We start from the raw sequence: 144,179 nt of genomic DNA, 5'->3' as shown, positions 1-144,179 counted from the left end.
TCTGGCCTGTGCATTTGGAGCCAGGGCAAGGCACAGATAGGGGCAGATTCAAAGTTCCTCCCACTCACTTCTCCCTGATTGGCGGGGCAGGTGGGGGGAAAGAGCCAGAGATGACTCTTAGCCCTGCAATAATCACCATGCAGGTAGCTCAGGCAGAGGAGTAGGGGGCACCACACGTCTGCAGTTGGGAGGTGACAGGTCAAATTTGTCAAAAATGTTTTTACAAAGCCAAGTTCAATAGAAATTCCACAGGCCTCTAGTGCAGGCATAGAAGTGAGTGGTGCTAGCTGGGCAAAGGGGGTGACCAGGGCACAGCCTGATTCAGCAGCCTCAACTGGTCAGGCTCCCACTGAGCCTCAACTCATTTTAGAGCTGCTTTCTCTTCTCCTGGTGGAACAACTGAGCAGCAGGCAAAAACACTACCTGCCTGCCCTCAGTCAGGAAGAATCCCTGCTTTGGGATGCAGCAGGCTAAGCTCTCTGCTCCATCTTAAGTGAGTCTAGTCTGGTTCTTATTCATTTAACTGAGTCTCCTCTTATTCTTGTACTTAGCCAGAACCTCAGGCATTTGCAGCATGATCATCCAAGGCACACTGCTGTCAATGGCAGTCTTTGGAATTGAGATCAGCTGCTCACTGGTGCACTGTGTCTACACCCTAGGAGTTTGCAGCTACATTGGTGCAGCTCCAGTGGTTGCAAATCTCAAGGCTTCAAGTAAAATAAGCAGAAATTAAATAAAACACTTTTCCTCCTGTAAGGTCTTCCTAGCCCCTAGATCAGCATGAGCCTGGATCCGCTGACCATTCCCTGAGTCCATCCCAAGATTCCCCACAGTCAGTGCAGCCTATTTGAAACTGGCATGGAGGCTGCCTCTGTGGTGCACAGGTTTCCCCCCGCTTGACCTCTCTGCTTGCATGTTCCTACAGAGGGCTGCTAAAGGGCATCTGTGGTGTCAGGATCCTTGTGCAGGCCATACATAATGAGGTGAGTTTCATCCAACAAAGATGGTCCTAGCTTTGCCTCTGTTACAGTATAAACCAGTGGTTCTTAACCTTTCCAAACTACTGTACCCCTGAAGCCTGAGTCCCACCCCCATGGGGCTGAGGCATGTAACTTAGTTTCATGGCGCCCCTGTGGCTCCAGGCAATTGCCTTTCTTGCCACCCCCAATACCAGCTCTGCACTTGCGACCCCTCTAAACCCCCAGGTTGAGAAACACTGGTATAAACCAATCTCCTAACAACTAAGTCTGTAAAAAGGTTAATTCCAAATATTTGTAGCTGTTCTATGTGCTTGTAACTCTTGGAAAGAAGGGATTTTCATGAGCATATAAAATCTGTACTTTGAGGGGCTGTCAGAAGTAAAATGAGTCAATCTATATTAGCCGGAAGAAAAGCTTGATGCAAGGAAGTTTGTGGGCAGAGGAGGTGAAATAAGCTTATTAAGATCTAAATCTGAAAAGAGAAGCCTCCAAAATTAGGTATATTAGTAAAATGGAATTTGAATAAATAATGAAAGTTAAGATGCATCTGGTTATGGCTGATTGATATTTTCTTTATTAGCGTGACCATAACAAATGCTCCCTCTTCTTTCCTTGCATGCCACCCCCAAACAAACAAATAATCTCAGCTTGTTTGCTGAAATGTTTCCAAATTCAGAGCAATCTTGGCCAGAAGAGACTAGGTGACATGCCTGGTGGTTTCCTGAGATCTTGTTTGTGGCAGAGCCCTATCATGCAAGTTGCCTGCCTCTTGCAAAGTCATCTCTGTTGCAATATTAGCACCTCCCTATGAAAAAAGTGAACACCCAGCACAAACAGCGCTTACCAATCCTTTCTCCAGATTTCTGATGGTGGAGAGGAAATGGGGTCAGCTACAAAACAGAGTTAAAAGTAACAATGGAGTGATAGTTATTTTAAATAAGTTGCCTATTAAATTTTAAACTTTTCAAAATTTCTTTCATTTCCCATGTGCACTAATCCTGAACACACCCCTTACAGTTCTGCAAGAGCCCCTCATTTTAGCCTGTTTTGCACACATTCCTATATACGCTCACAAGTAGTCCCATTGGGTTAATGGGAGTAAGTGTTCCCATAGCTTAAATTTATGCATGCATAAATATTTGTATGCTTGAACCTTTGATCATCTCCCTGCAAATGCACCTGATTGATTCAGCTGATCAAAGACAAGAGTAACCGGAGTAAGAGCATGCAGTTATACAGTCTAGATGTGTGCATGAAATGTAACATTTATTTGGTGTACACTGGGTGCACACCAAGTCCTGGTGTTGCAGTATGTGGCACCCCCACTCCCCACACACACACAAAGAAAAGCTTTTTACTGTTTTCTGAAATCCCAAAACTTTGGGGGGGAAACAATTATCAGCTCTGTAGGAACTAGTAAAAAAAAGTTAAAACTTTTGGCAAAATTTTTTTTTCCTTTTCACCAAAACTTGAATCTTTCATAAATAAAATTACCAAAATATTGAAACTAGAAAAATTTCAACCAGCTTTACAGATGACTGCAATAGACTCCCCTGAGCTCAATAGCAAAGTGAGCTGATGAATCACAGAAGCAGATGGCTCTTTAACTCCTCTTTAGTGTAGTAAGACTGGTCCTGTTTCTACAGAAACAGATAGAAGGGCTGGAAGGCCAGGAGGAAAGGGAGGCAGGTGGAGAGTCTGGAAGGACAGAGGGCTGTATGGAAAATCCAGAGAGTGACAAGTGCCTGCATTCGTTTCTCAGCTTCATTCCCTACCCCTCAAATACACACACGTTTCCATAACCCTCCTGTTCTTTCCCCTACATCAAAAAAACTTCTAATCCACTTTAGTCCACAGTGACCTTCCTTAGACCTGAATAAAACTCACTTTCAAGCTCTACCTACAGGAACATACAGGGCTACATACTGACACAAACTAAAGTAACAGCATGCAGAAAAATCCTAATTAAGTCCCTAGTAAAGTTTGTGCTGCGTGTCTATTTCAGGGTTTTATACTGCTATCCCTCCCTGTGACACTATCTGACATTAGTGACTAAATTACCTGCAGTTGTCCAATGCCTTGTGCATGGCCTTCGTGGCTTGTATCTGTGAACTCAAGAACCCTAAAATGAAGCAGCAGCAGGCTCTTCTCTTACCTCTAATTCTTACATATTATTGATACCTGGCATTTACATAGCACCTTCCCTCCATGAATCTCAAATCTCTTCCTTTTCTCAGTGATGTTTTATGAAGACCTTTTATCCTCATTTTACAGATGGGGAAACAGACACAGAGAGGTTAAGTGGCTTGCCCAAAATCATACACCAAGTCAGTGGTAGAGTTGGGAATAAACCACAAGAACCGTGACTCTCAAATCCTTGCTCTACCAGACAATACTGTATCCTTGTAAGGAGTTTTATTATTCATATTTGTCCTGTGTTACAATAGCAAGTTTTATTTATTAACTCTAGTGATGGGAATAAAGCAAAATAATTAAGACAATAGAGCAATGTACATATCACAAAGGGAAACAAAACTTTAGGTATGTACAGGATTAGCTCTGACTTCTCCAAGCCAACTTTGCTAAATCAGCAATTGGCATGAATGACCAGCCACTGCATTCCCAGATATGTGTTTAGTTACCCCTAGGCTGTTTTTCATGCATTCATGCTTTTAAACCATGTAAACTATAACTTCCTGAAAATAAAAATAGCTTTCTTAAACTTAGACTTGCATTAAACTATTTCAGATTACATGTGGTGGGAAAAGTATTTGTTTTTACATAATAAAAGTTTCTGGTTAGCGACAAGGCATTTTGACTTAAAACCTACAGAGATGGCTTGATTCTTCTCTCACTATCACAAGTGTAACTCTGTTGATGATGATTGAGTTAATCCTAATTTCCACTGGTGAAAGTGAGAGGAAAATTAAGACCAAATTTTTCAGTTGTAATACAATGAAAACTTACATATCTTGATTTGAGATATTATGTTGATCACCCAGATAAGTTAAAATATTTTAAGGCAACATCAGCATTTCAGGAAACAAGGGTTGTTTTTGTTTTGTTTTGATATGCTCATTTAAGCCTCAATCCTGCAGGCACTTGCACATATGCTTAACTTTAGCGTCTCTGAGTAGTCCCATTGAAATCAACAGAACTGTTCACAGTACATAAAGTTAAGCACATGTGTAAGGCGTTGCAGGGGTGGGGCATAATGGTTTGGTCACTCTGGCTGAGGCAAAACTCATCCAGAAAAAAGAAAACAATTCTTCCAAGGGATCTCTGGTCTGGTAATAGTCAGCCCATGTATTTCAATCACAATGAAGAAAAATAAAGCTCATCAAGGGGATGATTATTTACACATGGTGGCTGTAGGCAGCCTGTGCTTATCCAAGCGGACAATTTGTTTTTTTAACAAATTGGGTCCTGTATTTAAATGTGGGGCACAAAGGGATGAAAAGAAAAAAAAAGGTAAAAGGGGTGGGAAAGGCCCAGAGACATCAGAAGAGGCTGATTGCAAAAAGTGCAGCCAAAAGTTAGAGTTTCATGTGCTCAGCACCTTTGGATCAGAACTTAATGTAGTACCTGATGCTGCAAACATTTATGCATGTGAATAACACTTCAGTGGGACTAGTTATATGTATACTCAACAGGACTAGTCTCATGTATATAAGTAAGTGCATGGGTATGTGTGGGATTTAGGCCTTCATGTTACATTGATGTCTCTTCTGCACTTAATTTTAATCAGTGGTTTTTCAGGGAAAAGGAAAGATGAAAAAAGGTGTAATAGAGAGAACCACTGTTCTAAAGAGCTTAGGTAAGCAGCCTGATAGAGCAGTGTAGTGAGCTGTCACCCAGGGTTTCTGTAAGGTGAATCACAGGGATCACAGGGTGGATCACAGGGAAATATTGGAAGTGCGTTCTATCAGTCCAATACTAGCTGTGTTTCAAGCTAGTGAGAGAATGTAGTCTTCATCCCCTTTTTGTGACTTACATGCTCAACGAATGGGCACTCATTCTGTCCAGTCCAATCAAGAGCACATGCCCAGGAGACCCTTTCCTTGGTGCAGCAGTGTGTTGAAGGATTCCCTTCTCTATAGTTGGCTGCCTTTTGCCCCCTTGACATCTCCTTTCCTCTCACCTCCCCTGCAATATTACAGCTAGCCAAGCCTCATGCAAAGGTAGCACTGCAGCTTGGAGAGAAATAGACCTTGTTGTGGTTGCAAAATCGCTTCATGGTTGGTAGCTGGGAGCAGAGGACAGTGAGGAGGTGGTACGTGGCAGCATGCAGCAGAGGCTGCAACATGATGGAGAGCATCTTCCACAGCACTTCTAGCTGCTGCCAGGATAAGAAAGAATCGTACGGTCAAACATTATATTCTGCAGTATTTATTTTTCCTTTGGCAATAGAAGCATGAAATGAAAGCCTGTCAGATTTTGGAATTAACTGCCTTGAAGTATTAGCAGCTTGTGGCCATATAAAGACTGCAATCTCTCTGAAGTTACTTCAGTTGTTTCTCTCTTGATAGCAGCATTGGCAGTAGCTCATGTATACAAAATGATTTGCAGCAGAACCATTGAGATGATGAAGGGAATAAAAGAAAAACAAAAGGGGATGTTTTAAATTAATCTCTTGCCAAGTTATAGACAATTTTCTGAATTATTTTTGGTAATATATTTGATATTTGTATGCTGTTATTTAAAGTCTGCTCTCACTAGTATGTCTAATAGGGTCAATCCTGTGATGTGCTTCAATGGGAGTTCAGAAATCTCAGCACCTCATAGGAGTAAGCCAGATGTTGTGGCTTCTTTACACTGATTATAATGGCTCCGTCACGGGCCTATGAATACATATACAGTAATAAAACAATACTTGAATAAGCAAATCCGGGGACTGAAAAGCTATTTAATGGCATAGTTTCAAACAAGCAGGAAATAGAAACTCTCCTTCCATACTTCGTTATTTATTTTACATTTTTCTGTTGTATGTCAGTAAAGACAATTGTTCTTTTTAAGAATTACTCATATTGAAATGATTTTTAGGATTTTTTATAAGTTTTAGGGCTTTTATATTTTATAGGTATAACCTGCCACAACAGGTGTATCCAAATCTTTCATAGGGATAAACAAATGCTCTAAACATACATTACATTTTACCAAACACGATAGAGATCAACTACCTTTTTCAAGACTGAAATATAAAATGAATAAATGTCATATGTGCGAGGCAGGATGGTCAAATGGACTGAGCAGGAGACTGGAACCAAGAATCCTGACTTGTAATCCTGCTTCTGCAACTGATTAGCTGCGTAACTTTGGGAAATCACTTACAATATGTCTCCACTTAGAGCTGGAAATTAAGACTTGCAGCTCAGAGACATGCCTGTGCTAGCTCTGATGGAATGAGCATGCTAAATATAGAGTGCCGCTGTAGTGGCACAAGGGGCTAGCTGCCCTGAGTATGTTTGATGTCTCAGACAGGTACATATTTAGGGCAGCTAGCCCCTCGCACTGCTCATGTTGCCACGGTTACACTCTAGTTTAAATGTACTGGCTTGATCAGAGCTAGTGCAGGTACTACCCCTCAAGCTGGAAATTATACCTCATACTCAAAGCTGGGTGACAAAGTTAGGCACCTTAATCCATTTTAGGTGATATAAATACTGTGGTAGGATGTGCACATGTTTTGAGGGCCATTGAAGGAGACTGTGAGGTCCTGCACACCAGCCCAGTTTTGTCCCAAGGAGAAGGCCTCACCAAGCCAAACCTATAGCTGGGCCTTGATGGGTTAATTCCCAGCCAGAGTTCAGAAGCTAGTCAAGGAGGCATTCCTCGCAGGGAACTAATTAGGAGCAGCTGAGTCTATTTGGGTTCAACACTTTAAAGATGGGTAGGTTTTTCCCAGAGAGCTGAGGGAAAACATGAGCATGGGAAACTTTTGTTTATCCTTTTGAGTTTCTTGCTTGTAGAACTGAATGGAATGAGTACAGCTAGTAACATTTTACCAAGTGTCAATCTGGGCCCTGATCCACACTCACCTGGCGATTCGGCGGCAGTCTATGGGAGTTAGGCAAACTATGCAGAGTAGCTTGCGTAACTCACATCGACTGCTGTGCTTCCCTTCTGCGCGCTGTCTACACTGCACTGCGCCAACGGGAACAGCGTTCCCTTTGATGCAGCGCTACTCTACTTGATGGGGTGGTTTTACTTAGTCGACTTCCTGATCAATTGAGCAGGTCTACACTGACCGCGAATTTGCTGCCGTCAGTATAGACATGGCCTCGGTTACACCAGAACCTCCTCCAATAAAATCCAACCTCAAGAGTGGAATTTATGTTCTGATTGGTGATTTACAACCATCAGGAAGTACACACAGATAATCGATGGACCTATGTGATCTCATCTCTAACAACCTCATTCTCCTCACCATTCTCTCTTCCACTTGCTTGCATCTTGGTTTCAAATTTGACTGTAAGCTCCTTAGAGCGGGGACTGTGGGTGCAAGTGTGTGGAATGTTTTGTTTAGGTTTGTGTCACAGCACAATGGGCTCTGATCTTTTCGGGGGCCTGTTGGTATTAGCACAATGCAAATATTAAATAATAAACCTGAGAGTCCAGTAAACTTCCTTTTTCATTTCTCACCTGCTCCTGCTCCTGATTTTCACAGGAGCTGGGTACCCTCAACTCCTATTCAGATGAATGGAGTTAAAGGTGCTCAGGGGCTTGTAGGATCACTCTGAAGATGGAAAACACTGTACACATGCTAAGCAATATGATTTCCTTTGGAAATAGAAAAGTTATAGCTGATTAGAGTCAAGATGCATTTAATGTATATTTATTCCTCTGTCTTCTCATAATTTCAGAGAACATGAAAAATGTGAAGTTTTGTTGTACTGTGTATACAAAACCATTGGCCAAATGCATTTCTTGTGTAATTCCATTGACTACAACAGAGTTACACCCAAATATCAATTTATCCCCCTAACAAAGCAGCACCCAGGTTTAAAATAAACTTTATAAAAAGCTCTGAATGCCGCAGGAGAACAATGTATACTTCTTCCATCTACCAGAACATATAGAAGTGTATGTACTGCTACTGTAGATTCCATCCTTTGTACCTATAAAAAGTTGTATATATAGGAATAGAGTGTTTTTTTTTATTAGACGGGTGAATTCCTAACAACAATACAGCTGGGCTAGCCAGTGTCCTAGCCAGGAAGATACTCAGCAGTTAGCATAAAACCTGAACAAAATTGCATTTGTTGGGATCTTTCCAACATTAGGATGCAGCACACAATGACCCCATCAATAAAACATGAAGAAATGCAAACCGTGATTGATGCTGACAGAGAAGTATAAAGTCTGCTTTGTTTCAGAGGCACTTCCTGGTTCAGAAATATTAAAAATCTTGATTGTTTCACTCTACAACACAACTGGCTGATTCAGAGAGGTTGTTTGTTTGCTTGGCGGGGGTGGGGGGCAGACGATTATGCAACTTTTAGGGCTTTTTTTTAAAAAAAAAAACTCTCTCATTTGAAGGAAGTAAAAGTAACTTGTATAGGAGAACAGAAAAATATTTAACTGACCTATTCCAACCATATATTGTCTGGGTATAATAAAGAGAACTTAAGTCCCATATCTCTATACTGATGCTTTGAAAGTTCCTCATTCTTCTTTTGCCTAAGGCAGATATATAACCTCCCATTATATATCTTCGGAAGCTAACACAGCTCTTGGGGCATGATTCTGCTACCACTGAAGTCAATGGGAGTTTTTTAACTGATTTCAGTGGGCACAGAAACATCATTGTGTTTTTGTTAGAACGTGCTCTCATAAATAGAAGTTGCACTGCAGGAGAGTGAGTAGATGTTTAGGGAGTTTCTCTTTCTAGAAAGACTCTAGATTCATTCCAGATGTAAAATGGATCAGTGAGGAAACCTGAAAGATCAAATCCAAATCTCAGCTCTAGCCACACAGGGCTATTATTACACTGTTTGGTTAAATTCCTGTGGACATATGTCCAGATGCTGACAGTTTACCTGGCCAGTGTAAATGGGGCTTAAGCATGATATAAATCATGTTACCAAACCAATCTATAGATTTGGGCATTATCTACAATGAGTTCTTTTTTGTCAAAAATTTCACACTATTCTTCACAGCAGTGTAACTCTGCTGGTGGCAGCCCAACTAAAGACAAAGCTCAAACAGCCACTCAGAGTAGGTCTAAACATCACAGCGTTAAGAATGCCAGTGGCTGAAGGAGACTTATCTATGTTAGTGCTTTCATTTGCTATATGAAGCTGCACTAGCGTTAGCAACATGGGCATTTTTTTAACCAAACAAATATGACTACATGTAGACAAAGACTAGAGGATTGATGAATTAAAACAGTTTATAAACTGACTGCACTGGACGTCTAAATTGTGTAGTATCTTTTTAGTAAGAGCCTGGGTTAAGCACAGTGATGTCAAGTAAACAGGGCCCATAACAGAGCAGCCACTTCCCAGGCACCACACTGTCTCAGTTTTCCTTCTCACAGAGCTTCTCAATAACTCACTGTCACACTCCAACACTAATTAAAATACACCCCTCCTGGGGTCCAGTTTATGTCGTCCTTACACTAAATAAACTGGGCCTTCTGGTCTCCAACCCCAGTTCCATGTTTTTCTACTTGAATTAGGAGTCACCAGCCCTCGTTTCCAGAGCTGGGTTCTGTGTCTCTCCCCTTGAGTCAGGAGTTCAGCCTTTTAAACCCCAATCCCAGTTCCAGGGTCACTCTCCCTTTGGCTCAGAAGCCCCCAGCTCTCTTTCTCAGAGATGAATTCAGTTCCTTTACTCCCTAGGGCACTCATCTGCAGCTGCTTCCTCAAACCAGCTATAGCTTCCTAATCTTCCAACCTGCTTGGGCTTCCTAGCTGGAGTGTTAGCAGCTTCTGTTTGACTTGCCCATGATCAAGTGGGAAGTTTGTGGCAGATCTCACAGTTGACCGCAGAGCACGAGAGCACCACCCTAATACCATACACACACCATCATACCTTCCTTCCAGCCAGCTCCAGCATGACCTATTGTCGGTACTGAGATGGGCAGGTCTAGGCCCATCCCCTCAACCAAGCAAGGAGGAACCACAACGTGCAGACCACAACTGAGTTTGGAGGACAAAAATGAGAAAAACAGGGATGGGAGTGGAGGTTATAGGGCCAAAACAAGGCAGCCAGAAGGGGATACTGAGCAGAGAATCCCAGACAGCATCCAGTTCCCACTTGAGCTCTCTTCCCTTGTGACTCTGTTCTTTCCTTTGTTATCTTCCCAGGTCTAGCCTGAGTTAATCACATGACCTCATTCTTATGCATCTGGAGACATGAACTGATCTTGTCACAGGTGGGCTTAGGCCCCATTTCCAGTTAAAGGGGCCAGCCACTCTGTGATAGGGCCTAAAGGTAGAAATACAGAATACAGCCAGATGAAAAAAACAGGGACATGAAAAAATAAACTTAATAGTAAGACACCTGTAGAGCAGAATGCCATGCCAACTCCAGATGGTCTGATCCAAATCCCATGTATTTCCAATCCTCCTTTCTTTCTACCTACTAATATAAGAAAATGTCATGTGCTGGCTTGTGTGTGCACTACTCTCTGCTGTTGCCACTTAGAAATCTTAGCACACTAATAAACATGAAGTAATAGATGGCCACGGTTTGTTACATAAGTAATCTAGTTCTGATCCCAATGAAACAAGTGGTGCTTAGCTTACTTCTTCCACCTGTGGCCACTTGGGCCAACAAGACAAAAAATATTGAAACCAAAATGGAAACAATCACAGAATACTAAAATACATATTGACTTTTTTCAAAATTGTATATCCTTGTAGCTACAATATAGAGTCCTATTTGTGGATCACTGCCACTTAAAGCTCAGCTATAGAATGTTTGCATACAAGCCTCCTTACATTTCTTATGGGGTATTCCGCACAGTAATTCCTAGAATAGCTTCTCAAAAATATAACATGAGCTGGACTTTTTTTGCACTGTTGGTCCACACTGCAATTCTTTGTTCATTCGCTATAATTCTTCGATTTATATACACTGTAAGCATTCTCTGACTTTAGGAATTTTTAAGTAGAAAACAAGATTTATTGAGGAGGGGTAATGGAATCCTGGTTCTTTTTAGAATTTTAGAAAAGAAACAAAATGCATTATAGAGCAGTGTTTCTCAATTTTATTTCCCCCTGGAACCCTTGCGCACCCATGCAATACCCTCCGCCGAAAAGTCGAGGAAATCTTCCTTTTTTCGGCGGTGCGGTGTAGGGTTGTTTCAGCGGCGCGCTCTCTGAGCCGTTTTCGGCAGCCCCATCAGCTGTTCGGCGGCCACATCAGCTGTTCGGTGGTGCGCACAGCTGTTCGGCGGCACCCGATTTTTGGTACTTTCGGTGGCGTGGTTCCGCTTCTTCGCGGAACCCTTCAACTCAGCCCATGGAACCCTGGGGTTCCGCGGAATACCATTTGAGAAACACTGTTATAGAGTATCAGTCTTGAATCCTTCTTATTATCATCTGTCTGCCAGTGCATATACATAGCTTTGTTTATGTGTCAGACCTATACTAAATGTGCTTGGTTTATAATTGTTGCTAGTTCTGGAATGAACAATCTAAATATACTCTGAGATGATAAAGGACCTATTGTAATATACTATTTTCTAATAAATGACAGTAAATTGAGGATTCAGTCCTGGAGCTGTTCTGCATGCAGGACTGCCATTGACTTCGGGAGCTCCGTCCCTGGAACAGCTCCAAGATCTGACCCTTCATTTGGAGCCTAAAAGACATTTAGGATCCATTTAAAACTCAGACTGATTTTAAGTTAGTGTCCGCCCACTTCCATGCTTTCCATGACCTTTTCTGCAATTCTTCCAGCTCCGTTGAACCCTGCTAGAAATTACAATATTTGGGTTATCCAATCAGCAACAGCTAATGCCTCTACTTAGGGGAAAAATCAAGCACACATTCCTGTGATTTTTCACAGAACTTGTTTTGTATGAGCCACTGTGGATGTTATATTACCCTCATTTAAAAACATTCTCTTTAAACATTTATATCGTATTATGTAGGTAGCGTATGAGTAACAGTACAATGTTTTGAAAGATTCCTGATTTTACTGACTGCCTATGCAAGCCAGTTCTCCCCATTCTAGGGGTGTCCTCCTAAGCTAAGTTCAATTATAGCTACCTCTTGTAAAAGAAAATACATGACAGAAACAGGAACAGTTCAAAGAAGGACAATAAAAAAATATTAGTGAACTGAGGCGCTTTTTGTTCCAAGTGCAGTTCAAGATGCTGATTACAATCAATAAAGCCCTACATAGTCTGGGTCCCAGATATCTGATATATCGTAGCCCGTGGAAGCAAATGGGAATCTTTCAAAGTGGCTCCTATTACAAGGGTTACAATCAGTCTTGTTCCTCTTGCTGTTAGTTCCTGGGTAGAATTTTGCAGGCCCGGCAGTAAGGAATTCTCAATTGAGGCTCCAAGCCTTTGGAAATCTCTCCTTCTGGCTATCCTCAGCAGGCCAAGTTTGACAAGCTTCACCATTAAATTTATGTGCTAAGTCATACTTTGAATGGACTGTTGAACCATTCCTGCAGCAAGCATTGTGCGGGTTTTTATTATAGGCCCTTTACTTTAAGGGACCTACATTTTGTTTAATAACATAATTGCATTTAATTAATTAATGGTACCTAGATGCTGTGTTGGGTTAGATAGCAATGTTGTTATTTACGCAATGATTTGTTAATGTAAGGAGAGCTTTAACTTCCTTGAACTAGTAAGTTTGGAAAGCAAAAAGTAAAACTAAATATCAAACAGGGAATGTAAAGGAAGAGGCCAATCTGATGTGCCTTTTTCAATCTTATCCCGTAATTCAACAAAAAGAGGCCACTCAAAATTCAGAGGCAACAGATTTTAAATGGACAATTCAATTTACAATATAATTAGCTCATGGAGTTTACTGCCATATGTTATTGAGGCAATTAAAGGTAGAGAAGAAATTCTGGCATCTTGTCTATTGGCAGCTAAGACTTCAAGTATGGGATTCTGATAAGAAAACTGAGTTGTTCCTTTTTCCAAGCTATGGTCTCATTGCCTTAAATAAATAAAAATGGAATATTGTTGCTTTTGTGATTGTCTAAAGGCATTTCTCAGTATTCCACTTGCTCTCTTTTGGACTGTTTTTGTGAGGGTTTTTCATTTTTTGTTCTTTTGGTTTTAATGTTTTTGGCTCCCATTTCATCTTATGTTTAGTTTTGTCCTCATTTTGGAAGGAATTAAAATGTTACTGCCATCCCCTAGTCTGACATTGGGAGTCAGAATGGACACTGTTATCATTTATTTCAGATAAGACAAACATTCTAATAGTTCAGTATTATGGGTGATGTTCATGTGGTTTGAAATCTAGATGTGATCATCTAGTATAGCACTAGTCTAATCCTCCAGTGGAGTGCTGGCTGTTGATGTTGAGGGCTCTCTGTGAATTTGTCCACCAATGTTTTGGTCTTGGTCCCCCTAAAAGCTAAACAATAACATCGTGGTGCTAGAAAGCATTTACCTTTGGGCCATTCACTTGTATCCACATCAGATCGTGGATTATGCTTTGCTGTTTTGATTAAGTTAATTGTGACAAATACTTGTTTAACATCGCAGTGCAGCAGATCATTGAGACAGTATTTCCTGAAAGACCAATCCCAAGAGGCTGGTGGTTAAAAGCTTTGTTAAGCATGCGAGCGCTCATTTGTTATGGATTTGATGACATTTAAGTGTAATTTTAGAGGCAATCACTGATTCAGGGCAATCTCTGGCCTTATCTACATAGAATTTTCTGAAATTCTACTAGCAGTAGTAGGAGCACTGGTATAGACAAGCCCTGGTGTTTTTACTTGTCCTCATATAAGCCACACCTCTTCTGCCCAGTCCTCTGGACAAGAAAAAGACCTCAACAATTAGTTTTATTATTGTGTGAAACTCAAACTGCAAGCTCAAAGAGCATAACCATTGGCTTATACAATCAGTATTCACACAGCATGTGAGTTTCTCTATTCTGTATAAGAATTTTCTGTTCAGAACAAACACTGTCAATCTTTTGTGGCTAGGGATTGAAAGTTGTTCAAAATTAGACTAGCAGTTTCTGTTGAGAATCAAAAATACCAACAATATCCAAGTCACCAAATGTGTTAAAGCAACTAGCAGTTAGAGAAATGAAGGAGGCAACATAATAGAATGACTGCTTATATCACAGCCAGAGTATTGCTGCAAGCAGACTTTCAATACTACCTATCCATCAACTAAACTAGATTTTGTTTGCAATTTCATAAACTAAATAGCCAGTTAAAATAGGTATATTAATCAGTGCAGATAGGAGGAAAGGGTACATGGCAATTTACATTGTGAAATCTAATATAACGTCCTTTCTAATGGAAAGTAAAGAGAACAGGTCAATCGTTCAATGAGGCAGCCTGTAGATGGGATCCACAAACATAATGGGTGAAATCCTGGCTCCATTGAAGTCAATGGCAAAACTCCCATTAACTTCACCCTAGAAGTCTAGGTTCAGCATCTGATTGTTGTGCCTTTCTAGGTCCAGGGACATGTATTGGAGCTGAATGACTTCCCCTTATGAGCAAGGGACACCTGATAAAGTGTATTATTGTACTTTTCACAAGCCAGTAGAGACAGGGTTGGTTGGTTTTTTTATGTCCCTTGTGGACAAAAGAAAGTGTTCAAATGGCTTGAAGAAACAAGAGCTGTAGTGATTTATTCAGGTTACCAGTTACAGAGTTGCCCTCTAGTTAAAACTCAGCTAAATTGAGCTAGCTCAAGTAAAATGAGACTGTAGCTGTCAGCCGGCTTACAGGTTATATCGTTAATATGGCCCTATTCAAAAGGAAGAGGAGACCATGCAAATCCCAGATGAAAAAGAGAATAAAATAAGATGAACTGAAGAATAAAAACAAAAGAACAAAGTCAACTTTCTGAATGTGTGTGAGTGGAGTACTGTTAGGTGGATGTAGGGAAGATAATCACAAATGAATGGAAGACTTATTGAGTATTCCTTACTTGGACAAAACTCCTGTTGACGTCAATGAAGTTTTGCCAAAGTGAATAAGGAGTGCTGGATAGGGACCTCACTGAGAAAGTATTGTAATTTAGTGACCACTGCCAACAAAATAATGCTGTTGCCCTTAATAGGATGTATCCATAAGTGCCATCCATTCCTCTGAATATTACTGTCCATGAACAATAAAGGTTAGAACAACCAGCTATGTTCATCATGGAGAAGATATTTCAGTTCCTTTCTCCCACTTTTCCCATCTTGCCTATTTAGATGGTAAGCATACTGTGTGCAGGGCCTGTATCTTAACAGCACCTAACACAAGGGGGGGATGGGACTATCATTGTTGAGACCAATAGGCCAAGATTTTCAAAAACAGGAACCTAAAGTTAGGCCAGGTTGCTACTGTAATAATAAAAATACTCATTATTTCATATTTGTATTACAGTAACACCTACGGGGCCCAAGCAAAACTGAAGCCCCTCATGCTAAGCACTATACAAACACTTAGTGAGGAACAATCCCTGCCCTAAGCGATTTCATTTAAATAGACAAGACAGACAAACAGCGGGAGGGGAAACAGAGGCACTTAGAGGTGATGTGATTTTCCAAGATCTCTCTCTCACCCACACACTGAACACGAACAGAAATTAGATTTGGGGGACTCCATAGAAAATACAGTAGAAATCTAGCTATGGCCCTAATCCTGCTTTCCTTCCATGACCAAATCTCCCATTGTCTGAATGGAATTTTTTAGTGAAATAACCCTATTGCTTACTGCTTGTAAAAAAAAACAAAAAACAAAAAACAGGAAAAGCAACAAATTAAGCTCAGCCGGAACTTGTTCATTGCAACCTAGCATTTGAAGTAACTATACTGTCTTTCTGTCTCAGGAAGTGTAATTCTTTAGGCAATTGCTCCTCTCATTTTGAAAACCTCTCCATAGGAATTTCCATATTAAGGGGGGAGGTCATTTTCCCTAGGACCTATGTTTGGTGCCTCCCTCCATGCATCTATCTACTTTTTATTGTGTGGAAGCCAGCTGCTTCTATGGAAGTCCAGACTTCTACATGTTGAGAAAATGAGAGGGTTGAGTCTAGGAGCACAGGCATTGTTCTCTGCTCCCCACTACTCCTCCCAGATCACTAGAGGTAAATCTGTCCAAAGTCAGTGTAGTGAAAGGTTGCACTGAGTGCCCTCTGCAGTAGGGAACTAACTCTGAAGGGAAATTTCAGAGTCATCTGCTGGGAAAGCATTGCTCTGTTGAAATTATGCTTCCAGGCCCCTAAAGGGTGCGTGTGATGCTTTAGAACCTGTCCAAAGAGAGGCATTAGACTTCCATATGGCGGGACCTATGCCTCTGACAACTGTACCAAGATGTCCTTATTGCTTTGGGCCAAACTGCTGCCTGTTCTGGAGAGAGCAAGCTCCCTACACACACTGCTCCTACCAGAAAACAGTTTGGGGAAAACTCTGCCAGGTGAATTGCTCTAGCAGCTTTTTCTGTGGGGGGAGGCAATTCCTTGTTTTAGTGCAGTGCCAAGTGGTAGAGGTAGGTGAATAAAAAGCAGTCTGGCCTCCCCACCCCCAAATGAACCTCCCCTTAAAATTAGCACATAGGGCCAAATTCATCGTCAGTGCAACTCCACTGACTTGAATGTAGTTATACTGGAAATAAATGTATCCCCTGGTGTTTGTTAGTGTGAGGCTGCCACTCTACTGTTTTGCCTCAGTGAACATATAGGAGTGAAAAATAACTCTTATTGTTTGTTCAAAGGAAGCCTCCAGTGAATCTATAAAATTAGACATGTTATCATCTTGCTCATCCTTTCATTTTGATTCAGTCCTAATCTACCTGTCAGCAGATTCAATGGCAGCTTATTACTCAGATCAGGGGTCCAGATAAATTATTTTTCAGTGGAACTACGATCAATCAAAATGTTGATATGTTAGTGCTGTACTTTATTACCAGTGTTTTAAAGGCCAGTATAACATGAAACAGTTTTGTTTTGTTTTGAAAGAAAGTAACCTAATTGTTGCAAAACAAAGCCACAATTCCAGATTTGTCGCTCTCCTACCTTATTAAAACAAGAAATAGAAGCTTCTACATTTAAGAAGAGGGCTTTAATTTAATTGACTATTGCAGCTGACATATAAAGCAAAAGACCTAATTTTGACTAATTGATTAATAGCTGCAAACCCAAGATTTTACCAATATCTTGTTATTTAATCTTGAATAGAATCTTGCTTTATTATTGTCTATTGCATTCATATGAATATGCCTATTTAAATTAATATTACTTTTCCAAATATAAGACTGGAAACAGTTGTTTTAAAATCTTCTGCAAGCTGGAGGGATGACTGAGCAGAAACAAAACAGCAATTATGCTTTTGATCCTGCCAACACCCAGATGTAGGACACAATGTGTGACCAGAACCTAAAACAAGAGACACAAAATAAAATTAATTGTGGACTTATTGTAAAGTGGAATTCATTCCTTTAAGACAATAAATTCTTTCCTTTAATACAATAAATTCTTTCATGTTATAATCTCTGTTTCCAGATTCCTTACTTCTGATGTAAATAACTTTCAGCAGTACAAGTGAGAGGACACCAGATTTGTGTGGAACATAGGTAAGTGAGTCTAGAATGAGTGGGATCCCTCAATATGAAGCTCAGTTTACAAATATTGCAGAAGCAGGCAGTGAGGACTAATCTACAAACACCAAACCAAACAAAGTAATATAAGCAAAAAGAGTAACATATACAAACTACCCCAGCCTGGGACTAGCACAGAGCTTGGTTACAGAGCCTTGCCTTCCCTCAGAAATTAGTAGTCTTCAGTCTCGAAAGACCCTGGGTATGTCCCTCTGAGAGGTAAAACATTTGCTCGGTTGGTTTATGGCAGATGTGGCTGTGGCTGAAGAGACCCACTTGAGAGACACAATCTCTGCTGCATTTAAAGGTGGTGTTTTGACCCTTTGGGCTCTGACATTATGCTCTTCCTATCTCCTCTGTCTCTTTATAGTTCTTTCCCTGAATACCTGTGCGAGGGGAAAGGAAAGGAAAGGAAAGCTTAAGTTAACCGTTAGTGTACTGGGGATCATGTCATCACATGTCACTCCTTTGTGTGTGAGGAAGGGGTTACCCAGACCTCCCAAACTCAGATTTCCAGCTGTGGTACATAGGTCCACAGTTGGGTGCCCATTGAAAAATTCAGAATCATTGTGCTGCTGTCTTCCGCACAAGGCCCAAGTAAATGAGCTATGCATGGGGAGCTACGTGATTACTAGAGGAGGATGGAATCCTCCCTTCTCCCTGAAGGGAAGGCACAGGGCACTGCCAGACACAGCTCTGGCTGCTACTATAATTCATATATAAGTAAAATTTGGAATCTGTTCAATTCACAGAGCTGTGCCCTGGTCATTGCCCCCTCCATAGCACCCTCCTCTGAAATCCTGTGAAGCCATCCACTGCTGGAGCTTATCTCATGGGTGGGCATGGAGGCATTCCAAATGCTCTCCTTTTCCAGGCCATGTTATTTCAATGAAAGAAGAAATGTTAACTAGGCTATTTTACAATAAAAGAAGCTCAATCTCCTAGGCACTAAAAATTCTTCAGCGGGTGCCATAGTAGAGATCATATTCATAAAACCACACAGTCTTAATTAGTGTTCCCACTTAAAAGAAATGTGAAGTGGAAATATAGGGGTTTGGAAGGGTATTAGCCAAGGCAGTCTTTAAAAGTTACTTGAACCAAATATCCATACTGGACACCAAGACAGAAGGGGGAGTTGGTATACTTCCAGGAGCAAAGTCTTATGGGCAGTATGGGACTTCATATGGGCACTATAATATATTCTCCCTTTGGACAACAGAGACTCTAAGGAACCACTAACTCATGAAAATGTACTGTTATGAAAAATCCTCTTTCCCATAGTGTGTGTATTGCTGCTTCCTCCTCTATGGCATTTTTTTTTCTCCATATTTTGATCTTCCCTTGGCCCACTGTCCCCTCAGCAACTTTTTCTTTTTTTTATAACTTGCTACTGCTTGGCTCCTACCAAACATTGCAGGTGGAACTGGTTTATTGATGAATAGACCAGGTATGTCCACACAGTCCTTTGATTTCAATGGAAAGTTAATAGACAAAGGCAGTGCAGCAGGTGTGGTGGAGGACTAGTGGGAACAGGATTAAATTCGAATTTTGTTTTGCATTGTTTTAAATAACACAATATTATTAATCAGAAATTAAATGGAATGGTAGTTGTAGACTTTGGGTTTCTTTAATTGGCTCCACCACAGTACACATAGCGTAGTCCTGAGACATAACCTAATCAGTAAGTAGGACACACTGTACCTCAAAATAGCACTCTGGAACCCCATATTCACCACTGTGATACGATTATGATATGTTTTGTATGAAGTATGTCTTCTGCGGTACCACTAAAAGTTTTGATGTGCTGAACATTAATATCTTCTTGGATTGTACGTACTACCATTTTATGTGAAGTTAGGAAGTACTGCAATGTGTGTTACTGAAATATGTCGTGATTTGGGAGACGCCCACAGCCAACCTTTCAATTGCAACAAAGAAGTACCAGCCAGACATGTGCTGATGGCCCATTAAAGGGAATCCACTCTCCCAATGGCCATCCCAGAGACTTCTCAGAGAGAGCGCATAGGCAATGGAGACTGACCAATGGAGGCTGCTAACCACTGTGTCACAGCAAGGATCTGGAAGAAGAGAGACAGTGACTTAATCACTTGGCCTTTCTCCCCGCCCCCCCATCTCAACACCTGGAATAACATCTGGACTGGAAGACAAAGACTTTGAAATGGGGAAAGGTTGCCCCAGGCTGGAAGGTAATCGCAGCCTATGTATTGAGAAATGGTAATCTGCTTGTACCATCTATCACGGTGAGACATTGTTTGATTCAACTCCTGCTTAGACTAAAAATTTAGGATTTAGAATGTGTGTTTACCTTTTATTTTCTTAAAGTAACTCTCTCTGACCTTTATGCCTACCACTTATAATAACTTAAAATCTATCTTTCTGTAGTTAATAAATCTGTTTTATATTTTACCTAAAACAGTGTGTTTGGGTTGAATTGCTTGGGAAATCTCAGAACAGGTTAACAAGGGCTGTTGCACGTCCACTACTCCTTTGTTGGAGCGGCAAACTAGGTAATGAGCTTGCACTGGCCAGACTTCTGACAGTGCAAGATAGCATGGTTTTGGAGTGCAAGGCGGGAATTGGCTGAAGCCTCTCTATTGATGGTTCATGAGTGACTGGGAAATCATTCATTCTGTGGGTGTATCCTTGCCTTTGGATGTCTGTATATGTGCAGTTCCTATCAGAGATTTGTAGCTTGACATCAGCATCATAGTGCCAGAGGCAGCCCAGGTTGATGCATTTGGAGGACTCAGTGGTCCTACAGCCCAGGGACCCTGTCACAATAAGCCAGGGAAAAACAGATTTAGAAAACATTTTTTCCCTTTTAAAAATCAATACAGCCAAACTTAGCAAATGGAGGATTTCTGCTCCCTGTGTTTTGCAGGGTGTGAAGATGAGGACTCTTTAGGCACCACCCAAAACTCTAATACTGACCTGTTTGACACGCCTGCTAATAAGCATTTGGCATACAGGAAAGGAGGAATATTATTTATCAAAGAAGCCTCACTCATGTGAACATGGATTGCGTTCATTGTGGCTTTTGTCAGATGTTCAAGTTAGACCCTATAGGGAGCAGAATGGAAAAAGAATGAAACTCTTGAAAGGTGCAGTTATTGCTTAATATATATTGTTTAATATAAAAATGGATATGGAAAGAGAGTAACCAGTGAGTGGGGGGGGAAATCAGCATTTGGTTAAGGACTGTTTGTCACTGGAAAGGAATTCTTAGTAGGAAAATGTCCAATTTTTAATAAAAAGGGCACTAGAGAAATGGTTGGAGGGGAAGTAAAGGAAAGGTGTTGAACAATATTAAGAACTAATTGGGCAATAAAACGGAATGTATTTGCTGTGTCTCCCAAATGGTGGCCAGATCACACTTAGCCAGTTAGGTTCTATCTACTCGGCAACTTTTAACCAAGTTTGTATCCAGTTAGGAGCAGGGCTGGCTCCAAATACAGTTTGTTCTCACACACAACATGATTAATGCTCTATTAGTAACCATGGCAGCTAAATATGTATTGTCCTTGCCAGAAGCACAGGCTGGCACATGATTGTTTTATGACACACATTTGGCACACTCTTTTGCAGTGTAGATGGGCCCCCTAATTGTGCCTCTGTGCATCTGCGACTGTTCTGTGATACTCTAACCTTCGCTGAAGCACTATGGGATAGTTTCCCAAAACATTTCTTAGAGTGATCCAAAAAACCAAACCAGAAAAATGCCACAGGAAAATCATGGTTGTTGCGGATGCATAAACACAGTTGACTCATGGTTGTGTTGTGAAGGAAGCTGCTGGTGTAGACACAACTCAAACTATATTTTTTGTAACAGGGTGTGAAGAAAGTGTCACAAACTGAATAAAAAACACAGTGATAATTGTGACATGGACAGGTCTTTACTAGAATCACCAAGGCCTGGTCTGTAAAAACCACTTCCCTGACCAACATAGCTCTGCCAATATAATGCCTGGTGTAGACACAGCTATGTCAGTGGAAGAATGCTTCTGTTGACATAGCGAACTCTGTTCTGGGTTCCTATGCTGACATTAAAAAACATTCTGTGAGTACACTGTGGGGCTATGCCAACATAGCTATGCTGGTATAGCCTCTGTAGTGTAAACATACCACTAATTTGCATCCCTGTACATAACCACAGCCAAGATTTGGCTTGGGACTTCTGTGGTCTGGAAGTGGGCCAAATGGAAAATTTAGCCAGTAGGAGCTGTGCTAACTGTTTCAGCTGGACGACACATTGTACAGTTTACACATAGAAATTATAGATCATGATATGAAGGTCCCCAGTCTTGGCTTGTGGATTTGACAACAAACTATGATGATGCTGCAGAAAGTTTTCTATGCAAATCTACCAAGTCCCAACATCTCCATTTAACCATTTAATCTCCAGCATGAACTGGTGTTCATACAGTTATTCTGTTGCTGTATTTTCTTCAATATTACTTTGTTGCCTCCTTCAGACAGATCTTCAAGGATTAAATTCTAAAATCCCATTTTAAAACCTGAGAAATAAGATGATTTTATGGTTAGACCACTGGACTGGGACTTGGTAGTTCTGGATTCAACCCATTTTTAATATTTTTATTTCAGATACAAATAGAGTGTAAATAAAAAGCACAGGGAAAGATGCTCAACAGCAAAGCAAGAAAGAGAGAAACAGGCAAGAAGAGAAGAAAAAATCAGTGGAAAGCATTGTTACGATAGAGTATTGTGTTGGATTAACTGTTGCTTTTCAGAGTTATTTAGGATATATGAAGAACTTTAAACCTGTATTATTACTGTGTATAAAATTCTGAGTTATTCATGTGCATTCAAAATAAAGACCAATTTTTTTTTAATGTTTAGAGATTGAGTCTTTTGTTTGCTGCCTTACCCAGCCTGCTTTATAACAATCTTCTCTTCTAGATGGTTTAGATAAAGAAACTTTTCACTGTATAAAAGACTCCCTCCATTCAGCTGTATGATGCTGTTCAAGTGCACTTTATTGAAAATTCTTTTGTATTGTGACATTTTCGTTCGTACAAGTGAACAATATATGATCCATTAAGTTGGGTGCCATTCTGGCACATATGACCTGGTACAAGAAGGATTACCGCTCTTCGTAATGTGAAAAGCTGGAAACTAATTGACAGCTTCCTCTGAATAGCTGTCACCATCCTGCCAACTGATGATCTAACCGTTAGATTTCATGATCTACTCCAGGGGTCAGCAACCTTTGGGAAAGGGCGTGTGGGCCCAGTGCCCTGGCCAGTGACTTACTGGGTGTTCGGTGGCAGCAGGAGTTGGTATCTGCAGGCCCGTTTCCTGCTCTCCCCTAACCCCTTTGCTGCAGGGGTGGCGGGGAGCAGGGAGCGGGAGTGAAGGGGGGAAGGCTGCCTAACCCCTGCGCCAGAAGGGGAGAGCGGCTGCCACGCAGCCCTGCTTAGGGCCTCTGGCATGTGAGCCACAGGTTGCCGACCCCTGATCTACTCCATATTTGTAATTTTCAGCTTAGTGGAGTGAAAACTCAGCCTTTTCTCCTTGTTCAGATAGGGCCAAATCCTACAAAGGAGGGAATGCCCACTCAAGGTGCTAAACACCTTAATTCCCATTAAATAACTATACATAAATAACTGTTAATTAAATAACAATTGTTATTGTTACATTGAATCCATGGGAACAGAGGATTTGCAGTACCTCACAGGAGGCAAGCAGCTGCTTGTAAGATCAAGCTGCTATTGCCATTGCTGATTAAGGGCCCGATCCTGTGAAGCAGTCAATAGGAGTTAAAGGCGCTCCGGGTCTACCTTAAGAATCCAGTGCATCTGGGAGTTTTTTTGCAGCCCTGACCCTCTGAGATGTTGATCATTTCTTGAAAGGTGCTGAGTGCTCTCAGTTCCCACTGATATTAATGGGAGTTGAGAGTGTTTGGTACCTCTCTGAATCAAGGTCTTGTGAAGCAAGGAGAGAAACAGGACTGCCAGATGCAGGAAGACAATTAAGTATTTTTAGACTATGTTTCATAGGAGCTCCTCTATTCTGCAACAAACACCAAGTGTCAAATTTTCCTCTCAGAGGTACAGAAGGGAACAGGAGACCTCCACTTCTGGGGCAGAAAGTAAATAGGATTTCACATACTTGAAGATGCAGTCAGAGCTATTACCTAGATTTTCAGGTGCCCTCTAATATTTTAGGAAAACCTTTTTCCAATAAGAAGATTGGATTGCTAGTAGGAAACCACAGTGGTGTCCTGATGTTTTTCAAAAAAATTGGAAATTCAAAGGGAAATGTAGGAGGAACATAGTGAATGTGTGTTTGCAGTGTAGTTGTAAACTGCGTGGGTCGGAGGATATTAGGGAGACCAGGTGGATGAAATAATATCTTTTACTGGACCAACTTCTATTGGTGAGAGAGACAAGCTTGCCAGCTTATACACAGCCCTTCTACAGGTCAATAATACAGTGCCCAGTCCTGCTGCCTGGGCGCCAGGGAGTGGTCCCATTGCAGTCAAGGGGGTCTGAAGAGGATGGCAGGGACCTGCCTCCTGTTATTCAGCCCTGGAGGGCTCTGAAGGCTGTGCCAATGCTGCCAGAGAGGCTGGCTGGGGGTGGCAGGGTGCCTGAGGCGGGAACTCATCCCCCAAAGGAAAGCGTGGAGACCGGCTGAGCAGGGCCATGGGCCCAGGCCTGGAGAACAGACCCCAGGGGGCCAAGGCGGCTGAGCCGGCGGTACGTGGGACTGGCTGGCACGCACCGCCCAGCTCCGCTTTCTGGGCTCCCGCCACCTCCCGCCGGGACCTGGGGACCGGGGCGCTCTCCCCGCCGGGCGGCGCAGACCGTGCGCCAGGGGGCGCCCCCGGCTGCCTGCGCGGCTCGCGGAGCCTGTCTCCCGGGCGCCGCCGGCGGGCGGCTCTGGCGGCTGTTTGAAAGTGCGGAGGAGGAGCAGGAGCGGGGCTGCGCACGGGGCTGGCGGGCAGCGGCAGCCCGGCCTCCTTTGTCCCCTCCCCTACTCGCCGAGCCGGCAGCGGGTGCAGCGGTAGCAGCAGCAGTCGCCGGGAGAGGAGAGGAGAGGAGCGGAGCGGAGCGCGCCGGCCTGGGGGGGGATCCGCTCGCCTCCCTTCCCGCAGCAGCAGCAGCACCGAGGTCGCCATCTTCGCCTCCCCGCCCCGGCCGGCTCGCAGGGAGGGCGGCGGAAAAAAAATCCCTCCAGCCGGGAGCTGCTCGTGCCGCATCCATCGCCGGGGGCAGCCAGCGCCCGCCGCCGCCGGAGAGGAGGGAGAGCCGCCGGGCAGGGCCAGCCAGCCAGCCGGGGAAGGGTCCGGAGTGGGCGCGGCCCCCCGCCCGCTCCATGTGATCGGCAGCGCCCGGGCTCAGCACAGCACCGCACCGCACCGCCGCCTCCTGCACCGATCTCGTCTCCATCCTCCCCAGCGCTGCGGGCCGGGCACCCGCCGGGGACTAGAGGCAGCCAGACAAAGGGGCAGGCGCTGCCGTAGGAGGAGGTGAGTGACGGGGGGGCAGAAGGGGGCCTAATTTTTCCTGCTTCCCCCATTTCTATTTAGCCCCCACCCTTCGGGAGCCTCCGGCTTCATGTGCGCTGGGAGTGGCCTCCCCCCCCTTCCTTCACCATCACCCCAACCCTGCAAAGCCGGGATGCAGGGTCACCCAGCCTCCTGCCAGCGAGGAGCTAGCTGGGCTTTGGGAAAACTGGCCTGGCATCGCAGTGGGATCTAGTGCGGGGCGGGGGGTGTTTGCGGGAGACAGACAGACAGACAGCCATACCTGCCTGCATCCCCCTGGGCTCCGGTGTTCCTGTCCAATGCACCCGAGCCTGCAGCTCCATTTTCATCGGTGGGAAAGTCCTCTGCTCTCCATGATGTTGTCACTTCTCTGCCTTCCAAGCGAAAGCAGGGGGAGGGGGAATTCCGACACGCAGGGCAAAAACGAGGGCTCCGTGGGCGATAGTTCTCACAGGGAGAAGCATATGGGGAGCAGAAGGCGGATAATAATAATAAAAAAAAATCCTTGGTGAATGTTTGGTGCTTGTTGCATAGCCAGGACTATTGTCAGTGGCAGGTCAGGTTTCACAATGGCATGGACCGTGTCTGTGCCTGGTTTTGGGGAAGGGAAGCTGAGTCACTCTGATCACAATGGCTCCCCGACCCCCAAACACTCTTGTTTGTGTTTTTTTTTTTTTTTAGTAAGCTCTAAACCCCGCTATTGGATATTCGTAAGCAAAAAAATCAAGGGCTTTCTCCCTCCTCCAAGCTCAGCAGAACACTAACAGAATTAGTGCCTGCACAGCTTGGCTCTTTCTCGTGGAGTTAGCGAGAGCAGATGGGGAAACTCCAGTAGGATTTAGAGCACAAATGTAGTATTTTCTCTCTTACTTCCCCCTGCTTATCTACAGTGATTATAAGGTCAGATTTGCTTCATCTTCACAGCACGGTAGGCTTCATCTTGACTAAAGTGATGCTCCTGCAGCATTTTAAAAACCGGTATTTAGCAATTAACTTCTTGTTCCCTTGTTGTTGAAGTGGCAGCAAGGATGGTTTCATATTCTGTAAAATTATTAAAAACTGCGGACTCTGGGAAAAATATGGCAATCAAATGCTGCATTTGAGGGGGACAGGGGATGTTTAGGGCAAGTGTTTCTTGAGTTTAAGGACAAAAGGAGGCTTCTTTTCTTGCCTTTTTTCTTGGCACAGAGGGTGTGGTGATGGCACTGTAATGCAGCATTGGTAACTGAACAGAAGCCAGTCAGTGTTGACTGCATACGTGTGGGAAAACGTTTGCCCATTATTGGGTGCTAATGAGCTCATGGTTGATGTGTCAGATTTTATCGTTAAATAATACAAATCTGAGTAAAATACAAAAATTCACTCTGGGGAAATTACCTGACACTATCCATAAGCTGTGTGTATAAAGTCATTGTTGAGTTAGACACCCAGCACACCAGAACTATAAGATAGTGTTGCATACCTGAATTTATCTATCTTTGAATTTAAACCTGTTAATTCTGTAATTCAGTGTTCCTGACCCAATACATCTAAAAAGTTGCCTTTTCAATTACGTAACAAACTCCTGACGTTTTTAAGTTTATTTGGTGTGACTAACCTTGTATGAAGAACTTTGGCATAAACTATTGCTTTTTCATAGGCTAAGAAAATATAAGAATCTCGGCTGGGATTTGTAACTTTGACATTGAGCATGAAATAAGTGACACATTCTTTAATTAATGTTGTTTTGAACCAAAGGCTGGCTGCTCTTTGGGTGATTTGGAGTAAATGTTAAAGAAAATGTTTATTTTTTATGGTCAGTGGGTAACAAGATCTTCTAGGGGCACTTAAAACAAACAAACAAAAACAATTCCACACCCTTCTGGTTCTGTGATGATAGCTATTTATAGTTTTCTCAAAATATAAAAATTTAAAGCTTATTTTTTGAGTGCTGTCTACCAGAGTTTTACTACTTAGTCATAAATGGTTAACTTGATTTAGTATATTAAAGAGCTATCTTTCTATGACTGAAAAGCTTATGTAATATAATTTTTAAGCTCTCCATTTGCCTTCTAAATTCTAACACAAAAGGCCAAATACTGATCTGTTTTATATGGGTATAACTTGATTAATTCCAATTATTATACTGGTATTATGTTGGGTTTACACTGATGTAAGTGAGATTAGAATTTTGTCCAGTGATTGTCTACTTTTATAGTTTATAATTGCCCATACAATGTTACCTTGCTCACACCCATATTGATCTAAGTAGGGAAGAGCTGATAGCTGGTGAAATTCTCTTAGAATATTTTATATTATAAAATATCTATGGGGATTTCATAGTAGTAAAAAATTGTTAGAGGTAAGCAAGTCATTTTGGAAATGACACCACTTATTGTCAGCACACCTGTGCAATTGTTAGTCTGTTCCTGATCTCTTTCAGTTTCTACTGTCATTTCCCTTTTTACCAAAAAAGGCCAAGTTAAAGATTAAATGTTGGTGAGTGATAAGTATGGCCCTGATCCTGCATATGTTTATGTAAGTGAATAGTCTCACTGAACTCACTGCTTAGTTCAATGGGATTATTCACTCTGTGGAAAAGTTGACCATGTGTGTGCAAGTATTTTCAGGATTGGTGTCTAAACAAACTGTAGGTGTTCTCTAGGATTGAGGTAAGAAATTAGAAGCAAAGGTTTTTGTTTTTCCCCTTGATAATTAAGATGACTTTATTAGTGATTAGTGCATTTTCTACAGAAAAGCAGGTTCCTGAACTGTATTCATCCAGCTTTTCTCTCTGAGAAGTAGTGGAGTCCTTCCTACAACAAATAATTCATTGTATTGTGTCTTTTCAAGAAATCTCATGACATTGTTGATACCAAAGATCTGTAGATGATAATTATAAAATTAGCCTTTGCAAGTATTTTTATAACCTGTTGTTGCACTGATTGAGTGAAGAATAGAGAGAACTGTAGGGTCATTACATATAATTTGTTAGTCCTTGCCTGAGCTGCCTCCAGCTTTAAACTGTCTCAGTAGGAACAGGTGAGAGTCACTGTTCTAAATCTACTGGCAATTTTTATATCGCACAACAAGAAAAAACAACTTGTCTTGAAGCAATGTCATTAATTCTGGCCCCCAAGTGCTTGTCAGAGTTCTACAGTAGCTGGCATTGTAACAATTTTAGCAAAGCTTGAAAAGAGTATGGCTTGTTATGATAAAAAAAGACGGCAGGAGCCTTTTCTACATCTTGTCTTGGTTCCTGTTGTCTGCAAAAATAAGTTGATTGAATTTAGTAGGGGGAAGGGAAGAAGTAGTACAAAGGGGAAAACTGCAGCAGGATGTTCTAAGTAAACTTGACTCTTTTTTGTAGAGGGAGGCAATATTTTGTGGTGAGTTGTTTTTTTTTGTTTGTTTGTTTTTTGCTGCCAGAACACTCAGTGTAATGATAAATCATTAGTAAGTAATATAGTGGTGATGAGAAACAATGTGATGTCACACGGAGGCATTACAGTGAGTAAGAAATGCTTAGCACGTTTTTTCAGCAAGAACTATATTAGGCACTAACATTATTAGTGAGGAAAATTGGATTGTGATGAAGAAATGTTAAACACCAGTCACTGTCAAAATTAATTGTTTGTCCACTAGGGTGAGATTATGACATAATGTGATGCCTGGGAACTTGATTTTTTAGAATGTTGTGTATGCTTCTTTTGTCCGTAGTTTTTTGGCTGGTTCACAAAGATTTTTTTCCCCAGTTTTTGTTTTACTACTATTCTAAGCCAAATATAATTCAGCTATAGGTAACTATTAGATCAATAATATAGCTTCTGTTCTATTCTACAGTGTTATTCTATTCCATAATGCAATTTTTTCCCTGAAAGAACACGTTTAAGAAATTTTCCATTTAAAACAAGATTTAGATTGGCATTATCTCTTTGGTGCATTAGGTGTGATTAATACATCAGCCCTGCAAATGAGGAATGAAGATTATATGGTTGATGCACATCTATTAATTTATACCAAGTTTTGATATAAAACTGCTCCTTGGAAGTATCTGTAATTGATTGATATTACGTGCAAATCTCTCTCTTTTTCTGCCATTAAACTTCATTTTTGGGTGAATTTAGGCCATCGTAGTATGGTCAGTGTCGTGCACACTTTCCCACAGCTCTGACAAATGTCTGTCTTGATTGTCTCCTGAGCAGATTACCCATCATGATTTTTTTTGGTAGTAGTAGTTTGTATGTGCAAATATCCTCTGAACTCTAGTTTGTATTTTGAAGCTCATGTTATGTATGACTCAAAATGGACTGAATTTGGTGGTCTCATATTAATCTTCAAGTGATCCTTTGACCACATCACAAAACCAACAGTGTAGCTTGGAACTTCTCACCATGCTTGACAGCTCAAGTCCAGGAATCCAGTAGCAGAGTAGGAGTGCAGTTCAGTGGCCTGTGTAGAATGTTAGTACAACACATGCTTGCACAGGACCACGTTCAAACTAGTATTACTGACTCTCTTTTCTTACATAAGCACGCATCTGGATGACATGGTTTGCTAATGATCTGTGGTCACCTTTTCAGATCTGCATATCTATTTCCTTCTTTAAACATCTTTGAGTTTCATCAGGCAATCATATTATAGGGAAGAGGACCACGTATAGGTCAACGTGGCCCCTTTTTCAGGGTTTGTTAGGTTTATTAGTGCTTCATCTCATCACATTCATATCAAATACTTGCCGATACTTCTGTTTTGGTAACTTTTCATGACTTCCCCTTTCAGTTGGTCTGTGTTTTCTTCTGTTGATCAAGTATGTTTAACTCAAAACAACTAAAATAGCTTTAAAAACCTAACAGCTCATTGACTGATCTGATGATGATAGGGTTGCTTTGGTAATTTCTAAATGAACATTTCTCTGACTTCATGTTCATAAATGTAGTGGACATTGTAGAAACTTGGTGCTGCCTTTCTGGATAAGTACTCTGACTACATATGTCTTCAATACAATGTGTCAGTTTTAAGCCAAAATGCTTGTGCTTCACAATTCTGAAGGCTTGTTTGGGAAAGTTAATGAGTCTTTCTTTGTTAGCTCGGTTCTCTTAATATCAGCCATCTTGTTCCCCTTGTTTCACAGTCTCTAAGGCTAAATTTAGTGGCATGGTATACATTACAAAGTGTTTAAAATATGCCATCTTTAGCTGTGCTGCAGACAGTTTTTCTCCTCTCCTGTAAGTACTGGTTTTGCCTGTAATGAGCAGTCATGGATAGGCTTCTTAGAAATTAAGTAGTTAACATGTCAGTTGTGATTGAAAACAAAAAGGTATTCTCCTCACCACCACCTTTTCCCTCTCCATACACTCTGTTCTTTGAGGATGTAAAAATCTTCCTGCTGTAATTGGTTTTTTAGAAATCAATCTTGGTGCATGCGGGTCTGCGGAAGTTGTTTTTTGTCACACTGGTGAAGCATCAGTCGGCCTTCGAGAGGTGATGCTTACTGCTAAATCTCTTTTTCAGTGCTTGCTTTCTGCTCAGAAAGCCATCCTGAATGTTCTGTGTTTCAGGTCAACCTCCAGCTCCATTCCTAATAGTTTAGTTTAATTTTTTCTGCCTGACTCCCCATTCTAAAACAGATGCCTCCAAAAGCATATAGGAATGCAAGCTAATAGGGGGAATGGTGACTCTGGAGGTCACCTGTAGGCTATTTTAGAGTTCTAGCACAAAAGCTAAATGTATCACATTTTATTTTTTTCCTCTGAAAAATGTATAATTCAAAAATTGAAGTACAACGATCTTCTGGCAGATCTGATCTTTTGCTTCTACATGTTGTTCGGACAAAATTTATATGCTGATTTAGATTCTTAATGACCACGTGCAAATTGTTGCTACAGCACAAAAAACAAGCACAGAGATGAAGCCAAAACTGATTAGCTCTTTTTGCGATAGCAGTTATATATGGTTACTCAAATTATGAAACACCTTCATTTTTTTTAAATGGAGAGGAACTAAAATCAGATCAGACTAATATTAATTATAGTTTTGGTCCTTCAGTTGAGTTGTCTTGAGCTTCACACATGCTTTTTTGTTACAGTCCATGGTGACTTATAAATTGAGTGGGCATTACCAAACCTTTAGGACGCTTCACTAGTCATCTCATTAAAAATATATTTTCAGGCACCAGAGCAACAGTTGGATTGGGATTCCCATAGGGGAAAAAGCAACAATTAATGTTCTAAGTGATCTAGTCCCCTTATTGTTTGTCAGATTCAGTCTATTGCTAGTCTTTATATATGTGTCAGCTGTGATTGACAACAATATGGTATTCTCTTGACACATACGCCAAATGTACACTCTGCTCTCTGCGGATACCTGACTGCTGTAAATCCTTTTCTAAAATACACAGGTTCTGAAAACAGGTATGTGGAGTTGTTTGTCACTGTGGGGTAAAACATTAGTCTTCAAGCAGTGATGCTTGTGGCTAGCCATGAACCAGTCAAAAGCTTCTCCAAGTTTCTGAAGAATATTTTGACCAGCTAAAAGCACCTGTCTGTGTCATGCACAACTGCTTGGTGTCTTTCTTCCTCTGGTGAGCAGTGAGGGCTTCAAGTAATGGAGAGAGATTGAGGCAATAAAGACCTTGGATACAAAATGAAAGCAGGATAGGCATAATCAGAGAACTGCACCCACCATATTAAAGCAAACTTATGTTAGTTGTATCCCTCTTCACTCTGTTCTGTGTTACTATTTTCACATTCCTTGCAGCAATTAAACTGCTGGAGGGTAGGGACTGATACACTGGGAGAGTGTCCCATGAGTGTGTTTATTGTTGGAGTTTGCAGCATATTTGCAGTTAGCATAGAGATTGATACGCCAACAAGAGCAGAAATATTCAGTTAATTAACCCCCGGTCATGGAGGCACAGTTAAAGGGCTCCAAGTATGTCAGCACTTCTTTATCTTCTTCTGTACAGTGGGCAGAGTTAACCGAGGTGTTTGGGCATGCATAAGGGTCCAGCCACATGTGTCCCTCTGGTAGGATTTGAGCCATTATTAGGGACCTACCTTCTGAAAAGATTATCACAACGTATTAACTTCCTTGTATTATTCTCTATTGTTTTACTGGTAACAGAATTCCCAGTCTGTCGTGAATCTTGCTAGCACTCACTGATCGGTAATTCATGTTTTCTCTTTGGCATTTCATGATCATGACTCATCCCCCAGGACACCACCTGCTATAGACTGGTGCCAGCGGAAGGCAAGATGAAGTCACTCAGGTTGGCTGAGGTAGCTAGATTGAGTGGTACAATGCTGCTGCTCAGCTTGGTTTCAAACTTGCAGTACAAATATATTAACATAATAATAATACATTTAATACAAAACCCCAACAGGAATGCATATGTGAATATCAGAAGCCCAGGGAACACTCTGAGAGAGAAAATCCTTTCTCTGGGGATTAGTATGCCTTTAATACAGATTTTAAACATTCTTTGCAGTATTCAAAATCTTCTTTATTTTAGATGTTGATTTGCTTAGGTTAAAGGGATCATTGAATGAGTCATACACAGGCTAATATGTGGCTGTCAGCCACTACTTCCTTTTAGTACTGAAATACAGACTGTAGAGACTGCAGGTCTCCGCATCCAGTGCTTCCTCTTCATTCAAACATCCTTCTGCTGCAGCCTGCTCTAGCAATTGATTTTGGCTGTCTGGCTACTGGCAAGTTGCCAGTGCTGTCCTTGGCTGGCCAAGTGTGCCCACCTACCCCTTCTGGTTTAAGTTGTATTTGAGCTGAAATGGCAATTAAATATTAAATGTTTGCTCAGACTAATTGTGTAAATTGATGTTCCTGCATTGTAGAAGAATTGTAGGAAAAACACGGATTCATTCTTATAGTAATATTTGGGGGAAAAAGTCATATGAGCAATTTGAGTTGAGGCGCCTCATATCTTAAGGTGATGATACTTAATGATAAAAATTTTATCTAAAGATCTGTCTTCCCAGTGAAGTACTTACGGTAGTAGTTTAAAAAGCAAGTAGGGATAAAATATCTTATTATCTGCAATTGTTTAGCTCCGAACAAAGAAACATTTGTTCTGTGTGTATAAAACCGGGTCCAAAGACAGAAGGCAATTTGTGTATTGAATAACTGCTTAGCACACATTGCACCTTCATTTGCTAAGTATTTCAGTGTTTTATGGGGTTTTTTTACAAGGCATGGCGTGAAGAAATGTTTACATTTTTTTTTAATGATTCTCAGTTTGAATTTGCTTTGAACTTTATAGAAAGCAAGCATAATATCCATAACGAGTCAAATCTGTAAACCGTATGAAGCCCTTGACAAAGTAGAAAATGTGGTGTCACCAAATCTTAATTTTGCATTTTCAAAGGTAAGTGTATTGTGTTCTATTTTGAGTGAAATGAGCCATTTCTGACCAAGCTATAGATAACTTGGTCAGAAATGGCCATCTCAGAAAGTGTTAGAACTTCCTCGGTTTCAATTTATAGACTTGCCTTTTTATGGACATTGTTTTATCAAAATAATTTTTTCCCTTCCCTTTTTTGCTTGGCTTTGACATTTGATGTCACTTTTCTAGTATGTGCCTCCTCCCCACCCCACCCCCTTTTTTTTTTTGTACACCAGGTTTTGGGGCACAATGACAGTCTTGCACAATGACAGAACTTAAGCCAAATGAAACTAACTAACTTCCGCATCAAAACCTTTGGGCTGTTAAAGGTGGAATTATTCCATGTGGGGCACTTTATTTCTGTGGGTTGCTTTATCTCCCAGCTTGTATTCAATAACTTCTTGCACTGATTGATAACATTCTCTCTATTTATTGGTATTGTGTGATATGGTTATTCTCAATCAGGCACCACTTGCTAAAGGAATGGCTCTTTTTACATGTATTTCAAGTACAGCTTTTCATACAGCTTTACACTCAACTGCTATTTCTTCACTAGTCTGGCCCGTTTCCCTCCATTAACTGTGTGATGAGAGAGTGGAATCTTACAGAGCTGGAAGGTGACAAGGTGGATATCTTTGATATTTACATATCTTTTTGGTGTAGCATGTCAGTTTCCTTTTCCAGCATTGTGCTGCTCTGAATTAGCAAAAATATTTTATATTGCATTAGGCATTAAAAATGTGACAATAAGGAAAACAAATATTTTGGGGGTAAAGAACAAAGGTTCTCAGAACAAATTTCTGGTGGCCTATTGTTGGTGGATGCTCTGACAACTTTTCCTAAAATACTTAATTAACTTTAGGAAAAACAAATAAATATGCACATATACATGTCCAAATCACTGTAATTTATTTATTCAAGGGTTTTGCAGACTCAATAATAAAAATAATGTACATTTTTCTCTCTTCTTTACTGGACGTAAACACAATAGAATCACTAATAAGATGCTTTGCATGTTCTTGTCCTTTTTTGTTGTTTCTTTAACTTTATTAGTTGCTTTTTTTAAGTTAGACTAGCTAGCAAGTAAATCTGCTTCTGTGAAAAGAGATATTTGTATGTTAATATCACTTTTCACAGCAGCAGACTTGCTAGCTAGCTGGGAGGCCGTTAAAAGCGATATTAGCAAACATACAAATAACACTTTTCACAGCAGACTTACTCAGCCCTGGCAAGCTAGGGGACAAATTAAGCTCTGGACGTGGAGGTGGGTAGGGAGGCTGCGGGGGGCCAGGGGTGATGCTTGGGCGGTGAGACCACCGTTGGAGTCCGAAGACCTGTGGGACTGGAGCCCTGTGACTGAGCAGTCAAAACTTGGGGCTGGAGGATGCAGCAGAGGCCAGGAGCGATTGGGGTGGGGGCGGGGGAGTGAGAGGCTGGGGGCCAGAGCCCAAAGCTTAGTGGGCCAGAGCCCAGGGTCCCGTGGCCAGAGCCAAGTGCACAGTGCCACGCAGGCAGAGCCTGGGACCACAGGAGGCAGTGGGGGCTGAAGGTGCTGGAGGGAGGTTGGTGAGCCTGGGGCTGGAGCCCGAAGCCCTGCGGTTGGGGGATGGAGCCTGCCCCACATAGCCGGAGCCTACTGCCCGCCACCCCAGGGCTGAAGCCAGAAGCCCGAGCCTACCGTCCCTGGGAAGGTGGAGAACTCACACCAGCTGCCTGCTCCTTCGGCTCCTTGTGGCTCCAGAGGGGAGCAGAGCCCAACCCTTCCTGGGAGAGGCCACTGCTTTGTGACACACACACACACACACACACACACACACACACACACACACACACACACACACACACACACACACACACACACACACACACACACACACACACACACACACACCCCCCCCCCCCAATCATTTCCCAGGAGGCTGTGGCTGCAAGAAAAGTTCCTGGTGGCTGCATTTGAGAAACTCTGGTCTTGAGTACTTCAACACTATAACCAGATACCATGGTCCAGAATGGCTGTAATACCGCCAGCAGAAGGCAAACGTGGGTGTTTCACTTCGTAGTTCATCGGACATCATTTTGAGGACAACACTTGAGACACTGACCAGCAACAGACCAAAATGTAAATTCAGATACTGTACATATTTGCTGAAATTACTTATAACTAGATGTTTGAAAATAAAAATCATATTTAGCTCTGATATTTCCTGCGAATACTGTTTAGTGTATGTGGTATCTTGAAAACAGTGCTGCTTATTACCGGATACAGAAAACTGCACTTATGTTTCTGAAAGGGAGTGGTTCCAATAAGACACCATAAACGTTGGAGAGGTCTGCAGGGTGGTATAAGAAGCTCTATGTCAGTAACTCTAGTCACTATTTAAATTTTATATTTTTAATTAAATTTTAACGCAAGGGTTCAGGTGATGCACTCCTCTGAATCTACATGTAGCATGGACTTTTTCAATAGTACAAGCCGGGCCTGCTGTGTTTCATCAGGTTCCTTTATTTCAATATTAAAATTATGGTCTTGCTTTGTTTACAGAGAGAGAGCGAGCTCAATTGCCTCTGGTTTTATTGACATAGTTTGTCATTTGTTTTACTAGGAAGAATGCTCAGAAGTAGCATTGTAGCTTTCAAAGTGCTTTGCAAGGGAGGAGAAGTTAAGTGATTTTTTTCAGGGTCATGCAGTAGGTCAGTCACAGATGTCCTGGCTCCCAGTCCATTGACCTATACTCTGTGCCATGGTGGGTGAATGTTCTAGTTTTTGTTTTGTTTTTTCCACTTCTGCTTGTTGCTATGGCATCGTGTGACAGTTTTAGTAAGGCATGCAACAGTTCACTTGCCTGCCTTAGGTGGTCCAAAATGGCATCCTCCATGTGACGTGACCTCACATGCATGGTGCATGCAAGGTCATGCTGTGCAGCCCTCTATGGGGGCCAGACAGAATTGTCCTACCAGCTGAACAACACACAGCCCGTCAGGATCTGCATACAGAGATGACATGCCACTGGCTTGTCTGTCTTTATTTATGGCAAAGTACAAAATGAAGAGGGAGAATGATTCCTGCTCCGAGGAACTCTCAACCTAGACAGACAACATACAATCCAAACAGATATATGCTTCTAGTTAAAAACTGCGCCAACAAAGCAACACATTCAGATGATTAGAGAGCCCTGTTGTTTTGGCATTGAGCAAAGAAGTAATATTTGGAAGTTCCAATAATTGTGTTCAATTTATATTGCTCAGATAATCCATTTTCTGGAACAAACGAGTCTAAAGAATTGGTGAAAGAAAATGCGTGACGTTGAAGAACTGGCATTTCTAATAAAATAATAAGGGGTGATTATTACACTCGGGAGGAGCAGAGAATAATTTGGATGCTTTTCTTCCTGCCAGATTTCCTCTGTTCCTTAGAGTATTTAAATTTTTTTTGCCCCAGTAACTGGAAAGGCGGTGTAGAGGATTGCTCAGTTAGGTCAAATTTAAAAGATATTTTAATCAGCGTGGTCTGTCATAGGACAGTATTTATCAAATTGTTTGTGACTTGTCTCTTTAAATGTAACCTCATTTGTATTCACATCTAGTCAAAAATACTAAGGGCATTTTAGATACAGTGCTACTCTGAAATTCCAGGCAACAAATGTTGCACATCACCATGGTAATGTTTGTGTGGGAGGAAGGGTAAAGTCAGAAGCTGAGTTTAGTATTACATGTGTTCACTGCCTAGGAGCTGCCAGTTCTTTGAAGTATGTGGTTCTTTGGGCTTAATTAATAAGAAGATGCAGCCAATGCTGCTAATGACCGTAAAAAACCAAACCTCTGAGTCTAATTTATTGTGACCCTGCAGCTAATCCACTCACAAAATCAAAGATAAGATGGCATTGATTGGCTTTTTCTCCTTATTTGGACAATGGCATATCAAAACTTAGTGAGACTCGTAAACAAAAGTCTTCTGTTCACTGCCACTCTAAGAACTTCCTAGAGAGGTCTACGACACCTTGGCATGGAGAAGGATGTCTTTAAAATTGGAGCTGCATATTAAAAAGGCTGCAGTTTCAGCAGCAGCTCATCACCTGCTGAAATCCTGCCAAGTCGCACCCTAAAATGTAGATTCTTGCTTTATAGGTATGTCACTGTGCATAAAGTTTCCCATCATTGCATTGGATATGGAATGAGTCCTGAATCAGTGTCCATGCTGCCTCTCCCCCCTGCCCTCCTTAAAACTTTCCACCCTTTTTGTTTTCCTGTTTGTAGCAATGATGAATGCTACTGTAGACTGGCTGCCACCATACCCACTATATTATCTAAAGCTTGGTCTACACTGACACTTTTGTCGGTCAGTAGTGTGAAAAAACACACCCGACTGACGTAAGTTTCACTGACAAAAGCACTGGTGTGGACAGCGCTGTGTCGGCAGGAGATGCTCTCCCACTGACATAGCTACCGCCGCTCATTGGGGTGGTTTCATTGTGCCGGCAGGAGAGCTTTCTCCCCATTGATATAGAGCAGCTATGCTGGAGACCTTACTGCAGTGCAGCTGCAGCGGTACAGCTGTACTGCTGTAAGATCTGTAGTATAGACGTAGCCTGTCTGATGTTGACATCAACTTGTCTATATTAGTATTCCACCGGTGAGAAATTTTAAGGGAAAATGTTGGGTCTAGACAGGTGGCCTTGAGAACCTTCCTGTTTGAACCAAGTGGAAAAAATTCTCTGAATTTAGTGAAGAGTTTGTGTGTCAATGAAAGCAGAATGCTTTAAAAATGTTTTAAAAATAATAAAAAATTAACCTGAAACCCCAAAATGAGTCTAAGAAATAAGTGCAGTTTAATAGTAAAAGAAACTTGCCTCTCTGTAGAGGTTGGGCTATGTAGAGCCTTTCATGCTGGTTCAAATCCAGACTGTATTTTAGCGACTTGCACATTGGGTGGCCTAAGAGAATGAGTAGGAGGTCCCAAGCCACTACTTTTTGGACAGATAACCCCATTACAAAACCACCAATATGTTGAATTTTTGTAGCCAATCCCATCAGAGGGGTAAGAACAAACTAGGTTATGCTAGAAGTGATCCCTGCATATCAGGGTTCAAAGCACCTTGGTGGGGCATTGTAGGAGAACTTCCAGTGCTGCTTACAAATCTGGATAATTTTTTTGGGTCTTAAGGTTTTGAATCTGGTGCCTTTCAAACTTGTACATCAAATTTTCTTGAAGTTGTATTGTCAACTGCAGAACCATTTGAGTAACAGTATGTGTTAAACTCAGTGTGTTGCATTTTTGGTAGAGGTGTTCATTTTGTTTTAGTTGCTTGCAATACACCATTTCATTATTAAAATGTATTTTTCCTTCATTGAAAAAGCATAGAGCTCGTTTGTTTCTTAAAGAGTTAATCTGGCCTCCATGAGAATAAATTTGAAAAGTGATGACTACGAAAGGCTTTATCTCATAAAAACAGGTTGCAGATCTTGGAAGCTGTGAATCTCTTCAGGCAATGGAGCAATTTTTTAGCTACTGATTTATTAAAGACCGCATCATACACTTGTTTAGTGATGAGACTGTTTAGTTAGCACATATTAGATGAATCCTATTCTTGCTGATTTTTGTTAAAGGACATAACTTTTGTATATTTATGATTTTTACTTTAAATAGTGATCTGTTTAAAAAACAGTGTAACACTACCTCTTTGTCCAAATATGTTGAGACTCTCAAATATATTGAGCCCTCAGCACCTGCCATTTCTAAAATGTACAAGTTCTATATTAGCACTGAGGCTTTGTTTTTCTTTGCACTAATTTACAACCAAAAAGACCAGCCCGTTGAGCTCTGTATGATTTGAAGCAGACATGCTGGGGGTTATTTGAACTACAAAACTGATGATGCTTAACTTTAAGTGATTTTAGTTTCTTAGGTCAAATAGGAATGAACATTCATGAGTTAATGTAGGCTTTGCCCAAATTTAAGCGAATCTTATCTTGTTTTTACAACTTCCAGGCAAAGGTGCTACATTTGAAAACAGGTTCTTCTTTGAGTGATTGCTCACGTCCATTCCACTATAGGTGAGTGCACGCTACTGTGCACGGTTCCCGGAATTTCTTTGCCCTTAGCAGCCCCTGTAGGCCCAGCTCTGGTGCCCCCTGGAGTCCCGTGCGCATGCCGTGGTATATGAGGCACTGCCGGCCCTATGGCCCCTCACTTCCTTCTTTCTGCCCGTGACGGTTGCTGGAACTAGCCTTGCTCTCTGCAAATACTATTCCCCTTGTTTGAACTCTTTGTTATTCGAAGTACTTTAGTTGGTTTTAAGTAGTGTTAAGTGTAGTTAGATAAGAAGTCCCTGAGGGACTTAGAGCAGCTGGACCAAGCCCTGGTCGCCTGGATTTAAGCCGTGTGCCTCCTGTGGGAAGACTTTCCTGCTCCGCAACCCCCACGATCGGTGCCTTAAGTGCTTGGGGGAAGAGCATAGAAGAGACATACATCTCCTGCTCCAGATCCCTGGCACCGAGGGGTTCGCCCGCACCAAGGCGGCGCAGAACCAGGTCACCGTCGGAGGACTCGGCACTGAGGGGTTTGCCGGCACTGAGGTGCCGCGGAACCTGGTTGCCATACAAGGACCCCACAGCGCGCAGTCCCTGACACGGAACCCAGTCGCTGGAGTCAAGTTCAGCACCGTGGAGTTCGGAGCGGCGCCGGTCTCGATTACCAAGGGGCAAGCGGCACCAGAAGTCCTCGGTACCGAGACGGAGCTCCGTTACCGAGAGCTCTTCAGAGCGCACCGCCATCCATCGGCACCGCTCGCGGCGACGGAGGCAGTCCTCATCATCCTCCATGTCGGAGGCATCGAGAGGACGATCCCCGGGACTGAGGACGGGCACAGCACCGCTGCTCTAGTGGCTCGGGGTCCCACAAGGGGGACAGTCGTCAGGACAGCCAGGGCCCCCACAAGGCGTCACAGCAGGTGGCATAGTCAGCCCTGGTTTGGCTCCAGGGACAATGGCTGCAACAATGGCCTTATTGGGCCCCATGGGACTGGGGTCCCAATCCACCCTGTCAACGGGGCTGCAGTCTGTGCCCCCGGCACAAGAGAAGGCCTATAGACACCGCTCCTCGGACGAGAAGTCGGACCCCATGGAGGGACCCTCTACGGGTGCATCCCTTCGGCAGGCAGGGGAATATCTGCAGGACGCACCTCAGCAGTCCTCTTCCTCCTCCCCGGACAAGGCAGTCTCCCAGGACCACATGGCGCCACTGGAGGATTTCAGGGCGCACCAGGAGCCGTTCAAGAGCATGGCCTCTAACTTGGGGCTGGAGGTCAAGGAATCGTGGAGGCTGATGATACCCTTTTCAATGTGCTGGTGGCAGCTGCCCCAGCGAAAGTGGCCCTACCAGTCCATGAAAGGGTCTTTAAGATTGTAAAGGCCCTGTGGCAAACCCCTTCCTCAGTCACCCCTATGTTGAAGGAGGCTGAGAAAAAGTATTATGTCCCGGCCGAAGGGTTCGAGTATCTGTTCACTCACCCGGCCCCGGGAACCCTGGTGGTGGATGCAGCCAACCAGCGGGACAGGCAAGGTCAGCCTGGTTCCACTCCCAAGAACAAAGACCACAAAAAGTTGGATTTGTTTGGGAGAAAAATTGATTCCACGGCAGCCCTGCAGTTCAGGATTGCCAAGCATCAGGTCCTTCTGGGGAGATATAATTTTAATTTGTGGGATTCCCTCAGGTGGTTTGTTGAGGTCCTGCCCCAGGACCAGGCTGCAGACTTCACCACTATCCTGGATGAAGAAATCGTGGTGGCTAGGGCAGTGTTCCAAACGTCCAATGATGCTGCTGTTACTTGGTGGGTAGGGCCATAGCCTCCACCATTTCCATGAGAAGGTGCTTGTGGCTGCAATCCTCAGGCCTGTCCCAGGAGGTGCAGCAATCAATCCAGGACCTCCCCTTCAATGGGTTGGTCCTCTTCTCCGATCAGATCGATGTGAAGCTGCAGGGTCTGAAGGACTCCAGGGCCATCCTTCGCTCCCTGGGCCTGTACACACCCCAGGCTTCCAGGCGGCAGTCACGGCCCCAAGTGCAGCAGCAACCAAGGCCTCCGCCTAGGCCCTTTTAACCCTACAGAAATAGGGACAGAAATAGGGGGGTTAGAAGATGGAATCAGCCCCCCAACTCGTCCTCAGCCCCCCAGCAGGGGTCCCCCAGTGGGTGGGCAATCATAGGAGGCAGTTTTGATGGTGCGCTCGAGGGTGGTGCCCCTACTGCTTTCCTGGATCCGCCCCGCCCCTTCCTAAACAGGATAAGACCCTTCTATCCTGAATGGGCAAAGATCACTTCGGACCGTTGGGTCCTCGGGGTAGTCTCTGGGGACCACGCCATACAATTTACTTCCAACCCCCCCGGCCCCCAACAATCCCCTCCCTCTGTCTGTCTTTAGGGACCCCGCTCAAGAGCAACTCCTCTTGCAGGAGGTGGACACCCTCCTCAAGATAGGAGCCGTGGTTATGGTTCCTCAAGGCGGAAAGGGGTTCTATTCGAGGTACTTCCTCATCCCCAAGGCGAAGGGGGTCTGAGACACATATTAGACCTGATTCATTTAAACAAATATGTCAAACGACTCAGATTTCGCATGGTTTCCCTAGCCTCCATAATCCCTTCCCTGGCTCCAGGAGACTGGTATGCCGCTCTCGACCTCAAGGATGCATACTTTCATGTGTCCATCCTCCCCAGCCACAGGCACTTCCTCCGCTTCATGATGGCTGGCTCCCACTACCAATTTACAGCCCTGCCCTTTGGCCTATCTTCAGCTCCAAGGGTGTTCACTAAATGTATGGTGGTAGTGGCGGCCCACCTGAGGCGAAAGGGTGTGCAAATCTTCCCTTACCTGGACGATTGGCTGATTGGGGAGGTCCAGGTCCCAAGTGCAGGAGAGCATGACCCTCACTTGCTCCACGTGCAGCAGGCTGGGACTGCTCATAAACGAGCAGAAGTCCACACTGACCCCAGTGAAATGCATAGAATTCATTGGGGCTACCCTGGATGCTTCCCAGGCCAGAGCCTTCCTGCCTCAGCCACGTTTCGAGGTGATGGTCTCTATCATCTCCCAGCTGCACCGATGCCCGCACGACAACAACCAGGCACTGCCTGCAGCTGTTAGGCCACATGGCAGCCTGCACGTATGTAGTGAGACTAGCTCTCCTGAGGCTCAGGCTGCTTCAGGCATGGTTGGCCTTGGTGTACATGCCGAGCAGATACCCAATTCAGAGGGTAGTCACAGTTCCCTGCCCATCCTAGCCTCCCTAGACTGGTGGAGGTCTCCCAGAGCAGGGTTGAAGGGCGTTCCGTTCAGAGAACTGGTCCCGTTGGTCACCCTAATCTCCGATGCCTCGGATGTGGGATGGGGAGCCTACATCAGCGCCAACCTGAGCACTCAGGGTCTCTGGTCGGGGGAGGAGATGCGCCTGCACATCAACGTGAAGGAGCTGAGGGCTATTCGCCTAGCTTGCAGTGTGTTCCTCCGATTCCTGAGAGGCAGAGTGGTGCAGGTGCTGACGAACAACACCGAAGCTATGTTTTATATAAAGAGGCAGGGAGGGGCACACTCCTCAGCTCTCTGGGAGGAAGCTATTCATCTGTGGGACTTTGTCGTGAGGCACGACTTCCACTTGACTGCCTCTCACCTCCTGGGAGTGAAGAACAATGAGATGGATTGCCTCAGCAGTCGTTTCTACCTCGCCATGACTGGTCTCTGCACTCGGAGGCAGTGACTATGATCTTCCATAACTGGGGTGTTCCCCAACTGGACCCATTCGCGTCAGCCTGGAACGCAAAGTGCCCTAGGTTCTGCTCGCTCAGGGGTCGAGAAACCGGGTCGATTTCAGACGCGTTCCTCATCGACTAGATGGGGACCCTCATGGATGCATTCCTGCCCATTCCGCTCCTGCCCAAGGCCTTACTGAAAATCAAGAGGGACAGGGCGGACGTCATACTCATTGCTCCAGCCTGGCCGAGACAGCACTGGTTCAGCATGCTGCTGGAGCTTTCGATCGCCCCGCCCATGGAGCTCCTAAGGCAGCACAATCTTCTCTCTCAGGACCATAGTCGCCTGTTGCACCCGGACCTGGACTCCCTGCACCTCACGGCCTGGAGGCTTTGTGGCTGACAGAGGGAGAGAGAGCCTTCTCGGTGCAGGTCCAGCAAGTTCTGCTTGGCAGCAGGAAGCCTTCTACACAGATTGTGTATCGGGTTAAGTGGAGGCAGTTTACATGTTGGGTGGAGTCCCAGGGTATCCTGCCCAGCGTCTCACCTATACAGGCAATCCTGGAGTACCTGCTCCAGCTAAAGCTTCAGGGTCTGCTGCTGGCCTCGTTGAAGGTTTGCCTGGCGGCCATTTCAGCCTTCCATCAGCTATTAGAGGGGAGATCACTGTTCTCCCATCCCATGTCGGTCAGGTTCTTCAAGGGGGTGGAGAGGCTCTATCCGCAGGTCCACGATCTGGTGCCTCCCTGGGATCTCAACCTGGTTCTCTCGAGACTCATTGGGCCCCCCTTTGAGCCCATGGCTTCATGCCCTCTGCTCATGCTTTCATGGAAGGTAGCCTTCCTGGTGGCCATTACCTCAGCTAGGAGGGTCTCCGAAATTAGGGCCTTGTTCTCGGCGCCTCCTTATACAGTATTCTATAAGGATAAGGTGCAGTTGAGGCCACACCCAGCCTTTCTGCCCAAGGTGGTTTCCCAATTTAATTGTAACCAAGATATTTTTATCCCCATGTTTTTTCCCAAACCTCACAGTTCCGAGTAGGAGAGGAGATGGCATTCGCTGGGTGTGAGACGAGCCCTGGCCTTCTATATTGAGCATACAAAGCTGTTCTGGAAATCGACGCAGCCCTTCGTTGCAGTGGTGGACCGGATGAAAGGCTCACCTGTCTCCACCCAGTGCATCTCCTCATGGATTACATCATGCATCAAGTTCTGCTACGAGCAGGCGAGGGTGCAACTTCTGGGAACCATCACAACACACTCAACCAGAGTTCAAGCCTCGTCTACGGCCTTCCTGGAGAGAGTGCCCCTGCAGGACATCTGCAAAGCTGCCACCTGGTTGTCGGTGCATACCTTCACCTCCCACTACGCCATCATCCAGCAGGTGAGAGAGGATGCGGGATTCGGAAGAGTCATGCTGAGGGCAGCTCAACGGTAACTCAGACCCACCTCCAAAGGTATTGCTTGTTAGTCACCTATAGTGGAATGGACATGAGCAATCACTCGAAGAAGAAGAAAAGGTTACTTACCAGTAACTGATGTTCTTCGAGATGTGTTGCTATGTCCATTCCACAACCCACCCCCTGTCCCCGCTGCCGGAGTTGGCGGAAAGAAGGGACTGAGGGAGCGTAGGCCCGGCAGTGCCTTGTAGGCTGTGGCATGCGCGCAGGACTCTAGGGGGCATCAGATCCGGCCCTATTGGGTCTGCTAAGGGGAAAAAGGGTCCGGGAACCATACGCCTATAGTGGAATGGACATGATCAACACATCTTGGAGAGCATCAGTTACTGGTAAGTAACCTTGTTTTTCCAAATGACAGCGTAGCAGAGCTTTGAGAGGATCCTTCTAAATGTAAAAAAAAAAAAAAATAGTTTTAAAAATGTTATTTCACCAAAAAAGTGGGGGGAGAGGGGTGGAAACTACAGTAAAGAGGCTTCTTTATCTTTTAGACAGAATAGGATGAGATGGGTGCTGCAGCACTGATCTTAAATTAAAATCGGTTTTAAAACTGCTGCGGTATCGTTAAACAATGCAGTGAGCTAAGAATGGACTGTCAGCCCTCATTTAGAATTTCCTTTTTTGTCGTTTAAAATCAGACACTCGTACAGGTAGGTAGTGTGCGCCCTGGATTTTTGCAGTGTAAAAACTAGGCCAAATGTGTTCAGATTTTAATTTGAGATGCCATATAAGTGGACTTTAAGCCTGACTGGGCTGAATTTATGAGACCCAGCTCTGTCAAATTCCCTTTGCTAGTGGTGTTTGTGCAGTGTAGTCCATTAATTCTCTGTATAGGCAGACATAAGTGCTGATGGTGAGCAAAACATAAGAATTGATCAGGGCAAGTGTTTGTTTGTTTTACTTGAGAAGGGAAAATAAAATACTATACTGAGACAGATTAGGACTGAGACTATTCAAATCCTGTTTGAAACTGTCTGATTCAGTGGTTTCAAAGTGTGAGTGTTGTTGTTTTTGGTTCTTTTTTTAAAGGTAAATTCTATAGTGTTGGAATTTATCTGAATTTTGATGGCTTTTAATGGGAGAATTACACTGCTCAGGCCTAATCTGTTGCATGAGTCTCAACCCCCTTCTGGGAAGTATAGTATACTGTAGTATTATTTAAGCCCGTTCGGAGGGCTTAAATACATTGAGATCCTGACAGATTGACAAGGATTTCTAAAAACTGATTTTAAAATACATATTTTGAGTACATTATTTTATTATGTCTTTCCTGGATATCTTTACACCTTTTAACTTCCAAGTGCCTACAGTTTTCTCTAATAATGTACAGCAGCACTGACTTCCACTCAGGCTGTATTTAAGGAAATGATGCATTGCTTTAAGCCTCTTGAAGAAAATCATCTTAAAGCTTGCTCTTGCTATATACCATTGCTCTATAAAAGAGTGCTTGCTTGGGGGCTGATACAACCACCGTCAGCAGGGTTTTGTCATTAACTTCAGTGAGAACAGGATTGGGATGTTTATGTATTAAAATCTGTCATTATTCAGCAGATGCAGAACTAACCCATGATTTCATGTTTCGTGTTAAGTAACTCTTCATTGATTCAGCTTTTTGCAGACAATTTGTTTATTTTGTGACACTTACTGTTGTTTTATCTTGCTACCTTAGCTTACTCCTCTCTTTTTGTGTGTAACTGGAATGTCAGATTGATGGTCTTTTTAAAAAAATAAGAGACTGAATGATTGAAGCCCCTGCATTGTACTTGGCCATTTATTTTGGCCCTGAAGCTGGCTTACTCTTCTTTGGAAGAAAAGAAAAGAAAAGAAGGTAGAAATGCATTTTGAAGATAATACCATATACAGAAAATAAAGCCTGCAGAAATGTGTTTAGATGGAAGTGTCTTGAGCATATTCAAAACAAGTACTTGAGTAGTTTTGACATAGATTCAATTGATGCATATCATTTTATTTGATTTTTCCAAATAGATATAAAAACTACTGGTTTATTAAACCCTGCGTTATATTATGTGACTTTTCTGAGTGTATTTGGGGGAGGGGGAGGGATTGATTTTTGCATATGAAATTCCTCAAATGGATTCTTTTCCATTCTTTATCTGTACTGACACATTTCAGTCAAGTTTGTCACAAGACATAGTGAAACTTGTGGTGCTTTGCTCAGATCGTTATTTAGGCTTGTGGTGTTCTGTATTCATTCCACTTCTCTAAAAGGGTGGATATTTCTGCTGTAACAGCACCCCACTAATTGCTACGCTGTTGCACCCTGTTAAGGGACTCCGTATCTCATTTCCCATCTCGTTTTCCATTTTGTGCTCTTTGCTTTGACAAATTGCTTGTTACTGAACTTTTCAAATGAGCTGATATGGCTTTTAAACTATTGTGGACTGAGTAGCAAAATGACTGTCTGACTGAGCAGGCGTTGTCAGGTTGACAGGTTTAGGCTGTCTGCAAAAGTTGTAAGAGAGAATATTTGAAATTGATCTAACAAAATTTTAACCTCTGGTTTTTGTTTTTTTATTGTATTTAGTGTTGTGAAATGTTTTGATTTATTAGCTCTGAATGACGTTTTCTGCCGATGTACAGTTTCAAAGTGCTGCACAAATGCTAATGCTTAAATGATTACTGATAACGATTTATATTACTACTAAGCAGGCCGAGTGGTGTGGGAAGCTTGCACTATTGCTGTCAATTCTGTAGCTGTAAAGTACTCTGCAAACACTTAAACAAATGAGCCTCAGCCCTGACCTGAAATAACCACCAAAGGAGTTGCAAGAGTGGTCTGATTTGCATACCCACTTACCTCTTGGCCTCCCTGCTGAGACTATTAAAAGGGTGCAGTTATGGTGGCTTTGTGAATTAAATTGTCCAGTAGAAACTTGGCCGAGACCACCAACATGACTTCTGTTGACTTCTGAACCGTCATCATTGGATGATTTGGACCAGCCTGGGTCTCATACCTGTGATTTATATAAAATATCACTATACAAAGTTGGCTCTGCTTGTTCTGTATTCGCCTGCTCACATCGAAGTCTTGAACATTTTTTATATTGCAGCTTATGTACATGTTGTGCTAAGTCATTTAGTATTTTTCTTAGCCTATTTTTCCCTTTTAAAAGGAAAACAATGGCATATCTGCTATAGGTTTGAAAATATTACATTCCCCCTCCCCCCCCCCCCAAATGTTAATGCAGTATTTGCTGTTTTAAATGCATTATCTTACGTTATGCAGAGTTAAGGGTCACCCAGCAATATAAACTCTATGCTTTTTGAGGTGTGCACTACAATAGGGGTTTTATTACATGATTGTGTATCAGGAGCCAGATTCTGCAGTGAGCATATTGAAGAAGAAGAAAGAGTAATAATCAGTTCTGCAATCCAATTTACTAACATGACCCCTCCCTTGTTGATTTCACTTGGGCTCCATATGGGTGCCGGGGTCCAGACCAACAGATCCGATTTCATTGTCAGAGCCAAAGAAAGTTCTGCTTGTCTCCAAATGGCTAGTTATGGAATTCAGATCACAGCCAATGTCTAAGAAGCCATCCATCCATGCAACTGAAATCTCAGCAAAAACTGAGGTCCATTGTGAAAATGCAAGTCTCCCTAAGCAAATTCCAGGATTTAGTGTGCTTTTATATTTAATTTGTTGAGTAGCTGCTGAATCCAGTGTCGTGGCTGGTTAACCACAGGCTTGCTGCCAAACAATATTGAATCATTTAATTAGCAATTGAATGTACTACCAGTCACTCCTTACACCAGTGGTTCTCAAACAGGGGTACGCATCTTCTGGAGGTACGCAGAGGTCTTCCAGGGGGGTACATCAACTCATCTAGATCTTTGCCTAGTTTTACAATAGGCTACATAAAAAGCTCTAGCAAAGTCTCAAAGTACAAACTAAAATGTCATACAGACAAAATGAGAAAGTAAGCCATTTTTTAGTAATAGTGTGCTGTGACACTTTTTTGTATTTTTGTCTTCTATTGTAAGCAAGTAGTTTAAGTTAGATTAAATTTGGGGGTACACAAGACAAGTCATGCTCGTGAAAGAATACAGTAGTCTGGAAAGCTTGCCTTACACCTTAAGAAAAACACTTAAGGGGACATCATAACAATAATTTATCTGGAGGTCACCCCACTCTAGAGAATTGTCCTAAAATGCACATTCTTATCCTTCAACTTGACTGTGTATGGCAATAACCTGAAAGTGTCTGTGTCGGGAAGGGTCCATTAATACATTGTGATTACTATCTGCTACATGGTGCAAGGTTCAAAATGCATGGTAATGCATTAAAAGTTAAATGAATCTCCCAAACATTAACCCATTGCAATTCCATTCCCCATGTGCCCCTGCTAGCGTGTCTGTTGTGTTCTTGCCGTCTGCTTCGCTCTGTGACTCAATATGCAAAACCAGTGTTCAGAACCTTATTTCTGGATGACTTGCTATTGAGCTGAGTCAGCTATTTTTGTCCTTCTTTATGCAGTTAGGTGGCTATTAGCTCTCTCAGTTCTAGGGAAATTATATTCCAAAATTTCATTTGCTTGGTTTTTAAATACATTTATATGCACCAACTCTCTGTGGCTTTTGAGACAACTGTTCCTTTGTATACCTCTTCCAATTCCTTCTATCTCCACAGTCTCTCTGTCTCCTTTCTTCATCTAGTTCTTTCCTCTGTGTTCGTTCTTGTCTGATCGTTGCATAGTCCTAAAAACCAAACTCCATTTTCACAAAGGCCTTTTTAGCCACTTCCTGAAACTTCACTCTTTAATCCTCTTCTGTTATTTTTTTACCCTCCATATTTTTGTCCTCTCACTAGAAAACTTCTGTGCTTAAAGCCTCCTCTGCTTCTGTCTTACTGTCCAGACGAATCCTTGCCCTCTTCTCCATATCATACCTCTCCGACTCTACCATTCTTTCCTTTGTCACATATACCTCTCATTCTACTATGGGTGCACCTGGTTTTTCTTCCCTTACTAATTAGTCTTTTTAAGTTTATCCTCATACACCCAGAGTATTTCATTTAACCCTCATACAAAATTATTTATGTAAATACAAGGGGCTACCTCTGTTCTGTGCAAAAGATTTTGAGAGACAGACTGGCGTGAAAGGACTCCCACTGTTGAGAGCAGGGGCCGACTGAGTGAAGTATGACATCCAGGACACTAACACGAATCAGGGAAATGCCTCACCACCTACCATAACGAGATCCCTGTGCCTGGCCTATGTCCTAAGTACAGCAGTAGAGCAGGAAAAGATTAAAGGTCTCCTCGCATCAGGAGTAGTCAACAAAACACTGCGCTGTTCCATGCGAGGGCTGTGTAAAGGACTAGCAAGAGTTGTATCTTCAGGAGACAGTACTGTTCTTTTTAACAGGACAGTTAAAATATGACCTTTAAATGTGCATGAGTATGGGGTGTTTTTTTTTTTTTTCTATTTCCCTTCTGCTTGTTTAGCCACAGCATAGCAACACTCACATATTGGAAAGGAGTTTTTGGCATCGGAGGTTAGAATGTAATTGGTTGATGCTGTTCAAAGACAGCTTTTATAGCCTAGTGCCTGATCAGCACGTGTGAGTAATCCATTGGCTATTCAGCCTCAATAATCTCATTTTTGCAGTGGGGCCACTCCTTACTTGCAGTACATCCAAGTACTTTGCAATGTGTTTCCCTCCTGTTATTGCCTCTATTAGTTACGTGATCCATCCTTCCTCTTACTGAAAAATACCGTTGAACTTGCTGTTTTCCCTGTCAAAGTGTTTTCCTTAAATTTGTGCTGTGCCAATGTCTCTTTATAATAAATGTAACTAGCGCTACCAGGGAAGAAGAGTCCTGCAGAGCCTGTACACTGAACATCTACAGAAGTCAGTGAAAAGAGACCCAGCTGGCTCTTGCCATGTGCTGCATGCTTGGGCAATAACAGAGCTTTGCCTCCGCAAATGGTACTTTCTCTTTGGAACTTCCAGATGCTCCATCACCCCATAAACTGATATCATACACCCCAATCTGCCTCCTCTATGCAGCAGATGCTCTCCTTCCTCCTAACTATCACAGAGAGAAACAACCTCGCTGCTTCTCCTTGGCTGTCCTTACTTGTTTATCAATAGTTTAGCAAACCCAGTAGTGGTTCTTTCAGTGATGAGTTGGTAAAAATACAATGATGGCACCCCTGGAATAACTAATTCAAATAGAACAGTGGTTCTCAACCTGGTAGTACAGAGGTTTTCCAGGGGTATATCAACTCTTCTAGATATCTGCCTAATTTTACAACAGGCTACATAAAAAGCACTAATGAAGTCAATACAAACTAAAATTTCATGCAGACAAAGACTTGTTTATACCACTTTATGTACTATACATATGTAAGTACAATGGGCTTGTAAGAAATGTAAGTACAATATTTATGTTCCAATTGATTTATTTTATAATTATATGGTAGAAAAGAGAAAGTAAACAATTTTTCCGTAATAGTGCACTGTGACATTTTTGCATTTTTATGTCTGATTTTGTAAGCAAGTGGTTTTTTAAGTGAGGTGAAACTTGGTGTACGTAAGACAAATCAGACTGCTGAAGGGGTTACAGGTAGTCTGGAAAAGTTGGGAGCCACTGAACTAGAAGATCTGGAGAGGTTCTATTCCAGACATACATGTGTAGTAATATTGTTGAAATAGTGAGCGAGCGTGGAACCAACTTGGAATATGGAGATGCATGTTGGATAGAACGTGTGAAGCCACATGTACAACCTGCAGTTCCGTGAGACCAAGCTGAAGTTGATTTGTTTGGCCTGGGAAAACGGAGCCACCTAATCCTAGAAGGTTGCTAAAACAATCCATTGTAAGTAGTGACATTTGAAGATGCCACTGCTTCTACTGTTTGAAGTACACTAATCCTTATTTGCATGTCTGTGATTCCCAAGGACTGTAATAATAGACAATGATCCTAGTTGAAGAAAAAATGTATTTGATAAATCTTACAAATGTCATCATAAAACGTAGGTGTCAAGATTTGTACAGCTTCATGAGACATTTAATGCAAATTATTTAATGAGCTAATTTGTGTAACATAAACTTAAGCTTATGGTTTGTACCTTTTGCCCCAGCCATTGGTGGACAAAAGATGTGGAGTTGCTCAAAATTTGGCAGTCATAAAGCTGTAGCAGATCAGGGCTGTGTGAGTAGGTGGGGAGAGGAGTTAGGATATGTCTACACAGCAGCTGGGAGTGTGCTTACCAGCATGGGTAAGTAGAAAGATACACACTAACTCTGCTTGAGTTAGCACGCTAAAAATAGCAGTGTGACTTCAGTGCCTGATGCCACATCTTCACTGCTATTTTTAGCCCCCGTAGCCAAATTAAAGCTAGCAGCAATATGCCAGCCTGTGCTGCAATCATACCTCCAGCTGCAGTGCAGACATACCCTTAGAGAGACCCCAGCCTCCCACCCAAACAGAACTCACTTACCTCCGCACTCTCAGACCCAACAGCACCCAGCACCTCCATCCCAAGACCCACTCACCTCAGCACTCACCCATCCCAACAGCATCCAGCCCCTCCATTATCCAAAAGCACCCACCACCCATCCATCCGCTCCTCTAGCCCACCAATCCCAGAAAACTTTCAGTACCCTACCACAAATGCCCTTCGGGCATGTCTGCATAACAACTAGGGGGTGGGGTGCTCCCCATCACGGGCAGAAAGATGTGCCAGCTCTGCTCAAACTAGCATGCTAAAAATAGCAGGCTGAGACAGGGGCATGCCTTGCCATTCAAGTATGTACCCAGCAGCTTGTACTCTGGTGGCTTGCTAGAGCCACTGCCTGTAATACACACAAGCAAACCGAATGGAAGAATGTGGCGTCTGTATGGTGAAGAGCTTGCAGAAAACAGCACCAAGAGAGGATTCCGTATTCAGCACTACGCCAGTACAAAAGATCCAGGTTGCATTCCAGACTGAAATAAACCTACTGTCATCTGCATTTGTCTCAGGGGTGTTTGTGTGTGTTTGGTTTTCTACTTGGGGGAGCTTAGAAAAGGAATATCCTGGAGTGAATACTAAAATAGGTATTTTAGTTTAGCGTGAATCATTAGAGTGAAACATTTTGATATTTGATTAATTTAAAAACATGAGAATCTCTCCTCCCCAATCCCCGGGGTTGCCATATTTTATTCCTAGGGAGTTTCATCTCTTCTCAGCTATTCAGCTATGAATAACATTATCTTTCTCCAGAGTGAATTCCAGTGCCACTCCATGTAGAGTCTTTCCGGGATACTTGAGAACAGTATGGACATCACCAACCCTAAGGGCACCATCTCTGGGAAAAAGAGCACATTAACTTGCATTATAATTCTCTGCTAGCTGGAAGCCAGTGCCATACATGTTTGGTATCGAGTTCAGTAATGCAATAGGACTGCTGTGCTGTGACTTCAAACTGATATCTTAAAAAATAAAATCATGTGTGCAAGTAAAAGGAAAAATGCATGTATTTTATATACAGTGCTGGAAATGTTCTAACATTCTTATCAAATCCTGGTTTAGCTGTATTTATTTTATGCACAGGAAGGTATTGTAATTTAACAGGAATACTTTAATCTGACTTCTTTGTCTATATGTGGTTTAGGAAGACATTTAAAAAGTGTTTTCTCCAATTTCAGTTAGTTTATGTAATTAAAAAAGTAATAATTGGTAAAATATGATGTTCTTAGGCTATTCTTGTGCAAGATATGCTAGAACCTTTCAGTCTTGTGAAAATATACTTGAGAGAGGATCTAAAATTTTTAACTAACATTTTGAATCTTTCATAGAAGATTTTATCTTGGCATTCTGTATTGTTACTATATATGAAATCATGTTGTGGTGGATTCAAGGGCCAGTTTACTATACTAGGGGAAGTGACTGACTATAAAGAGGAAACATGACTGCTAAGATACATGACCCACCAATCCAGACTTGAGAGGGTGTATTAGTCAAGGACTTTAGACTACCGAAATGGGAATGGATTTTAGTGTCTCACTTTGAAGTACAGCGCCTCTTAACAGCAATTTTTTTTTGCCCTCTTTTTGTCTTCTGTACTGTAGTAGCTATCAGCATTCCACCTTAACCTGTTTCTGAGATTGTACACACTTGGACTCCTAATTGCCTGATCAGGACAAAACCAGAGTTTAGGCCTTATAAATGCAGCAGCTGGGGCCCTGCCCTGATTGGAAGAAACTAGAAATGTAAAAGAGCAGGTTAGCCTTTTTTTAATTATTCAAGTAAGTTTGTAGCCCTTTTTCAAGTGAAGTTAGCCTGGAAAAGGAAACGTGAATGAAGGCATGAAAAAGCTGCTGAACACCATTTCTCAAAGAGCAGGCTATGTGGGGAGTAGGGTGACCTAAAGATCAGACACGCTTATTCCTCATGTAAAATGAGTCCATTATGTTTGAGATGTGTCCCAATGAATCCTCTTGTTTACCTAATTCTGGGTATAGTGACTCGATTGGGTAGGCGCATCCAAAAAGTCTGAGGCCATGTCTAGCTTCAGATTTGTAGCTGCCATCGGGTGAGCTGTATTAACAGTGTGCTTATTTTTTGTGCTTTTAGCATTGATCATGGAATGTATAATATCCTAAAATACAGTGTTTAAATATGCAAATATAAAAAGATAGTTTGCTGAACTTATACAATCACTCGCACCACACCTATGGAATACACTGCTGGTGTTTGCTGTTGGACATTGTCTTCACAATTACACTAAGGGTACAAAGATCAAATGAGTGCTTATATTGCATAGTGAATAAGAGATTATAATCTTCAAATACAGCTGCTTCAAATACAGTAGCTCAGCCTCCCATGAATTATGACATCTCTTTCACTCTGCAGAGTGGGGGAGGGGATAAATAATTTCCTACGCCCTTCCAATAATATCTCTACTTTTTTTTCTTCCACACTAACTTCTGTGACCACATAGTACGAAGAGCAATTTATTCAGTGTTATTAATGAACAGAAGTAGGGTTTTTTAAACATACAAAGTAATAGAGATCTTTCAGTGAATAACTGAAAGGAACAGGAGTAAATTTAGTTATGAAATCCAGCCAGGCGATAATGTCTCTCCTTTTCAGTATAATTGTTTAGCTATATGTCAGTGACAGATGGAAAAGAAAATTCATTGTAGTACCAAAATCATCAAAGCATGATAGGGATTTTAACCTTCAATAGATTGGTTCTGGTTTTGTGGCACTTTCCATGAATTCTAAACAGTCTTTGGAGTACATTTCTGGCAATGAGCCTCTAATAAGCTGTTCAGCAGAATTATGATATGCAAATCTCCTTTGTGTCCACATTAAAACAGATTTATTAATATTCATATCTAATTCAAACTAACTTGGACAGAAGGTCCAGGTGTTTCATGACCCTCAGTTAATTGAATGAAGAATTTTTGACAGCAATACATTGTCTTGTTGCCCCTGTGGAGTCTGGTATTTATGGTATGCAGCATATGCTTTGTCTAGAATTCTGTTTATACTTATTTTTTTATTTCAAATATGTTTTCATTGATTTCTCTATTTAGTTTTGTGTGTGTTTCACATTCCTGTTTTCTTAATATTTTAAATTAAAGTGAGGATGAAGGCTAAGATTTATACATGTCAGGTACATGTTCAGTATGTCTAATCTATTTTTACAGAGCTGTTTTCATTGACATTCAGAAATTTTCCATGACATCATTTCTATTCGTATCAAGTTTTATTAACTCTTCCATGTAAAACTTTTTTTTTTTTTTTTTTAAATTTTAGGCGTTGTGCAGCATGTACAGCAATTTCACACCATGCTGCTTGGAATTTCTTCCTTCAGAAACTAGTCTTGCAAGGTGCTGAGACTCTACTGTGATGTGCTGAGCACACTCAACTTTGAATGAGATCACAAAGAATTGAGGGAGATCAGAACCTGGCAGCATCATGTCCTAGAATGATATTGCCAAATCAAGGAGCATTCTTATGGGCTTCACATGTGGTTAGGTTGGTTAGCTCTCATGCAGATTGGACAAACGCATTATGCGCCTCCACGATGTTGTGTCTGATTTGGATCAGGGCAGATTATACTTATGATGGACAGGTATCGGACGCTGTCCAACCATTGTATCTAGGTCTTCTGGGCCTCTTTTCCATCTTGCTTTTATTGGGTGTAAGTCCAAGATGATTCTGATAGGCAAGTTGATGGACAGTTCAGGCAGATGACCATACCACCTTAGAATGTGTTTGGATGATTGTTTGTTTGAGAGACCAGGACCTGTACAGTTAGAAAACAAAACAAAACAAAAACCCTGTATTTAAAAAAAGAATTAGACCTATCCTCCAGGAACTTATCTGTCAGTGGCTGTTAGTGAAGACAGTCAGGGATGCAACCCCATGCTCTGGGTGTCTCTAAACCTCTGATTGACAGAAGCTGGGACTGGACAACAGAGAATGGATCACTTACTAAATTGCTCTGTTCTGTTCATTCCCTCTGCAGCATCTGGTACAGGCCACTGTTGGAAGACAGAATACTGGGCTAGCTGGACCAATGGTCTGACCCAGTATGGCCATTCTTACGTTTTCACATATGCGAACATAATTTTGTTGTACTGTGTTAGCATATGAAATGCTAAGGGAAAATGCTAACTTCTGAAATTCAACAATTAATATTTATTTAATTGAACTTGGGAATGAGGAAATGCATCAAAAAGGATGCACATGTTTAATAAAACTATGGCCTTTGTTGCTATCATGTGTATTACTTCATCAAAGAGAGTCATCTAACAGGAACATTTTTATGTATTAACAAACGTGTTCCAGTCCTGTGTGTATGTCCTTTTAAAGACTTGGATTCCTTGCTGATGCTAAGATTTTACATTCACAAATAATGCTTTCTATCCCCTTCAGCTGGCTAGGATACTCAGTCCCATCCTGTTCAGTTTTTTCTGATTAATTCACCCTTCCAAAATATTAAAAATTATAAAGGTTTTTCTGCATCCCTAGTGATGGCTTTTAGAAAGCACTGTGGGTGAACTAAGATTAACAATGCCAAGTATGTTTGGTCTCGTCCATCCCTCCTTCATCTTCCTCTGCGTGAATACACCTGCTTCTTGTCTCTTTAGTTTCAGCTTTGCCTCTGCTATAACTGGTAGACATCCTGTGGCAGAGCCTGGGGACGAGTTTGCATGTAAGCTTCCCTCGGAGAAGTGTGTGACAGTGAGGTTGTAGTATTATTAGTGCAGGAGACGGGAAGTGCAAGTGGCAGTCTATAAAATAGTGAAACTGACTCCATTTGCAAAGTGCTGACAAAAGCACAGAATAAACTGAAAAAGGAAAAAAAAACCAAACCCTTTTCTCCTAATCTTTCTGTGCGGGTGTTCAGTCTGTCTTTTTACAATTATAAGTACAAAAGTTTCAGAAGAAAATGTGATTGATTTTTTTCCCCCTAGTTTTTTTTAACTCTGTTTCTTGTAATGAATTTGGGAAGAGAAGAATGAATTTATATGTAAGCTTCTAAGGCATATAATCAAGGAAACCTTGTTTTCATTCACTTCCAGCACCAAACGATTCTGCAGCATTTTTGTAATACAGTCTTGCTGCCAAAAGCACTTGACTAAAATGTAACAGAGTGTATTCACAGCAGTGTTCATGCATGGTTACCTCCATAGAAATGTCTGCATAATTTCAGAATCTGAAATATTCCTTTTTTGCTTCCTAATGCATAGTTCTTCAAATTTAAGTCTCAAAGGCTAACTTCTATTGGGTTTGGCTTCACTACAGCGTGCATAACGTTAACAGAGAATTTGTAGTGCATATGTTGTGTGATTGTTACAGAGAAATAAAAAAAAAAAAAAAGAATTACAAAATTAAAGCAGTAAATCAGTCCAAATTGGGGGTAGAGATATACACCATGCTGTTCACATGCCTGAAGGAGAGGTCTCTGACTCATAGAAACAAAAATGGATCTTTTCGCAGAGTTTTCTGAGGATACAGATTAGCTCTTGGTTTATTATTTGTGTGCTTGCTATATCTAAGAACCTATGTTGTTGCTTGTTTCATTTTTTTGCTAATTTCTTTAGTAATTTTGTTACATTTTTATTTTTGTTTGACTTTTTTGAATAATGACTTCCTTCCCTATAGATCTAACTTCTGGATGTTACACTTTAAGCTAAATATTTTTAAAATGTGATTGTAATCTCAAAAGTAACTCAACAAAACATTGTGGGGTTTAATGTTTGCTTTGTTTCAGTTACTCCATATCAAATTTACAGAATATTTTTTCACTTGATAGTGATTGATTTCCACATTTTAAGTGAGTTTCTGTCCTCCCTTATGCACCCATAATCCTGGGCCTACTCAAATGTAGTGAAAATGCAGTTGTTTCATATGCCTGTAACACGTCAGCTTGTTCTGTATGACCAGGAAAGAACGCAGCTTGACTTTGAGGAACTGCCAGTTAGAAAATTCTTTGTTAATATTTATAAATAGAGCATAACTGATACAGAATCATGGGGGGGAGCTATAAATGTGGAATTCCACTATGTCATTTTTACATAGCACTGTAAGAGCCAGATTCTCACAGTAAACCGTAGTAAAGGAAAGCTGAAACATGAAGTTCATCAGTATGGAAGCTGGTATGGTGGAAACCAGCTGCTAACTTTCTTTGCCCCTGGCTGCTTATATGAGGACACTACTGTGCAAAATGTAGGAAGGGAGGTATTTTAGAGAAGATGAGAGAAATCCAGATTCAACATATACGCTGTCTTCCCTTCATATTATGGGGGGATCCTTCCTGTAACATAAGGGGTTTTTGCTGGAGAAAGTATGTGTAATTAACATGTCCCTACATTAGCTTTACTGAATATTGCCCTAAATAGCGATCATAGAGACTCACTCAGATGAGTCTTTTATTCACTCAGATGGCCCTCATCATTTCACACTTTTACCATGTCTCTTACATTTTCAAGGCATGTACAGTGTTTCCTGAGGCACTACAGGATTCACTTTGAACATTAATAAGGACAAAAGAGTGTCCTTGAGATGGATCAGAAACTTGTATGGCTGGTACATTTATTTCCTTTCTGAAAGTACAGTCATGTCATAATCTTTCCCATTCTATATGTCTTAAAATATCTAGCTTTTAGTGCAGTGTGAAGAACACCTTGACAAAATTGGACATGTTTCCTGCCTTTTGTTATTCCTATGTTCTTTGCAATCAAGTTGATGTTTGAAATTCATGTTAAGAAGAGTAAAGGTTTATTCTTTCTTCATCATTAAGCCACAAAACCTGGAAAAGCTAAGAGAGTATCTCAGGCTTACATCAGCACTCATAATGAGGGTTCTGTTAAAAAGACTAGATGGTGCGTAATACCCAGAGCCGACTGCCATCTGTAATGAGAAGTCTGAAAGCTAATGTCTTGAATTCATACATCCTGTTTCCCTGGAGATTTGTGTGGAAAGCATTAGTAGTCTTTATCACGAGTTGTTTAGGATGTACTGTTTAATTTCTATACGTCAACTTTGAATCTAAAATCCTTGAGTGCTTTCTAATACTGTAAGATATGGTCCCTTAATTATTTTGATGCATCCAAATCGGGTTATTTTCTGTGAGATCCAGACATATTGTGGGTAGTTGTTTTTGAACATGCATTGTATGTCAGAGGATAGATTCAAATAGCTTATACGTACCATGTACTAGAGAACTCGCATGATGCTTATGACCCTTACTACATACAGGCAACATATCTGAGCAGAAGTGGAGTTTGGTGGAGGAGTTTCCTTTAGCAGCTCCAGAATTGTTGTTATATTTAGTATGATATTTTTAGCGATGGCTGCTTAGAGAGAAAACAATAACTTACACTGTCTTCATTTACTTCATCAGTGGTGGAAAAGGCTACTAGAGCAAGTCTTTTATTTTAGCTTGGCTACCTCATTATTTCTTCCCTCTTGCTTGATTTTTCTCAAAATCCCAACAGCCCAATTTAACCGTGGATGAGTTATTTTCATCCTGGAAGCTTGTGTGCCCACAGAGATTATACTACCAGCCATCTCTCCTTTTCTCCTCCTTGATCAGCTGTCATTAACATACTCTGGAGGGCATTTGAATGGCTCATTATCCAGCTCTAGTAAAGCTGCTCAGGGCAAGCAGTTAGGCCTCGAGTCAGCAAAGCACTTATTCACAGATTTCATGTAGTTATAGCTTTTCAGGCTGGAAAGGACCATTGTCTGACCTTCTTTATAGCACAGGCAATAGGATTCTTCCAGGTGATTCCTCCATCAAGACTGTAACTTCAAATTGAGCTAGAACAGCAGTTCCCTTTTCAACCTCCAAACATTTCGCGGACCACCACATGCTACAAGTTGTTTTTTACACTCTGTTTTTATATGAAATTGTACATTTCCTTGGTGAGGATGTTGTTTTTCTTTTCCGTGGATCCCCTGTAATAGCCTCACGGACCACAGGTTGGGAACTGCTGAGCTAAAGCATAAAGACCCCAACCTTGATTTATAGTCTTCAAGTGGTAGAGATTGCAACTCATCCCTAGGTAAATTATTCCAATGGCTAATTACCCCCATTGTTTATGAAACTGTTCCTTATTTCTAGCCTGAATTTGTCTAAATTCAGTTTACAGCCTTTGGATCTTGATATGCCTGTGTCTGCTAGATTAAAGAGCTGTGTCATAGCTGTGTCGGTCCCAGGATATTAGAGAGACAAGTTGGGTGAAGTAATATTTTTTTATTGGACCAACTTCTGTTGGTGAGAGAGACAAGCTTGTGAGCTTACACACAGCTCTTCTTCAGGTCTGGGCAGTAAGAACTTTGTATAAGTTGCTAGCTTGTCTCTCACCAACAGAAGTTGGTCCAATAAAAGATATTACCTCACCCACCTTCTCTCAAATTAAAGAGCAGTTATCAGAAATCTCTTCCCCGGGAAGGTACATATAGACTGTGATCAAATTGCCTTTTAACCTTCTCTTGGATAAACTAAATAGATTGAGCTTTAGGGCATGTCCAGTAGTGCAGCTGTACCGATACAGCACATCTGGTGAAGACACTGTATGCCAACATAGCACTGTCCACACCGGCACTTAGGTCGGTGTAAGTTATGTCGTTCAGGGAGGTGATTTATTCACACTGCTGAGCGACATAAATTCTGCTGACATGATCTGTAGTGTATAGCACTAGTCTCTCGCTGTAAAACTTGTTTTCCAGACCCCAGATCATTTGTGTAGCTCTTCTCTAAATCCTTTCTGGTTTGTTGATATCCCTTTTAAAGTGTTGACACCAGAACTTGACACAGTATTCCTGCTGTAGGTTCACTAATACCATATATAGGACTGTCCACATGCTTAAGTGCTTTGCTAAATTGGGTCCTTAGTGATGATGAACTAGAAAAAGCAATTGACCTACATCATACATGCTGACTTTTTTTTTTATTTTTTAATCTTAATTCTTTAAAGGAGACGTGGGGTGAAATTTTCAAAAGCAACTTAGGCAGTTTGGTGCCTAAGTCTTATTGAAAGTCAATAGGCCTCTCCCAAGTCAAGTACCCACTTTTGAAAATGTTTATCCGTGATCAATTTGATATCTAGTCAAGGTTTAAAAATTAGTTTTACTTCTAACATTTGCATTGCAGTAGTGCCTAGGTGCCTAAACAAAATCAGGACTCAATTTTGCAAGGCACAGTACATGACACAGTGATATTCATAATAAATGCAGAAGCTTACAATCTAAAAACAATTCAGTAGTTCCAGGTATTCACCTGACTATGAGCCCTGCTATCAATTTTTGGGGCTTAAAAACAAAACAACAAATAGGAAAATATGTAGTTATTCACACTGTTGCTGTATGAAAAAACATACACAAATAACAGGGGGAACTGCCTGAATTCACATGGGATAATTTAGAACTGACAAAATAAACTGGAAAAAACTAAATAGGTTTTCTCTAATATATTTCAGTGAATACTTTTAGATATTTTTTGTAACAGAAGTAGATGATAAAACAAATTTCAGATAGAAGTGTGATTTTTTTTTTTTTTAAATTGTTCTTTTAAGTCTGACTATACATTTTATATACAACTTAACCTTTGTAGAAAATATAAAACTTACATTTGTTTGGTGATTTGATTCTTCTTTTCCTGCCAAATTCCCTGTCAGAAAACTAATTTGAAAGTTACTTTTGTGTATCTCTGACCGCAGTACATAATATAAGAGACTCTGTATAAAGTAAGGTACCCAATGATTATCCTAAAAATTATAATTTTCAGATTTTTGGGTCCTTTGAAAATTGAAAAAGATACTTTTCCTTTTCAAGTGCCTTTTTTATTTTGTAAAAATTCGTTGTTTCATTATCTTGCTTTTTTTCACATTAAAAGTGAACAAAATAGATTCCAATAACGTTTTCATGTAGGCTGCATTCTGAATTTCCTTCTCAAATGTTCTTTTCCCTCAGTATATCTTGCATAATTAAAATGTACTTGCCTCGGGTTCTTTAAAATATTATAGTCAGCTTCTTGTGTTGAATATTAAACAATCCCAAAATATCACTTGTTTTGTACTGTGGCTCTCGACACACGATGTTTAGGTCCACAAATTTGCATCATAGTTATTTTTGGAAGTTCCTTATTCATCTGTATTGGCATTTTTAACTCATGATGTATTATAGCTGGATACATTGGTATTAATGTCATTTTCTGAACACTTTTCACTTGCACATTGGCTTGTCTCTGCCAGACTCAAATCCAGTCAGCTTCTCCTAACAGTTCCTGAATTACACTAAAATTTGATCTCCTGATCTTATCATAGACTGTTCTCCTGTCTGGTGTTGCTTGTCTTCTATTTATTAATTTTATTTAGCTTAGTCATTATAGTTGTAATTTAAGATTGTAAGATATATTAATATGCCCCAAATCGTGTACATTGACTAGATGTTCCATCCTGTCAACAGTAATTCTGACAACTGATGGAGGGGCAAGCAGACCACCACTCAACTTGTCTGTTGCACCTCTTAGCTTACTTCTGTTTCATGATAGATCTTTGTCGATCTATGACTGGACAGTAATGTCCAAATGATGACTGCTGTTTTGGGGTTAGTCTGTCATCAGGCTTTATTCCAGACATCTGGCAGCACTAACTCGGTTGTCCGTCAACCTGGAACTACTACCAAAGTGGTCTGCAGAAGTGAATGTGAATTACATACTGCCCCTTGGACAAGCAGCTGACCTGAAACTTCAGAATCCTGTGCATGTTGATTGGCTGGTTGATTGACTGCAGCCTGCCTGAATCTTAAAGAAATGAAAAGTGGCTTAACGCTTTGTTTTCCTTGTCAATTCTGCTAAATAGTAAAAGAAACAAATGCTTTGTCTAAGTCATTGCTTTGCTCGTTTTGACTCAGGCATGGTCTATACAGGAAAAATATAACCTAGGATGTGAATTTAAACTGGTATAGTTATATCAGAATGATTCCCCAGACAGACACTCTTGCTCCAGTGTAGGAATGGCTTTGTTTTTTCCATTTTGGCTTATGTTAGACAGGAAGCGGGTAAGACTGAAAAAAATCACTCTTATCCTGGAGTAAGTGTCCACACAGGGAGATACATGGGAATTTCTCTATCTGTAGAACTGGTAAAACTCTTTCCCATTCAGACAATGCCTCAGTCAGTTGCACCTTATGCAATTTTCTAAAATAGAAGGCTAAATCCATAGTTGGGCAGCCTGAGTTTTCAAAAGTGCTGAGCACCCAACAGACCTCACTGCAGCTGTTGGGTGCTCAGTACTTCTGAAAATCCAGCTACTTGTGCAGTTGACCAAAGATAGCTGTAAAAGCCTAATTTTAAGGTTTTTAATTTTGAAACATCTTGGCCTGCTACAAAAAATTAGAACAATTTTTCTGATTGGACTATCCAATATTGAGATGAAGGTTGTCCTTTCTCATGTCACTGATAACTTTTGTATTTGTTTTATGTTTTTGTTTTTCCTGCAGACTGATGTTAACCACAGCTTGGTAAATAAAATCACAAATTGCATTGAGACATGACTACATGTTTTCTCATCCTATATTGTATTAGGCTTCAGTCATGTAGCTTGTGCACAATTGTTGCTTGATTTATTTTGAGTTAATTTGGATGTTTAGTTTTTCATTATTAATAGTGTGTGTCACAAAAAAAGTTATTGTCCAGTCCTCATTATGTTGCTGTGCTTTCAGATCAGGTAGTCTATAAAAATGTGCCTTCAATAATTATTCTATTCTCCAATATCAAGGTCTGATGATTTTCTTGCATCTGTAGCTCTTCTCACTCTCCTAAATTACTTCAGAATCTCTCACCCCAATTTACTGTAAGGCGACAACTCCTTCCCTTTCTTCCACCTTTCTTCTATCCATCTGATTGTTTTCTCTGACATTTTTTAAACCATCGTTGTGCCTGCACCTGTAGTTTTCCACTGTTTCTGAATATTGTAGAGTTCTCAGTTTTTTCTTTTTCAAGCCCCTCTGTGAAGTGCATAATTGATTTTTGTCCCTCTAGGGTAATTATTGGGGATTCACATGGGCACAAATGCCTCCCCACTTGCTTCAACAGGTGAGGGAACTTGATAGGACCTACAGTGAAGGGAGGCAGTCTTAGCAGCGAAGGAGGTGACACTCTCTGAGGTACACTAGATAGCTCCTCCCTCTCTGGGAGTCTCTCGCACCCATTGGCTAGTTGACAGGGGATGAGTGCTGATTTGGCTAGCATTTCAAAGCTTCCAGTATTTAATCCAGAGTGGGGACCCCTTTTGGCTCCATTCCAGCAGCCCTCCTAACCCACTTGAACTAGGAATGGGAACCCATCCTGACATATGCTGAGTGTCTAGCTGACTGCCCATTTGGAGGTCAGGAAGAAACGTTTTCTCCCATGGGGCAATTGGCAATGGACCAGGGAGAATATTGCCTTCCTTTCAGTACCTTCGAGCCAGAGGGGTTAAGTAGGAACATGCTTGGTACCTAACACAGGTACTTGGGTTAAACTGTTAATTCGTCACAACTTGTCGATGATTTCCAGGGCAGTTAAAAGGATAAAATGAACCATTCCCAGATGTAAAAGACCTGGTATTTGATGATGGGCCTTGGGTTTATAGGAGAGGGTGAGCTCTTGTGGTCTTTGTGGGCCAACGTCAGATGTTGTGGCCATTGCAGGTTGAGGCCCCACCCTTCTACACCCTCTGTCCCCCTCATGGGAGGGGGGAGGGTTCTAGTACTCTCCGAGAGCTGAGCCCTGGTGGCGGGGGGATAGACTTAGGAGAGCCTACCCTGGGTTATGGGTTATATGGTAAGGAGCTTGTTACCCCTGCACTGGAATCTATTAAATGTGTTGGTATAGGAGAGTAGGGGTGATGGGTGGATAGCGCCTCATCTCTGTGCTAAAGTTTACTAAAAGTTGCAGCCTAACACTTAATTCCATGCACGTGTCTGTTCTCATTTTGCCAGTGTTTGCCTCAAGGGTCTATTGGCATAGAAATGATTGTAGGACTGGGGCCTAATGTGTGCATGATGAAGATGATAACTCAGTGTAGATGCTATGAAGATAAAGAATAAATATCTTGTAGAAATAGTGTCATCACTAGTTGTGACAGTCAAACATGGCCAAAAAAGCATGGAATATAAGGAAGCATAGAGCACATTCTAAAGTCTTTCTGAAAGGTTTTTTTTGCTGCTTTGAGTAAAAGTTCTACATTCTCTTTTATTATTGGTACTTTAAGAATGGAATCTGGAAGATATACTGTCTGTGCAAAAACTAATTATAATGCCATTATGGTTCACTTCCCCCACTGTTAATGGCAGCAGTGAAGACACTTGATTGCATTTGTTAAAATATACTGAATCAGTGCTTTTAGTAACCTTTTGTTGGCTTTTAGTGGTGTGAATAGGCATCAAGTCCCCAACAGTAGAAAATGTCATCATAATGTGTGATTCAGTTGTATCGTATCTATGTGAAGATAATTGACCAGAGGCCTCTCTTTGCATTCTTTCATTTATATCTATTTTCACAGACTGGTATTCATTCTTATCTATGTGTTTAGCATGCTGAATTTTGCCTTTCACATTAGTGCATTTCTAAAATGCACTTTTTTCAAGAAATTAAATTTGTGTGTTTTTAATGAAACTTTAACTAAATCTAGTATTAGACTTGTACAATAGAACAGAACTGCAGTTATGATTTATGTTTATACTTGTAATTATATCCTATATTAAGTATGGAATAGTTCTCCCTACTCACTAAGCCTTGTAAGAGAAGGCATTAGCACCTATATTTAAAAAAAAAAATCATAAATATCCAACGAATAGTTGACTTTCCAGCAGGGCATAGATGTGTTTTGAGGAAGTTTTGCTCCCATTGCAGACCAGCAATACTGAAAATGAAAGATAATATTTGACATTCTACAGTACCATATCTTTACTCAAAACTACAACGAATAACTATTTAACCAAAACTGAACATTACTCAGGACAGCGTGAGTTGATTTAAAATATATATTTAAAATCTGTTTTAACTCTTTCCTGGTTCTTTCTTAGGCTGTGTCTACACTTAAAGCGCTACAGCATACATCTGCAACACTGCAGCTGCACCACTGTAGCACTTCAGTATAGATAGTCACTATAGTGATGGGAGGGGTTCTTCCATCACTGTAATTAATGCACTTCCCCGAGAGGTAGTAACTAGTCCGTCGGAAAAATTCTTCTGTCAGCCTACCGCTGTCTACACCAGGGGTTAAGCACGTTGCTTGGGGGTGGATTTTTCACACCCCTAAGTGATGTAGCTGGATCAACCTAACTTTTTAGTGTAGGTTTGCTCTTAGACTTGACCTACACAGAAAAGATGCATATAGTTGTACCAGTATTAAACCAACCTAGCCAAACAAAAGGTATGGCTATAATATCACAGTTCTAGAAGCAATATCTTTTATTGAACCAACTTCTGTTGGTGAGAGAGAGAAACTTTTGAGTTTACACAGGGTTGCTCTTTGGTTCTCTTGTCTCTCTCACCAACAGAAATTGGTCTAGTAAAAGATATTACGTCACCCGCCTTGTTTCTCTAATATCCTGGGACCAACATGGCTACAACAACACTGCATGCAGTTGTTCTAGAAGTCACATTTAATTATGAAATATTGTAATGTTCAGGCTGAAAATATTCCCCCTCACCTATTGTGACTATGACAATTCTGTGTTAACTTTTCCACGAGATGCAACCAATTGTAGATATGTATTCAGGGATGAGATCAAGCAGTTGGTGAGAACTTGAGCAGGGTGCAGTAGACCCTGGTAGAAAGTGGTTGTAGTCTAGGTTCCCATAGTCGTCTTTTCCTCCCCGCCCACTTCTATCCCCCAGGAGATTTAGATGCATGCTTTAAAAGGTGAGGAATTTGAAATGGAAGGCCAAACTTTCTCTTCCAGGTTAGAACTTTCTGGAGGCCTTCGTCACTGGTTTAAAATGCAAGTCTCAGTTAAAACTTGGTAGTGGTTAAAAATAAATCATGTCCTAGTTTTAAAAATTATTTTATTTTACATGACCATCCCATGAAACTGTATGTATTCTGGTGAACATGTTCTAAAGAACATTCCTCTTACTTGGAATAACCTATGGTAGACACATGCAACTTCTTGAGGGTGGTATTTCTTGTGTGACAGTTAATATGTAAATAGTCATGATTGAGTGACTGGAATTTTTGGTGGGGCAGGGGACACACTAATGGGAGAGTGCTCTATTCTCACTGATTGTGTGCACTGAGAAAAGATAATGGAACCCTTTGTGCCCCCCTCCAAAAATCTGCATTTCAAAAGGATTTGGCTGTATATCTGCAACCCTGGCAACAAGACCTGGGAGAAAAGAATCAGGGCAGCCTTCCAAAATGCAAGGCAGAGAATGGTAACTTTTGGAGATGAACAAATTAAACTGGTAGCAAAGTGTTTAGAAAAGGAAAGACCATTACCTTCTGAAAAGTAGGTAGAAGAGTATTTGACAACATTATTTATTTATTTATTTATTTATTTATTTATTTATTTTTTTAAAAAGCTTTTTTAAAATAAATTGGCTTTCTTAATTACTTGATAATATTTTTTTAAGTGTTTTTGTTCTTATTTTTATTTTAAATGTAAGAATTATTCCTGTGCATATGGCAAAGTGAATTTGAGAATATATGAAGTTGTGAAAACCTTAAAGAATTTTCAATTTCTCTTACTTGAGATTAACTTTGTTACTCATACGATACTTTGTTTCATACAGTGCCAAATTCATTGTTGGCACTTGATAGTAATGAATTCAGTTGGGAGAATTTTTTTTAAATTCTCAAATCAGTAATGGCTACTGAGAGTGGAGACAGTAAAAACATTCCCAAGATTTTAGCACTATTGTAAGTGGTTACACTTGTTGTAACACCGGCCTGGAAAATAATGAACTATAAATGTTCCATTTGTGAAATGTTTCATTTGTGTCCTCAGCAGTCTGATCTGTTTGCATGGGAAGTACTGAATTAATTGGGATAACAGTGCTGATGTGAATACAATAGGCTTCATTAATTACCCCAGTTGTGTAAAGTGATTCAGCAACCAGAGTTCTCACTACAGGTTTCACAGAGAAGGGGGTGTCTGTTTTAGAGCTGGGTCTGAATAATGAATACCTTACACCAAATGAACTGTGACTAAGTGGCAGACAGAGAGCTTTGGGGAAGTAACAGCTTATTGTGCATGAAAGAATGGCTGCCATTTGTGGCCTTCGCACTGAACCTAAAAGAATTGCCCCCAATCTATAGGTTGTACCCCTCTTGGGAGGGAGAGGGGGGGTGCAGAAGAACATTCAGAAGGGCATGGCAGGGCCGGGGCCAGCCCCCACTCGAGTGGGGAATGAGCTCCGTCCAGCCCCACTCTGTCCCCAGCTTGGCCCTGACCTTGCCTCCCACGCCTGGCCACGGCCCCGGCTCCGCTTCTGGCCCCGGCCATGGCTGTAGTCGCACGACTGGCCCCAGACGCTGGCCACGCCCCGTTCCTGGGCCGCAGATTTTGTTCAGGAGGAGGTAATCATCTGATCTTGAGTTCTATGTGAAAGAGGTTTGTGAAAGCAGAGTGATGAAAAATGAAAACAAACTCGTTTCAGTTTAAAAAACTTTAAACATTAAAACATACTATAAAATTTTAAAACATATCTCTTTCAGTTTAAGAAACTCAAATGGAAAGAGAGGCAAAGGCCCTGTCAAAGAGCAACATTGACTAAAAGCAACTTCCTTTTTAGGGCTTGTCTGCATTTACAGTGCTGCACTGGTGCAGCTGAGCCGCTGTGGCACTTAGTGAAGATGCTGCTCTACCGATGAGGAGCCTTCTGCTATCAGTGGAGATACTCCACCTCCCCAAGAAGTAGTAGCTATGTCGATGGGAGAAATCATCCCATCAACATAGCACTGTCTACACAAGCCATTAGGTCAGTATAACTGTGTCGTTCAGGGGTGTGGTTCCATAGTGACATAGTTATAATGATGTAAGTTGGCAGGGTAGACCTAGCCTTAACAGTATGCTTCTCATCTGAAGGCTAGTCTACACTACACAATGAGGTCGATATAAAGTAGCTTATGTCAACCTAATTATGTCAGGGTCTACACTTCAGCCTTGCTCCCGCTGATGTAAGTGCCCTACTACACTGACATCATAACCACCTCCAGGAGAGGCGTAGGGCTTATGTCAATGTAGTTAGGGCGACACAGTGTCAGTCTAGCAGCCATGAAATTGACAAGAAAGCTAGGTGGCTAGAGTCCAGCTGCCCCCGCTTCCCTGGAGAGTTGAGCAGCTTCAGAAGCCCAGAGGCTTGGAATCCTGCTTCTGGCTGGGAGCCATGAAATTGACACGGCTGCTGGGCTCCCGGCAGGGGGGTGAAGGGGAGCGCTGAGAAGCCAGGGTATCTGGACTCTGCTCTCTGGGAGTGAGAAGCCCCAGCGGGGAACGGGGTGAGGAGAAGCCCCAACAGCTTCCTGTGGGGTAGCTGGGCTCCTGGCAAGGAGCTGCCGGCAGAGACTGGGCTCTCAGCTCCCCCCACTGCCCCTCTTAGCTTGGTGGAAGTGCTTCTGGTTAGGATGCGCACCACTGACCCAAGGAGGGCGCGTGGACATGAACCACCGCAGCTGTAAGTCAACCTAATATAGGTCGATTTACGTTTCTAGTATGGACATACCCTTACCCTAAAAATAAAACTAGTATCCTAGACAGGAGTTAAAAATCTATTAGACCCAAATGTTTTTGCATTTGCTGACACAGAAATACTGCTTCAGTGCACTGTACATATTGAAATATAGAATCAGAACCTGATGATCATGTAGGATAGGGATATGTGATTTTATCCAGTCCAAGAGAACTTTTATACGGCTTGCATGGTAACTGTAAACTGTCTGGTGCTTTCTGCAGTTCCAACAGCTGTAATATGACAAATGTCTCAATTCAAAGTAGTTGCTGCTCACTGTTCCATTATGTTTCATTTGCGAGCGGCAGAGATTAATTGACTTAACCAATCGGCACACAAACTTAATTTACCTTCGAGTGAAAACCTTATAAATCAGCCGTTACGTCTCCAGACATTGCATTGGATAGGATTATACAAATTAAATGCAATGCCATTGTTACGCAGCAGTTTACAAAAGGCTAAGTGTGAAGGCAACAAAAATATTTTCTTTGAATGCAGGATTCCATTGAATTTAACAGCCCTAAATTATTTTTCTGTAATTACAGGTTTCTCCAGCAGTTCTGTATTGTGCAGGAGACTCAGCACAAGTATGTAAAAGTCAGCTTGGTGAACAAGGATATATTTCAAAGCTGTTGTAATTGTTTCTTCAAAAGTGACTGGAAAACTCTTCCCTCCATTCCAATTCTGTTGGGCTTCCCAAACAAGTTTCAGCAAGATCCAAGGTTATCTTGTGTCTTCCCTATAAAAAATATGAATCCCAACACCTCCAATTTGATTTTGCTTGTGAAATCAGTGGTGGTTTTTGCCTATATTTATCTGCCTGTCTGAACCCTATAACTTTACTTTTAAATAATTTGTATTTCTTAGTCACTTTGCAGTAGCGGTGTGGATTTTTATTGAGGGGCATAATGTTGTTGTTTCTTAGGCTCTCCACATGGACTTGATCCTGTGAATGCTTTTTAACATATTCTTAAAGCTAAGCTTGTGAGAAGTCCCATTATCTTAAATGAGACTACTTTTGTGCTTAAAGTTAAGTACACACGGAAGTGTTTGCAGGCTCTTCTCATGCCACTAGTTGGAAAGGTTGTGGTAGGTCTTGGAATTGTTTGTGTTCTCTCATGTTTGTGCTCCAGAAGAACAAAATTTGGAGCCAGGCTGATCCCTGGAGATTTTTTTGGTCACGTGGTTTAAGGACGTGTACTCTATCTAGCAGAATCACTAACTGACATTAGGGGTTATCAGCAGGAGCATAGGATCAACCACCCACCTCCCCCAAGGTTCTGAAGAACTTTTGCTGGTGTCGGCAAAGCACGGCTCCCTGGGCCTGGAAACTCTGAAAAACCTGGTAGCAATGCTGACAAGTGCTAAGCCTTGTGACTCACTTCGTGGGGCTCTAGCGATGTCTTGTTCTGCAGTTTCTATCAGTGTAGTTTATCTAAGAGAGACTTGGAGGAACCCTCAACACTGGCATATGGGTTGGTTCCAAACTCAACATTGTCGGGTTCTTTATCTGTCACCAATGGACTGGAATGTTCAGGACAGGACCATAATCACCAGGTGTTGATAGCAGGGGATTGAGCACTGCTTTTTTTCTGAGTTTTTGTTTGTTCCTTACTGCTGATGGATTTGTTTATCTTTCTGATCTCCTCAGAGGCTTTGTTATATCTTGGCTTGATTTGATACTTTTTAGGGTGATCCTATCAGCAGACCACCTGTCACTGGAACACTCTTCTGAAAGTTTCCTGTAAAGAGAGCCAAACTGTTGGTTGCTACTATTTTTCCCCCTACTTTCATCATCATTGTAACAAGATTGCCTGTTATGTGGATAGGCTTGATAATTTCTGTCGCTGATTTCAGTTCCAAATATTTTTTTCTTACACTTACACTTCATTATTCAAATCTTCCCATTCGTGTTCATGGAGCACTTTATTTGACTGTGTACACTTATGGTACTTTGGGTGCTTTGTCCCTATTCTTGATAAGAAACAAAATATTTGTATCTCCTATGTCTCTGTATTATTTAGGGCCTCATCATGACAAAAGTGAGGGTTTACCAGTTACCAAGATGAGAATATACAGTCCAAATCACTGTGATATTTTTCTTATCCGTGTGCAGATAGGTAGCTCATTAACCTGGAGTGTAAGAGGAAATACCTAGAAATCATGTGCCCTCCATGTCTCTCTCTCAGGAAAATCACTTGGAAATAGCACTGGTGACTGGTCCCCCCCTTTCCCTCTGAAGTTCCAGAACTAGGTCTCATGAATCAACTAAATCAGTATTTCTCGTGGTGGTGATGTGAATTTGTGACAGCAGAGTCACTGGCCAGATTGTGAAATATGCATTGCCTGTTCATTAATAACTGCTGGTAACACTGTAAATTATTTTCATTGCTTGTCATGGATTTCACAGAAAGCATTAAATTGTCCATGTACTGGAACACACAGCTAGGTAAAAGTGTGAAATCCAGATTATTATTATTATTATTATTATTATTATTTATTATTGTTGTCATTCTCTTCCTGCACATGCATGGAGGAGCCTGAGAGGCATGGATGGGCGTGATCGCACTAAGGGGGAGAGATGAAAGGGCAGAGGGGAGTAAAGCCTAAACTGCAGTCAGCTGGCCTGCTCTTGGTTGTCTTATCTTCAGCCTTCTGACCAGACCAGTCATTGGTGGGAGGGGAGGCGGATCTGCCACAGACAACTGGGCTGTTTTCCTGAGTGAGGGCTGGTTGGTTAATTAATTAATTAATTAATTAATACCTAGCACTTGCATACAACTGTCCTTTGTGGAGTTCAAAGCACTTTACGTGGGAGGTAAGTATCCTTATCCATGGACATGGTTTACAGATGGGGACCCAGGGAGGTAAAGAGACTTGCTCAGTGTTGTTCCTTTCTCCTAAATTTGTGTCCTTTCACTCCTTCCCCCTCAGCTCTATGGTCCACAGGGCAGGCCACTGTCTCAGGAGGCAGAAGTAGTGGGTGCAGGAGAGATGTGGAGGGGCGGGAATACAAGAATCTAGACCAGTGTTTCTCAATGACTGGCCTGGGGACCAGCGCTGGTCCCTGAGACCTCACTGACACAATTTAGGAAGGCAGTAAGCCAGTCCCTGGCATCATAAAGGTTGAGAAACACTGATCTAGACAAGTGGGACCTGGCACCTGTAAGCAATCAAGGATATAAGGTCTGCAGGATTTTTGCTGGTGGTGTCAGATCCTAGATACATGTTTGTTGATAGTGTTTTTGTTTCTTTAGCAGATAAGGGGTAAATGGGGTGAATCCTATTTTTCTTTGAAATTGCTGACATTTTTGTTTCTCTCTTCTCCTTCTTAAATGGTATAATGTCCTACCAGGCAGGCAGACTCTGCCACCCAGCTTGCTGGACTACAGGAGCCAGATGTGTAGACAAGACTGGCCATTTTAAAGCAAGAGTTACTAGATTTATATGTAGAATGTAAAATGCCAAGGCAGATTTTTGAAGCTAGGAAATGTTTCTACCAAACTTCAGTTCCTGCCCTATAGAGAGAAAGCATTTCATGTATCTGACCTACACTATTTGCAATATACCAAGTGATCATAAAAGGAAAGCTATTATGCAGTTGTCATCTGGAAGTCTCCTCATATATTAAGGAGGCAAGAATTTACTTCTGCTGCAACCTACTTCTGGAAAAATGGGACCGTGAAATGGTTGGTTGGCACAAAACAATACAACAAGAAAAGAATCCCTCCCCCGTTTGATAGTATATATCTCTGCTTATCTGCTACTGTGTTCTAGTTAACCCAATTCTGTGTTCCTACTGAAAAGAAGGTGTAGATTTTTTTTTAACAGTAAGTCTAATTAATCTGGAACAATTTACTAAAGGGAAGTGGTGGATTTTTCATGATTTGAAATCTTTAAGATTGGATGCATTTCTAAAAGATATATGCTCTAGTTCAACCAGAAGTTGTTGGTCTTGGAACAGGGATTACTGGGTGAAATTCTCTGGCCTGTATTATACAAGAGATCAGACTAGATGATCATAATGGTCCCTTCTGGTTTTAAAATCTATGAATCTACCTGGAAGCAGACCTAAAAATGTACTTTACAATACAAGTTCTAGAATATTTGTTGCTTGCTTTTAATATAATTTTTTGTGGTTTTGAACAAGTAATTATTTGATTCTTGGAATTAAAATAAATACATCCAAGAAGCAGCTAAGGAGTGAATGGAAATTCTTTGTGTCTTCAGAACCATACTGAAACACATTGTGAGATATTGTTTGATGGTTGATGGCCATTAACTGTGTTTGTGAAATTTAATATTGCTCTGTGGAATTTGCCGTTGAATATGGCCTATGAAAAATGGATGTTTTTTAAATTATAGAGGGGGCAGGAACAGCCTTACAAGCAAGTATAGAGGTATGATATGGTGACATACCTGAAGATTTTTGTAACCAAAAACTGGTGAGTGTTCCAAACAGCGCATTTTTAAAGCAATATTAATAACTCTGCTCTCCTGCCAAGCCTTGCCTGTCTTGTGATCTTTTTCTGTACAAATGTAGCCTTTATAGGGACATTTTATAACTCATGGTCTCGCTGAATGGGATGTCTTTTGAAATTATTGAAAATAAAATATGGGTGCTGGCCATATGGAGATGTGGGTACTTCTTGTTTTGAATAGGAAGACCAGGTATCTTGCCACCAAACATAAAACAACTTGACAAAAGAACTGCAAATTAAAATTTTTACTTGCTTTTGGAGACCATAAATACAAAGCCTTAGCCTGTCCTTGAACAAGAAAACATATTCACCTTTTGTTTTAATAGCAATGAATGTATGCCTTTGGAAATGTAGTGCACTTAAAAATTCTGAATGCATCACTTACTAAATCTACTGCTACAATACAATGAAAATAGAGGTCAAGGTAAATGTGACAGCCTTATTTAAATTCATCGTAGTTTAAAATGATCAGGCTCTAGCAGGTCAGAGTTCCTTTTCAAGATAGGAGAATGCTTATGGCAGCCACAAAGATGCTGTTTGGACAGAGTTCAGAAAAAAAATCTGCTAAAATGTTGTATTGTTATAAAGGTATTTATTTGTAAATATTTTAACCTTCATTATAGCTTGTCTTGCCAGTACCTATTTGTGAAAAAACTGATTTGCCTTTATCTGTATCAATAAACAACAAATTAAATGAATATTTTTAATGTTACTTGGCACTTATTACTTACCTCTCCCTTCCCTCCTCCTCCCTCCGGCAACCTCAAAAAAAATGCTCCAAGCAGACAATCCCTGGATTTCCCCAACATGGCAAATTGAGGCAGAAGTACCACAGAACTGAAGATGACTGAACTGAGAAATGGGCTGCTGATGTGGTTGAATAGATCAAATGGCTGTGCTTAGGAATATGTGGTCTGGCCAGAGATTGGGGTAGGAGGAATACAGAGAAATTCTGCTAAGAATGGTGGGCAAAAGGGTACTCAAATTAGATTAATCTGATTGACGAAAGGTAAATCAGGTTTGGGCCTCTTTGTATTTTTTGTCTAGAGCTGGGTCACCTGTGCATTCACAATACATCTTATTAAAATCATTAAAAAATGTTGTGCCTGCTTCACAAAAAGGGTGGGATTAGTTTTGTATCTGATGAGCATTTATTCTGCACAGCAGGATCCTCTGTGGCTTTTTACAAGGGGGGGAAAAAAGGCAGTTTAGGTACCAAACTCCCATTGAAAATTGGTGGTAGTTAGATACTTAAATGCCATTTGTGACTGAAAATCTTCCCTTTTGGTACACAGCAAACTTCGGCTTTCTTTGAGCTCTCTTGTTGCATGGCCAGACTGCTTGGCTGAGCATTTACTATTTTTTCTCTCATCTATTATATATTATCATTTCTGAGATAGGAGCCTTGGGAGCAGCTGAAGAATTTGAGCTGAACTTCATCTTGTTAATTTTTGTGTTAGTCAAATCAGGCTCCAGGAAAGGGGTGAATTTGGATTCCACATATTGTGTGGACTGTATTTAAGAACAGGTTGGCAACAACATCTGCTTATACACACCTGGATTCATCTTGAATTGGTCTATTATGTGTCACGTTGCCACAAGTTAAGGAGCAGATGGTTTTGTTTAGAGTTAAACTTTTAGTGTACCAGAAAATGTACTAACAAGGTTAACAAGCAAATCCATGATTGTGAAGGTACAGTAAAGGTAGTAAAAATGTCGTGCTATTTAAATCTTCTTTTATTGCCTCTTTACAAACATAGACAGATTTACAGAGAGGAAAAAAGTGCTTTGCTCTTTCTCCTCTTGAGTGGCTCATTTGTATGGTGCAGAATTCTTAAGAGTTAAGCAATACAGTTCTCAAAGCATTAGCTGCAACTATGCTACTGCAGTGCCAGATTTTTTTGAAAACTGGGAGTAGCAGCCGGCTAAGTTTGCGCAGCCTTTGCTGTTTTATGTATTTGCAAGATGAGATGGGAGACTGAAAATTACTCTCCTTTCATGTGACTCTTAAAATTTTTGGTGTACTCCTTTACAGCTTCTTCTCAACAGTGTATTTCAGGAAGGGAAAATTACGTGCTGTTCTTGTTAATTTTCAACAAGGTAGCATAGAACAGCTGACACATTCTGGGCACAACTGTTGTATCTCATTTCATTAGCTCTGTAAACTTCATACACTGTTTTTGGCATTTATTCATTCACCTATTCTGTTAAGTGAAATTAATTTCATCATGAGTTTTGTGGGTGAAAGATTTTTGTTCTAGTGTAAAGTACACAGAAAAGCAACACAAGAAGCAATGGTTTATGGGAAGAGTCATACCAGTAGATGCAAAATACTGTGATCAGAATAAATGAGTAAGTGCATTGTTGGTGATTCAGTTATTAGTAAACAAGCTTGGTTTATGAGGAAGTGGAAATTTGAGTATTCATCTGCAAGCTTCCTCCATCTTTTTTAAAGCGAGTTACAAGTACCTCTAATTGAATTGGCTAGCTCTTATTATCAGTGGGAAGTATGCCTGGACTTTTGAGTGGAAAATCTGTGGGTTGGTGGGGGATGGTCAAAGCCTTGGCAGCCAGTATGTTCAGTAGGATGGGTATAGCTGCTGCCAGAATTATTGACTGCTAAGATTCTAATCAATGCCTGATATGTTAGTGCTTCCTCCCTCCTCCCCCAGTCATGACTTGGTGAATGGTTTTGATTCTATAACCTAAGATTTGAAACAGGTTTCATTCAATTGTAAACTTGTCCCAACCAACATACAGAACATATTTGTTCTGTCTTAACAGATATTTGCACTTGTCATACTTCTTTCCATGGAGCCTTTTTGTTAAGTTTTCAAAGCTGGTAGTATAAGCAAAAATGGGTGCCTTGTAAAACTATGTAAGATGACCAGTATCATCCACTATTCCATGAGCCATTTAAATACGTGAAAGGCTATGCAAAAGAACATTTTGAATAAGATGAAGTTTTAGCTGTAGAGGTTTATCTCCTGCTTCACTCTTCAGTCATGAGGTGGTGGTGGTGGTGGTGGTTTTCACGGTTTAAGAGCCTCTGTGCTTGGATCTTTAAAATCATGGGTTTTCTGGTTTTGCAGTAGACACATGTAAGTGAGGGTCTGAAAACGGGTGCTGCAGATACTTTCCTTTCTATTGCTTGGGTATAGAATTTAGGCAGCTGTGTTTAGTTAATGTACAGTACCTAAAAATTCAATGTTAGCCTTGAATGCTATCATACTGTAGCGTTTGGTTATCTGGTGTCAGACTCAGAACTTTCCCTGTGCTAGCAGCTGACAAAGAGGAAAATCAAGATGGGCAAAGTATTTTTCAGTTTAAATGTACAAGGAGGATCCTTGATCTATCTATAGTTTTTACCTTTAAGAGATGAAAGGTACCCATTTTGCCTTTGGAGGTATGTGCAACATGATACATTTTTGAACTAGATATGTAATGAAATAACTTCAGCAAGTAATATGGACCATTCAGTCTTCTAGCCTTTTCTGCTTACTGAACTAAGTTTTTAAATGCAGTAGGGCTCACATATCAACACAGCTCACTACACTGGAAGGCTGAATCCTAGTACTAATAAAATTAGTGCTAAAACTCTCTGGTCGATTTAACTGAAATTCAGTTTGATCCATAGTACATTTCCCAAATGGGTGTTTTCAGTAGTGAACATTGTCATAGAGTTTAAGTCCAGAAGGGACTACTAAATCATCTAGTCTGACCTTCTGTATGTCACAGGCCATCGACACCACCCAGCACCCACACACTAAACCCAACAACTGAAATTAGACCAACATTCTACAGCTCACAGGAAACTAGACTATGATGTGCCACAGGCAGAGAATGGGGGGATAAAAGTGCACCAGAGTCTGAGGCCCCCATAATGGCAGGAAAATGATTAAATGAAAGATAATCCAGATGCTCTGTAGAGGAAAGTGAAAACCCCCCAAGGTCCCTGCCAATCTGACCTGAGATAAAATTCCTTCCCGATCTCACAGATGACAATCAGTTAGACCCTGAGATTGTGGACAAGAACCAGGCAGCCCAGCACCTGAGAGAGAGAGAGAGAATACTCAGTGCCATCTCAGAATGCGGGTCCTCCTTGTCCAGTGTTCCATCTCCAGCCATGGCCATCCTCGATGCTTCAGAGGAAGGAGATTTTAAAAAATCTTCCCAGAATACATGGGGTGGGAGGGGGGAATCCCTTCTTGACCCCCTGCAGTTGATCAGCTGAAACCCTGGATTATGAGTTTTTATGAACATAAGACATAAACTGGAAGTGAGCCCAGTCCTGTTTCTCCCTCTCCCTCCCACCCTTCACGATCAAACAATTGCACACATGAATTTGTCCAGCTCTCTTTCAAAACTAACTAAATTTGCCCCCACTGCTACAATTGGGAGGCTGTTCCAGAACTTTACCCCTCTGATGGTTAGAAACTTTCTTCTAATTCCCAGCCTGATTTTTATTCATGGCCTAGTTTATATGTTCTTGTGCCAACATTGTCCTTTAGCTTAAGTAGCTCTTCACCGTCTCTGGTATTTACCCCCTAATGTATTTTTATAGGAAGTAATCATATCCCCTGTCAGCCTTCTTTTTGTGAGACTAAACAAGCCAAGCTCTTCCAGTCTCCTTTCATACGATTAGGCCCTCCAGGCCCCTGATAATTTGTTACGTTTCTCTGTACCTGTTCCAGGTTAAATTCATCTTTCTTGAACATGGGTGCACAGAAAGGTACCTAGTATTTTACCAGTGCATTGTACAGTGCCACAAATACTTCTGTCTCTACTGGAAATGCCATATCTGATACGTCCTAGGATCACATTCACTTTTTTCACAGCCCCATCACATTGGCGTCTCATAGTCCACTGTGATCAACCCACAAACCCAGATCTCTCTCTCCTCTTCTCTCACTTCCGTCTGATGAGCCCAAACTTGAACTTGTAGCGGATACCAGTGATACAAAGGTGGGATCTTGTAATGTGACTACGATGTTTTTTATTTTTATTTATTTATTTTTGAGTGGTAAGTGTGCCTTTGTAGAGGAGACTCTGATACAGGTCAGGCACTTGGCTTGAATTTTCTGTACATTGATTCTTGTACTGTAGCAACGGCTCCCTTGACGATAGGTATTTTGGTATAATATTGTTAATGTGTTTTGGAAATGTTAAAATGATGCATGTTGTAGTTAATATCATAAGTATGCCAGTAACTGTATAATGTATGTAACTGTGGATGTTACATTTCAGTGTTGGAAATGTTCAACTATCAGTTACGTTTTATACACTTCTGTTCTCTGATATGCACTTTATTTTTTCACTTTTTGCTACATATATGCCCATGTCTGTATTTCTACACCTTTTACTGAAAAACTCAGCTAAATCAGTGTTTTCAGTGGCTAACATCTCCTCTAATGACCTGTTTTGTTTTAAGGTTTACATTTGGTAATGCTTTGTGCATGAAAAGAAACACTAAGCAGCAGAAATTTGATCTGCATTTTCAACCAGTAACTCCTCATATATTACCAAAGGGTTTCAGTGAGGATTTTTGATGTTTTAGCATTCATTCCTCTTTTGAGCCCATCTTCTTATCTTCTTTTTTCAGACCCCTGTGTGATTGGCAGTATGTTTTGATGAAAACATGTAAGAATTAGTGTCTGCTCTTTCTGAATATTTCTTCTAAAAGAAAAAGATTGAATCGTGTTCATTTACCTTACATGTTGCTTGCAGATCTCATCAAGTTATTCATAATCATAAAACTGTGTTAAAAAGTTACCTTAGCCTGTAAGCAATCCATAACACCTAAGTTGCCGTTTGAAGAAAGTCTCGAGGTAGTATCGGTTTGTACTCGATCAAGGTATTATTGTGTCTATCCTTTCTCACAAGGGAATCCTGTTTCTGCTAATGCATTACAGCCATACACAAGTTCTGGCTCTATATACTTGTATGATGGTCTATGACAAACAGTTTCTAAAAGAGAGGCTATATGCAAATCTCTCTCTCTACTGCAGTTTTTCTTCTATCATCATGTCTAGCATCTCCTCCATCAAGTAGATAGCTGAAGAAAAGGTGTTCTGGTTTTTGACCGGAGAGCAGGCTTAGAACACCTGCTGTCATTTTATGTTGGTTTGTAAGTATTATGCATCAGAACTCCTCTATTCCCCCAATCCCACCCCCAACAAAAATAACTTCCCTCTCCAATTAACTGAATTTGTAGTTAATCCCAATACTATAGAATAGCTATCTGAGCTTTGTAGTGTTGCCAACTCTAGTGACTTTATTGCGAGTCTCATGATTTTTATTTTTTGGGTTTTTTGTCATTGTGGCTTTTTCAGCCACTCTGTGGTTTTGGGGGCCTGACTCATGATATTTGAACACTTAGGATTGGCAATACTAGGGTTAAGGGTGCCCATTACTCGACATTACCCATTTTCTTATTATAATTGTATTTCTCTCGGGGAGGGTTCCATAGCCTTACTCACGTGTCTATGGTCTTCACTGCTCTGTTTCAAGGCGTAGATCCAGTAATGATCAGTTTCAGCCCACATGTGTCTGATAGTTGCTCAAGATGGAACTGGAGAATGCATTTAAAAAAAATAAAATGAGGCTTCTTTGATTGTGCCCGTTATATATCATAGTGAAATAACATGTCAGAGCACAGAGGCACAGTAGGGTGGGTTTGGGGAGAAAATGGCATCTGGATTGTGCTTCAAAACAAGAAATTAGTGTGTTTTCTGTTCTACCATCTCACTCTGAAGCTGCTGTTAATCCTGGCTACGCATAAATTTGTTTAGTGTATTTAAGGTGAGTCAAATAACACTTTTTTACTTCCACGTGGCTTGATAAATCAACGAGTTTAGTCACATTATTACAACTTTTGTTCCTTCATAAGCAGACTTCAAAGTAACCTGTCCATACCCATGCTGCTTTGGTAGGGAAGAGTTTACAAAAAATAAACAGTTGACTGCTTCAGTTGGTGGGAAAAAATTAGAAATTATCCAGTAATAACTTCCCTCCCTTTCCACCAAGGAATGGTTGTGGGAAGATTGAGGAGTGTTTAGGAAGCTTTTACTTGCTACAGGGGGGAAATAACTTGCATTTGATCCAACTTCTGCTATAGGAAAGGAAACAGTATGAGGTGGAAACAATAAAGGATGCTTTGCATCCCCTAAGGTTCTGCTGGAAATTCTCCTTGGAAGTGAGAGAGCCATTTGATACAAGCTGATGCCCTAATAGAGGTGAGACAGTGCAAGGTAGAAACCAGGCTTGTGTGCTTAGAGCTCTGCCTCTTTCATAGGGGAAATGATTTTGGATTTTTGCTCCACCCTGTGTTTGATAAATTCAAGCTCTCCCCTCTTGCTGTGTGCTCATTACCTTTAGCACTGGGAGTAACGTATAATTTCTTCAGGAGAAATTTTTAAAAATTGTTATAGGAGCACAGTCTAGGCCATTTTTCCTGGAGAGATAGGGTAAATTACATTGTATTGTTAAATTTGTGTGATATTAAAACTTAAGCTTTCTCTGTCTGTGATTCTTCTAAGATTTTGTTCGTTTACTGAAATACGATTTTATTTTATTTTTTTTACAGTACCGAAGGGTCTCAATTTTCAGAAAAGAAAGTGCAGTAACTCTTAACAGAGAGGCTACAGTTTGATTATTGGTAGATGCACTGCCTGTATCCTGATGCTGGTGCATGGAACACAGTCTTTGTCACTTCCCTTATCCAGTATTAAAATTGTCGGATTAGCACAGCATAGTTTGCCATGCTTGAACACGCCTTTTTCAAGCTTGCATTTTAAGGTCGCAGCCTTTTGGTAGAGAGAAAGAGAGGGTTTATGCTGTGCATAGTTTTTTATAGCAGTATTGGCATTTCCACTGCTGGAGAATGAAAATGGCATTCATCTAGTGTTGCTGTAGGGAGTTTAGGGAAATCCCATTGTTGCTGTAACCAGTTACATAATAGCATTTTGACTGAAGCTAAAGTGCTGCTCCTGTTTCAAGGCAAAGGTAAACAGAATAAACATTGGGCAAAGTCTGTTGATTTCCATCCAGAGCTTTTTAAAAGGATAGTCTTGTCAATCTATTCTTTTAGGCCCCCTATGTTTATCATCTTTAAAGTAACATAAAATCCATGCAGGTACTTTGGCATTTACCAGCTCTTGTATCAGTTGTTTCAAAACTTTACATTTAATTGCCCTACAGTATGTTCCAGTACCCTGTTGCTTTTTGTACTTGACTCAAGCACTCTGGTTTGTACTTCTACTTTGCTCTAGCTATTACAAGATGGTCTTGTTCTGAAACAAATAGGTAAATACTAAAATGCCTGTACAGAGAGGCAAGGAATATGAGAAACTGGTATGTTATGGAGCAGAGGGATAATAATCCCTATGTGTATCTGATTCTTGTGTGACTGCACTTGAAATATTGTTCTAATCTGAACTCCAAGTGATCAGAAAGATATTGTTGAGTGACTTCGGAGAAAAGCATAAAACATTATCAGAGAGCTGTAGGGAAGGACATAGGAGGAACAATTAAAAGACTATGTAGCTTAACTAAGTAGTGACTAATGGGGTAGGTATATTAGTTTGCAAATATTTGAAAAGTGTTAAAAACAAGAAAGAGGAGGGAATTATTTAGTGTGGTGCTCAGGGTTATAACTAGGGTCAATGGGATGAAATTAAGAAAAGGAAAAAATGGACTCAGAAAAGCTGCTTGATTGAGAGATGTATTAAGCTGTGGAATGCTCTCGAAGTGATGCAAGTTCTTGCTTGCAATTTCTAAAGCTAGACGGGGAAAGTTAGAGTAGCTCTAGGAAATATAGCATATGGAACAGTCCTCCACTGGCAGGGGGATGGGCTGCATGATCTATTCTAATATGTACCTTCACTTTCTAACTTCTGTGGGTAGATGTTTCAAAAATACCTAAGTCCCATTGATTTTCAATGACTACCATGTGATTTACACACTTTTAAAAATGGGACACAGGCTCCCAAGTCATTTAGGCACTTCTGAAAATGTATCCCCTGTGTCTTTGTTTAAATGTGTGTGTGTGGGAGGGGTTAAAAGTTTTTTAAAAGTTTCAGTCTGATCTTCCATCCAAGTTTTTTGAACACCATGGAAAGCAGTTACTAGTGGAGAGATTGATGAACGGAATAGGAGGTAAACATAAACAGATGACCTGGTTAAGAGAATGACAGCCAAATTGAGGAGAAATCTGTTGATTTTGTAGCCCTTTCAACAGAAAATGTTCAGTATTGTTTGTGGACTGGGGAACTGAAAGCTAAAGCAGAAGCATGATGGGTGAACGGATGCAGCCTTCCTGTTCAAAACACACACACTGGTACACACCAAGCAAGACTGGAACAGAGGTATTTAGCTGGCTTTTCAAACAGCAAAATGTGCAATCCACCCAAAGTTCCTAGGTGACTGAATAAATTTACTTTATTGTGTCCCAAAGAGTTTTGATTTGACTTCTCTTATTGTAATTGATTTTTTTTTTTTTTTAAAGATTGTTTTGTAAGTGAGGGGACCTGACAGCAATAATATAAATGACACGTTTTTATGGAGATGAACAGATTTGATGGCAGACACTGTTGCAAGAATAAGGTACTGTAAATTAAATTAGAAACGGGGATAGTGTAAACTAATTTTGCTTAAATAAAATGACCTTTGGTGAGGTCTGCTCATATCAACTGCTGATGTTTTTCTTTTAAAGTCTGATTTTTTTTTTTCTTTCCAAGGCTAAAACCTTTCTAAGAAATTGCACTGATGCATTTGACTCGCTTTTTAAATCGGAGTTCACATGCCATGAATGATATTTCTAACCTGGCTTACCGTACTAGAAATTGAACCAGCCTACCCCAGCAGACACTGTCTAGTCCATTAAGTAGTTTGTCCATCGTGCCTGTTTCTCTCTATACTATAACCTATGCTGTCATACCCTGATTGTTGCCTTTAGGTTCTTCTGCAATACAAATAATAATAATTAGTAGTCATGCTTTGGAAGGCAACAATAATTTTCATTGCACTGCTTTTTGTCTTGATTGGAATGATATGTTAGGATTCAGAAAGAGCTCTGTTGAGGAGAAGAAAGGATAGTATTTCATTTAATTCTTTCTAGATTGCCAACTGTGATGTAGTGATTTGATAATGTGACGACCCTTAGGAACTGAAAGAATTCTGTCTATCAGGGAGAGTGGGTGGAGAATGTGTGATCATGTTTCCTAAAGCAAATATAGCTGAAGAGATTGTGTTTTCTATATTGCATGACCTATAGAACTGGTTTCTTTGCAACTTTCAGTTGCACTTGAATAAAGCTTTTTATTCCATTTTTAAATTCCAGGGTTTTTTTAATACCTGCTTTCTTTTTTCTGCCTGTACAGTTTGTCAACTGTTCTGTACCATGCTTCTTGTTCTACTATTTTCTAATACTCTTGAATTAGGACTAAAATATAAATCATACTGCTTGTATATAGGGAATGTATGATAGATTGTATATAAGTTGTACATCATCTATTCTGGGAAACTCTGCTGCCTGGAAACCCCCTCCCTCCCCAATGTGAAAATAAAATCTTAAAAATGCAGAGCTTGATGTTGTGTTCAGTAAAACATTGATCTGTGTGCGTCACTAATCAGCACCACTTTCCCCTTTGTTAAACTTGATTTGCATGTATATTACTTGTACCCCAGGCACCTCTTCTGGTTAATAATTCCCAAGTGTTATTTGCATAACTTTTGTTTTTAAAGAAGCTGGGTAAACCATTTTGGAAACCATTTTCTATGGATTAGGTCTTTATAATCCCCTCCTTCCAGTATGGAAGATAATGAAGCCACTGCGATACTGCATGGTGTATGTGGTTTGTTGGTTTTTTTTGGCAGAGTAATAAGACCTTTTGAATCTGAACTACTTTGAATAGAAATAATTGAATGCAACATGGTGTCCAAAGACTAATTTATAACTCAGGAAACAATGGGGGAGAAAATGGTCAAATAAAACATGTAAGAAATTTTCTTCAGCAAAGTAACTTTCTGGAAACTGTTTCTACAGTTGTACAGGCATGGTGTTTAAAAAGGAGTTACTCGTGCTCTCTTACTGTTCCCAGCTCTTACTTGCAAACAGTGCAGTTACCCACAAACTGAACTAGTTCTCTCCCTGAACTGAATTACATGATTTCCTGCCTTTAACCACTTCATAGCTTCCTCTGCGTTTATGTGATGTGCGACAAACTTTTCTTCCTATTTCTCCTTTTATTCCTTTCTAGGACTCTGTCCCCACCCACATCTTTTGCAGTCCTCTTTTCTCTCCTGTTAAGTATCCCTACAGTATACTGTGACTGGGCACTTACATATTGAAAGCAATAACCAGGTTTCATACTCTGCAATGTTACAGGTTAGATACTTTTGTCAGTAAACAGACTTTTAGCACTGAATGGAAATGCAAAACTTAGTTATCTTTAGTAGCCTCCCCTGTGAGCTGATTTTAGGGTTGTGTTGGTTCCATTAAAACTTGAGGTTATTCTGAAAGAAATATAAGCATGAAAATAGATTCAGTATGGTTAAAAGAAAGTCAGAATGGGGCTGGGGGGAAGGGAAATTGCCTTCGTTCGGGACTAGGCCATAAGAGATTAATAATAATAAAAAGTACTATTATGTGCATATCCACTGCACCGTTTTACATCATTCACGTTTGAACCAAAAAGTTTCAAACTTGTTCAGAATAACTGTAGCCATGAAGGGCTAAATCACTGGCAAATTTCTGAAGGTCAACCTGTTTTCGAAGGCAGAAAAATGACTGAAAATTCAAGTATTTCTTTGGTGAAATTTGAGTACAAAACTAAGAATTGGCTATGGATAATCAGTATTCCCAACCCAGACACATTTTCACCTAATTTACTAGTGAATCCCTAAACCCACCTAAAGAACATAATTCATATTTGTCCAAACAAAACCACCAACAAAAGATACAGGTGTGATGCCGCAAACACTTACGCTCATGCTTAACCTTCCACAGGCTTTCCTCTTTACCCATATAAGTAAGAGGTTGCACAATTAGGCCCTAAATTGGTCATTCTTAAGAGCACACATTTTTTAAAGTAATCTAAATTTAGTTGAATCTCTTCTCCAAAGTTTTCATTCTTGGGTTGAAACTAGGCTGAAGAAATTTCAAGCAAAAAGCTATCATGAGGAAGTAAAAGGAAGGGTTTAGGATTTTCCACAACCTTTGTTTATGATTAATGTGTTTTCATGTGATCCAGCAGAGTAACTTGCTACTCAGGTTCCTCAGGATCTGAGAGAGTAAATGATTCACAGATCTTGTTTTAATGTAGTGCTAATTACATTGTAGGAGGCATAGTCCCCTAGATGCATGCATAAAGCTCCTGCTAACTTTACTGCATGGTGCATCTGAGTGGAGAACTTAGCATTCAGAACAGCTATAGTAAATATTCTGACTGCCTCCCCCTCACAATTTTCAGAAAACTTTTACAGCCTTTGGAAAAATCTCTGGTTTGAGGTAGGAATGTGCTAAATTGAACTGGTAACAAAGTTCAGTTGATAATAAAGAGTGACATTCCCCTTTGTTGTACAAAGTGTACTGTAATGGGACATGGGGACAGTCTTAAGTAAATTTTAGGTTTGAGAAAACAAGTTGAGATTTAGTATGTAGATTAATAATTGCATTGCTAGATATCTCTCTAAAAAGCTTGTCTAATTGAAAATGTTGGTGAATGAAAACCATTTTTCTTTAAATGTAAATTTGGTATTTCTGGAATATATAGTTTCCTTACAAAATTGTTTGCAGAACTTTAAAAATAGCTTGAAACCAGGGAGAAAAAATAAACCTTTGCTTTTCCTTTAGCTTGTGTGTGCTAGAAAACATCCCCCTTTTGGTGAACAGTGGGACTTCCAACTAGAATTACGCTCGTCTGGGAACGTGAACAAACCAGCAAACAGTCTGTCTTCAAAATAGGTGCATTACTTACTACATTGTAACAGCTAGCTATCAGCTGAGCAGCAAGAGGAAGGGATGTGGATGTAATGTCAGCTTGAGTGAAAAATATTGGGGGAGAGATTTTCTATGAACTTTTTATTAAATTTTTTGAAATATAGATATGTATAGTTTATTTTTTTATATGTTAACATTTGCCATCTAATCTTAGCTATCCTTGAAACACAGAATTGTAGATGTAATATGAATGGTTAAAATATAAATCCATTTTTGTATTACACAGTTTACAAACAAACAAAATTTGCTTATAAAAATCCAACCAGTTAAAGAAAAATTAAGATAAAATAAAGAATAGAAACAATGTTCAGAGGAGGGAGATAGAGATGGAGAGGGAGGGAAGTGGGGAGGAAGGGGAAGAAAGTAAGTGGGGAGTGGCTCAGGCATTTAATTAGGATCATTCAAATCCTTCTTGGGAAGCATCCATATCTCTGAGAGTTTTTGCTTGGGTGTTCTTTCCATAGTAGCCGAGTTTATGATGTCTGTGCACCAGTCTTCAATTGCTGTTCGCTTTTCGGATTTCTGTTTTTGTAGAAGTAGACTTTTAGCAATTATTAGTGATCGTCTTAGCCAAAGTATGTTTGGTTTTGTTTTTAGATTAATTCAGCTTTCAATTAACATCCATTAGGTTTAAAATTACATGTTTAGCTTGTAACACAATTTTATTTGGTAGGAAAAAGTTGACTGCAATTAAGTTTTACCAAAACATACAGGTACAGAAGTATTCCCAGAGCATATGGGTTATGTTAGCACCTGCTGAATCACAGTTCCAACATTTATTTGACATAGTGGCACCTGAGCAGTTGGAAAAGGGTCACATGCCTCTTCCATGTGATTTTTCCAGTGGATTTATCATAAATGAAGGTCCAAGGAAAAGTTTGGAGCACTGGCTAAAATTTGTTTCCACTACTTAACAGAGAATAATTGGTCTAGTTCTTCCTCCCATTTATTTTTTAGGGAATCTGTATTTAATTCAGATTTGCTGGCCAAGTGTGCATATAGTGTTGCCATAAATCTTGGCAATCTGGATAATATTTGGAGAAATGAAAGCAGCTCTGGTGGGTCAGAGGTAGCTCAGGTGCTAGGGCCAAACAGATGGGAGGTTAGCTGTGTTGCCACTCCTTCATCTTTAGAACCTTTCTTTTAATATTGTAAAAGGGAGGAAGGTGGTGGTATTTCCAATAAATTGACTGACTGGTCAAAATCCCTTTCCTAATCCAGTCTGGCCAAATGACGGAGTTGCCTGCTATATGGAGTTTTTGAGTTACACCAGGGAGAGAGGCCTTGGTATGTAGAAGGGGGTGAATTTTAAATTTAGTAGACATTGTATGTCAAGTATTTCTGGTTGCCACAGTAACTGGTAATTGTTCTTTAAGGAATTGATAATAATCTGAGTGCAGCACAGTGGAAAGAGGTAGGGGTAAAGGAACAACCAATTCTACTTTCAGCTGGAGAGAATCCGCAACTCTAAAAAGAGTTGTAATCTTTGTAAGGAGATTCTGGGTTTGTTACGAGCACCCTTTATTATAAGAAGAGATTTTAAAAAATACACACATGCACACTTTAGAATTGCAAATAAATTTTAACTTTTATTTCAATAAAATGAGGAGGATTCTTGTTTTGGGATGAAATGTGGGAGGACATCTTGTTAAAGCAAGAAAAAGAACTAATAGTAATGACTTGAAGAAAAAGCTATAAACATGGTTATTTGAAAAACCTTGTTTTTAAAAAATGAAGTATTTGAACTGCAGAGTTGCATGCTGTTGTGGGGTAAGTATGGGGCTCCCTCCGGGCATAGAACAATAGAATGGAATGTTTCAGAATTCTTCAGAGCTAAGGGTATTCCATACATATGGCCTTGGGCTACAGTAGCATTAATGAACCCTGATGAATTCTTAGTTTTTCATAATATCAATATTAGACATTTCTGTGAGGCTACTGCCTTTTAATTTATACAGTGGGCTTTGAATATAAAGGCCTGTAAAGATTTTGAAGATGGCCACGGAGCACCTTATTGAAGACCATGAACACACTGAAAGAAGTAATGTTAATGTTCTGTACTGGTCTGGTAGTAAATCTCATGCATTCAGACTTCCAGATGGAGACACTATGTTCCTAGAATTCATTTCTAGGTTTTGCTCAGACTGTTGCAGCCAATAATGTCAATAGACTCTGAGCACAACATTTATGTTTTTTTATAACAAATGTTACTACAAGTAGTTCTGTGTGTGCTGAGTGCTGTACAGCTATGTAGGAAGACAGTCCTGTCCCGAAGAGCTTGACTGAAAAGACAGTGTGTGAGGTAGGGATTCAACGTACGAGTAGAGTGGCTAGCGCAGTAACTGGCACATAGCTTATTACTTCCATTCGTTAGTATATAAACTGTCCCCAGAGGTCCCTCTGTCTAGCTATTGTTAGGTCCTCTTCTTTCTGCTCTCCTCCCCTCCAACCTCTCCTTGGGTGTTCCTTCTTGCTGTTTGTCCTTGATGCAGTCATAGCCTCCTTCCTTACTTCCCATTTCCTCTTCTCCTTCAGAGACCTTGAGCTGAGTGTGAACCTTACCACTAGAGGGGGTTAATCCCCCAATGCAACTGACCAATCAGGATATTCATAAAAGAGTTTTGAGTAATTTAAAGCATCTGAATGAGATACTAATGAGGTCTTCAGGGGGAAGGACATTCAGGCATCATTTCCTGCCCTCTTCAGAGAGTCTCTGATCAGCTCTAATTGCTTCATCTTGTTGGAGGAGGTGGTTCTTCTCATCTAGTGTGGGGTAGACCCTGATTGTCTCATCTGCCGCCTTGTCTCCCACCTTCTCCCCTGATTTTGTATACTTGGAAACTGCTTGGGAAAACGGTAAATTTAATTTTGCTTTTGAAATAAGTTTGAAATAGACAATGAGCTGTGATAAAAATATGTATGTAATCTTGCACACAACTGACCAGATTAGATCTGATTTATTGTTAATGGCTCATCGGAAAATGGAGAGTGCCAATTATTCGGGGGGCGGGGGAGAGCTTTAATTGACCTAACAATATAATAGAGTGTGCCTTTTACTTCAAGATATTTACATATCAAAAGCTGCAAGTGTTTGTGGTTTAAGTAGGTTGGTCAGGCACCTCCAGTTGGCAGACTTCACATCTTCCTTGCTGGGAAGTCCTCGCTGCAGTTATCAAACAACATTGTCTTCCAAACCACAACAATACCCAGATGGGATGGATAGTGTAGGCATGAAAAGAGCACAAATACTTAAAATGGAGCTTCCTTTCCAGTGACAACTGTGCAACCTGAACTCATGCACTTAAATCTTAACCAATTCATTTCCCATGAACCACCTAGGTATAAAATAATCTTGTTGACAACTTTGTAGATATATAATATGTAAGTTGTCTTTTTAAACAACAATCTGAGTCCTGGTAACTGCAGAGGCTAGTTAAATTCAGATGTGATATTAGCACCTGCAGTCATTTTTCTTCCTGTGGTTTACTGTGCTTTGTATCTGCTGCTAGCCATCATCAAATAGAGCGGTTACCACACTTCCTGTTTGAAGCTGCAGCAAAGAAAATACAGCCAGAGGGTGAGCAAGTTTGACCCATGAAGGGACCCTGTTAAAGTGTTTTAAGATGAGGAGGCTGTTCTTACACTATAATTACAGAGCAACTTGCTTTCTTCAAATCCTCCTCTCCCACTGTCAGCCTATACTGTATCCCTATTCAGGTCATTTAAGATAAACACTGAGTTAGCCCCCTTCGTGCAAGAATCCTGGAGAGCCTGAAAGGAGAACTTTTTTCCCTTCTAAATTTCATTCTAAAGGTTTATCAAAGTTGAGTAAAGTTAATACTGTTTTAATAAGACAAATTAAACCTCTTCTCAGCCTTGTAGTTGCCACACCTTGCTTTATCCCCTAATTGCCTGTTGCACTTTATTTCTGCGTTTCAAATTTAAGATTGCAATAACAATTCTAAGTAGTAGTTTCACTTTTGCATTTGATCAGCCTTTGAACTCCCTTTGAAACAGTGAAAAATCACCTTATTATTTTCATTTGTGCGAGACAAATAGATCTGTGTATCTAGATTTCCTCATGCCTTAGTACTTTTTACTTAAATTCTCCACAAAAGGCAAAATAAAGTTTAAGTATGGTACTTTTAATCATGGTTGAGAGACGGTTTCATTGTGATATTGTTTTATAGGTTCTCTTTAACCGTCAGTTGTATTCTCCAACTAAACTGGTGCAAAAGTCATTAAACTGGGCTATAGCAATAAAATGTACGGTGTTCCTTAGTCAGGTTCCTGTTAACTTGCAAGATGAGGATATAGTCTGTCTAATTTGGAAGTGCATTACCCAGCTGCTCAATTAGAAAAGCACCATGAAATTATGTAAGAACAAAAATTTAGTATTTTTGTTTTTAAAAAGCAGTCATCTTGAACTGCGTGCTTCAGTCTTGTTTAAGAGGATAACCTAAGGGGGCCCTAGTAATCTGGGAGGTCTAGACAGACAAATGCAGCACTATATGTAATATGGTTTGCAACTCACACATACTACATTCAGGGCTTGATTCTCTGAGAGTGCCCAGCAAGGACCTGTGAGGTGCTGAGTGTCTAAATGCCCATTAATTGCATGTGGAGTTTAGGACACTCTGCACCTCACAGGATCAGGCCTAGGTACTTTCACATGAGATCATGATTATATAATTACCTGATTGGTAGCTGTAGGGATAATCAGTACCCTTCATAATTAACCCAATTATTAACAAAAAGAACAACTTCCTCTCCTTGTTTCAACTAGTTCTTAAACAGGGTTCCAAAGGTTTAAGAGAGCTCTGAGAGTATCCTTGTTGCTAGCTAGCGTGTTGATGTCTCTTTTGCCACCTGCTTAATTGCATTTTTTCCATTTTACGCAGCAACTTAGTGCCTCACCCTACATAATAACCAAACCACAATAAAAGTCATTTGTTTTACAGGGCAATGCATATAAAACTCTAGCTTTTTGACAAATAGCCATCACTTTTATTTTCTTGGATCGGGTAATTTAATGTTAAAAATGAGATAATTAAAATGCCACAATAATCAGTTTTTTCAAGACTTTAGAAGTTTCTAAAGGGAAAAGACAGGAAAAGTTCTCACAGGGAGAGGAAGCAGACAAAAAGGCTTCTTGGCACTGTTCTATAGAACTGTAGAGACTGAGGTGAATTAGCATGTACTGTATAGAAGCTATCGTGAGTGCTTCTCTTTTTTGTTCTAAGAGTACATATTTGAGAAGTGGTAGAGTATCCTACAGTTTGACTTTGGGGTTCAGTTGTTTAGTTCAAAGTTTCAAATAGCAGACAATACATCATGACCAAAGCCCTATTAATTAATGGGGGTGGGGAGATGATTGTCACAAGTTTTGCAACCCAGAACAGAATTCCAGATGAACATAGGCATGGCCAAGCTGACCGCAGCACTTCAAACTGCAATGAGCTGGAAGAGCATTCTGCGTATTAGCATGCAGATAAGACTATGAGCTGCGGAAGAATTTCCCTGCCTTTGCCCTATGTGTGTGGGGTTTAGATTTAACCTGGGAGTGAACCACTGTAACAACAGAAACTTAATGTATTCAGTTCTGGAAGTGTGCCAAAAAAGCTCTGTTAGACTGAGGGACCAGTAACAGAGGTCTTCTAGGCCTACAGATGAATATGTTATACCATTACAATGCTAGGGAAACCCAACAATCCACTAAGTATTTATTTCTAGCACTAGCAGGGAATGATATATTGAGACTTGTAATATTGTCACTGATTATCAGCTGGCTTTTCCCATTTCAGTTCTAAAAAGAATCTTAGTAATCAGTATCACCTGAGTTGCAAGAGCTAGAAACCGATGACTTGATTCACTTCTGAGCAGCTTCTAAATAGTACAGAGCATTAAGTTTTAATTGTAGATGTTTGCTGTACTATCACTGAGCTAAACAAGATTCAGAAGTTGTACATCTACCATAAATAAATAATAATCTGGTTGAAAAACCGAAGTTTTTTGGCAATATTGGATATGAAGAATTCTTGAAATGAAGTGGGACGCCTCCTGGGATTAGAGTTATGAGAACAAACTGAGGGGTGGAATTTTCAAAATCCCCCTGTGTTGGTCTAATTCTGTTCCCATTGAAGTCAATGGGAGTTTTACTATTCCTCCAGTGGGAGTTGAGTTAGGCCTGTGCTGTGAACTTTTGAAAACCCCAATCTAAAAGGACTGTGTGTGCCGTGCGTGTACTTGGGGTTGATTTTTTTTAAAACTGCTCCACTGAAGTGCCTTGTCTTCTGGTATTTTAAAATTTTTAATCTAATGAAATTTTAGTGTTCTATTATACATCTTAAGTACTTGAGTCATTTTATTAATTATTCCATTTGCATCAGTGCACTAAATAATGCTACAACAAGTATTTCTTCAGAGCAGCAACAATGACAGTTCTGGAAAATGCATAAGGATAATTCTGCAGAGAGGGATGACGAACTAATTTTTTTTTATTCCTTTGTTTTGGGGCCATCAGCTCTCATGGAAACTTGCTGTTTCTTGACTAGCTGGTAGTTGATCCACATTCCCCTGGGTGTATTTGTAGATCTGTAACCCTAGTGTCTTGATTGTGATGCCTTAAGATATCAAAACAGCTAATGCACATCTGGACTTCCTTGTTGTTGTTCTAGCATAATATAACAACCTGAGGCAGAATGGCGTTTGCTTTCTTAAGAAGCGTTTTTTTACTTAGTGAAAATATTCCATGTTTGCACTGCCTCAGTTCCTCCTTTTGAAATACCTTAGTCTGCTAAAATATTAACAGGGCTTTTTTGTTTTCTTTTTAAAAAGCAAAATTGTTTGTTGTCCGTCATGTTGGCAATATGTGGAAGAATATCTATTTCCATTTTATCCTATTTCAGGGGTTGCTAAATGTAGACCTGGTCTACACTAAAAAGTTAGGTTGACCCACCAGTGCTACTCGGGAATGTGAAAAATCCACACCTCTGAGCAGTGTAGTTAAAACCACCTAATCCCTGCTATAGACAGTGCTAAGTAGATAGAAGAATTCTTCTGTTAGCCTAGCTACCACCTTTCAGGGAGGTTGATTATAGTTGTACTGCTATAGCGTTTCAAGTGTAGTCAAACCCATAGTCGCGTACAGGTGCTATCAGTTTTGTTAGTAGCTTCTTCAAATCAAGCGAATAGAAATTAGTATTATGACTAGAGTTTTTGTTCATTAGAATGACATTCCTGTACATGAATATAAATATCTAATTACCTTTTGTTGGAGAAAAATTTCATGACATCTAAGTTTCTTGCAAAATTAGAATGCATAAATTTAGACTGTCAGTTCATCGGGGGAGAATCTTTCTTTGCTTGTACTGTTTCTAGCCCAGTGAGGCGCAAACTTATCTGAGACCTCTAGGTACTGCAGTGGTTCAAACAGTAATGTACAGCAGTTTGTGTAGTGATTTCCATAAATGAAGTAGACCATTTACGTAGTCGGTATTTAAATTTAAAAAAAATTGTATAACTTTATAATTTTGTAATCATTTAATTTTCCATTTGCTTACAAAGTAAGGCTCAAACAGATTGTGCATGGAATGACCACAGTAAAATCACTAGGAAATTACTTAGGGGAGTGCAGGAATGAAGACTTCAGGTTAAAGGATTAAAAAAAGAAAAGAAACACGATAGTTTAGCAAAAGAATGGATGGAATTTAATATGTCAGTTGTTCCACATCAGGAGCTTGTGAAATGTCGGAATCCTTAAAACACAAGTTTTTTCCCATTATGAATGGAACTATATATGGAGCAGCAGGGTAGAGGGAGGAAAAGAAAAGCATTTGTGTTGACAGAAGTTGTGCCTTATCAGCTTCGGTTTATTGGTGACTTCTTTTCAGAATTAGAAAAGGGTGGTTTGAATGGCAAGGTCCCTGTTTGCATTACTGTCAGGGCAACTAGTTACAACATCATTAAAATTTGCACTATGGGACCTTATGGCTCTGTCTGTACCAGAGACCTTACAACGGTACAGTTGTATCGCTGTAGCTGTGTCGCTGTAACGTCTTCCATCTAGCTGCTGTATGCCGAGAGGAGAGAGCTCTCCCGTTGCTTCTGTCAGTAAAATTTATGTTGGTTGGGGTGTGGGTTTTTTCACATTCATGACAGACAAAAGTTTTACTGGCAAGGGCTAATGTAAACATTGCCTAACTGTGGTTCTAACTGGGCCTAATCTGAGTAATCTTGAAACAAATCATTGCTTTTATTTTTTTTTTAAAGGAGGGGTGGGGGAGATGTCAACAGGTAGAATGCCCTCCAAAGTTTTGGGGTTTTTCTCCTTTGATTTCATTCTTTTTTTTTTTTTTTCTTAAGGGGTTTGAAAGGAGGAATGGGCCAAAAGAAAAAGACTGGTAGTGTAACAGTCTCTGAGCCAGGAGACTATTCCTAAATGTAGATTCTGGTTACATACACTGTCTGTGATTTTGTTACAAGAAGTCATGGAGTACTAATATTACTTGGTACTCTGCCTTCTGCTACTTTTAGTGGTGTCTCTGTAAAAACAAAAATTTGATTGAAATAAGCGTGCATCTTTTGGATCCATATATGATTCATGGTTTAAATATTTGTTCATGCCTATAGGGTATATATTCTGAAATCTGCCAGTTTAAAAAGACCTGGGTTTTTTTTGTCTTTATGTATTTACTTTCTTGCTAACATAACACACTTTTCTGTTTCAGGTAATTGCCTTTGGGAGAGGGACCAAGGGACTGTTTATACACGCTTTTTGGTGCTTGGACTAACACCGTCAGAGAGAAGACTCTTTTACGTCTTTTTGTCACAAACTTGATTATCCCAGGATTTAATTGCCATTGGGAAAAGCGCAAAGCAGAAGAAAAACTTTTTCCACTTTGGGACCATTGCATAGTAGTTGAGTTAAGGAACTTTATACGTGAAGGCTCTATAGCAGAGATTTGGAGTTTTGCTGCTTGCCATCCTCTGTGTTCACACTTCAGACTGTAAACAATGAGTGAGTTCTGGTTGTGTTTCAACTGCTGTATTGCAGAACAGCCTCAGCCTGTAAGTATGAATCTCGGCGTTGTTTCTGTATGTAATCAAGTACATTGTTCGTTTTTTTTTTTTGTTTGTTTGTTTGTTTTTTTTATTCGTACTATTGACTAAGCTCGGCGAAAATGAAAAAAATCTAGCTTCTCTGTTTTAGCTGTGCTGTAGAAATAATTCTATAGATGAAGACTGATGTCAAACAGATATTTTCCTTTTCTCAAAAAGAGGAATAGGGAGTGCTGTGTGTTTCAGGTTGCCTTGGACACTTCAATTTGCAAAGATATTAAGGAAGATGGGGATGGGGAAAGCAACCCAACAAATGGCTCTAATACAGGTCCCGAAAATTGGAAATCTAAAAATACAACTTCAGCTTGTTTTGTTACTATTACAGACTAAGTTGAAGATGGGATTGGGAGAGGGAAGGGAATATTTATATTTAGAAATCAAGTGTGAAATCCTGACCTGGTTGAAGTCAATAGCAAAACTCCTATTTTTTTTTGCCATTGACTTGGATTGTAGGGTCAAGATTTCACCCAAGTGTTTAGTTGCCACTCTTTGGGATTTTTGAGGAAATCTTGAGAGAATGTGTATTAAAATCAGATAATTTGATTTGTACCACAATCATTCGAGTTTTGCTAAAAGGAGGGGAATGGATGTGCTAATGGCTAAGTAAAGCATGAAGGAATACAAGACAGAAGCACTTCAAAGCATTATGCCCAGAAGAAAAAATAAACTAGCTGATGCTATTATTTGGGAAAAGACAGGATACCCAGATGTGTACCACATGAATTCATTAAAGTGTTAGAACAGTTGAAAATTAATTTTTCATATTGTGACTCAAGATATAGACTTGGGGCCTCTGCGACCAGGTACTGGATCCAATATGGCTGTGCTTCTGAGAGGAAAAACCTATCTATCATGCAGGTAAAGTAGGCCAGGAATTTGATTAGCAGTACCGGAGATGTCTTCACAACTGCACTCGGGAAGATCCATCATGTTGAGCAATGCAACCAGATCAGTCCAAGTAGTGGTATATAGAAAGGAGAGTTCTATATCCCGAACAACGTGAGGGAGTCTGCATAGTGGACACAGGAGAGTATGCTTGAATTAGAAGTAACAAAAGAATCACAAAGTGGTGCAGCTCTCAAGGTTACACAGAGAATTTGGTTTTGTATTGACTTAAGAAAAGTCAAAGCCACTGGAAAATGTAATGCTTACCTACTTTCCTGAGACTTTCAGGAATTTTAATTGCAAAAAGACTGAAAGCAAAAAGAATCCTGAAGTAGTAATGGAAATATTAATAAGAGGCACTTGACAGTGTACATACACCTCCTTGGTTCACAGTATAAATGCAACTTGCTGTCATTTTTAATGAAACAGAGTTGTGGGAGGAGTTCATATCTCAGATGCCAACATGGGGCATTAGAATTCCTTTAATGTGAAGTGAATACCTTGCAGTCTTTCAAGACTTGCTGTGTCTGTATCCTAATGACTTACATAGTTTGGAGACAAAATGTTTTAATAAGAATAATGATGTATGAATTGTGATGGCTCTCTGGAATTAAGAGAATTAATACCCCGGTTGGATATATAGCACAATCTCATGTAGTTTGCAAACTCTTTACGTTTCTTTAACTTTAAATAATAGTAGAAACCAAAAATATTTCACTTGTTTTTTTCAGGGGCTGTAGATAGCTGCTTTTTAAAACTATGATTATAATTTTATGCTACAATACAGTTATTGCAAGTGAGTGTAAAATAAGTGGCATAACTAACATAGTACATTAGTACTACAGTTCTTAATTTGTGGGTCATGATCCCCAATAAAGTGTGAATGTTATAGTTCAAAACAGAATAGGGATTGCAAGCCTTCACCCACTCTTGTCTCTGATGTCCTGCTGATGTGAATTTGCTCAGTAACTTGCATGCCTCTCCCACCCTCCATGATACAAGCAGCACCCTGTAACATTTCACTTGTTCCTGAAGTGTGGCATTTCTAGAGTTGTATGTAGGACCTGACACACATGAAGCACAATAAGAGTTGATGCAAAGGATTTTGCATGCAATTGAGAAGTAGTTGTGTGTAACTGCACGTGAGCTGATAGTGTTGTTGTATTTAGTAATAGACCTAGAACTCTTAGATTCCAGTTCTCTCTGTGTTACTTCTCTATCTCAGTGGCTTTCAACCTTTCCAGATTACTATACCCTTTTTTAGGAGTCTGTTTTGTCTTGCATACCCCCAAGTTTCACCTTACTTAAAAACTACTTGCTTACAAAATCAGACATAAAAATACAAAAGTGTCACAGCACACTGTTACTGAAAAATTGTTTACTTTCTTATTTTTACCATATAATTATAAAATAAATCAATTGAAATATAAATATTGTACTTACATTTCAGTATATAGAGCAGTATAAACAAGACATTCTTGGTATGAAATTTTAGTTTGTACTGGCTTCGCTAATGCTTTTTATGTATACTGTTGTAAAATTAGGCAAATACCTAGATGAGTTGATGTACCCCCTGGAAGATCTTTGTGTAATCCCTTGGGTTACGCGTACCCCTGGTTGAGAACCACTGCTCTCTCTGACTCGGACTGAAATTTCAAGTTGCAGGAAGTAGGTATATTAAATTTATACCAAACAAAAAATCTAAATCATCCCCTTTTCCATTCTGGACAGGTAGATATAATGATTTCTCTAAACTTCTTGAAAGTAATTTCTTCAGAAACTGGGAATGATTCTCATGGGACCCTTTCAGAGAAAAACGGGGGTGCTTTCCGCGCTGTAGGCCCTAACAATTGCACCCCCCCCTTCTGCTGAAGCCCCCTCCCCCCTTCAGGAAAAAAACAGGGCCTCCAGCACGGGGAGTGGGGACAGCAGCAGCGGCGCGGGGAGCGTGCCCAGCAGTGGCTGGGGGCAGCTGCTGCTGCTGGAGGTGGACGGCGGCGGCTGCTTCCATCTCCAGGCAGTGTGGTGCTGGACCGGCTCTGTCCCCTGCTCCGTGCCCCCCCATGGGGTGCGCCCCCCACTTTGAGAGCCACTGCTCTAGTGATCATGACACAGTGTGCTTTGCAAAAGGCTTGTTCTGTTCAGTCTCCGTTGCAAACACCAGGCTGCTGCTGATGTGTTCGCAGCTCAGTGGTCAGAAGTCAATGGAAGGGTTAATGCTGACTCACTGAGCTGCTGCAGTACCCATGGAGGGTTGGTTCTATTTTCATTGGAGTCAATTTAAGGACTCTTGGGATAGAGAGGACAAAGTTGGCCATGGGATTGTGGGATACTTTTGGTGGATTCCCAGGGTCTGAGTCAGGGAGGGTTGCATCTACACTGCAAAGCAGAAGGGCTTGAACTCTGGGTCCCGGCTTGACTCTGGTTCGAACCCTCCATATCCACAGGACTCTAGGGCCAAGCCTGAGTCTAAAAGACTTTTTGTGTAGACAGAAGAGGGGTTTGGGTTCAAGCCCTGGTCTGAGCCTAGGCTTACATTGAAGTGTAGACATACCTTTAGTGATCAACCCACTGTGAAGTTCCTGTGTATGACGAGACAGCTCCAATACATCAGTGTCGTTGCCCTCAACCATCATATCCAGGGATCCGATTCTGTCACAAACGGGCCTCTCTGATTTTTTTCGGCTTCAGCCAGTGGGGCTGGAGCAGCTGTCAGTCTCCGCCCAGGAGCGGCAGCAGGGCAAAGTAGTGGCCAGCGGTCAGTTACTGCCGGAGCAGTGGCTGGCTGTCCGCTTCCAGTGAGGTTCTGACTGTTAGTCATCCCCTGTCCTCCCCCCGGTATTTTTAGTAAAAGTCACGGACAGGTTGTGGGCTTCAGTGAATTTTTCTTTATTGCCCGTGGTCTGTCCATGACTTTTACTAAAAATACCTGTGACAAAATCTTATCTTGAATCATATCAAATGTAGTGCTAGATTCTAATCTAATACACATAACTGCGAGTAAGCACAGTATTGTTTTTGTACTTTGAATTATGTAGTAATGCATGTGCTACTTGGTGGTGGTTAAAATTTGGTTCTTAGAATTTGGTTAATGGTAGGTGAGCAAGTTTCTTTGGCTTCTGAATTATCATGATCTAATATGCAAGAGATTTTCTGGCCATTTGCCCAGTTGTTGGTTATTTACACATTGAAACTGTTGCTGATTAGGCACTCTCGCTTCAGACTTATTGCAAAATTTTTTTGCTTGATTTTTGAGTAATGCATTCCATTTTTATTTGATTATTTTATTAAATAGTAAAATAATTATAGAAGACTGATTTTAGTATATTAAAGTGAATCATTCTTAGTTGCTTGCTGACTTGCACCCTCTGCCCATTAGGATAAATTGATTGCAGAAATTTTTTTTTATGTATCCTGTATATTTGATGCAGTTGCACATTTATACATCTAGTTACATCAACAGCATCTAGCACAAGGACTTGGAGTAATAAATCAAAACCTCCAAAAAATACAAATTGCTTACGACGATGGATCTCGCTTCAGGCAGCTCCTTACTATTCTAACCCAAAAGGTTTCATGCTGCAGTGACTGCTCAGCCTGCATAATATTTTTTTTAAATCATGCAAATGAACAAATGTGGAACATGCGAGATTTAGCATAAAATATATCAGCATTTAGTGATTTGTTGCATCCAAGATAGAAATACGTAAACATTGCCCCCCCAATACACCGGCTAAGCCGCAACTTTCATGTCCTCTTCCCAATCTCAACTCTATTTTATGTGCCTTCTTCTATGCCACCCAGCACACCTTGAATTCCTTCCCTGATCTGATCCACTGCTCTTTCAAGTCCATCTCTAAAATATGCTTCTTCCAAAAGGCTTGTAAAAACTAATTCTGTCACATAGAAGCATTGACAAAAATTGATATTGTAAAATAAAAACCACGAAAGCAAAATAGACACACAATTTTCTTTGTTCAGTTATGTTGCTTATATTCCTGAACATCCAGTGCCCTTTAATCATTGAAACTTTATTGGTCTACAATATAGTATAAGTTTCAGTGTTGAAATATAAAATATAGAACGTTCAGCTGACACATTAACTCAGAAATATTTCCGTTTTGCATAGACTGTAATGTAGAATTACTTATCAAGCCATCAATCTCAGCTATTTCAGCGGTTTCTGTATTACATAGCGCATTAATGTGCCTGTCAAATCAGTTTAATAAAGGTGCCCCTTAGTAGAAGGGACAGTTTGCTTGTTTATTGCAGGTTTATACTGGCCCTGACTTTGTTTGCCACTTCTAGTTATTGTGCAGTTTCACTGCATAACGGTTAATAGGCTGCTTTATTTATTTGTTTAAATGACCCATCTTCTGTCTTAGAGTATCTGGTGCAGTGTCAAAATATTAAATATTTTCAAGGTAAATAAAGAGCAATAATTTGCATATTTAAGTAATTGTGGGGAAAATCATTGGCTATTTCTGTTGTGCCTGTTTGTGAATAAAATGACGCTCTCTGGTAAGCAATTAAAGACAGTGATACTAACATTATACATTCATTTATTATTAATTTATTAGGCGGAATAGGTGGTAAAGCAAGATATCTTGAAAAAATATTCAAGAATTATTCCCAGTCTTCTGTTGGAGGAATGAAGTGTGTGTGTGTGGGGGGGGGGTTAAATCAGGTCACCATTTTAAAAAAATCCTCAAATGTTTTCTTATCCCTTGTAGTCGCTCGTGGTCAATCATGCTCTGTCACTGAGAATATATTTCCAGAGCTAATGCCCAGTGTCAGTCAAAGAAGCAGCTGCCTCCAGAAAAGCTGAAGCGGATCAGCAAAAGCTGGTAGGCCCTACGTAGTATTTGGGGTTGCAGTGAACTGCATTTGAAACAGGTTTTGTGGAAAAGCTCCATCTTACTTTAAAACGTGATATAGGATAAGCTCCAAATTTTGATTTTTGCCTTAGGGTTTAGCAGTAAAATACAGACGGTTGCTCCTCTTGATGTTTGACAGCTGAGCTATCTTGCTTCTTCTGATTTTCATGTCCGAACTAGGGCAGATTAATAACCCCATGACATCAGTATGTACCATCAGGAGCATTTATTCATACCACTTCATCTGTATCCACTGTCCCTTACACACATTTCATCTCTTTGCAGAAGGGTTTTTGTCAGGACCACCATTGTAGTAAATATCATATCTGCAGTTTCACTGTCTGTAGAAGAACGTGTCATGTAAATGGACAGATAGGCAATGGAAAGAAATTAGAGCTGCAGTTGCCAGGTGGCTTAATTTTCCATGCTAATACCTTGCACTGTGCGTCACATAATAAATCTAATATCCTTTAACTGTCGCTGTCTTGTTGCTTTTTTAGTGTCTAAGTTATGTGGTGGCTGTAAGATTATTATTTATTTTGTTTTAAACTGAGGCTGATATAACTCTTCTTAATAAGAATGCTGTGCATATTTTGTGGACCTGTTTACATCCTGTGTAAAAAGGCGTGGGCCCAATTTTCAGATTTGGAAGCCTACAGTTAGGGGTCAGCCTAAATCAGCACTTAGTGCCCAGAACAAGTATTTAAGTGCCTGTCCTTAGACATCCAAGTTTGTCTTGATCAAGGGTGGGGATTTTTTGTTTCGTTCTCTTCTCCCAACCTATGAACCTGCAGTTCCCATCTTTATTCCTACTCCTATATAGTGTGCAGTATAACCATTGCATGAAATTCTAGTTCCTGTTAAACTATTTTGTTACTGGTTTGCATGCATCCTGTCAGTCTCCTAATTTAAGGTACTTCCCCGAAAATGGAGAATCTGATAGGTAGTCTTTTTAAAATTATTTTCCCTTCCATCTCCCAGGCAACACTTTTTTTATATGATCATACTAAAATACAAGCTTTGCTATTCCTGAGTCACCTTCTATCACATAAGAGAGAAACAGCAGGGCTTAGTTTGTGCAAAGATATTGTAATTGTGAACCGCCCACTGGTACAGATTCAGAGAGTTTTTGTGTTTTTCAAACATGTTCAGCTGTATCTGGAACACTACACTTACTTAAGTAAAATTAATAAGGTGTAGCATACAAGCAATTTCCCATGCAAGGGTAATTTCTCTGGGCTGAATATACTCCAGATGCCATAACTGATAGCATTACATATAGCCAATGCACAAAAGGAAAGAAGTCATCAAATGGCAGTTCTTACTGACTGCATAAAAATAAATGACCAGATATACCATATTTACTTCACTTGAGTAAAATGTAACTTCTCAAATAGTTCCATTTATTTCAGTGGGACTAGTCACAGAATAAAGTACTACTCAACATGAGTAAAGATAGGAGATTTTCTCCTAAAATTAGGAAGAAACCTGTAATCAATTCAGAGGAAATCTTAGCTGTTTTAGGATTAATAAAGAGAAATGAATAATACTTTGTCCCTTTATTTAAAGTTTCAAGTTACTTTAGTTCTTGTTGGAATTGTGAAAGTGTTTTTAGTCTCTTTTGAACCTTAATGTCTCAGAAAATGGTGTAAATGGATAAGAAATTGCCTTCTGAGTATTCAGCAAATTTAGACTATTTGTGATTCTCTTCCCCTCCCTCTGCTGCTCTGGTATGTATACTGAATTCCACAAACCTTTTAAACGCAGTGTTACCCTCTCTTTGCAGCATTCTTCTTGACCTGTGGTGCTTTGAGGCTGCTACTAGTAGTCTTAGTTCAGAAAGTTTCTCCAAAGTTTGAATTGATCTTTTTCACTTTACAGTATAATAAAATAATACTAGGCCTATATTCAGACATGTTTTTTTTGGTACCAGGCAGTTCCCAGACTCCAGAAGGTCTTGAAATAATGCAAGTTTATATCCAGGGCTAAATTATGGCTTTGCCATGAGCCAATGTATGGACAGCACTTAGCTCTATTGCCCTGGGAGCAGACCAGGAAGCAAATTGTGCTCCTGATTTCCCCCTATTTGAGGGGAGAGGACAATATCGGTTATCAGAATGGCACAACATACCCCCTTGGTGTTCCAGTAGAGGTGTGCAACAGGCTAGCCTGTTGGAGCAGAGGCACAGAGCCAGTGCTCTGCCCATTTTCACACTCAGGCTCATGGAGAATGTCACAGCCCCTCAGAGGCTGCTCTTCCCTTCGTGCCCCTGTCCGTACTATTGAGCAATAGGAATGCCTTACTCTCGTGGGTGGGCATGCGGTATGTCCCATAGCTTTGAGTGTCATTCAGTGTTAAAAAATTGTTGGCATTATCTGAATCATGTTATTAATCTGCTAACTCCTCTCAAACTTAGAAAACCGTTTTCCTCATGTACTCTGTGTCTAGTGATGGCTGAACTAGAGTATTGTAGTGATATTTACATTGCACTTGCGTGTCTTAGAACCTTTCCTACAATGATCTCAAATTGTTCAATAACATTGGGTGACAACTTGGCCCCACTGAAGTCTATGGGAGTGTAGTCACTGACTTCAGGGAAACCAGGATATAACCCAACAAGTCCTACAACAACTTTGTGACATAGGCCAGCATTATTATTCTCATTTTACAGTTAGAAAAATTAAGGCAAGCTAATGTATTCTGACTTGACCAGCTGGTCATGGTGAAACAGTGGCTCTCAATGCCCCTGGTATAAAGAGAAGCAGAAACAGAAGTAAGTTGGGTGGCGCACAGGAAAAGGGGAATGGATAAGGGGAAAAAGGAATAAAAAAACCCAGAAAGATTAGGGAACAGAAGAAAGTAATGGTGCTAAGTGGTATCAAAGTTCGTATATTAGTGAGGCAGGAGGGATAGAATGACAGTTTAGAAATGTACTTCATAAAACATTATATGTTGGGATCTTCAGAGAGAAAAGGGGATTTTGTATATTGTAATTTTGAATCTCTTCCTGATTATGTATTTTGCATGCAATTCCCTGCCTTTGTACCTTGTGTTATCAGGAAATAAATATTACAAAGTTCAGTTGACTACTTTGGAAGCAAAGCAATGTGCCAGTGTAGTATATTGCATAGGAATTTGAAATTGTACTATGATCGCTTATAAATTTGAGTTGTTCTGTATGACTGGCAAAGCTTCCCTGAGGGAAGATGGAATTCCCAAGCCAAATATAAATCAAGTGAGCTTCTTGAGAGCTCATCTGTAAAATTAATCTGACACGTATATGTCATCTAGGCCTTTGCTTCGAACAAATCATGTTTTAAATGTATTGTACCCCACTTCTGCTGAACTAAAGTAATTTAATTCCTTGTCTGCTAAAATGATGTTTGCATGATTAAACCAGTGTTAAAGTGGGGGTATTTGAATCCCTCTAGGAATCTATCCTGAACAAATCTGGTAGAATATCCAGCATATCTGGATTGCTTATAATAGTATACCTTACATACACTGCATTGCTTATCTGTGGTAAAAGTTGGTCATTGCAGTACTTGTAAAGGGGGAAAAAATTCTCCACCAAAGAATACGCATGCTGATCTTTAGCACAGTAGGCCATAGGGGGCTTAATTGGTCTCCTGTTCACCATGGAAAAATATCAAATGCCTACTTATTTTGCTTTGTGCTGTGTCAGATGGGAGTCAAGCTTTGAGCAATCTGACAGGTCTGTTTGAATTTGTAACATAAAGAAAGCAAGACTTGAATAACATAGTAGCTAATTTTATTTGCTATAGCATTCTGTCTTTGTAGAATAAGAAAATGGAATTGATGGGGCGGCTGATATGGAGAAGAATGTGTCTGAGAGAGAGGTGCTTATCTTTATACATCTTCACCAATTTAGATTACGGATAGTAAAATCTATGTGAACTTCATTTAATCCCTGAGTATTCTGCTAATATCCAATTTGCAAATTGATATATCCAGAGTGGTTCAGATCTGTGGACCTTACTACTTGACCCATGCCAGGCTACTGTCAGAACCGGCTCTGAGGAGGAAAAGAGAAGCGGCTATACTGGTCATACTGGAACTGTCATGAGGAGGCAACAGCCCTTCTGCCTATTTGGTTCAGTTAGATATTTGAAAAAGTGAATTGGCCGAAGCTGACTATCGGAGATTAGGCTGGACTTTGGCTGGATGCCATATTCAATGCTGAATTCTTGTACAGCCCTAAGCCTCAGCTAAGCAAAGCATTTAAGCACATGCCCCAGTCCCACTGAAGTCAATAGGACTTGAGAACATGCCTAAAGTCAAGCATGTGCTCAAGTGCTTTGCTGAGCCTGGGTCCAGATTGGTATTAGTGAGAATCTTGCATGGCTTAGCTGCTTTTTATTCCATTGTGGCAACTCTGGTGTGAGTTAGATGAGGGCATGAGAATGAAGGAAAGAGGGAATTTAAGTGGTCACATCAAAGTATTTTATATATCAGTAAAGAGAAATCGCCTTGTGTCTGTGTATAGAGAAGAGATCATGTGATAGTTTTGGGTTCTGCTGCTGGCTCCTGCACTTACTTCATGTACAGCCATGCTAAAGTTGTTTGGTGCCTCAGTTCTCCCCTCTGTAAAACTGGTGTATATCTATTACACAGTACTTTTGTGTGACGCTATTTAAGGACTGAATCCTGCAAAGACTTAAGCGGCTGCTAATTTTAACCACCTTAGTGGTGCCGCCCAGGTCAGTGCTTTGAGATCATCAGATGAAAGGTGCGGTAGCAATGGAAAGTATACAGAACTTCGGATTGTAGGAGATAGGTTTGTGTGCATGTATTTTATAGTATATGTGCAGCTAGATTTTTAAGTCTACAGATCTGTTAATTTACAGATGAAACCTATGGATAATTTTAAGATAAACTTCATTAAATGAGGTTAGTAATTAGAATCCAAATTATTCATATCTAAGAAAAAAGGTGGGTCTGAAATGTTTTGTCACTTTTTAAAAAATGTTTGAAATGTGTTCCAAAAGAAACAAACAAGTCCAAGAACAAATTCATGTAATAATATAAAACTCTGTAAAAGGTATGTTTAATGTGGCTAAAACAACATGTATATTAAGTTATTGCCGTTTTTCAATTATAGCTATATGTCACAAATATGAAGGCTTCTGATTGTGTAGTAAAGAATAATATATTGGCATGTGATTCCCACTGGGCAATATCCCTCTTGAGGCACAAAGCCACCATTATATAGTTAACCAGCACATCATTCATTATCGTCATATGGTTTATGTCCTTAACCTAACCCAATGTAACTGTTTACTTTTAACACTTAGCTTTATAAATTAGTAGAAAAAGCAATCTGATTGACTGAAGTCCTTCTCTTCACCTTAGCCTGACTCCCCAGCCTATATACTGTAACAGAAAATTTAATCATGTGCTTTTGATAAAATTGCCATAGTACTTTATGAACTGGAAGATGCTGGGATTTAATTGCACAGTCAAGAGGAGGAGAGAAGTGATTAGGTGAACAGGGGATTTTGGTAGGGTGGTTTGTTTGAGTTTTGGGTGTGTGATAACTTTGAGTAATAGTAAAGAAACAACAAAAGTGTAGCCTTTGAAATGAAGCTTCCTCTGGAAGGTGACTCTAAAAATGGTAGCCTTTTGGCTGACAATGAAGTCCATATCATAACTAAAAATATTTTTCCCTTCAACTGCCAGCCCTGCAAACTCGGTCAAGGCTCTGAAAGTCAAGCTGGATCTTTGTCACACATTGTCATAATAAAGTTTCTGCAGACCAAATTACTCCCTCAGTGACACATAGGCATCCCATTGCTCTGAGCTGATTGAAATTTAGTAAATAATTTACTCATGCTCAAGAAGGAACAGAATCCATCTTAGAATTTTACCTATATTGGCCCTTCAGGGCTAACGGGAATCAAAAGCAGTAAAAAAATTATTTTTGTCACCAAACTCAACAGATATGATGGGAAAACATCAGCAAAACTGGTAAGAATTAATTTAACTAAGATATTAAAATTGGATAAAATTTACCAAACCTGTCGCCCTCAGACGTATGAATAAACTTAAGTATTAACATTCATCATGGTTTTGATAATTTAATAGATACAAACAACTAGTTTTAAAAAGCAAAACAAAATAAAACTTCCTCGCAGTGTTATGAATCCCGATAGCAGTGTTATGACAGTGCAGTGTTTTTCAAACAGTGGTCTGGAGATCATCCGTGATCCACAGAGCCCGTCCTGGTGCTCTGTGGAATGAAGCCTTTGGAAAGCAAAGCAGTGTGCAGTTGGAATTGGGAGGAGCCTAAAGGTGGGTCTGTGAAAGCATTTTTATTTAAAATGGTCCACAGAATGGAGAAGTTGGAGATCCGCTGTGCTAGTGCAGTGGTTTTCAGTCTGTGGTTCGCAGATACCTGCAGGTCCACAGACAGTCTAAGATTTCCAAAGGGAAATCCATTTGAAATGTTATAGGGGCCCACAAATGAGAAAAGGTCAAAAGCCAGTGTGCTATCACATCAGAGACAGAAAGTAAAAAAGCTTTTTCCCCCATCTGCAAAAGACCCTGATGCACTCCTGAATGGGGAAAATAGAAGTGCTCCCCTTCCAAGCTTGAAAGCCTTCTTAATAGCTCCAAAAAAACTTACTTGAGGTTTGTTTGTGTTCAAATAGCATTTTAATACAATTACCAATTAGTTACAATGAACTTTTACAGCTTTAACAACAGTGGTGGGGAACTTGCTGATCAGAACAGTCCAAGGCGATGGCAAAATGGTTAGCAAGACCCCATGGTTATTTCTGAAGCTGTAAATGTTTCTATTTTTACTCGGATAATCCAGCTGGAGTGTAAACTCTAGTGTACATTGTTTTAGTAAAAATAAGCTTTTTAAGCTTCTGAGAAGCTCTATCGATTTCCTTCCTCTCAGGGGGAATTGAACATAGCTGTTGCAAGTGATTTAGGGCAGGAGGAGCTGGGGGAATTGCCAAATGTTTAAAGTGCCAGCACTTCTAAATGTCACTCTGTATCCTTTTATATTTATATAGTGACTTCATCCCACAAGATCACATACTTCCAAAGTAGCCATCATTCCAGTGTGAGAAATGAATGGCATCCTGGGGAAGTTTTTTAAATGGTTGTCAGATAATAGCAGCTGTAAATATTTTTTGTTTGGGGGGGTAGGAGGCAAGGAATAGTGAGGGGTGGAACAGGACTGGTGGACAGTTGAATAGGAGCCAAGGTGGGGTCCAATGGACAGGACTCCTGACTAGCTACAGGTTTGCAGGAACAGTACGCTGTTTGTTGCAGGTGTGCCAGTCGGCTACAAGCAGGAGTTATAGCCTTGTGCAGAGGGATTCGAATGCCAGCCGACAGGCATGTGGGAGTGAAGAGATGAGCATTGGAATGAGGCACTGGAGACCCAATTCTGTGATGCTGACCACAGAATTGTTTGAAGCTGTTTCTGATGTGTCACTTTTGAACATCTGGAACACAAAGTTAAATAAGTCGTGACCATTCTCCCTAGGATATAGCACCCACAGTGCACTGCACAAATTCCACTTGAGATTGTTTTATTCCTTTTACCAAAATGGATACATCATTTTTCTTCACTTTTAGTCCTATGCTGTCATGTAGTGCTGTTTCGCTGACAGCTGTAATGCAGCTGCCTTTGGGGTGGAACACTGCGACTATTTAACATCACACAACAATGCTACACAACTATTCAGGACAGTAATTGTACAATAGTACTTTATACCTTAGGTCCAAGGATCTCATAGCTCTTCACACGCGTCATTGAAATGAGCTTCATAGCATTCCTGTGAGGTAGGTAAATATTGTCCATGGTTCGCGGATGAGGAAGTTGAGGCACACAGACAGCCTGCACTTACCCAAGGTCACACAGGAAGTCGGTGGAGATCTGGGAATAGAATAAAGCTCTCCAAACTACTAGTGCTGTGCTTTAACCATAATACCATGCTTCCTCTTCAGTGTTCTCTCCAGGTGAAACTACATGGAATTTAGGCGGGTGAGTAACTTGTGATCTCATCCGATTTCACAACCTGACTTGATGTGGGTGCAAGCCATTTGTCAGAAAACAATTTGCTTTACATGGTTTTTGGAGGTCAGCAGGGAAGGGAATCTCCATGTTTTACAGTAACATTAAAAGGCCATTGGGGGACTAGGTGTCTGACATCCAGACTGTGAAACATAGCTGCTTTTTCTTTTCTTTTTAACCCCGGAAAATAGCTGTAGAAATAGCCATACTGGATCAGAGTAGTGGTCCAGTCCAGTAGCCAGAGTTCCTGTATGTAAAAATGTTTGTTGGGAACAATTTGACTATAATCTGAGAGTTTGGGGGCCAGTGGACCACCCCCCATTCATTGGACAGTTATTTGTATGTCTGAATTAATCTCACATGGTTTTCTTCTTCAGAGGGTAATTAGAACAACATTCAGTAAAAATAGCCTCAATTTTACCCATATGCAATTGTCCTGCAGTCCCAAATCCTTAGTTTATTTGAAATTGTCCCTTGAAATGATTTTTTTCTTCCATTTTGCTGCTTTCCCTCCTCCCTCCCCATATGACCTATTCCCTTTGCCCTACATGACTATATACTTCTCAGCAAGCACTTGGTGCTTGCTGCCTCTCATCCCCTGAAGGAGCCTACAACAGGTGGAGCTGGGAGTGGCTGCCACATCAGCAGCTTGTAGCATCCACTTAAGAGGAGGTTGAGAGCTGAGACAGGCTGTACTGTGCTGATTTGCCTGGTGCCACAATTCAGCCTCTTCCCCTGCTCCCTCCCCTCCCCCACACACCTTCACAGCACATACAAACACAGGCGCTTCACACTGTTTTCCCCTTGCCCACCAGTAAAACAACTCGTTGCTCTGGCCAGTCTCTTACTGGAGGGAAGGAGCAGAGCCAACACTGCACAAACAGCCAAAGAAAGAGGATCCAGTGGATCCAGTTCCAGAACAATCCGTGTCCGAGGGAAAGAATGGTGATAAAGAACAAGAAGTGAGGAGGAGTCTGTAGTAGCAATGGTAATAGCACTGCCAGTGTCTGCCTGTGCAAGTGCCAAATCCTCTGTCACCACACTCTCGTGAAGAGCAGCTTACTGAAGACTAGAATCATAACTCTGTAGTGCATTCAGCTGCAAATTGAAAGCATCAGAGGACCTGGAACTTGGGAAAGATAAAAGCAAAGTTAGTCCATTAGCTGGATACAAATTGGAAGCCTCCAGTTAAGATTTTATTGCCACTCAGGGTTTAAAAAGCTCCATCACCCCTGGAGAGACTTTAGACAACTGCTGCTGAAGTCAGGAGTGCATTTCTATTCCACAGACCCAGGATATGCATGGCATATGGGTAAAGCTTCAACAAGATCTATCATGACTAAATTCATAAGTCAAATGGCTTTGGACACCATGGTGATGCAATCAGCTATCGGTGGAGGAGGAACAGGAAGATAAAACTTACTCAGTTACTTACGCATGGCATTTATCTGGAGCAGCTTCACTTAGTGTAGTGTGGCTTCTGGGCTCAGTCATCTAGCAGTGACTGGTGGGACAGGATAGTGCTGCAGAATTGGGATGACCAGCAGTGGCTGCCTAATTTCAGGATGTAGAAGGCTACTTTACTAGAGATCTGTGCAGAGCTCACCCACAACAGCCAAATGCCAACGTGAGAGTTCCCCTTAACCCGGGGAAGCCGGTGGCCAGGAACCTCATCACCTGTTACTGCTACCAGTCAGTAGCTAATCAGTTTGGTGCTGGTAAATCAACTATTGGGGTTGTCGTCATGGAGGCTTGTGATTTTATTCAGTGTGCTGCTGTTCTGGGTCATAGAGTTGGGCAATGCATAGGAGACCATAGATGGCTTTGTATGGATAGGGTTCCCAAAGTGTACAGGAAATGTTGATGATGGGACACACATGCCCACTCTTGCCCTTCAAGGCCTGGTTGATTGCTGTGGAAGGTTCACCAATATTAACGTGGGGTGGTCTGGAAAGGCCCATGATGGCAGGATATTTAGAAACTCGGGACTGCTTTCTGGAATGAGCAAGGGAATTTTTATTATCCAGATCACTGTGAATGTTTGATCTGACAGTGTCTTGTAGATATCTGCCATCCAGATGACTCGTCTCCCGATAGGAGCGGGCATGCAGTTTTCAAAGGAGGGCAATCATGTCCAGGAGCTCTGCAGGAGTCCACCTGGAAGTACGAGGGGGAATGGCTGCTGCAATGGGTATATGACTCCATGTGTGTGAACTCATCACTACCTGGTATTGCAAAGGGGCTCACTTGGCTGTATGCCATTTAAACAGAGAGATGCTATCCGGTCAAGATGACCAGGAAGCAGTGGAGGAAACACAGGTACATAGACAGGCTGATCCAGGTAGGAAGCAATGCAGTGCGGGATAGCAGTGAGAAGATGGCTGAAAGTGGAACAGTTAGGAATACATCCACACAAACCTAGAAGTGAATGTACTCACTGTGCAGTGGGGTTACTCCTTTTCCAACGAAGAGTAATTACTGTGACCTCAGATGCCAAATTAGTGTATCTTTTTAAAAACCTGTGTTAATGCAAACAAACTAAACTTAATCTGATGTAACATCCTCATATAGACAAGCCCTGAGAAGAAAGCAGCACAGTGCATTAACAGAGCACCCGGTTAATATTTGAGTTTTTCAGTATGTATGTGGGAAATCAAGACAATAAACGAAGAAGTAGTTACCATTTTGGAAAGGTGTTTCTGAACTCCAAAGAGGAGAGATGGCCAAGCGCAGCTGGAGGATCCTGATGAAAGGCTTCTGCAGCAGACCAACCCACCAGCACTTGAGTGTGCTGGGCACCTCTGGCATTTGCCAGAACTGCCACATGGTCAGTCCGCCTGTGCTGGTGATATTCTAAACAAAAAGAGTTTTCACCAATGCTTGTAGGCGATTCCATTGCTTCACACTGACTCCGCAGACATTCTAGACTTCAGAATGCAATCCTGGAGTCTTAGCCTATAGATAAAGCACACATGGTTGACATCACAACAGTTTCCACCATGAGTCCTGCCACTAGCATAATTTATAGATGCCTGCAACACCAGAGCAGCCACCTTCTCTCAGCAAGGGAACTAGTGTGGGTTGCTTTGAGAGGCTCCCCAAAAATAATATTGTTGCAGGCATAGTCGGGGATTCCTTCCCCTTCGTGTTCACATTTGTGGACTGCCTGAGGGTGAATCATCTATGTCCAGCATTAAAATGCTGCTCAGGGAACAAGAGAAGGGATGGGTTCAATACTCTCCCCCGTGTTTGCTGCTATTGTCCTTTCTGATGCAGGGATTGTCATTGTTTGCTGCTATTGCCGTTCTTTATGCAGGGATTGCTGCTTGATTATTAGTTGTATTGAAGTGTACCCGAGGATCCCATTTCATTCATCTTCCAGTGCTAGTGGCATGTTTCAAGGCAGTATTAACTTATCATTTGAGAAGCTACTGCTATATTTATTTTTATTGAAGCTTAGTATAAACCCATGTTTCTGATTTAGGAGAGTGTGGTTCCATTTTATTTTAATTACGTATCCTTTACAACTTGTATACATCTACTGCTGTACGTATATAAACGTATGCAGACATCGGTATCTCTGTGCATATGTATATGTAGTGGACAGAACTACAAGCCCACTTCAGCTAGTCAACTAGCTCCAGCAAGTCCCTATTTAATGATTCGCTAATATGAAAGACAGCTTCTTAACCAAAAGGACTTCAATATACAGATTTATCTAAGGTCATCTGACTGCTTTTGTTTGTTTTTCAATTGGGGGTGACATTTATTTGGTTGAATAGGAAGAGTTTTATGTTATAAGTACTGACACACATCCTGTCATGGAGCTGTCATTTTTCATCATGTCAGTTGACCTCTCTGCTAATATTTCCTGTGTTAATTTTCAGGAGAGGCTCAGCAAGTGGAAATAGATTTTTTTTTAAATGGTGCTATTCCCTGTTTATTGTTATAAGTACCTAGGGCTGGATTTTAAAAAGTATTTAGGCACCTAGTGAGATGTTCAAAGATGCCTAGATACCTAACTCCCACTAAAATCCATAGGAGTTAGGTGCCTAGGTGCTTTTGAAAATCCTTCTAGGTGCCTGTCCACATCTTTAGCCACCTAACTAATTTAAAATTCTGGCCCATACCCTATTAACAAAAGCCAGAGTGATTTAAATATCACCTCTTTAAACACCACTTTTTAAATTTTTTAAAAATGTGATAATTTTTATCAGTACGTAGCATTCTAATGTTCATTTTCATCTCCCTTTTTTCCTTGTTTTTCATGTTGTTCTCCTCCATGAATACTCTGTATTGTTTCTTGTCCCTACCCTTCATTGTCACTGTGAAATTCACATTGAAAGCTTATTTAATGATATAAACCTTCATAGTGCCAGCTGTTTGATTTGGTGATATGCACCAGTACAAGGAAGCAGCTGTAGTGTTAAAAACTCATGCCCTTCTGAGACTTCGAGATGAAAGGGCACGTGTTGCAGGTCTTGCAAACTCTTAAGTTCAGATGGCCATTGCACAAATCAGAATCTTAAACTTGTTTGTCACTTCATTTTTCTCTACATTTCTGTAGCTGATTCACTGCTGTTGCTACAGGTTCACTACACAAAAATTATCTAAATTATTGTCTGAATATACTGAGGTATGGTACGCTTAATGCTGTAGAAATACAAGATCTTATTTTTGTAACGAGGAAATGGTGGTTGTTTTTGTGTTTTAAGCCATGCTTTGTCTGCTACTTGCTAAAAGGAGAGGGAAATTAACTCCTCTGGGGAAAAAAATAATGAAACGTTGATGGAAAAAATTATGATAAACTTTCAAAATTATAAAACCTTCAAGGTTATACTAACATGCTTTTAGGAAAATACAGTGGTTTCTAGCTTTACCAAGCAGTATGATTCACTATTTATTGCACATTTTAAACCGTGACTGTTTAGGTCTTTAGAAAAGAACAAGATCCCTTTACTGTTTGACCCAAGACATGGTTTCTCAAAAGATCTATTGTCTTCAGGAGTCATCTGATCTCATCTGGCAAAATTTCTTGTTTATTTAGACAACATAGACTGATATTGCCAGTTTTGTCATATGATCAGTAACGTTGTCATAACATAATGGAATATGTGTAAACAGTTCAGAAACTGCACATTTCAAAAGATTCCAGAAGGTGGTGATGTGCTGAACTGGCTAAAAGAGGAACTTTTTTGAGGCATCGACAATATGCAGTCTTCATTTACTAGGTTAAAATTATACAAAGTTGGTTTTTTTAATTAGGTTGCAAGATTTGACAACCCTAAGTGACATTTTAGAAGATCCTTTTATTGTTTTTGTATAAATACAAACTCAACTGCTAACTCCTTATGAGTAAAGCTCAGAAAGGTATCTGAGGTACTAACTCTGTTTGGAAGATGTGCCTTTTTACTTGAGCCCACAAGTAAAAGAAAGTAATTTCATGCCAATCTTGCATAAAAGGCCAAAGGATCCAGTACATTTAAATGGCTATAAAGTTAAAATGCTATTAAAAATGCGAATTAGAGTATATAGCTTATTTATCTAAGTTATGTAAAACATTTTCCTTTTGAATAATGTTTGGCGCTTTTAATAAGCTAGTTCTTTATGGAGAAAGTGATACTTCGTCGCAAGAGAATCCGAATACCTTTTCCTCTTATTGTAATATCCTCCTTTATAGCTGAAAATTGGGAATAATTTAATCTATTCTGGAAATTTACAGGAATTTGTTTTACCATGTTATTGTTCATTTTTATCACTTGTCAACATAAATCAACACTATTTTATGACGTAGAGCAATAATTGGAATTCATATTACTCTGTTTTGTATGCCCAATGGTTTCAGCAATGAGAGAATAGAATTCTCTGATAAGCTTTGGATCAATAGAAAAATGGGGCTGTGAATCAGTACAATGTTTGTGTCTTTAATCTATATATTATCTCATTTTAATATGTAAAATGTAGGTACAGTGTTTCCAACTCTCTCAATTTTATTGTGTAGGTCTCACAATATTCGATACTTTTACTTAAAGCCCCAGCTGCTGGAGTCAGTGACGATGTCACAAACTAGCCCTCTTACTTATGGAGAAAAGCATGAGAAGATGAAACCTAAATATATTTAAAAATAAATAAATAAATTTTAAAAAGACACATACAAAGAACCCAAAACACATTTCATTGGCACAGTGCTGTCCCTGCGGCCTCCAGGAAGAAGCTCCAGCGGTAGTCTAGCTCACCTCCCAGTCCCCTTCTAAGAGCATCAGCAGGGAGTCTAAGGCATCACTTGGGCCACAGCATGCCTAAATGTAGAGTAGGTCACTCCTGGCTCCTTAGGAGTCCATCTGGTGTGATCAGTGGGGCCACGCTGTCTATTTTATGCAGGTCTCAGCCCAGCACTTGCCACAGAGAATTTGGGAGCAGAGCAGCATACGTGTGGGGAACATTGAGGACCAGAAGAGAGAACATTAAAATCTGCTCCTAAGGTGTGAGCATGTTGTTTCTTATTCAGAGAACTTGCTGTCTCCCCTTGCCTACTCCCTGATCTGTATCCCTTCAAGATGCTGCCTCCATGACTGATGACTTCCCCCTGTCCCCACATCTGCACCTCAGGGGCTTCTAGCTGTCCCTGCTGCTGGGCACCAATAGTCCCAGGGCAGGTATAGTCTCTCTCTCTAGCCCAGGGCCTCTATTTATACCCTCCAGTGATCCAGATGTGGGGAAAAAAGCACTCGTGTCCAAACCGAAGGGAAGTGATTCTCTGTGCTCAGGGAAAAACCCTCCCCTCTAGCTCTTCAGAGGGAGTGTGCTTCTACTCAGGAGATGAATACTGCTCTGACCCAGATGAGAAGTTCATTTGATATGAAGAGGGCACAGGCTGAGAAGGAAGTGATGCAGAGACGGGGCAGGATTCCAGACTCCCAATTTCAGGAGAGAGGAAAACATTCCCATGTAATTTCCAGACCTTAAAATTGAGGGGGTAAAAATTGGTCAAACCCGTCTTGGAGATCTGATGCTTCATCTTCGAGTAGTGTCTCTATGGGCACTCTACTTCAGGTGCGCATGCAATCAGAGGTTTCCGTAGCATGCCTTTTCAGTCCGCGTGTGTGCCATACACATCCCTGTGCTCTGCACCGAGGCTGTCAGGGGTTGCCCTCAGTTCCTTCTCAACTGCCTTGGCCTGAGATGGAGCGTTCAGCGTGCCACCTTCCATCAGTCAGCTAGCCTTTAGTTAGTTGTTAGTGTTCCGTTAATGTTGTTGTTTTCTAAAGAGCGTCTTTATATTCCTCGTCCTGTTTTCCTTTCCCTCATCCCAAGAAATTCTCCCTCCATTTGAGCAGGTATGTCAGGATCACCTCGATTCATACATTGCCTCACTTGCCAGGAGGTCGGTGACAGACAGCCCTGGTGTATCTGTTGTCTGAGGGATGCACACATCCCTCAGGAGTGCAAGTTTTGTTCATCCCGTAAAAGCAGGGCCAGGAAGAACCAGGAGATTAGAGTGAACTGTGTTCACTTAGACCTTTGAAGGAAGGGAAGATTGCTAAGAAAAAAAACTGGTAGCTCTGCTCTTGGAGAGGATAATTTTCCCCATTCCACTGTGTCTCTTTCTTCCTCTATGGTGGTACTCAAACACATTCTGATTGTGGAGATTTGCAAGACTGCAACTTGGTCTTTGATACATGCTTTCTCCAAACATTATGTGGTGGTCTATTCTTCTAGATCAGCTGCTGCCCTTTGGAATGCAGTCTTGTCTTCAGTCTTGGACTCTGCTCTGAAGCAACTCCCTCTCCCTGCCCTCCCCCTCCAGCTCAGGGTACTGCTTGGTAGTCCCCTGAAGAGGAGCACCCATAAGGACACAACTTGAAGAAGGAGAGGTTGCTCCTGTGCAGTAACTGGAGTTCTTCAAGATGTGTCCCAGTGTGCGTGCTCCACTACATGCTCTCCTTCCCCTCTGCTTCTGAGTTAATTCAGACTTTTTTTGTTGTTGTTAACACTGTTTTTAATGTTTAATCTGAGTGATCTTGGAGTCATTGTGGATAGTTCTCTGAAAACATCTGTTCAATGTACAGTGGCAGTCAAAAAAGCTAATAGAATGTTAGGAACCATTAGGAAAGGGATAAATAGTAAGCCACTATATACATTTATGATACACCCAGACCTTGAATACTGTGTGCAGTTTGGGTCACCCACATCTCAAAAAAAAAAATACATTAGAATTGGAAAAGGTACAGAGAAGGGCAGCAAAAATGATTATGGGTATGAAACAACTTCTGTATGAGGAGAGAGTAAAGTGACTGGGACTTTTCAACTTGGAAGAGAGACAACTAAGGGTAGAGGTTTATGAAATCATGCGTGGTGTGGAGAAAGTGAATGAGGGAATGTTATTTACCCCTTCACGTAACACAAGAACCAGGGGTCACCCAATGAAATTAATAGGCAGACAGTTTAAAACAAACATAAAGAAATACTTCTTCACATAGTGCACAGTCAGCCTGTGGAACTCGTTGCCAGGGGATATTGTGAAGGCCAAAACTATAATAGGGTTCAAAAAAGAATTAAATAAGTTCATGGATGATAGGTCCATCAATGACTATTAACCAAGATGGTGAGGGATGCAACCCCGTACCCTGGGTGTCCCCAGCCTCTGACTGCCAGAAGCTGGGATTGGACGTCAGGGGATGGATCACTGGCTGATTGCCTGTTCAGTTCATTCCTTCTGAAGCATCTGGCATTGGCCACTGTCAAAAAACAGGATACTGGGCTAGATGGACCATTGATCTGACCCAGTATGGCCGTTTCGAATACGTGGTATCAGAAGTCTAAAAAAGGGAAAACTGCCATTTGGGAATTAACTTTGAGGGGAGACAGGCTGAGGTCAAATATCCAGTTTTTCTTTTCAGATAAAAGCATGGCAAGTTATCTGCTTACCCAGGATCGTTTTGGTAGTACATGCAAGTAGGGGTGTATTTATGAGCAAGGCAGCCCCTCCACATTGTAATGAATTAATTTATTTAATATAGACAGAGGGAGGAAGAGGAGAAGTAGAAGATGCCCCTTGTTGAATGCTGGCACTCATCATCTCCCGGTAGGTGTGGCAGTCCTGGCTCTTTTTATGGTCTCCCCCCTCCCCCCACCCCCTTTAAACCTGGTGAGAGATACCATGTATTTGCCAAATTAAGAAAAGATTTTGAAAGGATTAGTATGTGTGGCTAATAATCCAATTTATGATGATTCATTATGTTCAAATTACCGTGCTGTGATTTTTGAAAGACAGGCTCAGATATCATTATAATGGAAATTAAATCACCTTTTACACCATGAAGTGAGTAGTCTCTCCAGCTCGCAGTAGAGGATAGTGGCTGGGCAGCATGATGAATTGATTCTTATTTTTTGTGGAGTGGGTTTTAAAATCCATCCAGTTTCTAATACTCATGAGCTCCAGTAACCCTGTATCCCACTGCCTGGACAAGAGCAAGTCTGCTGGATGTAATATAATCTGTCATATTCTCTCCCTTTAACATTTTTTATGTATCTATAAAGCAACTGTATAATAAGGATTAATTCATGATCTCCAATTGATTGCTTAGGCCCCTATGGTCACTGGGGAAAGCTTCCCACTGGTGAGTTAGCAAATGAATTTGTCAAGCCCTGGAGTAAATTTCAGACCAGAATTATCAGTGTTGTTACTTGATAAACCCATTTTATTATAATAAAAATATGGATTTAATCTAGCCAAACCCTATTTTTCATTCAGATGGGCTCTGAACCTGCAAGCCACCAGTGTGTATTGTTGATTCAAAAGCAATGCCGGCAATGTAACTGTGACCCAGTTACTCAGTCCCACATGCTGTGGGAAGGTCCAAGTTTAAGATATTTTTGGAACAATATCATTAGTCAGATCCTGCTGATTCTGGATGTCCCGCTTCCCACAAGCCATATGCCATTTATTTGAAGGGATTTATTAATGTTTTTTCGTAGAATTAACATGGTTCAAGGAACTACTACTACAAGATTGCTTAGTGGTGACAAAGACTAATCCTTATAAAGTGGAAATAATTATCTACATGTCAGATTAGTTGCTGGAATATGGGTTTGCTGGGGGATGTGGTTTTTACAGCTTTTATGAGGGTAGACAGATTTGATATATGTAATGTACAACATGTTCTGCTTTTTTTATCTGGGTAAAATGAAGTATAATGTCTCAATATAGTTTACCATAGAACTTTCCTGTAAATGTGTCTATGCTGGCCGCCTCAAATGTTTATCAGAAACTAACAAAATATTTAAAAAGAGAGGCCAAAATATTATTCTTTTTCCCAATCTATTAGAGATAAAGGCTTGTAGAATAATGTGGAAATGTTGACAAGAGTGGATTAGGGCTCCTAGTCTACAAATAATTAGATAAAGGTGTGAACGATTATGACCATGTCACTAAATCATTAAAACAACATACATTTGGTCTTTCACGTGTACACCGTATCACATCAATTCGTGTTAGAAATAAGAAATGTCTATTGACCTCTTGCTGGAGTTCTGGCGTGCTGGATCACGTTAGATCCCACTACCGAAGGCATTAACATTGAGGTAGAATGCAGTCTCTTTGTATTCATGCAGAGCACACAGTTACTCCTTTCCAGCCTAGCCTGATCTATTCCAAAAGTTCTTGCGGGTAATCAGAGTATGGAAAATTGTCTGCCTATCCAATCTCTATACCAAAATTACATACAGTGGTCCTTGAAACAGACTCAAGTCAGTTGCCTGTATGTCCTCTCTATGGTTAAGGAAACTTTTAAAAAAATATTTAGGAATTCATATTACTTACTGTTGTATGTCTTTGCTTTCCCTAATTTACTTCCCTTTTCTTCAGAAAACAATGACCTCTAGCAATGAAAATATCCCATTGTTAGTTGGCTGGAGAGAATAAAAATAATTAAAGCGCTGATTCCCCCCCTCCCCCTCATTTTTTTTATCTTGCTACTATGCTTCCCAACTAACAACCTAACAGTTTATTAAATAAATGATCATCCACATTATTTGGAAATTCAGTAAGATTCAAAGAAGGATTGGACATTTATATGGATAACAAAAATATCCAAAGTTACTTCATTTCAAAATGTATCATTAATTATATTTAGCCTCATGCTTTAGGGCTTTAGCTACTAGGAATTAGGTTTCTTGTACTTTCTTCTGAAGTATCTGGTGCTAGCCACTATCGGAAACTGAATACCGAACTAGGAAGACCCTGGGTTGGACCCAGTATGGCAATTTTCATGTCCCCATGAATGATGGAGATCCTAGCTTAAAATGGTCTGCTCCTTGTGTCACAAGACATTGGACGGTTGGGACTCCCTAACTGTAAGTCGGCTTACTGGCCACAATGCGCATATATATATGCTTGCTTACTTACCTAAAAGCATTGTCCATCAAGTCAGAAGCACAATCCTTATATGCCCCACACGGAAAAAACATTAGTTCATATTCTTAAATGTAATACAAAGCAAGTAATCTAATATTTATATGCCAATGTTGCCATTCGAATCTCTAAAAGTAAAAGGGGAGAGTTCTAATGTCTCTGAACTATCTTTCTTAATTGAATAAAAAACGGTCTATATCCAAAACTCAACATATATTACAATTTTAAAGATGTCTAGTGTAGGTAGATTGATTTTCATATATTTGGATTTATAATGGTGAGTTTAGATCTTTATATAATTTTAGCACAGTGGAAAGCAAAGTATATTTGGGCCCAGTGATTGGTTAAAAAAGGGTGGTATGATCAAATTCCCTTTATTTAGTGGTGGGAATTATTTTCCTTTTTTCATACTGAAAATGTTCATGGGTTTTTAATTTTTTATATATTTGTTGTGGTGATCTCAAGTTAAATTGATTGTGAGAAGTTAAACAATGTTGTTAAGATTTAAAAGGCAAGGAGATGATGTAGAGAAATCTTCATCTCCTTTTGTGGATTAGCATATTGTATTTATGTGGCTATTTGATGAAGAGGCAGGTATCAGGAAAGAAACGTTTATCTCTTTTCCAACTTTGAGAAGTCAATAAATATCCGGGTTTTTTTAGAAAATAGCAAACATTTGTTTATGACAATATCTTGTCATTCTTCTTGAATTTTTATTTTTGGCTTCTACTACAGATTATTCATGCATGCTTTTACCACAGATTTCTGATCTGCGACTGGCACCATCATTATGCCTACTACTCCCAGCACAAGAGATGCCTTTTCCAGCTGAGATTATCGTGGCTTTCTGTGTTGAGGGGGCTGAATCTGTGAAAAGCTGAGCAACTCCTAGGCTCTGTCTAGACTAAGATATAAAGGTGTGTTGTTAGAAGGTATTAACTCAAGCAGTCTAACAAACACTTTCTAAATGTCTGGTGTAGATAAGGCCTTGTATCCTTAACACATGCTAAACTGGCTTAAATCCAGTGGAAGTCTAGGCTTTAATTTAGAGAAAGATAGTCCTCAGACTCAGGGTTCTATCTGTGTATCCCAAAACAAGCAGACAGTTTGCTAGAGATCCATAGGCACCACTAGGAGCATGACTTGACTCAAAAAAAGGGCTCTGAATTACTTTGTTCCTGTTGTATTGATTGAACAATGTGTTCCATTTCTGATGGAACCTTTGTCCAAGCACAAAAGGGGAGGAGGGAAGAGATAATCCAAGGACACTATTTAATTACTTTTAAAATTATATTTTGGAAATTGAATGTTTCATGAGTGGATTAAATTATCCTGTATAAGGGAGATAAACTCTTACATTTGGGTTCATGGCTGCTTCAATTCAAACTCTTTTGGATTAAATTTGATGCAATTGTTTTTATTAAATTAGCTTAGAACCGTTTGCTTAGAATCCTGAGTCTTTTGCAGCCTTCCTTTCTCAGAGTGGTGAGTAAGCTAACCATCTGCATGAGGAGAGATGCCTGACATTCATGCTGAAATATTGCATTTTGGTTGGTTGGGTTTTTTTCCCCTTTTTTCACATCACCTTTTTTGCTGTGTAAGCAGTCACTACTCTGTCTTTGTTGGATATTGATGCTCTGAGTATTCAGGCTACTATTGGTATGGTTTTTGCATTGTTTAGGGGGGTGTGGAATTCTTTAAGCATTAGACATTTTCCTCGCAATTATTTTGAGAGACTTTAGAATAAAATTACCAGACTGCTGAGAACTCTCCTAAATTGCCCCACTTTTCTCAGGAGGCCATTGGCATTTCTGTAGTCTTCCACTAAAGGAGCAAATTCTGAAATCCTATCTGCATGAGTGGACCTAAAAATGAACCCTGAAAATGTGTTCTTTCAATCTTTTTGAGAGTGTAGAATCCTGTCAACCATATCCTAATATAAAATATAAACTGATTAAACAGCATACCTCTTAAATCCTGTGTAATAGTAATCTAACGATAAAAACTGATTTCCATAGTTGCCAATTCTTCTCCAGCTAAGAGAGTTTGCTCAGAAATTAATTTTTCTGCCTGAGCATAAATATCCTGCACATGAGAGAAGGTGGAAAAGTAACCTGTTTCACTGAATACTTTGTCTCGCCTACCTGACTGAACTATGCATACTATGAAATGGTATGTTTCTTCCTGCAGAAATTGTAACTTTTGAGCTGGAGGTCATGTCTTCCTGGAGTTTAAGGAATATTCTTAAGATTGAAAGGTCCAACGTTTTAATTATTTTAATTTGTTAGCTCTTATTTGAGGCCTACCATCTTCAATAACATCCCATGAAAAATCTGTCCGCCTAAAAGTTGACCTACATCTTTATTTTTCTGGATTTTCTGTGTTTAAAGACTATGACATTATTTGAGGGTGTGTGAGAGTTTTTGTGGGAGAGGGGTAGAGGTGTTTGAAATTGAGTTGTAAAATGTAATGTGTCAGCTTTACATTCGTTAAGGATTGCAGGAATTTGGTTTGCTTTTGTTTCTTCCTGGCTTTTGTTTTTTCCTGCTGAATCCTCTTCCTACCTGCCTGCACTATCCATCTGACATGGTATCGCAACTACTATAGTGCTGGTGGCTGGGCAGTTGCTGTTTATCTAGATACTGTTTTTAAATAGTCCCTCTCATTATAGTATCTGAGCATCTAACAGTCTTTAATGTATTTATGTTCCCAACATCTCTGTGAGGTAGGAAAATGATTGCCCATAAGGTTACTTAAAGTCTGTGACAGCGCAGGGAACTGAATCTGGGTTTCTTGAGTGCCCTAAGTATGGTGATATTGATAGAGGACCTGCTATACAGAAGCAGAAGTATTCTTCCTCTGGCATGCACGTGTGGGGAGGTGACACACAAACTGAAGCGTGGGGAGAGAAGGAAGGGGCTGAAATGAAAGGGAGTGAAAGCTGTTGTGTAACCTATGGAAAGGGGCAGAAGGATTCACAAAAACAAGATGAACAGAAAAAAGCAAGTGTGTGGAGAGATGTGTATGAAACTTAGGCTCTAGTGTAGACATAGCTTATGTCTGCATAACTTCTGTCCCTCGGATGTGAATAACCTTCCCCCACCCCAGCAATGTAAGTTACACCAACATAAGCACTTGTGTGCACAGAAGCTTTCCCGCTGACATAGCTTCTGCCATTCGTGGAAGTGGTTTTATTATGCCAACGGGAGAGAGCTGTCCCATCGGCATAGAGCATTTTCACCAGATGTGCTGCAGCGGTAGAGCTATACCATTGCAGTGCTGTACATGTAGACATGGCCTTAGGTAGAAGCTGTGATGCTGCTAATTGGACTGATAGCTGGAGAAACTCAAATAATCTCCCCACCAGATAACCTGAGAAACCCCTACCCAGACAAAAATGAAATTGAACCCCTACCCTTGCTCTAGGACCCTACAGTAACAATGATTTTGGTAAAGAAACAGTTTTCAAGTTTCCAAAGAGCTATAAACTGCTAATAAGTGTTTTCTTTAAAATTATGAGATACTTTGACAGCTGGCTGTTTAGTTTCAATAAATAATGTGGGTACATACTATATTTAGACCTGTTAAGCTCACTTCTGGATCTAAAGTTCTAGAAATGTACAGGATTTTAAAATCATCTTGCCATGACAGCCGAATGTTGGTGTCATCCTGAAGCCTGATCTTATCCTTTAAAAGGAACAGACAATACTGTGTGTGGGTGTGAGGTGTGTTATTAACAGCTTCAAAATAGGAAAGACTTCAACCACTGCCATGGCAACTCGGGCAACTAACGTGACATGCTAGCTGTGTTTCTACTGTATGTGCATAATAATTGCAAAAATTCTGAAACGGACCTCGGGATAATTTATTCCTACTCTTTGCCTAGGAACCTTTCTTAAGGAAGGAATTTATACTTTCCTTTCTTTGGTCTAAGGTTAATGCACTGGCTTTTCACTAGACACAAAGAAGGGAAAAATAAGTGGTGGCTTTTTGCACAACTTCCTTCCGCAACTGCTCCTCTTCATTTCCCCCACTCTGTTGCTGCTGCTTGGTGAAAGAGGAAGAGGTAAAAAAGTGAACACTGTTCAGGTTAAAAGAAATCTTTTAGGGTTTAAACCACTCTTGAAAAGTTATTCAGGGCAAGACAGTGAATACGTATTCTAGGTTTTGTGAAAGATGGACAGCATCTAGCTGCTGTTCATCTACCATGGAATGAAGAATGGGATTTAGTTGGCACTGGGACTTAGAACACCTGAGTTCTGTACTTGGCACTGACACAAAGCCGCTCTGTGCCCTTGGACAAGTCATTTAACCATCTGTGCCTGGTCTTTCCCACTCTGTAATATGAATACTTACAGCAATATACCTGAAGGCTTTATTAATGTAGCTACAGCGCTGTCAGATCCTCGGAGTGGCACCATCTACATATAATTTTTATTTGATTTTTTTATTATTATTATGGTCAATCACCTTCACGCGCAGATCCCCTCATTGCTTTGTTTTTCTTTCATAGAACATACTAAATATACTATCAGTGAGGAGTATATATGTATTGTATAGAATTGCATAGAATGCTTTTAAATCCAACATAAAAGATAAAGTCCCAACAAAGAGAACTCCTCTGTTTTCAATTGTAAAGGTGTTTCTGGCTTTATAGGGCACTCATTCAAAACCTCATAGTCCCCAGTCACTTTAATTTTCAATTACATATCACCAAGGACAGGAGAGATACTTCATTGCCTTGTTTCCTGCTTGGTGTATCTCTTCTGCAGAAGACTGACTGTTCTGGGATGAACAATAGTTACATTGCTACAATAGAACATAGGCATGTGCTTACATACTTATCTGAGTTTAGACCTTTGACGAAAGCTAGAGCAGACAATGTGATAACTCAGCGTTATGTTACCAAGTTCCTGTCTGCACTTGTATTAAAAATAGGGGTTCCTGAATCTTTTTAGAATCCTACCTTACAACCACTTCAGGGAAGGCTAGTCAGGGCCTGTTACGTATGGCCTTATTAAGAAAATGGGACTGGGATTAGGGGGAGATCAACGGACACGTTGTTTGATATGGAATGAACGGTGCCACCTTGGGCAAATCAGTTAGTGGTTGGGAAAAAATGGTTCACTCTTTGTTTCCAGGCTTGGATCACATTGATATAACTAAAGGCACAGCATCTGATTCTGGTCTACTTTCACAAGGGGCTACAACAACGTAAATGTTTTGGTTCCTGATGTATGGTGTCAGGCCTGTTGTTGCTGATGCTTGCATTCTCACTTTTCTCCACAGAAAGGGAGGAGTTCTGGTACTGATTACCATGAATACTTAAAGCTGTGCAGAGGACAGAAGCTCCATTTTTGCAAAGGATTTTGAAATTTGGTTTTGTTCGGGATCAGAATGAAAACCAAAGTTTTTTTTTTCATTTCTCTGCCAAGGAAAATTCTAAAATATATATATGTATGTATGTTTTGGGTTGAATGAAATGTCTGGTTTTGACAAAAATGAAACATTTCATTTCTAGTTTCTTTTTTTTACTAGGTATAACATACTATAGAACCCAAAATAAAATTTCAAAACAGTCACTTCAAACTAAGATGTCTGAACATTTTCTTCTGAAAATGTCATCAAGGGATATTGTTGAAACTCCTTTCAAGTTTTCCTCCAAAATGAAATTCCAGTGAAATCAGCCCAATTTTGTGAAGCGTGTCAGTTTTCACAGAACCAGATACTCCAACAGAACATGTCTATTAAAGTTTCTCCACTCAGCTCTAAAAATCAGGTTTATTTGACGCACAAGAAATTATTCTAGCAGTTGAAACCTTGTAGTATGTGCACAATTCAGTCATAGTGAGAGATGGGAAGAGTATTTGTTCTGAGTTTAAATCTCAGGGGAAAACCTCCTAACTGTAAGAACAGTAGGACAATAGAACCAACTGCCTAGAAGCCTGAAAGCTTCTTCATTGGAGGTTTTCAAAAGGAGGCTGGATAGCCATCAGTCTTGGATGGTTTAGATACAACAATTTCTGCATCTTGACAGAGGGTTTACCCTTGCGGTCCCTTCTTACCCTACGGTTCTATTATTTTAATTCTGAACCATTTTATTATAGCAACTCTTAACCAATGTAAAACATAAAGGCATTATTCTGGATTCTCTTTTCTCAGGTGGATCATATACGATTTCCCTATTTATATCATGAGTAACTTAGACTTTAATACTGAACAGACTATTTCTTACATGAGCCTATTGCTCTTCTCTGGGGTTCAAGCAAATACAGTGCACTACTATAGAATGTTTTAAACTGCTTATTTTTATAAAATATATTTTACATTAATTCTTTTCATATTTATATTAAAGAAAATAGATCTAGGCAGCTTAAATCTTCTTTTCCTTGGAAGTCCTAAGAAGCTACAATGAAAATGTGTATAGCATTGTTTATTTTAGTTGGTGGTCTGTCACTTGTCAAATTTGTGTGCAGTAGTAACTAGTAACAGTTCTGGTGCAGAGTAGATCATTTTTATTATGCTATTTGTATGTGGCTGATTTTACAGTATTTCTTTTTTCTTCCTGTGGTTGTGTAATATTTATGTTAAAAGACTTCTTGAGTTACTCTTCAGATAGGAGAGGAAGCTGCATATTTTTCATGGATTTGATTTTAATTCCAAAAACATCTTGCTCTTCTTGGGCATATCTTGTGATGTGTTCTCACAACTCTGGCTTTGATTCACCGTGTCTTAGCTGGAATTGTATTTTGACAGCAGTGATTCCCACTGATAAGACATGTAAACTCCCCACCCAAAAGTCCAAATGGTCTTAGCATCTATCGCAGACCAGAAAAGGCGAGCTACTGATCCTTTAAACAGTGTGATAGATCAAACCTTGATAGACAAGGAAGCTTTGACTGCGGTCATGTAACTTCTTAAGGGCAATTGTGTTCTACTTATTTAATTTCAGTTTAGTGGTTAGCTTAAACTGGAATGTTCAGTGTGAAACCCATGGCCGCTCTCGTCTTTTAATACAGGAGTGTGGCCTGCAGCAACTGCTGTTGGCAGCATGTGATACCACATTGGATCTAACCAGCTCCTGTATTAGAGATAAGGGCAGGTGCAGTCTGTTCCTTTTTATGCATTTAAGTGCAGACATTGGTCTTGTGGCAGACTGCCAAAGCAGCCTTTATCAGGGGAAATGTTGGTTCCTTTTGACTCACCATTTACCTATTACATTATCAAAAATTGAGGCAGCAAGTCTATGCAAGAAAGGGGAAACTGAGGTAAAAATTGTGCTGTTTCATATCGGGAGGAGACACCTTATAAAGGGTATGCTTATCATGTGATCTGACATCCAGTGCCATGGTATTCTTAAGACATGGTATTGTAACTATGCAACATGAAAGCAGTTTGAATACACAGAGACCTTTGGAGACATATGTTTGCACTGTGTAAATCCAGGCAGAGAGATACCTTAGACATGCTCCTATCACAGCATTCTCACAAAATGTGTTCTTAGTGATATGATGTCATATTGGAAACAGTGTAGGACTTCTGGGCATTTGTGTTTTGTATGGACATGAAAAATGGTGTTTAATGGTTGCTTAAACCAAGAGAGTCTGTTGTGTCATAACAGTAAAATAATACAGCACAACTGATGTGCAGCTCCAAATGCCAAAGATACTTAGAACTTTTTCTGTGTAAAGTATTAAGTATGTAGGCTTGTTTAATAGGCATTGGATTGTAGTAAAGTTACTTGTGTGTGCTTGGTTGCATATAGAAAGTTGTCTAATACTAGGGGTGTTTTTAGTGCTCAGTCTTCTAAATGCAATACTTGATCACACGTCCTTTGGTTAATGCCGAGGTATTGTGGATGACACTGTGTTTTGCATTACCAAAAATGTGGACTCTCATCTTTTTAGGCTAAAAATACATGTACCACTCTGTGGGCAGTTAACTTTTAACTATTAAATCAAATTTTATATTTAATCCAGGTATTCTTTGCTTTTTAAGTAGGGTGGCAATCACAAAACTTCTTTATCCACTTTTCAGAAAAGGCGACGGCGGATCGACCGAAGTATGATTGGAGAGCCGACAAACTTTGTTCACACAGCTCATGTAGGATCAGGAGACCTATTCAGTGGAATGAATTCGGTAAGTGTATATGAATTAAGAAAACCCTGTATCCTCTTAGGCTGCATCCATGCACATACTAGACCAAAGACTGCAGCAATTATAGTTAGAAGACTGATTCATCACCGTATTACATCTGTTTTGCTATTGTTTTCAATGGAGTTACATCATTGTAAAACTGGAGAATAACACATTGGTGTATCAAGCTCAAAATATTTTAAATCAAAATGTAAAATTAGTAAACTTTAATGTTCTCTTTACTGATATTATCTACTAATTTTGGTACCATATAAATTACAAGATAGTCACTGAGTAAGCCTCTTTTTCTTTATCCTAATGGAAATGAGCTTTTTGTGTATTCAAGTAAACTGAGAGCTATGAAAAGACCATCCTTAAAGAGCAACTGACAATGCATACTCTGGAACGTTTTCATTCATTTTTCATGTATTTCACATTTTCGGTATTTCTCGTCTCTAGTTTACTGATTTTTCATGCAAATGTTATGAATATGGTTGTTTTATTCAGAATTCTTTTTTTCCACCTGAAGCCGTAATCCTGCTTGTGACATTAGTTATTCTCACAACAAACTGTTGTGATGTCACAAGCAAAGCTTCTTATGGAGGAAAAGCATAACAACAATGAATATATGAACTACCAAGAGACAAAGTGCTTGTTTTTATGCACATATCCTTGAAAGCAAAGAACAAAGATGGAGAAATGTGTTTAAAATGATTATATAAGTGCGAACTTCTTTCTATTCAGAATATTTTTCAGTGTTTTCTATGAAATGTCAAACAGTCTTTAAGATCTGATTTACCTCATTAAAGTTTTAATGCAAGCCAAGGGAACTGTACTGATAGAAAGATGCCTTTGTCTCTTGAAATTTGATATATTTATATGCCTCTAATGGTACACTTAAAAGGAAAGAGATTTGATTGGGAACAGTGAGTTTTAGTGAATAGGTAAGGAGGACTCCAGGGGAGGGATAAAGGAATTCAAGGAATGTGAGAATCTTTGAGCAGAGGTATGGAAATCAATAACGTTCAGTTGTTAGGTAAGCAAAAGATGACATTTGTAGCTTCCTGGAAAGGAAACCGCTTGTTTGCCTTCCCAGCTGTAGTACAAGCACTTTGTATTATTTGATAGCAATTAGGGGAAGGGCAAAAGGACATGGTTTGACACTGCAAACAAAATACCAGGGCTTCTTGAAACAATATATTTGATGGGGCGCAATTTTACTAAAACATTTGTAAGCATACCATTATAAATGGATGTGCATCATGTCAACTTGATAAATACATAATTAGCTTTTATTTCATTTTAACTCACTGGTTTTGGTTTTATTAAAAACAGATTATCTGCCTGCTCATTAAAAACATACATTTTCTCTTTATAATTTCAATGTATTATTCTTTTGAAGGATTAAGAACCTTTGAATCAGTTTTTGTAGTTGCTCCCTCTCCTTTGGGACACTTTCCTTTTCCCCACAGCTGCTTTGTAGAAGGCTGTGATGGCATGAGGATCCTTTTTCTTCCTACCACTCTTAGCCCTCATCCCTCTTTCTCATAGACTAAGGCCAGAAGGGACCATCGTGATCATCTAGTCTGACCTCCTGCACAATGCAGGCCACAGAACCTCACCCACCCATGCTGGTTGAGTTACTGAAGTCCTCAAATCTTAATCCTCTGCAAAGACTTCAAGTTACAGACCACTATTTACTGTAGTTCAAACCAGCAAGGGACCTGTGCCCCGTGCTGCAGAGGAAGGTGAAAACCCCCATCTCCAGCTATTGGAGACATTTGGTAATAGCAGTTGCAGATGGCCCATATGCTCTTGTAGGCAATCTCATCAGACCATCCCCTCCATAAATTTATCAAGCCCAGATCTTAAAACAAAAAAGACCGTTGCAGAACTTCACTCTTCTGATGGTTAGAAAACTTCATCTAATTTCAAGCGTAAACGTATTGATGGCCAGTTTATATCCATTTGATTTTGTGTCAACTTTGGCCATTAGCTTAAATAACTCTCCTCTTTCCCTACTTTTTATCCCATTGATGTATTTAGAGAGAGCAATCATATCTCCTCCTCAGCCTTCGTTTTTGTTAGGCTAAACAAGCCAAGCTCCTTAAATCTCCACTTGCTATGTAGGTTCTTCATTTCTCTGATCATCCTAGTAGGTAATCTGAACCTGTTCCAGTTTGAATTAATCCTTTTTAAACACGGGAGACCAGAATTGCATACACTACTCCAAATGAGGAAAGACTACAGAGACCCTTTCTCTATTTCTTCACCTTTAACCCACATATGATACAGTCCTTCCCTCCAGATGGTCATTTACCACCTATTCAACCTGCTACTGCCTTCATCTTGAACCCTGATTGGTTATCCTTCTTTATATCTCCCCAGTCTCCTTCATTTTGAGTAAATTCACATCAGTTACCAGTATGATTCCTCAGCCTCTTGTCTCCTCTGATCCCCAGATCATGATGGACTCGTCCATTCAGCTTTGATCACTTTCTTGAAAGCCAGAATGAAAGAAACACTGATTTCTCCAGTCTTGATTCATCAATTTATATAATTTGACATTGCCCATTCTTCTCCCTCTTGCTTAGCCGCTCACTCCTTTCATAATATTCAGTTCACTAATCTGACTTCTTTCTTCTCCCAGCCCTCTACCCCTTTTCTTGCCCATCCTCCATAACAGACAACAAACTCACAACTCTATCTGCCACATTTAATTCTTTATTCCCATTACTTTGCCCATTACACCAACTATGGATCTCCCTTTCCTGCTGTCATCTTTGCTGTTGCTTTTGTTCTGCTGAACAACTTTGAAGGAGCTCTTGTGACCTCATCAGCTTCCTCCAGAATAAGTTCCTTTCTTCATTCAACTGTGTTCATGTCTGCCCAGCAATGCTTATCCATTCCCATGCTCCCAATACATGGCAACACTGTCACTTTAGGGCAGTGGTCCCCAAACTCTTTACCTTGCACCCTCCTTACTGTTGTCCGTGTTCCCCTTCCCTCCAGCCACTGTTGAAAGCTGGGGTTGGGAGCAGGGCCACAGTCAGGGCGGGGGGCCAGCGCCCAAGGCTGGGACCACAGCTGGGGCGGGGGGGAGGAAGGGGGGCGGGTCTAGTGGCCAGGAGCAGGAGCAGAGTTGCAGCTGGGCTGTGGTCGGGGCCCAAGGCTTGGGGGTGGGGCTGGGGCCGTGGCTTGGAGCGGAGCTGTGGTCAGGCTGGCAGGCGTGACGAGGTGCGGAGCTGCGGCCAGGCCAGCAGCCAGGGACGAAGGCCAGGGCCACAGCTGGGGGTGGGCCGGAAGCAGAGGTGGGGCCACAGTTGGAGTGGGGCTGGGTAGTGCTTCCTCTCTGCTGCCCCCTCCCCCATGGGCACTGGCCCTGGCCCTGCTGCACTCCCCCTCCCAAACATTTCTCCATGGCTCTCCTAAGAGGGCCCACCTCACAGTTTGGGGACCTCTGCTTCAGGGCATGTCTACACTGCCCTACAGTTTGAGCTACTTGGGTGTGAATGGCAGTGCACGGCAAAGTGGTGCGCTGTAACTCCTCTGTGTGGATGCTGCAGGCATGAATTTGTAGTATATTAGAGCAAATTAGGGACCTTTAAATTCACACCATTCACACCCCCATAATCCAAACTGTGGGTCAATGTAGGCATGCCCTTAGACTCTTTGCTCTGATTGTCTTTCTCTTCCTTCTCTTCACAGGACCTAACTGTTTTCTCAAAGGCAAAATTGACAGTATTCAGTAGGAGCTGTCCATCCCTGCTCCCTTATCATTCCGCATTACCGGCTTTCTCTTTTGACTCTGTCCTCATTTATTCTGCGTCCAGCTGTGAGACCTCCCAGCTGTTTTCTGCTTCAAACACCACCAGCACCTATTTGTATATCTTAGTACTTGAATCGCTTTATGGATCCCTTGTTTTTACCACATGTAATTCAAACTGTTTCTTCTGCTGTACTGAGCTACACGGCTCTGGCCTCACCTCCAATTCAGTCCATATTTCCCCCAATCCCTCTTTTGCACCCTAAATTCTGCTGACTACTTCCCTTGTCCCTCTCTCTGTTACTCCCACTTGACTCTGTCTTTTTACCTATATCTCAAATGACCACCCTATTCTAGTGTGCCAAACACTCTCCCACATCTACAAATTCCTCCTCAAGTTCTGCTGAGTTCCCTTCCACTGTTATCTTCCACTTCAGTGCCAGCTGCCTTGCTCCCTTATGCTAACAAAAATAGACATTAAAAAGACATGTGCAACACAACAGATCATGTAATCTTCATTTTGCTGTAATCCTCACTCTCTTTTTTCTTTCCTCTGCCCCTCCCATTGTGTGTTTAATCCCTCTGTGTGTTATGTCTCATTTAGATAGTAAGCTCCTCAGGAGAGGAATTGGGTCTTACAGGTACAACATCTGCCTTTAAGAAATACGATCTGAATTGCAGTTCGCTGCACTCATTCTAAAATTTTTGGATACGCTCAGAAGGAAGATACTTCCAAATGAGTATTACCAGTGCAGCATTTTAATAGACTGGATTTTCAGTCAGTGTTCTTGACAGTTGTACATCTTACATACATTTTCATACAGGGTGCCCCATTGTACAGTTATGGGGGTCAGCCTTAAAACTTACTGATTTTTGCCTTAGATGAATAGATATGGTTACTTCATTTGCTAACAAGCACACCCTATGCCTCAGAGACCCAAATATTGAGGCAGTTTATTTTATTAATAAAGGCACCAGACAAGACGTTAGAGGGTGGCCACTGTTGCAAGTTTACTCTTGGTTTGTTCAGTTGTGTGACAAGGCCACCAGGTGAGCATGCTGCCAGGCCTATGCTGAAGACCTGTGTTTGGTGGAATAATAGACTTGAAGGGAGTGTGCCGTCCTTTTGTAGTACTCCTACAGTCTACTCCTCTTTTGTAGTCACTCCTGCCCATAAGTTGAAAGTTTCTGAAGTGCGTTAACAACCTGCAATCCCTTTTCTCCTGGGCTCAAGATAAGATGCTGTGGTGCGCACCACTGTTTGGTGAAATGTGAAATTGAACGATTTATTTCCTTGGGTGGAAATAGCCACCGTGTTTTCTTCAGACGTTAATTTTGGTCCTGCTCATCCTGGTATTGGAACCGAACTCTATAAAACTTTGTTAAACAAGGTTGTTGCCAGCAGAACTCTAGCATAGGATCTCTTCATGTTGATTATGGAAGCTGTCTACACACAGGAGAGAGCCATGTTAAAATGTGTTTTTTCAACCATGGGTGTCTGCATTATAAAACACTTTTTTTTTCTTGTCTCTGTAAACAGACAAAAGTGCTATTGCCCTGTCTTAGCTTAGGAGTTGGTCCACTAACGTAGTTTTAACATGTCCTTTTATTGAGTTTGAGCTGTCTGGGGCGGATATATCTGAAATAATTGTAAGTATCACATTTAGGGACAGGACTATGAGCCCCATTTCAAAAGATAGAGACTGAAATAAATGTGTATATATATATATAATTTTGTGTGTGTGTCTGTGGTATACGTAAAGAGCTTTTTCCAATCCTTCTTAACATTGAAATTATCTGCTTTAAGGCACTAAGAGAGAGGTGATTGTTTTGATTCATGCTGCAGGACCACATGAGAATTGTGGTCTCACTAGCTTTTTATAGATATAGGCTGTGAAGCCTTTTTTCTTCATTATTTATTTGTTTTAGCCTAAAAAGTACCTTCAAATAAATCCTTGCCAGAGAAATTGATATGTTGAAGCCTCACTTAAATAAATCCTCTGTTGATTGAAGGAATAGGTTCAGTTGAAAGAAAAATAAACCTGTGCTCCAAACTATATCACCAGAAAGGATTCTTCCAAAGGGTCTCTAGCACTTTAGGAAGCCCTAGACCATGAACTGTTGGATAGGCTTATATAACTATACCTATGGAATCTATATCATAATGCAAACATTCTCTATAAAAAACATCAAGGTCTTTTTTTAACAGTATAGTATTAATTTCATTCATGTCATCCTTGCAAAGCAAATAATCCCTTCCTAAATCTAATCTGAAACCAGATTTACATCTTGATATACTGAAGCGCTTGGATTAGAGTTGGAGAACAAACAGTAAGAGGTTTGATTAGTTTTCTTGAGACTAATCAAGTCTGGTTGATGAAAGACTGAATCAGCCAGTTTCCTTGTGGGCTGGGGGTGGGGAAAAAAATCAATGCGCACCAGTTCTTCCTTCATCTCTCCTGCTGAGCTGCTTGCCTCAGTGCAAGATATGAACACTCCAGCAAACCTACTTCCGGAAATGTCCTCATACAAGCGCAATGCAGCTGTAATAGGGAGAGGGCACTTTAAAAAGCACTCGTTCTCGTTCGATTTGCCTTATCATTTTCCATCCCCTTCTCTTTCCTGTTTCTGCAGGTGAGTTCAATTCAGAACCAAATGCAGTCCAAGGGCGGCTATGGAGGTGGCATGTCTGCAAACGTTCAGATGCAACTTGTAGATACAAAAGCAGGATAACCTTGGGAAATGTTTCCAGTGAGTATTAGTCCTTCCAAATGCTGTGTTACACTGTCTGGTATAGCTTTTTCTTATCACTGATAGAGAATGCTAAAGGAGAACATCCTATAATGTAACATAAACAATTCTTTATAAATAACTCTACCTTTATGATTCATTATTTTAAGCATGTATCTGGGTAGGTGGCTCAATACAAGGAGAATATTTATGTCACCACATACTTCGTATTATGGGATGAGCAACATGATTAATAATTCAGTACTGATTACAAAAAATGTTTAATTAAACTGATTTTATACCCATCTATCAAGATATTACTGTAGGGAGTTGGGTTCTTTACATGTTGGATGTCTTAGCAGGTGATGTAAGTTGCATGCTAAATTTCAGTATAACTCTGAGCAGTATAATTTACATAGCACATTTAAGAGGAATGTTGCAGTAGTGCTTAAATAAACATAACATGAAGGCTGTTAATCAAACAGATTAATGTCATACAGTGTTTAGGAAGCTGTCATGATCATATTTTCAAAAGTCTTGCTTGTGTTTAACTTGCATTTTCTGTTTGTTTCACAGGTTCTTGTGAATTTCTGTATCTTCTTTCCTGTGTCTCCTTTTTTGCCCTGGTGACTGCTTTCTGTGTTCATGACAAGAGAGAAGTGATGGCTCATTGTTCACCCCTTGTGATTATTCCAGTGAAAGTTGCTGTTCTGCTCTGATGGTGTCATTTGTCAGATTGGTCCTACCGTGCCTTTCAGTGGCATGCACACATTTGGCCTCTTTCAAAACTATGGACATATAGCTGTTTAGGGTTTGGGGGTTTTGTTTGTTTGTTTTTTCCTTTTTTTCAATATTAAGCAAAATAATGCTCCAATTTTAGCTTTGTCATCTTTTTTCTTTTTCCTTTCTTTTTCCTGAAAGTGCTAATGTGCTGCATTCTTGTTTTGCTGGGTCTCTTAATTTTTTTACCTCCTCTGTAAGTTAGAAGTGTGCAAGTTCCTATTAATGTTTTTAATCTGTCATTGTTTATATATGTTTTTGAAGCGTCTGGGACCTGCAAGCACAACGATCATTTCATACATTTGAAAATCAGCAGAGTAGATGACCGCATGCTTTGTGAAGTTGCTTTGTATGGTGGCCTGTTTGGTGCCAGGAAAAAAAAAGTGTTTGTTGCTGCGGACTGATGATACTGTTGCTGATGAAAAGTTTAGCTGTGGCACCAGGTCATGCCAGTCTCTGAAGAAGGACTTGTAACTTAGCTGCTTCAGAGTTATGTCTTAAGTTTTCATTCAACTGGTCTTGAAATAATAAAGAGAGAGCTTGCATTCATAAGGCATTTTGTTGTAAATGTTTAGTATATTTATTTTTAAAGAGCTGACCTCGAGATTGTAAACCAGTGTAGTATCGTATGTAAGTGTTGTGGTAGCGCTTCTTGTCTGTTTAAAAAAGCATCATCATGTTTGGCTGCTTTCCTTTTCTTTTTCCTTTTTTAATTTTGCTTAATTTTTAGGCTATATGGTCATTTCCAGTAGCAGCATGTCAAACTGCCTGCGATATTAGCTGAAGTTTAGTAGACCTCTCTAAGTAGTTGGCAGTTTCTGTGTACTAAATATTTAGGGGCCATGTAGGTTGCTAAGAGTAACATACTGATCTGGCAGAACAGATGCCAGGGAAAACAACATACAGGGTGACTTTTTACTATGTCAGTAAGAAGCCTTTTGCTCAGGTTCCAAAGCATGTTTCTCTTTCACATGTTGTGAAAATTGTATTTTAATATTGCACTGTTCTCAGATATTTCTGTAAATGGTCCTTTTCTTTTCCCTCCTTGTTGGTGATCTGAAATGGAAGTCAATGGTTTGAATCTTAGCTGAGTTCAAAAAATTATGTGAAAAATCATCCTTGTACTACATTTAACATTTTAAATAGCAAACTGGGCATAACTGAGCCTAATCAGATAAAAATTAAAATATATATATATAAAACTTAAATGTGATACTTAACAATTATTGGTCTCTCCTTTCTGCCTTTCTGGCCAGTCTCCTAATTACCATTTCCATTTTGTGTTGAAACAGGTCCCAGCTTGTATAAACACATACACATCTGCTTTTTTTCCTGGTACTAAACGAAAAGTCATATTCACACAAATATATTGGACATTGAGGCCATTGACTCTCTTTATGAGTAGTAAAGTTGTAATCCAATTGTAGACATAAATTATCTGGTTGAATAGTTCCTGTAAACTTGGATAGTCTTCACTGATGGAGGTACTGATTATGATGACACAGGATTGAGATATGTTCCGTTGTCTGGGGTGCATAAATACATGACAGCCCAGTGATTTGGGATCAGCATTTCAAATGCATCTTTATTTATGGGCCTTTAAATATTCTAGGGTTACAAAATGATTTTCACTTTTTGTCATCACTTATTGCGGATTAATTTTAGTGAACAGATTTACCTTGCACTTGTCAAATGTCTTCAGCTCCGTAGCCAGAAAAAAAAATTGACATATTTTTATAACAAACATACTTTTTTTGTACATTGTGTTCATTCTTGAATAAAGTCAGTTCAGTGTTGACTTGTAGATATTAAAAGGAAAATATTGACTTTGGTTCAATAAATGTTTTCTTTCAGTTGATGGTTTACCTTTTTCTTTTTCAAAAATAATATAACGCTAATACTTGTGATCTGTAGACAATTTCATGGTTAGATTATCTGAATATCAACCCTTTACTGCAACAGAGAAGGCTAATATTGCGCAGGTTTAATATTTCTGATTTCTCATGCCCTGTCACCTTTTCTATTTTTTGCCAAATGGAGTTTTGACTCTTATTTTATAATGAAATTTGTTCCAGTGATTGCTACTTCTTACAAGGATCTGCTGTGAACACTGTGGTGCAAAAGTGGTTCTGCCCTTCCAGATACTGATTCATTACTGTTCACCTCTCCTTGAAACTACAAGCAGCAGAGCCAATCACTTGCTTTTGGATGCCTTCCTAAGCTTGGACTCCTCCATCTTCTATGCTTCCCAGTTTTTCCTCTACCTTCCCTAAAAGACATAAAGGGGACCAATATGCTGTGAAGGCAGGTGCTGAGACCAGTCTGTGAAGGAATTGACTGAATGTACCAGTCCTTCTCAGCCTTGCTTCTATTCCCCTCCCATCCTACCACCATCACCTACCCCACACAGAGAGAGGATAGGACTGTCACATGAGCACTTACACTGGAAACTTATAGCTCCCTCCCTGCACCTGGCACAGAGTTGGGACAACTATAAATAGTTCTCTGTAAAGTAGGTAAGTTGCTGCTGATGCTCTATTTCCTCTTTCCGTACTTTCTAACTGGTCCTCTTGAGTCTGGGCTAGTGGCCCTCCTGAACAAAGTCTAGAGAGAGGGGAGGACAGAATCTGAATTCCACAAAGATGACACTACTCTAGAGTGGGGTCATGATCTTGACATTTAACCCAGGAAATTGCTTTGAACACCAGCTACACAAGAGCAAATCCAGGATTTACATCCATCCCTGTACATGTCAACAAATGCATCTTTAGAAACGTGGGACGTAGTTGTCAGTCTTACGGGACTGCTGGACAGATCCCAGCAATTAAAAATGGGTCAGAGGAAGTGCAATAAGAAGAATTTTTACATAATAATTGCTTTTCTTCATTCCCAGACACCAAAATGATCTGCCCAGTGCAGGGATGGCTGCCCATATGGCTTTGGCTATGCTGCTATTTTGAGACACTAGCTCCAGCAGAGCTAATGTGTGTACATCTGTCTGAGCTGGGATTCACCCCTCCCAGCTGCTATGTAAGCATTCCCAAGGGTATTTCTATAACACCCATTGCTGTAGTGTCAAAGATCTGAAAAAGCCACATTCATCCATGGGCCAGATGGATCAAAAAAACACTGGGTGAAATCCTGGACTCATTGAAGTCAATGGGAATTTTGCCATTGACCTCCGTGATTTCTCCTATTTTGTATTTTTAAAAAAACCAAAACAAAACCATGAAATATTAATAAAACTCCAACCCTAGTAAAATCAATAATGAATGGTTAATAACTTCAATACAAGAAGTGTGGAAGAAATACTACAAACTAGATTTTACTAATCTTACATGTTACACAGCAAATATTTCTGAGTTGTGTGTTTTAGTAGTACCAGTCTTTCATTCCTATCCATATGACCTATTGCATCCAAGCAAATAGAATCCAGGGGCTGGAGCTCCTGGGGGTGAAAGATATGATGACGAATGTAGCAGGCTTCAAAAAAGGGGATGTCCCAGGTGAGATTTTTCTTCTAATGGAAACTTAGAGAAGAATAAGCCTGAGGGAAGACAGAAGGTGTGGAAGTGCAGTGAGAATTGGGCTACTTGGATTTGAGTAGTGATTAGAGGCTGGGGGAGACAGGCAAGCTGGTGGGAGAGTAAGTGGGTAGAGAATGGATGAGGCAATTGTGGAACTGAAAAGTTCTAATGTGGAAGGTGGGATTGATGTGTGATTGGAACTGTCTAGGATAATCCAAAGAACAGAATGAATGGACATTTAGTGGGAGAAGGGAAAGAAACAAGCCTATGGTGTGGAGCCAGTAACAGAGCAGACTTTTTTTTTTAAATGGAATTCCTAGTACCATTTTCTCTCACCAAGTGGTGACTGGTTCTTAATCAAAAAACCCCAAAACCTGCACTTTTTGCAAACAACTTGGTGCAAACACTTAGTGATATAAAGATGTCACTTTTCACACAGTCTGGGTTCAAGATTCCAGTGATTCAAGCCTTACGGCCAAAATTTTTGAACAGGGGAGCCTGAAGTTAACAAGTTAAAATCCATATGTAGGGCATCTAAGTGGCCTAATTTTTAGAGTCACTGAGTATAGACAACACTCACTGAAATCTGTAAGGAGAGGATGATCAGTACCTTTGAAAATCAAGCTACTTATCTAAATGCCTCTGTATGGAAGCGTTGAACTTTAGGCACCTGGATTTGAATGATTTGGTCTAGGCTTAATTATCAGATTTTCAAAGGATCTTTCAAAAAATGTTTTAAAAGTGATATTAGATGCATTTATCTTGAGACAACATACATATTTGTTAATATTCTCTTTATAGTATACCTTTTAAATTTGATATATTACATGCACAAATATAGAGGGAAAAGAATACAGTGAAACTTATCAAGAGATTAAAAAACATATTAGCAGAGGTTGCCTTCTGGTAAAAGTGGAGCATAGCTGTATTCATTATGGCCCTGATCCTGCTCCACAGAAATCCATGAAAATTTTGCCATCGACATCTGCAGAGTCAGGGTCAGTCGCCCTTTATGGGTGACAATGGTTAAGACAAGAGATTGCATAATGAGGGGCTAGTTTCTTGTACAGGTTTTACTATATGTCCCTTAAACCTTGTTGTAAATTTTTTTTTTTAAACAGTTGGCATATATATAATATGCTTATTATTGTGGTGATCGGGTGAGGATTATATTTAAATATAAAACACTGATTTGCACACGCTTCCAGAGGGGTCTGTGCTGCCATATGTTCCACGGTGGCCATGTAAATAAGCAAGTTAACTGCTTATTTTAGTCAAAGGAATAGATATGATTGAAAGAACTGGAAGGCTCTGAATTATTAGATACGTTTTAATAATGCCTAGAAATAAATAAATCAATAGCAAAGACCCACTAAAATATCCAAAACAATCAATGCCTAAGGCTTGCCTTGAAAAAGGGAATTTTTTTGGTACTACTTAAGCTGGAGTGTGGGGGGAGGGAACTGCTTTTACTTGGTCTCTTCACAAAGGTCATCCCACTCTGTTAGTCCTTAACTTTCTAAGTCGTTTAACTTTCTAAGTCACTGGATCTAAACACCTTTAAAAAAGAATCAAACAGTCTGACTGGCCATTCCATTTTTGAAATGGGAAAACATTACATTTTAGCTCTGTAATACATATAAAAAACTAAATCACAACTGCAGCTATGAGAACCATTTAAAACTCTTCTAATTTTATAAACAAATAACTTGTTTCAAAATCTTGTTATGATTGCTATGTGACAAAAGTGTTTGGAGCCATCACATAATTTATATCACCCAATCACTCAAAAGCAAGAAAATGAATAATTAAGGAATTCATAAATCTTACACTGCCAACATAATAAACATAAACCCATTATTCTTTCCCAGTACAAAGGACACATTTTGTTATCTTGATTCCGGGATCTAAGTATTTTCTTTTAGGGATAAATGAAATGGGAAATTAATATAATTAAAGATTCTATTGTCAATGAATAAGACGTATAATTGCTGTTTCTTGATAAAATTATTTGTTAATAGAAAAAGTACATAAAGCTAATTTCTGTTACAATTACTTATGCATGTGGACTTGGTTTGAGGCTGATCAATGTGTTTATGAATGCAGTATTACCACCCCAGCTGTTCAGGACCATGAGTCATTCTCCCCAAACACACAAAATTGGATAAAAAACCGGGAGAGCTATTTATTTATTTTTTAAATTGCCTTCTGGTTTGGAGTCCAGTCTTTCAAGTTTTCTCTGCAACCATAAAGGCTAGAAACTACAAAAAAAAAAACCCCAGACTAACAACCTGATAGATTTGCATGCCGTGACTCCAGAAACTGGAGCTTTAAGAAAAACACTTAAATATCTCAAGATTTGTGATAAAATTGCAAGGGCTGACATCAAAACAGAGAGCTCTGGTACTTTTTCATAAGAGGTTTGTGTTGTGCTTATATTTTGAAATTTTTGTAATGAAAGAATAATATTCTGTTGAGATAAAATATGTATTTTTTTGTCCTGGATGAAAGTCATATGTCTTATGTGGTCAATGTAAGATGTATGGATTTCCTTAATTATTCATTTCCTTTTTCAGTGGTTGGGTTTTGTAAATTTGTCATAGTTAAGTACACTCCTAGCAACCTTAACTGGTTATTGAAACATTCATGGTAATGGAATTTCCCAGGGATTTTTTAAAAATATCCTGTCTCCCAGGGAGGAGCTTATCCATCCATTAGGAGGTATACTGGTGATGAACTCCTCTACTGTGCATCTTACCAAATAAACAAGCTGAGACATACCTGGCAAGATATGCACATTTAGCAGCCAGGTTCGCTGCTTTCACTCCAAGCTTCGATCAAAAAGCAGTTTTGCAGGGAAAACTGCAATAAATTAAATGTCAGAGCCAGGTCTCTGGGATCCACGGGAAATACCTAGCCCACTAGTGCCTTCCACTCAAGTCCCTGAAACTCTCTCTCTATCTTAATACTCCATTTGAAAAATACAGCTGTACTGGTGCTTCACTTTTTTCATCTGTAGATATCAAAGTGCTTTAGAAGGGTGAGTAAACATTCTTAGGCCAGTTGGCTGAAATATGAAGTATTGAAGCACTGTTCTGAGACATGGGTCTGGCACCTCAGAAATCAGAGTGCTGCTCCCAGCTTTGACACACACTTCCTGGTGCCTCTCATCTGGGACATGGAGGTAATGAGACCGTCCCTCCATACCCCCAACCCAGGGGGAGTAGCGTGAGGTCTCACTAAACAAGGATTATCACGTTCAGATATTTACCAAGGCTCTTCGGTGGAAGAGTTGAGCCTAAAATTCAGAATTAGTACATGTTCCCCTAGGTCAAGAGGCATTTTGTGGTGACTGCAGCAGGAGGAGATCA

The 144,179-nt window shown here is 40.4% G+C and overlaps 1 protein-coding gene across 1 annotated transcript; it reads left to right on the top strand.

The window, feature by feature from the left end:
- Nucleotides 1–24,273: 24,273 nt before the first annotated feature.
- Nucleotides 24,274–139,137, top strand: CDC42SE2 (CDC42 small effector 2). Its single transcript, XM_067568755.1, has 5 exons — nucleotides 24,274–25,248; nucleotides 96,250–96,589; nucleotides 129,907–130,008; nucleotides 136,406–136,522; nucleotides 137,078–139,137. The coding sequence occupies exons 2-4, from the start codon at nucleotides 96,536–96,538 to the stop codon at nucleotides 136,502–136,504; spliced, it is 255 nt and encodes an 84-aa protein (XP_067424856.1). The 5' UTR covers nucleotides 24,274–25,248; nucleotides 96,250–96,535; the 3' UTR covers nucleotides 136,505–136,522; nucleotides 137,078–139,137.
- Nucleotides 139,138–144,179: the final 5,042 nt, after the last annotated feature.

Source organism: Emydura macquarii, unplaced genomic scaffold (genome assembly GCF_026122565.2).
Source record: "Emydura macquarii macquarii isolate MOO-44397 ecotype Brisbane River unplaced genomic scaffold, CSIRO-AGI_Emac_v2 contig_2897, whole genome shotgun sequence".
Classification (NCBI taxonomy): Eukaryota; Metazoa; Chordata; order Testudines; family Chelidae; genus Emydura; species Emydura macquarii.
The sequence above is the reverse complement of the archived record's forward strand: the minus strand, read 5'-3'. Positions and strand labels throughout refer to the sequence as shown.

What these genes read in the sequence shown, in the direction of transcription:
- CDC42SE2 (XM_067568755.1), top strand. Translation starts at nt 96,536, where the DNA reads ATGAGTGAGTTCTGGTTGTGTTTCAACTGCTGTATTGCAGAACAGCCT. An exon ending in TTGCAGAACAGCCTCAGCCT is followed by an intron (nt 96,590 to 129,906) that starts GTAAGTATGAAT and finishes TCCACTTTTCAG; the next exon opens with AAAAGGCGACGGCGGATCGA. An exon ending in TATTCAGTGGAATGAATTCG is followed by an intron (nt 130,009 to 136,405) that starts GTAAGTGTATAT and finishes CTGTTTCTGCAG; the next exon opens with GTGAGTTCAATTCAGAACCA.